The sequence below is a fragment of the Delphinapterus leucas genome, chromosome X, assembly GCF_059928025.1.
Source record: "Delphinapterus leucas isolate spDelLeu-1000000601 "Yukka" chromosome X, BTC_Dleu_Yukka2, whole genome shotgun sequence".
NCBI lineage: Eukaryota > Metazoa > Chordata > Mammalia > Artiodactyla > Monodontidae > Delphinapterus > Delphinapterus leucas.
Window position 1 is genome coordinate 109,180,280 of NC_143150.1, and position 144,179 is coordinate 109,324,458.

A 144,179-nucleotide genomic window follows, 5' to 3' on the forward strand; every position below is an offset into this window, starting at 1 on the left:
GCTATTCATGAAATTTCTAAAAATCCCCAACAGAGATAAAAATATGAATGGTTACTCCATAAAAAATAAGTCTTCAGCTTATCATGCTAATTATTCTATTTAATAGAGGAAAATATTTGCAATTACCGTATAGCAAACTAGAGAACTGTTAAAATATCAGTCTAGAGGTTACTGATAAAATGCTATGTGTAAGAAAATAATGTGCAAAAATTACCCCCCAAAATCTACAGTTCTGCTGGAAAGTATATGGAGTGCCCATGATGGAACAGAGTCAGTAAAGGAATACTGAAAGACATAAGGCAAACTAGATCATGTGTACAGGCATACTTCGTTTTCTTGCCTTTGGGGATATTGCGATTTTTACAGATTGAAGGTTTGTGGCAACCCTTTGTTGAGCGTCTATCAGCTCCATTTTTTCAACAGCGTTTGCTCACTTCATGTCTCTAAGTCACATTTTGGTATTTCTCAGAATATTTCAAACTTTTTCATTATTATTATTATATTTGTTAAGATGATCTGTGATCAGTGATCTTTGATGTTACTGTTGTAATCGTTCTGGGGTGCCACAAACTGCACCCATATAAGACGGTGAACTTAATTGATAAATTTGTGTGTTCTGACTGCTCTACCTACCAGTCCCCCATCTCTCTCCCTCTCCTCAGGCCTCCCTATTCCCTAAGACATAACAATAACGAAATTAGACCAATTAATAACCCTATGATGGCCTCTAAGTGTTCAAGTGAAGAGTTGCATATCTCTGACTTTAAATCAAAAGCTAGAAATGATTGAGTTTAGTGAGAAAAGCATGTCAAAAGCTGAGATAGGCTGAAAGCTAGGCCTCTTGCACCAAATAGTTATCTAAGTTGTGAATGCAAAGGAAAAGTTCCTGAAGTTATTAAAAGTGCTACCCCAGTGAACACAGGAATGATAAGAAAGTGAAACATCCTGATGATGGAGAAAAGTTTGAGTGGTCTGGATAGAAGAGCAAACCAGCCACAACATTCCCTTAAGCCAAAGCCTAATCCAGGGCAAAGCCCTTATCTTCTTCAATTCTATGAAGGCTGAGAGACGTGAGGAAGTTTCAGAAGAAAAGTTTGGAACTAGCAGAGGTTGGTTAATGAGGTTTAAGAAAAGAAGTCATCTCCATAACATAAAGGTGCAAGGTGAAGCAGCAAGTGTGGATGTAGAAGCTGCAGCAAGTTACCCAGACATTCTAGCTAAGATAAGTAGTGAAGGTGGCTACACTAAACAGCAGATTTTCAGTGTAAACGAACAGGCTTGTATTGGAAGAAAATGCCATCTAGGACTTTCGTAGTTAGAGAGGAGAAGTCAATGCCTGGCTTCAAATCTTCAAAGGGCAGGCTGAATCTCTTGTTAGGGGCTAATGCAGCTGGTGACTAAATTGAAGCCAATGCTCATTTAACATTCCAAAATCCTAGGGCCCTTAAGAATTATGTTAAATCTACTCTGTGCTCTGTAAATGGAACGACAAAGCCTGGATGACAGCATATCTGTTTACAACATGGTTTACTGAATATTTTAAGCCCAGTGTTGAGACCTAACACTCAGAAAAAAGATTCCTTTCAAAACGCTGCTGCTTATTGGCAATGCACCTGGTCACCCAAGAGCTGTGATGAAGATGTACAATGAGGTTAATGTTGTTTTCATGCCTGTTTACACATCCATCCTGCAGCCCATGTGATATTATAAGCACATAATCTGAGAGCCTCTCATTAATAAATGATTGGAACTAATATGAGAATTTAACAAAATGACTATTTACAAAAAGCTCATATGTGATTCCTGCACTAAAATTTAAGAACAATAGCTTATTGTCTTTTCTCTAATATAGCAATTGCCCTAAAGTGGCTTCTGATTTCAGTGGACGATTTCAGCTTTTTTTCTGGTGGGTGGACAAGAAGTACTTTTTCTTTCTTTCTTTTTTTCTTTCTTTCTTTCTTTCTTTCTTTCTTTCTTTCTTTCTTTCTTTCTTTCTTTCTTTCTTTCTTCCTTCCTTCCTTCCTTCCTTCCTTCCTTCCTTCCTTTCTTCCTTTCTTCCTTTCTTCCTTTTCTTTCTTTCTTTCTTCCTTCCTTCCTTCCTTCCTTCCTTCCTTCCTTTCTTCATTTGAACTTTATTGAGGAATAATTGAAAAATATAATTGTATATATTAAAAAATGTATATATATATATGTGTGTGTGTATATTCCTCCCCACCCCAACACGCCACAGAGAGAGGACAGAGTGAGCTTGCCAAAGAAACTCAAAACTTTAACACTTTCCTTCATGGCATCCAAAATTCTGTTCCCATTCAGCTGGTGACTGATAAAGGTCCTTGACCCTAACCTACTTTAGTGCTCCTGCAAAGCAGAACATTTACCTTAAGGCCAGGCTATACACCAGGCCAAAAAAATCACTTTTTGCTCTCAAATTGTGTGCTGGGGTTGGGGTGAGAAAGAGAGTTCTTGAAGTAGGGGAGCTCCTTGAGCACCTCTTAGCAGTTGACTGTGTGATTCCCCCTGCTCTCAGCCTATGCTCTTTCCTCTGTGAACACACTGGGCTACAAAACCAGACCTATGGTGAACCAGGAAGGTATACACCCCATTGGGGAAGACAATTTCAGGCTTCAATGATGATCCCATTAAACCTCACTCTGCTCTTTAAAACATCTTTACTCACTTAGAAACTGAGGCAACTGTTTTGCTAATTTTTTTCTTTATACAGCATCCTGAACTATGTTGGAATGGTTCTTTTCTCATGTCAGGGCATCTAATACTCATCACAGATGTGTCTCTAAAAGAGTGCGAGAGCATGGCTCTCCACTACGGTACTCTGCAGGAGGCTTCTTCCTTGATAATTCTAGGAAGGGCCTAGATTTGTGTAGCAATGTAGTTGTAATCACTCTATGTACATGTAAGAGTAATCAACAGAAAGTTTTATAAGCATTTTGATAGGAAGTGCAGATTTCAGATTGGATCTTAAATGAATTTGACTTGGCACTGCACAGAAATCATGGATGCCATGATGGTGACTGTTTCTAAATCAGACAGAGGCACTTCTTTTCTCTCCAGTGGAGTGAGGTTTTGCTGCACATTGTTTTTTTATCCACTTACAAACTTCATTTGAATTTCAAATAAAATATCACTGATGTGTTGGCCAAGGCAAATTTCTTTAGTTACTGTTTTATTTTAAAAACTCTAAACTCCTTGAAAAGCTAACATTTCCCTAGGAAGTTTTTTTTCCCCTACTTTCTGAGAAAATTAAGTTCAGTTGTCTTCTCTCTTTTCAAAACTGCAAAATTCCCTCTTCCAGGAGTCTAAACTGATGGCCTTACCTCATATTTTACAGGACATAAAGTCAAAGCAATAACATCAAGCTCCCCATGCCCATCTTCACACCACCAAACCTGCCAGTTTTCTTGACTGAATTCATACCATCTGGTCTGATCCTCCGAAAGGGCATCCCTCCACTGGTGTCTAGATCACATCTCCTTCAAGGGCTTGAATCCTAGTATTTTCCACAGTTCCCTACATCATTCATTTCTTTCTCACACCTAGATGTTTACCGTCAGTATAATTTTTTCTAATATTCTTCACCTTAAAGTATAACAGTGATCCCTTAATTGTACATCTTGTTCCAACTGTTACTCCATTATTTAAACTCTTCATAGCAAAACTTCTGGGAAGACTTGCCTATGCTCACCATTTTACTTGTTCTCCTCCTGTATACCCTTCAACCAGTGCAAATATGGCTTATACTCTATCTCTGTTCTAAAAATGTCCATAAAATTTTACTTACTACAGAGTTAAGTTTCCTGTTAAAAGATCAGCGGTTTAAAGAAAGCAGCTATGCATGAATATTTTGTACAGTTCCTAAATACTAAGCACTTTACAATTTAGTCTGGCAAAATGTCTCCCTTTGTGAAATTTCTTTTTTTTAAGAATTTACTAAATGTCCTTAAAAATTTCATCTTTATTTCAATTTACACTTTTTATTGCACTTTTATTAGAAGCAGCTTACCAGAAGCACAGCATTGAACAAAACAGTCAAAGAAACGATGAAAGAAAGAACATTTTCAAAAGGTCACAAATAATGGAAGTTCCTCAGTATGAATCACAAAATAAGCAGAGACTTGCAAAACCAAGGGAGCTGAATTATTTCGACTGATACGATAAACATTACCAGAATTATTATGGCTACTAAAGTTAAAGATTTTATCATGGATTTTTTGAAATAATAAAAAATAGTTTTCTATTTTTTGAAATAATTTTAGATTTATAGAAAAGTTCCAAAGATAATACAGAGTTTCCACATACCCCTCACTCAGTTTCCCCTAATGTTAACATTTTGTATTACTTTGGTATATTTGTTAAAACTAAGAAACCAACGTTGATTCTTTACTATTAACTAACCTGTAGACTTTATTCAGATTTTATCACTTTGTCCACTAATGTCCTTTTTCTGTTCCAGGATTTTATCCAGGATACCAAATTGCACTTAGTCACCATGTCTCCTTAGGCTCCTCTGTTCTGTGATAGCTTCTCAGCCTTTCCTTGTCTCCTATGACCTTGAAAGTTTTGAAGAGTACTGGCTAGGTGTTTTGTGGAGTGTTCCTCAATTTGGGGTTGTCTGCTATTTTCTTCATGGCTATACAGAGGTTATGGTTTTTTTCTTGTAGCATACTGGAGGCATATGATATCAATGTGACTTTCATGCTGGTGATATGAACCACCAACACTTGGTTAAGTGGTGCAGGATTTCTTTACTGTAAAGTTATTCTTTTTCTTCTTTTTATATACTGTTTTTTTAGCACAAGACACTAAATCCACCCATACTCAAAGCGAGAAGGGAATCAAAGTCCATCTCTTGACAAAAGGATTATCTACTTATGCTATTTGGAATTATTCTGTAGGGGGATTTATCTCTTACCCTCAGTTTATTTATTTGTTCATTTATTTCTATCAGGATGGACTCGTGGATCTCTATCTAATACATTAGGCTGTGATGTCATACCGCATTATTTGGGTGCTTTGTTTTTGTTTTTGTTTTGGTCAGGTTGTTCCAGCTTTGGCCATTGGGAATTCTCAGTTGTTTCATGTGACACTTTGATATACCCTCATCCCTCTTCCTTGCTATCTGGAACTACAGGATACTCCAGGTTTATCTTGAATATACCCTGCCTTGAAGGGACCAGTATAGTTTTTATCAGACATTTCTCCAAGGCTCCCTGGTGCCTTTTATTGCAGAATGGTATTAGAAATCTGGGTGCTTGGTGGTGCTCATTACTTCTGGGGTGTCACTGCTGCCAGGGCCTCTCACTGGAGAGAGCTATGAAATATATGTCAGTATACTGACCCATGTATACACACGTTTCTATAATTATTTCTGCATTTATCCACTTTTATATAAATTATGCTAACCAAATAGTGAATTCATAATGATATCTCCAACTCTAATTCAGTACTGCAGAGTTTGTCTAACTTTTACTCCTTGCATATCTATAATTTCCCCCCTCTGACAATAAGAAACCTGGTTTTCACCATCCTTCATCCATTTACTTATTTATTCAACCTGAGACATATATGTAAAGCAGATTGAGAATTATTAGTTAACCTGAATTGTTGTGAGAAACAAATTTGCCAACTAGAGTACAGTTTTTATATACACTTCGTCTTTAGCCTTACAGTTGCCCTCCAAAACACCATTTGACAAAGTTATTTAGCTGACTTCTTTTCCTCTCACTTGCTTCAGTGAGGTTATGTCATACATTTATAACAGTTCCATTTGTCATAGTGTGTATTCCATTCTGAGATCCCCTGACATCCTGGTTGAGTTTCTTTTAGTTTGCATATATTAAAGTTTACTCTTTTTGATGTACAATGCTGTGAGTTTTGACAAATGCATTGAATCATATATCCACCACTCCAGTAGCACATAGAGTAGTTTTATCACCCTAAAATTCTACAGGGATTTTTTTTGAGAGGGAGCTACTGTGAGATAGCTCATGGAACAAAACTTACCCCCAAATATTTGGTTTTATCTGATGATGTTAAGTTTATTTCCATATTTCTAAAAACATTAAAAAAATTTTCAGATACACTTGCTCACTAAGAATTCATAAGTGTAAGCTTTTAAACAATGTTCATGAGTGTGACTATCAATTACCACTTACTAATCTCAGAGGATAACATCTGAGACCCAAACCTTGTCTCTTACTTAGAGAGCAACACAGTGTAGAAAAGAGAGACTACTCTATATGATCCAAGATTTTAATAGTTATGTATCATTGATCTCAGTCCTTCAGAGTGATGATTGTACCTATCAGCTGAGAAAGATAGTCCCTAGAATATCTGGGTCATTATAGCTTTGCAGCAGAGTAATCAAAAGAACCAGTTACTCAGGCTCAGCTATAATTTGAATTTGATTCTAGACAGAGATTCATAAGCAGCAACCTTTTCAGCTAATACCACCCAGATCAATGGGTAGCTGAGGGTAGAAGTACTGTCCATTCCACAGCATGTACTGTTTTAATATTTTGTATTTTATTTTTTGTTTTTCTTTGGTTCACTGCTGTTGTTGTTTTGTTTGTTCTCCTCGGAGGCCTACAATTCAGTTTCAGGGGCTTGAGTTGCTAACATACCTGCCATATAGCTGACAGAAGTCCAAGGTGAGACTATAGCCACCTTAATAGATGAAAGGTAACTCTTAAATGTCATGAAAGAATCTTGAGATGTAGGTTCTTAATTTCCGTTGTCAACTAAACCAAATTACCATGAACCAAAACAACTATTTGTTGCAATAATTTAGTTGTAAATTTTATGTGAGCCCCTACTCTGCACCTTTTTAGCTCAGTGACTTTGGAAAGTTAACTTCTTTTAACAGGAAGACAGGAAACGTAACGGTTTTTATGTAGAACAGTTGAGAAATTACACTTCAGTATACTTGATAGTGTTTATGTGTATCTTATTTCCATAGATGATTGCTTACCTAATGGGGTTAGAGATAAAGAGGCTGCTGAAGCTAAGAAAGAAAAATTAACATTATACTTTGAATAAAGCAGCAGGATAGGAAACTGCCCAATCCCCTTCAAATGAAAACATCCAAAACCCCTAGTTCTCCCCAGAACACAGCTTGAGACTAGTGTACTAAGCTCCTTGTGAACCTGGTCTGTCATATAATATCCATCTCTGAACTCTCCCTGTTCAGTGAAGAAATATATATTAAGTGCTGCATAAGGCTTTGCTAACTAAATCTAAAAATCTAAACCTCTCATTTTATTGTTGAAGAGACTGAAGTCGAGGTAAATTATGATAGTGAAGTTCATAGAAGTTGATCACAGGATGGCTAAGATCCAGTCTATTGTAAATTTATTGATTATTCTTTTGGCTCACAACGTGGTAGAATGAGCACTGCTGAAGGTTGCTTTTGGACTAACAGAACTCACCAAAATTTTTTTGGCCTGCCATTTAACAAGTAGGTTCCATTATATATTTTTTTCCATCTCTATTCTTTTCCACACCTGTCCTTTTAAGGAATGGCTGCCAGAAGATGTCTTCTTAAAAGTATAGTTTGGCATCTGTCACAATTTAATGCAGTTAAATTCTGTGCATAATTAGGAGACAATTATAATATTGCATAAAGGCTACGAGGGCCTACATAGAACTGTCCTGTAGAAATTCCATATTGGAATGAAAACAATTGATGTTGAAAAATTAAATTTAAAGGTGCAGTTTTGCCTGCTTATTTGATAGAATTGTTAGCTTTTCCCGCCATCTCATGGAAGGCTGAAGCAATATTGTATTGCTCTCTTCTGTATGCTAATAGGAGCAATATTTGCATAAATTAAAATTGTAACAATTACTTCCATTTTCTGGGACCTACACTACCAGCTGGATTTCCACCTATAATCATAACTTTATTTTTCAAATTAATTATTTGACTCCCTATCTATCTATATCCATCTATCTGTCTATCTTTTTTTGCAGTACGCGGGCCTCTCACTGTTGTGGCCTCTCCCGTTGCGGAGCACAGGCTCCGGACGCGCAGGCCCAGCGGCCATGGCTCATGGGCCCAGCCGCTCCACGGCATGTGGGATCTTCCCGGACCGGGGCACGAACCCGTGTCCCCTGTATCCGCAGGCGGACTCTCAACCACCGCACCACCAGGGAAGCCCTATCTGTCTATGTTAATCAAGTCCAACCTTCCTCTTTAGAGAACTTTTACTCCTCTAAATGGCAAATTATCGAAGTAGTCTGGGGACTTAACGTGGTTCAAAGTAGTTGGGGGTGGTTTCATCAGTCAGGGTTCAAACAGAAAAACAGAAGCACCGGGGGTGATATGCATATAACAGGTGACTTATAATAGGGACCTGATAGTATGTAATTGTGGGAGCTGGTTAAGCAGTCTTCATAAGGCTTTTTTTTTTTTTGTCTTTGCTTTAGGCGCTGGAGCCCGAAGTCAGCACGGCATTCAGGAAGGAGAGATGGATGTGAAGTGGGGAAAGCAAGGATAGACTGGAAGCCATGAGGAATAGCTTGGAACCCACAAGGACAGACTGGAAGTCGTGTTGATCTTTCACTGCCCAAACCTCCAACTTTGAGGACATGAGTGCCGTGCAGGAGAAGTGGGCACTCTTTTTTATGGAGCTGGTGAAGCTGAAGGAAGATATGAGGGGATGCTGGTGCAGCTGTGGACCTGGCTGCTGCCTCACACTAAGGTAAGCCAGATCAGTAATAATGTGCCCGTGACCCTACTTTCTGAGCACAAAACAAATAAGGTTACTATTTTACCTTTGGCTTCCAAATCTCTCTCCAAATGCCTCTTATAGCACAAGCAAGAAATGTTAAGAAATGTTCGGCGTCTTCTATGCTTTCGAAGTCGATGTCTTCTCTTGAACTTTCCATGGCTGTGCTTTGACTTTCTTACCTGGCATGGCTGGGAGTACCCCCATCGCCAGTACCGTCACCATTTCTGGTCAAGCTCTTTTCAGCGTCTGAGCAGGCCTCCCTCCCTGCCTCCGCTCCAGAACGCTCCTCAGAGCGATGGGACAGGCTTCTGTTCTCTTAAGTCTGGTAGGCCATCTGTGCTGCTCACGTTGTCAGACATCTTTAATGATGCATGCTCTAGTCGGTCTGGAGTGAGTAAAAGTCGTAGAAGCCTGAGGAAGGGAGTAGGCCCGCCCCGGGTGAGACAGGCCGGCAGCGAAAAAGGTAGGCCTAGCGCCAAGACGCCAACCAAGGAGGCCAAAGGTGAGGGGCAATTTCTGGTTGAGGCAGTTTCAAGTATGGGAGCTGGTGAGGTTGAAAAGACTTTGTCCCATCTCGAGTCTCGCGGTATTTTGAGACTGCTTAGAGTTTTCCAGAACCTGGAGAGTTCGACCCCAAACCATTTGACATTCTGCTGCTGTGCATACCGTTCTATTGAAGACTGAAACATACTGTGCTTTGGAAGACATTCCAAAGTGATTCACAGCAAAAGTGATATTCCTTAGGCAAAACAGTTACCATAAGACTCTCAGTGCTTTGTTTGAACGTAACATACATTATGAAATGAAGAAATAGGCAAAAGCAATGAAAGATTCCTAAGGTCCCCAAGCTAGTGAGTTCCTGACATACAAGAAATATCTTCAGCAAATCAAGCAGCTTGAGGGAAACCTTGAGAGCTCTAATTGGTAGAAATGGCATAGGGATGACATAAAATACACGATGACTAGTTCATTACATTTTAGATTAAAAAATGAATACTTTTTTTAGTATGGGTAGATCCCAAATATTGAATTAGACATACTTCTACTAAAAAAATTCATTATTTATCTGAAATGCAAGTTTAACTGTGTCGTGTATTTTTATTTGTTATATCTGGCAGACTTTCTTAGTGAGAAGAGTAATTTATTCCTTCAGTGTAATCAAAGCTGAAATCAACTGGTCAATTTAAAGTAGACATTGAAATGAGTAACTACTTCACCAATTTGAGATAGAAGCACAACCTTTTTTCTCCTTCCAGCAGAGATTCTATATATTTATTTGGAGTTAATTCAATTTAAGACACTTAAGGAACACCAACACAATTTTATGAAAAAAAAATCTGTGATGTTATAGAACTATCAAAATATTTTAAATATCTCCCAAAATATGTCAGAGGCTTTTTGGGGGCTTTTAGGGGAAAAAAGGCAGCTGTTTTAGAGGCAGTTAATTGGCATTGCTGTATTAACTTCAGAGCTTCTCCAAATGAATTATCTAAGATGATGTCAGTAAATGTTTGAAGGGCTACAGTAAACTGCTGACTAAAAATGGCGGAATGAGGAAAACAAGATTTCCCTTAGAGTAATTGCAAGATCAATGTAAAATTGATTAAACATAGAAGCATAAAGTCTTCTAAAGAGAGAGAATGGTTCCAAGGCTAATAGTAATGGTAAGACACATAAAAGAATATTCATAGCAATTTGTAAAGAGTAGCACAGCAACCTGAAAACCACCTGAGAGACCATCAAGAGTAGCATGGATAAGTAGACTAGCATATACATTTCTATAATGGAATAATGTAAAAAAGTGAGGACTAATGAATTTAAACTAAATACATCAACATGGATGGATCTTAAAAACATGATGATGAGTCAAAACACAAGTGACAGAACAATGGTTAATAATTTCATTTTCATACCTATCTTTATAATTTTCATATGTAGTAAGACTATTTTAAAAGGCAAGAAAACAATTGACTCACAATTCAGCATAGTGATTACTTATGGAGGAAAGAAGGAAGTTAAGATCTGGTAGAGAGGAAGCTCCAATAATTCTTGGTAATATTTATAGCTTACTGTGGATATAGGTATGTTGTTATTCTTTTAATTATTTATTGCCTGGCTTACACATTTGTGTATCCTTTTCTATGTATTATATATATTGCATAGTAGTTTTTTTTAAAGAGATAATGTTCATTCACAAGGGTCTTGCTCGGACATGGAGTTCAAAAACAGGAAAACCAGAGTATCAAACCCTAGTATGCCCATCCTGGCATTGTCCAGGAGAAGAAGCCTTATTAATTGGCTTTGGAAATGTCTCATTGCAAGGAACAGTTCCATTGTTAGAGGTTCAATCAGGTTATTTCAATCTGATGCTATTGTATTAGTTTGACTTTTTTCTACATGCTCGTTAAACAAACTTTGGCTATGAATTAGCTTTTCATTTAATTTTCATTTAAGTTTGCTTTGAATTAAATTAATCCATTTGGTATATTTCCATTCCCATTCATTCATTTATTCACCACAAATTTATTTAGCACTTCTATGCACCGTGTACTGTTCTAGGTCCTGACAATACAGTGGTGAATAAAAGTGTTAATCCCTTCACTCATGGAGTTTATAATACAGTGGAAAAAAGAGACAATAGACAAGTCAATATAGAGATAGAGCATATGAGGCAGTGGTGAAATGTATAAAGGGAAATAAAGGTGTGGAGAGAAATAAAGGTGTGTAAGTAGGTATAGACTGGAGGTTGTTATTTTAGATAGTGCATTCAGGAAAGGTCTCCTTTATGGGGTGACATTTAAGTAGAGGGCTGAATGAAAAGAGAAATGCAGCATGCAAATACCTAGGATAAGAACATTCCTTATACAGTGACATTGAGTGCAAATGTTCTAAAATTGTAGGACAATATGAGTGTTCATGGAACTTCAGGGAGGCCACTATGTCTGAAACAATGCAAGTAAGCACTAGGGAGAGTGTCAGGCAATGGGACTGAAAGAAACAAAGGCCAATTAAGCAGAGCCTTGTTATCCATAATAAATAATTTTAATTTTTATTTCGTTCTATGTGTACTGGAAAGCCTTTAGAAGCTTGTGAGCATGGCAATTGCATTATCTGACTTGCTTTTTAAAAAGATGATACTGGCTGCTATGTGGAGAATAGAATGGGGTAGCAAGAGAGAGCAGAAGTACTAAAATATTGATCTAATCCAGGTGAGAAATTAAGGTGGCTTAACCTAGGATGAGGATAGTGCATGTTGTGAAAACTGGTTAGGTTTGGAATACATTTTGAAAGTAGAAATTACGACATTTACTAATGAGTTGAATGTGAGTGTAAAGTGGATCAGTCAGGCTACTAGCAAGAAGCACATGTCTCTTGGGCAATTTTAAGCAGTTCAATAGGTGGTTTTTTTTGCAAAGGTGAGAGAAGGCTGTAGGGAAATCACAAGGGAACAATCAGGATGTCAAGGATATTATGAACAGGAAGATATTATACCCTTAGGCCTAAAGGTGTGGAGGAGAGAGAGCAGTTATCAAAAGACCTGAGACAGAAAGGGCCGTGTGGAGAGACTTGACAGGAGCTATCATTAGCCATCCTTCAGAGCACCTGCAGGGCACGAGCCAGGGAAACGTATCCCCCAGATTAATTTTTCTCCCTCTGCTCTCCTGATGGTACTTCCCACTGAGTCATGTGAAGAAGGTAAGATTTTATATCCTGTAATTTTACTGAATTTATTAGTTCTAACAGTGTGTGTGTGTGTGTGTGTGTGTGTGTGTGTGTGTAGTCTTTAGAAGTTTTCATATACTGTATAAGATCATGTCATCTGCAAGCAGATAATTTTACTTCTTCCTTTCCTATTTGGATGCTATTTATTCATTTTTTATTGCCTAATTTCCCCGTCTAGGAGTTCCAGTACTATGTTGAATAGAAGTGTCAAGAGTGGGCATTCTTGCCTTTTTCCTGATCTTAGAGAAAAAGCTTTCAGTTTTTCACTGTTGAGTGTGATGTTAGCTGTGGAATTTTCATATATATCACCTTTATTATGTTGAGACAAATTCCTTCTATAACTAGTTTGTTAAGAGTTTTTATCATGAAAGGGTATTGAATTTTGTCAAAAGTGTTTTTGCATCTATTGTGATCATGTGATTTTTATCCTTCATTGTGTTAATAGGGTTTATGACATTGATTGATTTGCTTATGTTGAATCATCCTTGCATCCCAGAGATAAATCCCAGATGTTCATGGTGTATGATCCTTTTAATGTGCTGTTGAATTTGGTTTGCTAGCTTTTTGTTGAGGATTTTTGCATCTGTGTTCATCAGGAATATTGGCTTACAGTATTCTTTTCTCATTGTGTCTTTGTCTGGATTTGGTATCAGGGTAAATAACGGTGAAATATTCAAAACGGAAATTAAGGAAACAATCCCATTTACAATAGTATCGAAACAATAAAATACTCAAGAATAAACTTAACCGAGGAGGTATAATGAAAGCCATAGAACATTAATGAAAGAATTTAAAGAAGACACAGATAAATGGAAAGACATCCCATGTTCATGTATTAGAAGACTTAATATTGTTAAAATGTCCATACTACCCAAAATGATCTACAGGTTCAATGCAATTCCTATCAAAATTCCAACAGTCTTTTATTCAGAGGTGGAAAGACCAAACCTCAAGTCCATATGGGGAGTTCTAGAGATCTATTTACAACATTGGACCCATAGTTAACAATACTGTATTTTACACTTGAAGATTGGTCAAGGTAAATTTATGTTGTGTTTTTACTAAAATAAAAACACATAAATAAAAAAATTTTTAAATTAAATTTAAAAAAAGAAGGAGAATAAATCTGGATGAGCAAATATAAGCTACCTGGTCCCTGGAGGGTAAATACGAATCAATGATAACTCCTAAGTGTTTTCTAGGAAAAGTGAGTGAATGGTGATGAAATTTACTAAAATGAGGGCTAGGTATGGCGATGGAGGAATCAAGAGTTCTGTTTTATTTATATCAAGTATAAAAATGCACACTTAACACTGGGAAAATAGAAATATTGAGTTGACAGTTGGATACAGATGTCTGGAGTTTATAGGAGAGATTATAAATATAAATTTGGAAGTCATTAGCCACTGAGAATAAAGTATATCACTTAGGGAGTGAGTGCACAGTGAGAAGAGCAAAGATCTGAGGATTGGGTACTGGAACACTCAAATATTTATTTTAGTAAGAAAAGGCAAATCCAACTATATGGAGCAGAAAGAGTGGCCAGTTATGTAGGAGAAAAACATGAGAACATGAAGAAAGTGTAGAAACCATTTTACAAATGAAGCATTGATCAACTGTGCCAAATACTGCTAAGAGGTTAAGATAAGGCCTGAGAACTGACCATTGGATTTGGTAACAGGAAGGTAACAAGTCACTTGTGACTTGTTACCTTCCTGTTACCATACATTACCACAATGTTACATGCTAGTGACAATGATTTAGTAGTAAGGGTGAAAACTGATAATGCAGTGAAGATAGGAGAAGCTTTAGGAGGAAAGCCTTAAATAGGGGAGACGGAATAGGATTCAATGCACAGATAGAGGAATTGTAACAGGAGGGGAGACAAAATATTTAGTACAGAGGCAAGTAGGTTGTTAGATCTGATGGTGGAAGAATGTGCACACTCTTGTAGTTGCTTCCATTCTCCCAGTGAACAAAGAAGGAAGGATATCAGCTGTGAATGAGGGAGATTAAAGCTGTGCTGGATCTTTGAGGCAAAAAACTTGTGAAATAGTCAACTCAGAAAATGGGAGAATGAGTCCAACAGGGATATGGAGAATAGTTGCCTGGAAGAAGAGAGGGTCCACTTGTGGTTTCATACCCTAAAGGTAAATAAGATAGCATGATTATTGTTTTTCTCTAACTATTTTATTTTATTTTTAAATTTTTTAAAATTTATTTATTTTTTGCGGTACGCGGGCCTCTCACTGTTGTGGCCCCTCCCGTTGCGGGGCACAGGCTCCGGACGCGCAGGCTCAGTGGCCATGGCTCACGGGCCCAGCCGCTCCGCGGCATGTGGGATCTTCCCGGACTGGGGCACAAACCCGTGTCCCCTGCATCAGCAGGCGGACTCTCAACCACTGCGCCACCAGGGAAGCCCATAACTATTTTAGACACTTGAGGACAGAAGTAGAGTAGGCAAATACCTGGATTCAACTAAATTCTGAATTTTTTGGTGGTTGAGGATAATGGAGAGTTGGGGGGCAAAGGAGCTTAGATTCTGCATAATGAAATTATTATAATGATGAACCTTGAAATTTAACTATAAAAAAAACCAATTGAGGGACTTCCCTGGTGGTCCAGTGGGTAAGACTCCATGTTCCCAATGCAGGGGGCCCGGGTTCGTTCCCTGGTTGGGGAACTAGATCCCGCACACCGCAGTGAAAGATCCCACATGCTGCAACTAAGACCTGGCACAGCCAAAATAAATAAGTTAAAAAAAAAAAAAGAAAGACAATTGAGAACAAGAGGGGGAGGAGGAAAAGGGCAAATTTGATAGGGTCAGCAGATTGGAGGTCCCAGTGGAGTCAGCTTTTGATGGGATCAGCAAGTGTGTTCAACCACAGAGGAACTAGAGTTCCCTTTTGCTTCACTATCTTACGGCCTGTAAGTATATATGAAGTTTGGGAGAACAGGGTGACCCAGAGCCCTATAATCTGTACCCAAGCTATTAAAGCAAAAGCAATTTGATTAAAAGATTAAAGTAATTCACTCTAAGATATGGCTGACTGATAAGCTTAATTTTCCCAGAAGCTATTTCCTTAATATAAGAGGAACTTCCTACTCTAGGACAGATATTTTTTAGAAGAAACCTTCCAGAGCCATTTGAATACCCCAGGAAATTATTACAACTACTCTTACCGACCAGCAATGTGGCAGCCTGATTCTGAAAGTGGCAAAGAGGGGCCTTTATCTGATTGCCTCACTGGGTTTGGGGATGCAGGAGACAGTCATTTCTAAAATGACCCCTGTCACATAATGGGCTTGTCTTGTTTTCTGCCCTCATGGATGTAACACCCCCTTGAGGGAGACAGATTTGTAAACCAGTATCATGAAATGAAGTCCATACCAAGATTAATAGAGATTTTTCTATGAAGATTTTATAAGATGCTGGCAAAACTTACATGTAAATGTGCTTCCTAGATTTTAGAATTACCTTTTCAAAATTTTAGGAAGCCCAGAAACTTCAGGATGCCATTTGGAGCCAAAGAGAGAAAAAAAAAATCTTTATATTCTAGAACAAATTCCATTATAAACAAATAATTAAAATAGCTAAATGTATGCTAATCGATTATTATCAGAGGGTCCTAGAGTGAAAGTAGAGTGACAGGAGAGACTGTTTTGGTGTAGACATAGAATTTAGATGGGTTTCCAGGAAAGGTATTTGAGCATAACATGGAAGGAAGAACAGTGTAGCAGCACACAGCCACGTCACATGAGTTTTCTTCTGGACCCTTGTGTATGCGTGCTCACACTCCTCTGCCTCATCCTCATTCTGCCTCAGGCCCTTTTCTGTGTGGAATCTGGCAAGGAAGCAGTTGGAGATTAACACATGGTCTGTGACGGGAGGGAAGAGATGGCATGACATATTTTGGGAAATAGAAAGTCTTGGTATGATTGGAGCACAGAGTCAGTGTAAACAACAGGCCAGCCTGTAACGTGGAATGCTTTATTGCAGCAATTCTCAAACTTTTTGGCCTCAGAACCCCTTTGCATGCTTAAAAATTATTGTGACTCCCAAAGTACTTGTACTTATGTGATTTACATCTACTGATATTTGCCCATACTAGAAATGAGAGCTGAGAAATATTTAACTATTTGTTAATTTATTATTTCAAGCAAGAATAATAAATCCATTACACATTAACATAAATAATATATTTTTATTAAAGGTAATTAATTTTTCCCAACAAAATAAATTTAATGAGAAGATTGGCATTGTTTACAATATTGCATTTTTTAATTGGTTTAATAGAAGACATCTGGATTCTCATATTTGCTTCTTCAAGCAATCTGTTGCAATATCACAGGTTATTCAGTGTCTAGAAAACTCGACTGTACATTTGTGAGAGAATGAGGACCAAATAGGCAAATAACAGTTTAGGATCATCATGAACATAATTTTGACCTTTCAGATCTACTAATAGGGTCTCAGGGACCCATCCTCACTCCCCATGAGTCCCCATGCATACTTTGAGAGCTGCTGCTTTCTTATAAAGGCATATAGAGAACAAGTTGGATTTTATCTAGTAGATGATGCATAGAAACAAATAATTTAAGCAAGGATTGGATTTGCATTTAAAATGATTACTCCCAGTGTGGGAAATAAGATGGATAAAGGCAAGGTTAGATGTTTGGAAACTAATTAAATTTGAATAATTTCTCACATTCTATCTAGTATAGGACTCTTTTACAAACACATGTGTAATACTGGTTATACTTTTTAATGTGTTTAGTTTCCTCTACTTAAGAGTAAGTTACTTGGAAGTAGGTACTGCTTTTGATTCATCTTTATAGCTACAGCTTTTGGTCGAGTATACAGAGTAGGAACCCAGTAAAGATTTGTTAAAAATAAATGAAAGAACTAACTAAATGGCTATCAGACTATTGCAGATAAATGATGATCTAGTCTTCAAATTAAAGGCAGTGGCAACAAAGGTGGAGTAGATTCGGGAGATATACTCAATTCACTGTTGACTGACTGGAAATGCTGTTGACCTACTTATTGGATAAGGACTGTGAAAGAAAGATAAGGAACACCATTATTTCTGTCATCTACCTTATGTGACTCTGATTGAGGGAGGATAGGAGATAGAATGGGGTGGGGTTTGAAGGGGTGATTTCTGGTTTCATTTTGAATATGATGAATTGCAGATGCTTGTGGGATTTGGGCCTCTCCTAGCACCTTAAGCGGTTTTAAAGCTACATAGTATCTTATTTAAGCCAAGATCACAGTATATTCTAATATTTGTTTTCAGTGCTTTAATATTTTAGTATTTGTTTTTAATACTTTTGATGTTTTAGTGTATTTTTAATGTCTTAGTATTTTAATATTTAATCAGAATTCTTGGATTTTTGCTGTCCTAAATTTCCGGTTCTATTCGTGGATGCTGAGTTACTGCCAACCAAGTGGGATTAATTTGTCTGTTGCACAGTGGCTTCTTTTCAAATTCACTACTTCTAAATTTCATCCATAATGTGGGAAGTTGAACTACTCCTACAGCTCTGTGAAGGAATCTGCTGACCCCGCATGTGGTAGAAAGCAGGAGACACAGTATCTGACTTATTCACAGAAACTGATGAGATCGCTTGTCACCATCCTCCTACTTTACAATCCCCAACTAGGGTTGATGACACATTTAAAAGTATGCCTATCAGCAAGCATGGATTTTTGTAATTCACAATTCACTAAATAGACATCATGTGATTTAAAATAAAGAAGCATCATGCAAAGAATGTGTTGTGAACAACTTAAAATGAATTCAGAACGTAACAAAACAATCTGGCTTCATGTTTTCAAGAGAGTAGCCCCAACAGACAGGGAAGAACACTTCAAACACTAAAGTGATTCAGTTCTCATGTCCTTTATTGCCGCTCATCTTTCCATCTGGCCAGAGTTGCTATTTTATCCAGTACTTTCCTGTTTAGTACCATCCTGCCTTTACATTTTGTTTCCAATCTACTCTGCAAAGCTAATTGTTGCCCTGTCCCAGGAGAATGTGAATAATTTTAAAGTTAGAAAGAGAAGCATCTGCATAGATAGAAAATAGCAGTCATTTCATTATAATTAGTCTATCTGTCTTTCTTTTACTTATGCCAGAAGTGTATCAATATCTTCAAAAAATGAATGACTACCACCTGCCTAAAACCTGAATGAAGCCCCCCAACTCTAATTATTTTATTTTCTTCAAATTAAAACAAAATCTGGTCAGTGAAAGTTTGAGCTCTTGGTATATATCAGACACTTCTATTGGTTGCATAATTCAGTGAGTTACAGAAAGTGTACCATTCAAAAAATATATATATATATATATAGTTTTGAGAAATAAATTATCTTTGATTTTCATCAATTATTAATTGTACATTAATAAAGCACATAGTCAACATAGAAAACTGAATATCCATGCATCTCACTAGAAATATTTATATAATTTAAGTGAATAGCAGAACGTTACTTCTAAAGATCTGTAAGATGGATATCCATGATAATGTGTGAAATAAAGCTGTAAAACTAAAATACAAAAAGATTCTGGTATAATCTAATGGAATTCTTACCCTTGCCCATGATAGAGAATTAAGCACAATAGATTTAAAAGTAATCGAAGGTGTATTTTATTAAACATATTATTGAGAGGAGTGCCACTATTTATTTCTCTTCTCATTTACACGCAGAGGGGAATTTCTACTCTTCTCTGTTTTTGGAAAACTTCTGCCTTTACTCCTAATGTGATAATTCAGACTCTGAAACATATGGCAGGCCACATTTCACTGCTGAGCAGACTCACTGCTCACGTGTGACACACCATTTTGCTCTCTTGTCCAAACTTTTGCCTCAATGCTCAGACATGGTGGGCACTCTTGGGCTTCTTCTCAACATACGATAAGCATGTATGGACAGTGATAAGGGCCTGCCTTTAATAGAAATGCTGGCCATCCTTCTTGCTAGTGTTTTCTTTCACCACTGAATCTGTGTGTTAGTTGGACCTGGTATCCTTGTCTACGCACTGTTTGGGTACATAGACTCACTGCTCTGCAGGTCACATCAACTCTGTTTCTCTGTTTTTTTCTTCTCCCTTCCTCCCACTAACCCATCCACTTTCCATGAATATTCAGTTCAAAGATTTAGATTTTGGGTGAGTTAGGAGATACCCACTTCAGCTTCCAACTTTAACCATGTTTTCTAGTCCAGCTTTTCTGGAGAATGTTGTTATGGGGATCGGGAGAATACTGGTTATAAAGTGCTTTTAAAATTAATGAATCCATTTAATGGGGAAAAGGGTGAATGGCAGGATTTGGTTGCTTGGATTCAGTTTTATAAAATGCAAAGGAGAGGGCTAGAATACATGATTTCAATGGCCAATTTTAGCCAAACACAAGCTGAAGCTGTGAAGCAACATGACTGATGTTCTTTCTTTTTTGTTTGTTTGTTTTGGCCGTGCCATGTGGCTTGTGAAATCTTAGTTCCCAGACCAGGGATTGAACCCTGGCCCTTGGCAGTGAAAGTGTGGATTCCTAACCACTGGACCACTAGGGAGTTTCCTGATTTTCTTATATGGTCTCTAAATAAGCCCTAACGTCAATTTCATAAATAAATAAATAAGATTACAGATGTAGTTTAATATCATATTCTTTGAAAAAAAATGTATGGCTTTCCATGGTGACTACTTAGAAAGGTAGTGCTCATTTGGAACAGAAAGTATTTAGTGAGTTTGTTAAAAATTAGTACATATTGTCATTCATTTTAGTTACACCATTTATATCCCAAGGGGAAGTCATTCAAATAGCATGTGTTCATTACTGAGTGAGCTGTAAAGACAGTTATAACCAAAGAGATCCAGAATAGGGAGGGGTCCCAAAGGTGTGGGCAGTTGGGAAACAACTTGAAAGAGTTGAAAGAAAGAGACTAGTTGAACAACTGGCAAAGGTTAAAAAGCCACAGGATTGAGAATACACAAAGCTTGTTTCTTTTAGAACACGAACAGATACATTTTCATCAGGCTGATGCTTCAATATAAGGACAGTAATAAAAATCATTTGAAGATGAGATTGTCCAATGTTTGTTAAATATTCTTGAAGCTATAGAAAGACAATGCACTGTTACTCAACACAAATGTTTTAAGTGCATGATCATGGAACATGATTTTCCTGAGTGATGAAGTCCCTTTTCATATGAACAGGGGAATTGTGGTAGGCAGAATAATGCCTCTTCCCCCAAACCTGTGAATATTGTTAACTTAAATAATAAAAGGGAATTTGCAGATGTGATTAAGTTAAAGATTTTAAGATGGGGAGATTATCCTGGATTATCCAGATGGACCTTGCAAGAGAGAGGCAGGAGGGTCAGAGTCAGAGAAAGAGACACAATGGTGGAAACAGAGGTCAGATATGTGGGGCCATGAGGCAAGGGATGTAGGCAGCCTCTAGAAGCTGGAAAATGAAAATAAACACATTGTTCCCTAGGGCCTCCAGAAGGAATGTAGCCTTGCCTACTCATTTTAGGCTTCTGACTTGCAGAACTATAGGATAATAAATCTGTGTTGTTTTAAGCCAATAAACTTGTAGTAACTTATTACAGCAGCAATAGGAAACTAATATGGGGATGTGTGTGTATATTAATGTCAGCAAGGCACTTCACAGCATCTTTAAAGTATTTCTGAGCCAAGATGGAGGAGATAAGACAATGCAATGATGTGTGCTGTCAGATTTGAAACTGCCACAATAGATATGCCCAAAACATGGTTGCTAAAGCCATGGAATCCAGGGACTGGGTTGGAATCCAGGGTCTGGATTAGAATCCTGACCCTGCCCTTTTCTAGTTATATAATCTTCGGCAAGCTATTTGACATTTCTCTGCTTCTGTGACCCTGGATATAAAGTGGGATTAATTATTGCAACTATCTTAGAATTGTGTGTTAAAAAATTAATACAGATTGATATTAATTATTTAATTAATATTACATAAATTAACACTTTTGAAATGCTTAGAATGTTTCATGGTACAAAGTGAGCACTGTGTAAAGGTTAGCTGTCATTATTATTGGTTCCGGCCTAAAGTAAATTCTGTGGTCACAAGGTTCAACGAACACTCTGTACTTGATTTTATGGATTTCAACATTTGTATCAACAACTTGAATAATGACATTAAAGGCCAGTGACATAATATTGGGAGCTATAAATCTAATGCCAGTCTAAAGCCTATGGAATGAAATATATTTAGGCTCAAAAAACAAAGGGTTACGTCCCAAATATTTGCCAGCATTACGATATATTTACTTTAAATATATGAGTATCATGTTGTGATCTGTTACACAGCTTGAATTGCAAATACAGTTAAACTTTAGATTTTCTTAAAAAATAAAATATGCGGTTTCATATATCATAGGACTAAATTATCAGAAAATCCAACATCTCTATTCTTGCCCTAACGACCCCTCACATTATAATCTGTTAAAAACATATGACTTATGTAGAACTAAATGTTGGCAGATATCATGGGGAAGGAAGGTCAGTCCCAGTCCGACTTATAAACCCCAATAAGGATTATCTGATAAATTCCTTAATGTTTTGTCTTACCACTGCAACATGTAGACATTTTTTAAATTTTTTATTTATTTATTTATTTATTTTTGGCTGTGTTGGGTCTTTGTTTCTGTGCGTGGGCTTTCTCTAGTTGTGGCGAGCGGGGGCCACTCTTCATCGCGGTGCGCGGGCCTCTCACTGTCGCAGCCTCCCTTATTGCGGAGCACAAGCTCCAGATGCGCAGGCTCAGTAGTTGTGGCTCACGGGCCTAGTTGCTCCACGGCATGTGGGATCTTCCCAGACCAGGGCTCGAACCCGTGTCCCCTGCATTGGCAGGCAGATTCTCAACCACTGCGCCACCAGGGAAGCCCCTGAAGATATTTTGACAACTAAAATCTTACAGTCTTATAGCTAATCCCTACAAAAGCCACCAGTAAGAATCTTCAAGGGAGGTTGATTCATTCCTACAATACTTAGCTCACCCATGGAGTCCTCTGATTTGGGTACCTGTGGATATACTTCTTAGGACTCAGTATTTTTTATCCTGTACCAGCTAAGAGTATAGCACCAAAATTGGTTTAAGAGAGTAATTAATTAAGAGAGAAAAAATTAAAATTAAAAAAAGATCAGTCATTGCTTGCCTAGAGCTGGGGTCATGGGAGAGGAATGAATGAATGCAAAGTCGCATAAGGGAAATTTTGAGAGATCGTGGAAATAATCTATATCATGATTGCTGTGGTAGTTATATGATTGAATACATTTGCTAAAACTCATCAAACTATACACTTAAAAATGGATGGGGCTTCTCTGCTGGCGCAGTGGTTGACAGTCCGCCTGCTGATGCAGGGGACACGGGTTCGTGTCCCGGTCCGGGAAGATCCCACATGCCGCGGAGCGGCTGGGCCTGTGAGCCATGGCCGCTGAGCCTGCGCGTCCGGAGCCTGTGCTCCCCAACGGGAGAGGCCACAACAGTGAGAGGCCCGCGTACCGCAAAAAAAAAAAAAAAAAAAAAAAAAAGGATGAACTACATTTCATATGAATTACACCTCCCTAAAGCCACTTCTTACCATTCATTATTCCCTCACCCTAGAGAGCCAGACTCCTCATTTTCATCATCCTAAACCTGAAGTGTGCTGTAGAATTCTCTTTCTACGTCCAGGGAGCTTTATATTCCACCTATTTTTAAATTTAAGGTTTTAGTTTAAATTTAATAAATTGGCCTTTCAATACTTATTACTCAGATATTTTCTTATTTTGCTCTCTACATAAATGGAAGCATGCTCTTCACACTTTTTTTCAAAAAAAATCACTCAACAAAGTATTTATTGAATGCCTACTAAATGTCAGGCAGTGTTATAGATGCAATAGATAAAAGAGTGAAGAAGACAGATGAAACCCCACGTCCTGATATGTTAATATTAGGTGATATGCCAAGTAGACAAATTAAGCAAGAGATGAGGATAGGAGTGCTAGGAGTTATGTTTTTTGCAAAGTCTGGACAAAAAATAAGACATCATGAAGAATGTATTAAATGAACATAGACTTTAAGAAAGAGAATAAGTAAGGCACATAGAGATATATCTCTATCTATCTATCTATCTATCTATCTACGTATCTATTCCAGGGAAAGCAGCAAGTATGCCTTTCCTGAGTAGAAGGGATGCTTGGAATGGTTGAAGAAGCACAGGATAGAGAATGGCTGGAGTGGGAGTGGCCATCTGCAAAAAGGGAAGTGTAGATAGAGATAAGGTCAGGCAGGTAGCAGGATGTCAGATTATTTAGAACCATATGGCCCATTTGAAAGGTCTGTGGCTTTCCCTTAAACGTGATGGTAAGATTTCTCGGCAAGAAGGCAGACTTTGGGAAAAAAAGGCTTACGTGTGAGTTCTTTATTGGGAATGTGCCTCAGGAAGCAGCGGTGAGGAACAGAGGAATCCAAGCAGAGAAGAAGGGAGCGCAAAAAAAAAAAAAAAAAATATATATATATATATATATATATATTATTGAGCTGGCCACTGCTACAAGTGACTGGTTGCTCCATCCATGGGATCATCTTAAAAACTTCACTAAATGTTTTCAGAGGTCTTTTCTGGGGAGTAAAAGTGGAAAGCTTTTATCAGCACTCTTTGGTAAAACCTCCCTAAAAGGGTATTAACTCATCTGCATTACTGTGTTGTGTGTTACTATTGCACCCCATGTGTGGATTTAGTAGAGAAGCCTAAGGCAGGAGGTGTGGGACACACTGAGTAAGTTTGAAATGAAATGCTAACAGATTACTGCTCCATGAAGTTGGTGGGAGCCCAGGTAAAACTGGTCATTGCAATTGTGTTTCTATATGCAAGTGTAGATTTTAATATAAAATATAACAATTATGCTATTGATGATAGCATCAAAAGACACCAAATACCTAGGACTAAATATAACTAAAGATATCCAAAATCTCTACACAGAAATCTATAACTGAATGAAACACTATGAAGAGATTTTAAAAGACAGATAACAAATGAAGGCCTATACATGTTCATAGATTGGAGGACTCACTTTTGAAAATCTGTAAACTTTCCCAAATCAATGCAATGTATATAAAATTCCCAGCAATGTGTGTATCAGTATGTGTAGGGAGTAAGGGGAATGTGGAAATTGACAATTGGTTCTAAATTTATAAAGAATTCATGTACAGCTAAAACAACTTTGAAGAAGAACAAAATTGGAGGATTTATACTTATAGATATCAAGTTGATGATTAAGACAGTATGGTGTTGGTACAGAGACAAACAAGTAGATCAATGAAACAACACAAGAAATCCAGAAGCATACCCACATGCATAAGGGTTTTCAAGTTTTGAAAAAGTGATCACTAAATATGTCTTGGAAGAGTATCTTCATGAGCTTAAAGGGGAAGATTTTACCAACTATAAAGGAGAAGATCGGCATGTTGGACTATTTTAGAAGCAGGAAATTCTCTTCATTGAAAGACACCATTTTAAGACTTAAAAAGCCAGTGTATTTATAACCCATATAACTGACAGAGCAGTGTATCCAGAATACATAAAGAGGATCTCTAAATTAATGAAAAGAGATTGAAAACCCAAGTAAAGAAGGGACAAGATTTTTTAATAGCCTTCATAAAAGAGAATATAAAAATAGCTAATAATCCTATGGAAATATGCACAACCTCATTAGTAACTAGGGAAATTCATATTAAATCTACAGTGTAGATGTTCACTAGAATGAATGCAATTGAAAAGACTGAAAATGCCCAATATTATTGGCAAGGATATAGGGAAATGGAGCTTTCATATATTCCTTATTAGAGTGTATGTTGATAGAACTACCTTGGAAAATTATTTGGCGGTATCTACCAAATTTGTTGATATGCATATCCTCTGATCCAACAATACCACTCTTGAGTATATACCCAACAGAAAGGCACATATATATTTAATAAAACATGTAGGAAAGAAAGTTCATAAAAGCATTATTCATAATATCCCAAACTTGGAAACAACCCAAATGCCACTCAACGATGAAGTGGATAAATGAGTCATCTATTCATACAATGGTATATACAGCAAAGAAAAAGAGAGTGCTACTGCAGAAAACACCACTGATAAATCTACCAAACAAATGGAGCAAAAGAAACCAGATATAAAAGAATACATACTATATGATTCTATTTGTAACATGTTCCAAAACAGGCAAATAATCTTTTGCTGGAAGTCAGGATAGTCATTATCTTTTAGGAAAAGGCAAGGGAGTACGATGGAGCCTCTGGAGTGATGAAAATACAGTATTTCTGGTTCTGTGTGCTTTATGTAGATGTGTTCACTCAGTGAATAACTAATGCTGTTCACCTAGGATTTGTTTAGTTTTGTATATGTAATACTAAAACTTTAAAATTTCATTTAAAATTTTGTACCTACCTTAATGTGTTCTTAGGAATACATGAGATGGTGTATGTCTAATGACTGTCACCAAGTAGGTATATAATCGATATTAGCTAAAGACATAAAGAAAGGGACTACGTAATATTTGATCTTAAGTAGGACTGTGAATTAGTCTGGAAAAAGAAAGGGTTGTTAAGAACTGATTCAGATTAAGAGGAGAGGCAGAGGTCATGAGAACTGATAAGAGAGAAAATAATTGCTTAGCTGCCTCTGAGAAAATTTATTATGGAGAGAGGGAATGCAGAAGAATGCCCTAAGGCGAGCTGAAACATGATAATAGAGGGTGGCCTCTGGTCTATGTTGTGATATATAAGTTACCAAGCTTTGGTTAGACTGAATAGGGTACACAAGCAGAGGGTAGTGCTATATTGATTTAGATAGTACAGAATCACTAAGATGGGCTGCTAACTCATTCCTCTTGTTCTTTTCAAAGATAACTACATTATTGATGGAAAGGACATTTGCATTTGCAGTATTTTGTTTTTTAACAAAGGTTCTGATTTATATATTATATATATATATTTACTTTGTTTATCTTATGTATTTACACTTAAAAGATTAACTTATTTCTTATTGTGAGCAATTTTATAATATACTTTAGAAGTATTCCTAGATATTTATGTATTAACATTAAATTTAGTTCATTTATAATAATTTTAAATTACAAGTTACATTATTCTCTCTGTAAAACTAGCCAGGTGTATGTGTGTGTGCATGTGTGTTTATTCAGTGGCATTTAAAATGCAGTGTATGATCTTTACTTTTACAATTTCCAACCACATATTGGGCTCATCTAGACCTTTATAAAACATAAAATCTGAAAATAAAAAGTTAAAACATAAATATATTACCTTTTTAAAATGCTACATCTCTAGTTGGTGGGTCAAATTTATTATTTATAATTATTGCAAATAACTCTGTTCTTGGGTGGAGAAAAACAAAATTTTCAATCCTATCTGCTATTAACTCTTAGTGCAGTCTCCACTTGGCGATTGCTGATCTGAGCCTTTATCTTAATACTTAAGTCATTTGAAGTATTTTAGAAGGGGAATGCATCCCTTAGACAGTTTGCACATCCTTTGGAAATGAGCTTAGTATTTGATTTTGTTTTCCTGCATTTTACAAATTTAACTGTCACTAGGGATGAATCTTGAAGGGCTACTGAAAGATTCAGCTAAAGATTCTGACTTGATCTGTGAAGTTTGTCTTTTTGGATGAAGTCTTCCATCCTACAATTAGCATGTGCTACAATTTATTATCATGTCTCTTATTTTTTTTTAATATAGAATTGCAAACATGGAATCTGAATGCAATATTTGATTTGAATCCTGTAACAACATTAATATTTTATTTCTTTTCCTTAATAGTTACTTAGTGTTAAATATGTTTAGATATGCAAGGTATTAATCCATTTTCTCAGAAACAGCGTGTATACACTTATTTATTTCCAAGACAGTTTCTTCTGGCTGAAATAATACTTGTTTCTCTCCCATTTTAAAGCGTATGTGAGATGGATTAATTTAAAATAGAAATATACCGAGAATATGCAAGCCAATCAACTGTATTTAGTTAAAAATCAGGCAACTATCTATCATGTAAATAAGCATGAATATAGTTGTGTTATTTGGAGAATCCATTGTGTAGCAGTGAAGAACTCAACATGCTTAGATTTTTTGTATTTTAAAAAGTGAATTAACAAAATGGATTTTTATAACCTGCTTTTATGTTGCCTGATGAATTTAATATATTCCAGGAAAGTTAGTAGACAGTAACCCACTGAATTATACTGCAATTACAGCTGGAGTAAAAAAATTTTTTTCCTTGTTCTTCCTAGCAGAAAATTAAACAATTTCTGTATTCCAAACTGTTACAAATTCAGTTTCCCAGTAGTTTATCCCAGTCTTCAGTGATGTGTGAAATAAACAAGGAACATTGTTCCTCACAAAGAGGTAGAGGCAATCATTAATAGAACATTTTTGTCTTATATTTGGGAGACATGTAAATCCTGTAATACCAAATTATCTAACAAAATTTTTTCCACATGTAACTATACGATTCAAAATAAAGTAGAAAAATAAATTTAAACTATTATTTAAAGTGTACTTCAAATGTAGAGAGCAGGAAGATACTCCTATTGATCATTTTTAACATTAAAAGATTTTTGAATAGGTAAGATGTGTACATGATTCAAAAATCAAAAGAATATAAAATACATGTTCAGAAGTCTTCTTACTATCCCAACCCTCCATTCCATTCCACTCCACTTTACTGATAAATATTTTTATTAGATTTTCTTATTTTCTCAGTATTTTATGCAAATATATCCAAATATGAAGATACATTCACTAGCTTCATGTCATAGAAAATAGGTAGCATATACAGTATTTCATCTTGTTTTTTTTTACTTTAAAGTTTTATTGGAGATCACTCTATCTTGCTCATAAAGACTATACTCATTCTTTTTATAGATGTATAATATTCCATTGTATAGATGTAGCCTGGGTTATTTAATCAATTTCCCATCAATATACACACAGTTTGTTTCCAGTTGTTTACTGTTACACTGCCTTGATGAGTAACCTCGTTCATATATCATTTTAGAATGCATTTTTGTAGGACAAATACCCAAAAGTAGATATCATGGGTCAAAGGATAATTGTAGTCATATTTTGGTAAATAATCTCAGTTTCCCTGAATAGGAATTACACCATTTATCACTCTCACCAGCAATGTATTAGAATGTTTTCCCACAGCCTCACCAACCACATTTTTTAAACGATTTTGGGATATGATAAGTGAGAAAAAGCAACTCTGTAGTGTGTGTTTTCATTTCTTTTACTATAAGTGAAAAATCAGAAAACCGTTTTCTTTGTTTAAAGACCATTTGTATTTGTCTTTCTGAGAATTGCCATTTCATGTTCCTTGCTAATTTTTCTATTGAATTGTTTGTCTTATTATCCTTGATTTCTAGAAGATTTTTATATCTTAAGGAGGTTGGTCTTTTGTCTGTGGTACAAACTGTAAAGATGTTTCAGTATTTTTCATTTGTCTTTTGACTTTGCTTATGATTTTTAAAATAATTTAGTAAAATTTCTTATTACTCTTTTCATTTATGCCTTCTGGATTTTGACTTTTTTGTTAGAAAGTACTACCCAACTACAGACTTATAAAAAATGCACCTATATTTACTTCTGATACTTGAGGGGTTTCTTTTTCCCCGCTTAAATCTGTCATACAATTGGAGTTAATTCTGGTGTATTTTGTGAGATATAGAACTAAAGATTATCTTTTCCCCTCTAATTGGCTCCCAGTTGTCCAAACAAGGTATATTTTAAAAATTCACTTTTACCAACTGATTTTTTAGATGCCATCTTTATCATATACTAATTTCCATATTTATTCCAGTCTATTTCTGAACTTTTCATCCTATTCCATTGCTTTCTCTATTTATATACAAATATAACATGGTTTTAATTATTAAGATCTTATGATATACTTTAATTTAATAAGGCTAGTATCCCTTAATTGATTTTTAACAATGTTTTACTATCTATTTTTGCCCACTTCTTTTCTCAAATAAACTTTTAACCATAGTTGCTTAATTTTAGAAAACAAAACAAACATAGCAACAAAACTGTTAGTACTAGAGATTACATTAATTTGTTATTTATAAATGTTATACAAATTCACTTTAAGAGGAATGGACATCTTTTTTTTGTTGAATCTTCCTCGCTAAAGCATGGTATATATTTTTCCATTTGTTCAACTCAATTTCAGTCCTTCAGAAAACGTCTGAGTTTCATTTTAGATTTATTTCTCTATATATTCTTTTTGCTGTTGCTGTTTTATAGAGTCTTTTTATTTGATTTTTACATGGATTTTGTTTATGTAGAAGATGTATATTGATTTTTTTTGTCTTTTTTTAACATCTTTATTAGAGTATAATTGCTTTACAATGGTGTGTCAGTTTCTGCTTTATAACAAAGTGAATCAGTTATACATACACATATGTCCCCATATCTCTTCCCTCTTGCATCTCCCTCCCTATCCCACCCCTCTATGTGGTCACAAAGCACCGAGGTGATTTCCCTGTGCTATACGGCCACTTCCCACTAGCTATCTATTTTACATTTGGTAGTGTATATATGTCCATGCCACTCTCTCACTTTGTCCCAGCTTACCCTTCCCCCTCCCCATATCCTCAAGTCCATTTTCTAGTAGGTCTGTGTCTTTGTTCCCGTCTTGCCCCTAGGTTCTTCATGACATTTTTTTTCTTAAATTCCATATATATGTGTTAGCATACGGTATTTGTTTTTCTCTTTCTGACTTACTTCACTCTGTATGACAGACTCTAGGTCCATCCACCTCACTACAAATAACTCAGTTTCATTCCTTTTTATGGCTGAGTAATATTCCATTGTATATATGAGCCACATCTTCTTTATCTATTCATCTGTTGATGGGCACTTAGGTTGCTTCCATGTCTGGCTATTGTAAATTGAGCTGCAATGAACATTGTGGTACATGACTCGTTTTGAATTGTGGTTTTCTCAGGGTATATGCATCTGTACTCTTAACCATTGAGTTAAAGTGCCTTGACGCTTTATTACTTTTTACAAATTCTACTCCTGATATCAAGAGTAGATCTGACATTAGTTACTTATGACTCCCATTTCCCCCCATATATGTTATTTTCTTAGGAATTATGGAGCATCATGCCTTGTGGAGGTAAAAATATATTGTTGCCACAGTAAAAGCATTTTAAGTCCCCAGTATGCAGGTGAGGAGGTATTTTCAGAAAACTCTGCCTCTACCCAGAAATATATGCCTTTGAAGTTTTTTTTTCTATTTTATCTTTGTTTTTCTACTTTAAACATGTTTTATAAGGTGGCTGAAGGCTTTTTATCCATGAGACTGAGGTAATATGGCCTCAAACCCAATAGAATCCAGGGCACCAACATTTGCAATTACTTCAAAATTTCGAGGAGTAGGGAAGATGGGCCGGTTGGAAAGCACTTGTCAATATATTCCGTCTCTCAGAAAACATGATTTTCTCAACTATCTGCACCCTCACTGCTATTACTTTTGCAATCTCCATAGTTTACAGCACCTTCTGTAATAACGTTGGCTGCCAAAAAAGTACTCCTTCAACAAAATAAAATGCTTTCTAAATCTTAGTGATGTTGAAATACAGTCATTTTATACAATAGAAATAAACAGTTCCCTACTAAACTGAGCATAGAGAAAACTTCTTTGGAATTGAAAACAAATGGCTAGGAAAGGAATTGCTAAGCATGCTCCTTTGTCTTCTTAGGATATGTAAATTTAGGAGAAAGAAGTGCTAGGCATACTTTAAAACAGTCTCAAGGGGGGAAAAGCAATGGATTAGCATATATTTAGAATCTGCTTTGTACAATAAAGGGTTAAAAATAATTCCAACAGCTTGATTTCTTAGACCAATGTATCTTTTTAAATACTTAATGAATAAGCTTATGGGAGAACCCATTAAAAGGCATCATTTTCATTTTCCTTTCTTTCCCTTAGCATAAAATGAATTTGCTTTCCAGGAGAAAACAAACTCTGGAAAAGTATAGTTTTAACACATTTATTGCATTAAATACCATCACTGGATTACCATCGATGTTTCCCTTTGACTACTCAGGCATTTAATAGTTTTCCAGGCCAGAGATGGCCCAAATGACTGTGTCGTTTCACTGAAATACAAATAAATGTCAATATCAAAGTAGATATAGATTCCTTTAATCAATTAAAATTAGCATATACATCAATTAGCATGTGTGAAGCGTATGCCAAAAAAAATCAGCTGATATCAGCTAACATTACATACGGGGGTCACAGGACCCAAGCAAGAAATATGCATGCTCCATCACCATGCCTCAGGATAAACCGCTTATCTCCAGCCTTGACTTCTTTTTGAGGTAGGAAGAAAGAGGCATTAATTTTTTAAAACACTTTCTGTAATGATGATGTAAGTCAGACGTACCTGCCACTGGCCATGTTTGCCACTAGTTATTCCCTGCTTAACGTTGAAACTAATACAGAGGAAATTTGAGCTTAGATGTGGAGAAAAGGGTAGAATGACCCGCAGGTATTCATTTATTATTTTGATAAAGCCATATTCATGATTAACAGCCTTATAGGTAGAGAAAAGACATTTTCAAGGAGAAAATAGTAGTTCTGTTAATGGTAGCAGGGGGTGTGATTGGGGTAGATAAAGGTGAAGATGTTCAATTCAGAGACATTTGATAATTAAGGTCAGGTGGATGATTTAACATTTCCTAACATGGGAAAATAGAAACAATCAGAGAAGTTCTATACATGCTTCTACAACCATGATCTTCCATTCTAACCTCATCAAAACCCATATTTCACTTTACATGCTATCAGTATGAATGAATTTTCTCTTTTTTTTAATTAATTAATTTTTATTTCTTTTTGGCTGCATTGGGTCTTTGCACACGAGCTTTTTTCTCTAGTTGCGGCGAGTGGGGGCTACTCTTTGTTGCGGTGCGTGGGCTTCTCATTGCGGTAGATTCTCTTGTTGCAGAGCACGGGCTCAAGAGCACAGGCTCAGTAGTTGTGGCACACAGGCTTAGTTGCCCCACGGCATGTGGAATCTTCCTGGACCAGGGCTCGAACCCATGTCCCTTGCATTGGCAGGCGGATTCTTAACCACTGTGCTACAAGGGAAGTCCTCTCTGTGTTTATCCAATGGTAGTCTATATACTTGAACACTGGATCCCGTCAAGGCTTGCCTACACAAGAACTTAATTTTTTATATTATCCTTTTTCTCCTGTATCAGGTGCCAGTAAGCTATGACCTGCAATCCAAATTCTGCCTTTCATCTGTTAGTTAATAAAGTTTTATTGGAACACAGCTATGGCCACTCACATATTATCTATGACTACTTTTGTGCTATAATTACAGAACTTAGTCTCTGTGAAAGAGACCATATGGCCCAGAAAGTCTAAAATATTTAGTATCTGGTTCTTTAGAGAAAATGTTTTCCAACTGATGTCTGACATCCTCAATATTTTTTTCCTCTTGGTTAAATTATTCCAATTAGCAAATAAACATTCTGTAATATATTTCTCATTAAAAGTGATAAATCTCCTGACTCTCTTTTACTCCTTTAATTACTCTCCCATTTCTCTACTTCCCTTTACAGAAAATATCCTCAAAAAGCTTGTACATATCCTAATTGTTTCTACCTTTTCTTGTCCATTTTTTCTTGAATCCACTGAAGAGTTTGTTTCAACCATTTTATACAAACTGCTCTTTTTTTTTTTTGCGGTACGCGGGCCTCTCACTGTTGTGGCCTCTCCCGTTGCGGAGCACAGGCTCCGGACGCACAGGCTCAGCGGCCATGGCTCATGGGCCCAGCCGCTCCGTGGCATGTGGTGTGGGATCTTCCCGGACCGGGGCACGAACCCGTGTCCCCTGCATCGGCAGGCGGACTCTCAACCACTGCGCCACCAGGGAAGCCCTACAAACTGCTCTTTTAAGGTCATCAATAATGTACATGATTCCAGTTTCACTGGCCAGTTTTTAGTCCTCATCTTATTTCATTCATTAGCAACCTTTGACATATCTTTTAATCCAATTTTCTTGGAACATTTATTTGATTCTCCTAATACCTTACAGGCCAGTTATTCTATACTCAGTCACCTTTCCTGGTTCCTCCTTATTTTTATGACTCCTCAACTCGGAAGTGTACTCCAAGATTCAGTCCTCAGACCTTTATCTACAATTATTTCCTTCATAATTTCATCCAGGATCATGAATTTAAATACCATATATTCTATGCACTGATGATTCTAAGAATTATATTTCCAACTCAGACTTCTTCCTCCAATTTCAGACACCTATCTAACTGCCTCAGCATATCTCCTTGGATCATAAATAGGCATCTCACTGTTAATTTGACCAAGACAGAACTCTTTATGCACATATTCTGATGGCTCCGCCTTGCTGGGGCCTATATCTTCACTTAATTCCAAGTGAATGCAGTCTGCCTTTATAGAAACAGATAATTATCTATTTTAAAGCTTCCACTAGAGGTTTCTGTTTCTGGTATGGAGGCGTAAGAGACTAATATGCTGATCATTCCATAAACTCAGCTATGAATTTTAGACAAAAGGAAACAAACAAATAAATCAAAATACCTGGAGCCCTGGGAACTGCACAAATACAAACAGATTTGTAAAGGGGAATCAAAACTTGGACCAAATGACCAGCACAGAGTGAATTCCCTGTTTTCTACAGCTTTGTCTGAGAGTAATACCAGTCGTGGCACATTGGAGCAGCTAAAACTCCTATAGTAAATCTGAAGCTTTTCTGGTAGGAGAGTCGGCAAGGAACCCTGGAAAGGAGAGATCCAGAGAAGGGAAACCTTAAATTTTGTGTTTAAATTCAGCCCAAACCTGTAAAACATGCATGGATAGGGCAAACTAGAAACAGTTTTCACCTTAGGCTAAAAGAATAGAATTGAAACCTGAGCCACTTTTCCCTTCAGCCAGGGCACTTTTCACTTTGGGTCTAGCCAAGTAAACTACCTACTAAAAGAAAAAAAAAAACATATCACTACTCTTCAGAGTAATAGAATCCGGAGTGTCCAAAATCTGATTTTCGTAATGGCCATGATATAATCCAAAATTATTTGACATATGAAGAGCCAGGAAGTTTAGATCCAACTTTAAAGGAAAAGGCTATCGACAGATGCCAATCCTGAGATGGGCCAAATGATGGAAATATGTTAATTAGATAAATATTCCAAGTAAAAGCATATATTATTTGATTGGACAAAAAGCAAGACCCAGCTATACACTCTTTGTAAGAAATACACCTTAAATATAAATAAAAGATAGATTTTAAATAAATAAAAAGGAAAAGATATATCATGCAGAGTAAATCTAAGATGCCTGGAACTGTAATATTAATATTAGATAAAATAGACTTTGAAACAAAGCTTGTTCCCAGAAGCAAAAAGGGATATTTCATAAAGATATAATGATCAATTTATCAGGAAGACATAACAGTTATAAATGTGTATGTGCCTAATTACAGAGCCTCAAAATAAATAAAATAAAAATTGAGAACACTAAGGAGAAAAAAAAGATACTTCCATGTAAGGAGGTTTTAACTCGTTTTCTCAAAAAAACCCCACAGAATAACTAGTCAAAATTTAGTTAAATTATGGATATTTGGAACAATACTATAAGCCACTGTGACTTAATTTATATTTATAGAACACTACACCAGACTACTGCAGGATATACAATTTTTTTTCAAATGCATAATGTAAATTCACAAAGATAAACCGTATGCTGAGCCATAAAAAGAGCCTCAAAACTTAAATATATTGAAAGTATATTCTTTAACAACATAATTTAATTAGAAATCAATAAGAAGACATCTAGGTAACCCGCACCACACACACACGCACATGTACACACACACACACACACACACACACACACACACACACCCGAAAGAGTGCTAAGAGGAAATTTAATAGCTTGAAACACATTTTTTAGTAAAGAAGTGAGGTCTAAATTCCTTGAACTAAGATTCCATCTCAAGAAAGTAGAAAAACAAGAAAAAGTCAGCCCCAAACCATTAGAAAAATGAAAATAGTAAAGGTGTGTGTAGCAATCAAAAGATTATAAAACATTAAATAATAGAGGTAATAAAGTCAAAATCTGGTTTTGGGGAAAGATGAACGAAATTCACAACTTCTAGCTATACGGATCAAGAATTTAAAAAGATAGAATGCAAATCACCAGCATCATGAATGGAAAAATGGATATCACTGCAGATCCTACAGACATTAAAAGAATAATAAGAGAATATCATGAACAACTTTATGCAAACAAATTATAAAACTGAGATGAAATGGACAAATTTCTTGAAAGATTCAAGCTACCAAACTCAGTCAAGAATACATAGATAACCTGAATAATGCTATATCTATGTACTATTGAATTTGAATTTATAGTTAACAATCTTCCCAGTAAGAAAACTCCAGGCTCTGATGGTTTCATTGTTGAATCATAATGAACATTTAAGAAAGCAATTATACCAATCACAAAACCTTAAAGAAAATAGAGGGTGAGGGAACACTTTCCATACTCATTTTATGAGGCCAGCATTACCTTCATGCCACAGCCACACAACAATATTAGAGGAAAACTATGGCTCAATATCCCTTACAAATTTAGATGCAAAATCCTAAACAGAATATCAGTACACCTAACCCAGCAATATATAAAAAGATAACAAATCATGGCTAAATAGGGTTTATCTCCAGAATGTAAGTTTTGTTTACTATTAAGATAATCAATTAATGTAATTCAAAAGCATATTAAGAGAACAAAGGAGAAAATTTCATTGCAAGAGAGGCAGAAAAATTATTTTACAAAGACGAATATCTATTCATGATAAAAGTACTCATCAAACTATAAGTAGAAGACTACTTTCTCAATTTGATAAAGGGCATCTATAAAAACTGAAAAACCTGCAGCTAACATCATACTTTTTTATTTTTTATTTTATATTGGAGTACAGTTGATTAACAATGTTGTATTAGTTTTAGGTGTACAGCAAAGTGATTCAGCTATACATATACATATATATATTCTTTTTCAAATTATTTTTCCATTTAGGTTATTACAGAAAGTTGTAATAACCTAAATGGAAAGTTTCCTGTGCTATACAGTAGGTCCTTGTTGATTATCTATTTTAAATATAGTAGTGTGTAGATGTTAATCCCAAACTCCTAATTTATCCCTCCCCCCCACCTTTCCCCTTTGGTAACCATAAGTTTGTTTTCTAAGTCTGTGAGTCTGTTTCTGTTTTGTAAATAAGTTTATTTGTATCATTTTTTTTAGATTCCGCATATAAGTGATATCATATGATATTTGTCTTTGTTTCACTTTACTTAGTATAACAATCTCTAGGTCCAACCTAGCAATCTCTAGGTTGCTGCAAATAGCATTATTTCATTCTTTTTTATGGCTGAGTAATATTCCGTTGTATGTATATACCACATCTTCTTTATCCGTTCATTTGTCGATGAACATTTAGGTTGGTTCCATGTCTTCGCTATTGTAAATAGTGCTGCTATGAACATAGGGGGGCATGTATATTTTAAAATTATGGTTTTATCCGGATATATGCCCAGTAGCAGGATTGCTGGGTCATATGCTAGTTCTATTTTTAGTTTTTTAAGGAACCTCCATACTGTTCTCCGTAGTGGCTGTACCAATTTACATTCCCACTAACAGTGTAGGAAGGTTCCCTTTTCTCCACACCCTCTCCAGCATTTATTGTTTGTAAACTTTTTGATGATGGCCATTCTGACTGGTGTCAGGTGATATCTCATTATAGTTTTGATATGCATTTTTGTAATAATTAGTGGCTCACATCATACTTAATGGTGAAAGGATGAGTGCTTTTCCCTAATTCAGAAATAGAACAACAACATTCCCTTGCACCACTTGTCTTAAACTTTGTGTTGGAGGAAACTTTGTGTTGGAGGCCCTAGCCATAGCAAAGAAATGAGTCATAAAGATGTTAAAGGGAAAAAAAACTGTGCCCATATGCAGATGACATCATTGTTTGATAGAAGAATCCTGAGCAATCTTCAAATAACTACTAGAAAACAAGTCAGAGAATTTAGCAAGGTCACAGGGTAGAAATATACAAAGAACAATAAAATTTTAAATATTGCATTTACAATAGTGCCCCAAATCACCATATACTTAGGAATGAATTGAACAAAAGATATGTAAAACACAGCAATTAAAACTAGAGAACACTGACAAGGAAATTAGAGAATAGTTAAATGAATTAAGAAATATACTATGATTCTGGATTAGAAGACTCAAAACAGGTAATATACCAATTAGCTCAAATTTATCTATACTCTGTATTCAACAAAATCCCTGTATTCAGCAGATATTTTTTTGGTAAAAATTGACAACTTGATAGCTAACTTTTAATTGTGGTTAGTAAAGGATAAAAAGAATCAGAATAATTGATAGACTAGCTTTAAAATTTATGTTACTGGTTTGTTTCAGTTCAACTGTTTTATAGTTTCTGAAAAATATTACAATCCACCAACTCTGCATTTAGTATACAAATTTAACTGAGCCCTGAGAACACTTACTGAAAGTATATAGAATATGTGTGCATCTCTTTTTATCATACATTATTGGACATTATTGTCATTTTCTCAGCCCAAAAAGCCACCAGGAAACATAAAGATTGTACATATCCAGACCTCTGGTTTTGAGGGGGAGGATTGTGTAAATGGTGAAAAAATGCTATACAATACAAATATTGAAGTTGACATAAGTAGATTTGCTTTAGCATTTATTTAATAACTCAACCACTGCATATTTTTTATCACCTCTATTAAGTTTGTTTGGGGCCGTTTCCCTGTCAATCAGACTAGTGCAAAATTGTGACCTCAGTTTATTTTGCTGGAAATTTTTACCTCAAAAGAAGTGCCAGTCAGCTTTTAACTGGGTATTAGGGGTTAGGTCAGGTTAAGAGAATATTGTATACATTTTTTAAAAGAAAATATTTTCAAACTCTTCATACCACATGCGATGGTGCCCTCAACCCCTTGTGACCCGACAAACTGATAATGGCAGATTAAGCATCCCAATTTAGTTGTGGAAATCTCCTTTTTTGGGATAGTATTAATACTATACTTAAAAAAAAAATGCTACTACTTCTAAAAGATGAGAGGCTTTCCAACTTGACTCTAAATGTCTCCCTGCCATTGTGTTCTTTGTCAGGACTGCCCTATAGAGTCTATTTAAAGAGAGATTAAAGAATCAAACCCACAGATGGTTTCTCGGAAGGATTTGCTATTGCACTTGAGAGGAAGTGGCTTATCAATCTTCTGGAGGCCTTTTGTTTAGAAAACTAGTGTTTAGGATGAAAAGTAAAGCAAATCTTGAGGGCCATTTGCTTATAACTTGTCCATGTTTATATGCCTTAAAGTATTTGTTCTTGTTAAACTATATAGATTTTGGCAAACTACACCATTCCTTAAATAGTAACTATGAGGACTAGTTATGATAGAATTGAAACAGAAAGTGGCTTGTTTAGATATCCAGCTGAAATCCTCTTCATTGAAAAACACAGCTGAACAAAGTGAAGCATCTTGTTCAAGGCCCCACAGCTAGCTAAAGTCAGTCTTGGCTGTATTCTTTCTAGTATGCCACCCAATGCCCTACATTTTAATTTTTGATAGCAATCCTGGTCTACTTATACTGAATTGTAAAACTTTACATTTACATGCAAATTCAAATGTAAATTTTAAAATGTAATATTTGAATCATAGTTCCTGGTACTCTGAAAATAAGCTAGAGAGCTTTATAAATCTTACAAGTAGGCATTAAAATATCTATGTTAATCAGGACATAAATGTTGATTGCTGTCTTAATTATAGAGAGTGTTATAACATTTATAACTGTTATTCACTATGATTACATTATCTGCCAGGCACTATGCTAGACTACATATATTTGATCTTGAAAAGTAGGTACTGTTATACACGTATTTTAGGTGAGTAAATTGACACTCAAAAAGTCAAAGGGCTTCTCAAGGACACCTAGTTAATTAATGACAAAGGACTGATCTCATTTCGGAGCTGTTTGATTTCAAAGCCTAAGCTCTTATGCATTTTGATAACTCCAAAATGCCATTCTCTGTAGCCCATGCCAATAGTGAATCAAACCTATTTTTCTTCTGGTTTAATTTAAAATTTGTTTATATAATTTTGTTTTTTATTGGCAGCTAAAGTTGCTCTGCATAAATTTCTATACATTACTATAAATCCAACCCGCAAAAATAAATGTAACCTTCATAAAAAGTGATCCTTAGGGCACCCCTTAGTCATCACTTAACTAAACATAGGAAGATCCTTAGAGTTTACCAGATATAAACCAACAATTTTAGAAGGGGAAACTGAGACCTACTAATGTGATCATGAAGCCAATTAAGTTTCAGAAGGGTGTGAACTCTCAGAGAGCCAGGTATGAAAAGCAAATCAAACTCTTCTGTCTGCTCTCTATGCTGTGCAAACTGGTGTGGTTGAGGTAGGAAAGGAGAAAAAAAAGAGCAATTTACAACACATTATGTAGGCAGAATTCAACTGTATGAGGTGGTCCTTCCAGAATAAAAATGTCCTACAGTGTAGTTGGAGTGTTATTATACTAGGCATGTTTACATTTCAAGTACAGTCATGTTTCTATTGTCATAATAATGAGAAACAAGGCTGGCATGGGGTGCTTAAAACCTCATAAATACGTGAAAAGAAATAATGTATGTGACCATCTCTAATCTAGTTGATATCTTTGAATACCTGAAAAGTATGTATAGAATATTACTTTAAAATTTGGGTTTGTTTTCTGTTAATTATTCATAGAATTAAAAAAGGAAAAAATATAAATCTAAGTCTTAGGTAGACAGAAAGATGATCTTTTCAAATAAACTTTCAATGTTAATTTGGCAGAAGCTATTACTTGACATGTTTTTTGTTGTTGTTGTTGTTGTTTTGCGGTACGCGGGCCTCTCACTATTGTGGCCTCTCCCGTTGCGGAGCACAGGCTCCGGACGCGCAGGCTCGGCGGCCATGGTTCACGGGCCCAGCCGCTCCGCGGCATGTGGGATCTTCCCAGAGCAGGACACAAACCCGCGTCACCTGCATCAGCAGGCGGACTCTCAACCACTGCGCCACCAGGGAAGCCCACTTGACATGTTTTAAAGAAACAACAGTGGGCTTCCCTGGTGGTGCAGTGGTTAAGAATCCGTCTGCCAATGCAGGGGACATGGGTTCGAGCCCTGGTCCAGGAAGATCCCACATACCGCGGAGCACCTAAGCCAGTGTGCCAGAACTACTGAGCCTGCGCTCTAGAGCCCATGAGCCACAACTACTGAGCCTGTGTGCCACAACTACTGAAGCCTGTGCGCCTAGAGCCCGTGCTCTGCAACAAGAGAAGCCACCGCAATGAGAAGCCCGCACACCACAACGAAGAGTAGCTCCCACTCACCGCAACTAGAGAAAGCCCGCGCACAGCAACAAAGACCCAATGCAGCCAAAAATAAATAAATAAAATAAATAAATTTATTTTAAAAAAAGAAACAACAGTAACATCATCTTTCAAACATGCATTAATCTTGAATTGTGTACTTGATAAGTAACATTGCTTATCTGATTTATTTAAGAAAGATTAGTTTCATAGAAATGTTAATATTTTAAAAGTTTTCAAATAAATTTAAGCATAGTTAAATGGAGATCTTTAAACAAAAATAAATGAAATTATTAAAAATATAGTGATAAAAGTGTAAAGCAGATTTTTATGTGAACAGGAACATAACAAAGGAAAATAATTATTTTAAAAATACATTATTTAACTAGGGCAGAATAGAAGGGAATAGAGGTTATATATCAGGTAGAAATCTAAATGATTCTAATATGAAGACTAGTAAAAGAAATGAATATGATGACTATAGTTAATACTGCTGTATAATATATAGGAAAGTTTTTAAGAAAGTTGATCCTAAGAGTTCTCATCACAAGGAGAAAGTTTTTCTTTTCTTTTTGTTGTATCCGTATGAGATGATGGATGTTAACTAAACCTATTGTGGTAAATCATTTTGCAATATATATAAATCAAACCATCATACTGTACACCTTAAACTTATGCAGTGATGGATGTCAATTATTTCTCAGTAAAATGGGGGAAAAAAGAAAAAAAAGAAATGAATAACTTATGGAGAGATGGCTTTCCTTTATTCCCAACATTTAATTTTTAGTTAATTCAGACACTCACAGACATGTGGTAGTAGCTACACTTGATAAATTTATTGATTTATAGAGCTAAGTTTCTGTAGTTATTTGTTAATGAGTTCCACAGTTTGACTGACGAAACAAAGCATCCGGGGGGTTAATTTCCATATATTTTCAACAGCTTCAAAAAGATCCTGTCAAATATCTGTATTTTTTTTTTTAAATGAGACAATCATCTGATGTCATAAAATTCTAGTAAAATGATAGGCTCATAATACAAATCACACTTGAAATATATCCATCAACGATCTGGTTAAAATAGTTGTTTCCTACACTGGCACATAAGTTGCATAACAAAATATTGCAGTCTGTGTCTTTTATATTATCCTAGGACCCAACATACGTTAAGGCAAGGTGTCTCAACCTCAGCACTACTGACACTTGGGGTTGGATAACTCTTTGTTGTTGGAGTCTATCCTGTGCTCTGTAGGATGTTTACCAGCCTGCTAGTGTCTACCCAATTGATGTTGATAGAACACCCTCCCCTTCTTCCCAATGTCCTAACAATTGAAAGTGCCTGCAGATACTTGGCAAATGTCCCTTGGAGGACATAATTGCTCCCAGTATAAAATATATCGCCAAAGTAAAGAAACTGTTTTCTCTAAGCCTCTGCTTCTTCACCGTTTAGAGTCACGGATCCATCTGAGAATCTAACTAACACTGCTCAGAAAAATTCTGTGCAGAAACAACATTTTCCTTATTACCCTTTGCAGCCATCAATACTCTTTTGTTTAAAATAACTACTCTGGGCGATATTTCTAAATAATTATTTGAATGAAAATAAAGAACAAATTGTGAAAATGAGAGAAAATATATATTCTTTAGCCACTTCACACATTAAATCCTTTTACAACATTGGTCCCCAACCTTTTTGGCACCAGGAATCGTTCCACGGAAGACAATTTTCCCGCGGCGGGGGGAGGGGGGGAGGGGGGAGGGGGTGGGGTTGGTTCAGGCAGTAATGCGAACCATGGGGAGCAGCAGATGAAGTTTCTCTTGCTTGCCTGCCGCTCACCTCCTGCTGTGCGGCCCCGTTCTAAACAGGACGCAGCCCGGTACCAGTCCGTGGACCGGGGGTTGGGGATCCCTGTTTTACAAAACCCCTTGGTACCTCAAGGATTCATTTTAACTGCCAATCAAGTCCCATTCTGCATGTCTAGGTAAGTCAGTCCTGTCTCTCTCACAATACTATGGAAAGTCCAGGTCAGGCTGTTATTTCCTTCCCTTGACATTCATATTAAGTTAAGGTTCAACTTTAAGTATATATTTCTCAAAAACCAGAAATCTGAATGTAACACCTCCAGTGACAAGCGATTTTATAGGAAACCTAGGCATGTTCATACAAATAAAGCAAAGAGGAGCACTATGCTATTTGGGAGGTATTTGGAGTAAGTCAGTCCTTAACCTACACCATGCCCTCCCCTTGGAATGGTATTCTAAATCAATACTTCTATATTTCCAGCTACTTGCAAAATATCTTCAACTGTGTCAGTTATATTAACCGTATCTTCAACAGAAGCACATTACAATCAACATGTTGATAATGGGATTAACACTTCCCCAAATGTCTCTTCTTCTGATAGTCATACTTCCAGTAATTACAGTTCCATATTTTAATCTCCTAGGTTTCATATCTAAACAGAGTATTTCACTTACTTTCTCTCACCATCTACCCTTGTTCACTCTGCTCACATAGTAGCATGGCTTTTAGATTTTGATAATGTGAGTGTGAATTCAGTCTCTGCCATTTGTTGGCATGAAAGTTCTGGCACATTATGGACACAGCTTTCTGAGCCATTCCTTATTTGTAAAATAAACATAATAGTACCTATATTATAAGCGTGTTTCATGAAAATTCCTTGGATATTCCATTGCCCAATATCTTAATAACGTTTATACTTATAATGAAAACAGGACAAAGAAATAGAAATCAAAGTCTCAGTGAAGATTAGCTATCATTATTTATTCATTTTAAAATATTTTTATTACATATATCTTTCCATTCTGACAATCGGTACTGTAGTCTTGACATATATTAATGATTTATGTATAAATTTAAAACTTCATTTTTTTCCTTAATGAATTGCAATTATATCTATTTTTTTTTCCTTCCTGACATGGATTTAAATTCACTCTATAAGTGTTTAGGAAACCTGGAATATCATACCCTTATTTCTCTTAAAACAACTTTCTAGAAATAAAGCAAAAAACATCACATCTATTTAATATAAAAATAATTAATAGTATAAAATCAGATATTTTATGAAGAGCTATAACCTTGTTAGATTCATAAAGTTAATGAATTGCTACAATTTGATTTGGATCTTGAATGTGATATTTTGTTAGCTGTTTTCCTTAATATATTAAATGTCATTCTCATAGAATGATAAATGTGCATAATCTAAAGAAGTTTGAGGTAAATGTGCAAAGAAATATAGAAAAATTGCTTGGCACAGGGAAATGCGTTTTTGTCCTTCATTTAAAAAAATGCTTATTTCAGTGGTACTTGATGACACATGGGGATATTAATAGACGTGAGCCTTTATGCTCTTAATTTGTAGTTTCCGTCTAGGTCAAGAAAAACTTCAAAGTAGTTATATTTTAGGGATATTAGTTGTTCTAAATAGAATGACTTTTTTTTTTTTTTTTTTGCGGTACGCGGGCCTCTCACTGTTGTGGCCTCTTCCGTTGCGGAGCACAGGCTCCGGACACGCAGGCTCAGTGGCCATGGCTCACGGGCCCAGCCACTCCGCTGCATGTGGGATCTTCCCGGACCGGGGCACGAACCCGTGTCCCCTGCATCGGCAGGCGGACTCTCAACCACTGCGCCACCAGGGAAGCCCTAGAATGACTTTTTGTATCAATTCAGTTGAGTTGTAAATAGCTCATATCAGAGAGATTACTAAATGTGCAGGTTCAAGAGAGAAAAAGAGCAAAATTCAGTTTGTTGTGTAATAGCCAGTGAAAAGCAAAATTTAAAAAAATGAGAAAAGAGAGGTGGGCTGGGCCAGATGATAGAGGACTTTGCAAGCGATTGTAACAATCTGGCATTTTATTGTGCTTATAGTAAAAGGCTATTAATTTTTTTTCTTTTAACTGAACAATTTGATGCAATTTTCATGTCGGCAAGATCACCTTACAAAGATCTGGCGGGAGGACCTTGGTGGGCAAGAGTGCCAAATACTACTGACAGTTCTAGTAAGATGAGGACAGAGAATTGAAAAATTGTATCTCTTTCCACACTTCTAAATTTATTTGTCTGAAAAAAATAATTTAAATGTCTATAGTCAAGTCATGCATTCTTCAGATCATCACATGCTCTATAATGTCCCATACATTTTTTACGAGCCTGATTCACACATTTATGTTACTGGGAGACTACCAATGGCACTTGAACTTGCAATCCGGAAGAATATTCACAGCAGTGAAGACCATTCTATTGCTCATAGCTTGTATGCATCCAAGTTTCTGGCCTCCTCTAATCTATCTTGTTTTATTATTTGGAAAATAATATATGCATGTAACTTAAAAAAATCATATGTAGAAATTTATACCACAGAAAGTTATAATTTAATAACATTAATATTTTAATAATTTCTTCTGCCATAATTTAGTCCCTCCGCCTCTCTCCAGAAGTATCCACTATCAGCAGTGTCTTATGCATCTCCATCCAGAATGTCTCATGCATATATACATATATGTAATTTTTATATGTATATTCCCTTTACTTTTACACAAATAAAACTATAATAATCAAATTGCTCTGTTTACTTCTTTGTTTTTACTGAGCAATATATAATTTTTGTTTCTATTTTTAAATTTTTCTTCATAGCACTTATCACTACATTACATTATATGACATACGTTATATATTTGTTTTTCTTTCTAGCACCTGCTTTTCTAGGTACATTGTAACATTCATAAAGGCAGGGACTTGGTGCTGTTCATGGCTACATCACTAGCACCTGGAGCTTAGTATGAGCTCAAATATTTGCTGAATGTCCTAACAAATGAATCATTTATATTGTACCATGTCAGCCCATATTCTGCATCCCATTCTTCTTAATGATTACATGGCAATCCACTGCACAAGTAACACTGATTTATGTAATTATCTTTCAACTGTTGGTCATAAAGTCTATAATGTGGAAACATATTCTTGTACGTATATCTTATGTCCATATGTGAGTACATTTATTGTATATGCATTCTGAGTACATTCATTAGATGAATTCTTAGAAGGAAAATTGTTAATTTTGATAGATATGGCCAAATTGTACTCATAAAAGGGGGTGCTAACTTAGAATACAGTAAAACAGTGTGTTTTCCCATATCCTTTCTGATCATCATCATGGGGCCTCAGATGCCAGGAGTAAACTGAACACATCAGAAAGGTTAATAAGATATTTCACCTCTTGGAGGTTTGGGTGTATTCATCTATAAGGTAGAGATGGTAATAAAACCTACCTTGAGTGTGGTTTCAAAGAGAGGAACTTGTCTTTGGATTTGAAAACAAATAACCAATGTAAATGAGAAAATGACCTCCATGTGGTTACTCATCAAATATACTAAGATATTACTATTTTAATGGCAATTTTTTCATTGGTATAATTTGGGACTATACATTTTCCCCCCTGGGAAAAATTATATACATTTAAAATTTTAAAGTGTTCTGACCTGGACTTTTACGTAGAAGATGGCTCATAAAAGATTGTTCTAGATTATCCTTTTTTATTGTTAGACAATGGTTTTTTGTTTTTGTTTTTTTAGAAGGAAAAGCACTAGGCAATGATAACAATAGAACAAAAAGAGCTACTGCTTTTTTTTTTTTTTTTTTGTGGTACGCGGGCCTCTCACTGTTGTGGCCTCTCCCGTTGCGGAGCGCAGGCTCAGCAGCCATGGCTCACGAGCCCAGCCGTTCCGCGGCACGTGGGATCTTCCCGGACCGGGGCACGAACCCGTATCCCCTGCATCGGCAGGCGGACTCTCAACCACTGCGCCACCAGGGAAGCCCAAAGCTACTGCTTTTTGAGCAGTTATTATTGATGGTCATCATGCTAAATGCTCTCCAAGTATTTATTTTATATTCATAGTTGTCCTTTTAAGTTATGCATTATTTCCACGGTACAAATGAAAAACAAACAAAACAAACTAATGCATAAAAGTTTTAAATAGCTTTTCCAAGGCCACAGACCTAGCCTAGAACTTGAGAACTGTGAGTTCCAGTCCTAGCTTTGCCATTGACTTGTTGAGGTGATTTAAAGAATTTAATTTTCTGTGTCTGTATTTCTTGGTCTGAAAAAAGAAAAAGATCAGGTGGTAATATGCTACCTTGAAGGTCTAGTATTTGTGAAAGTAATTGCTGAAAAAGCTTTTCTAAACCTCATCATAATGAGGCCATTCTGCTCTTTATCAATCAGATAATTGACCAGTTATTCTTCATGTGTGATTGAGATCTTTCCTCTATTTCATGTAAGCCCATTTCCATTTATTTGATCCTCTGAAGACAAAACAATAGTCCACTCAAAAACAACACTTAATACATTCTTTTTATGCAATTTTCTGAGTAGGCAAAAACTTTATTTAGCATTTTAATACAACTAGATTTCTCCCTTTCAGTGTTTAAAAATATTCTTGGGCTTCCCTGGTGGTGCAGTGGTCAAGAATCTGCTTGCCAGTGCAGGGACACAGGTTCGATCCCTGGTTCAGGAATATCCCACATGCCGTGGAGCAACTAAGCCCCTGCGCCACAACTACAGAGGCTGCGCTCCAGAGCCCGTGAGCCACAACTACGGAAGCCCGCGTGCCTATGCTCCACAACAAGAGAAGCCACCGCAGTGAGAAGCCCGCGCACCGCAATGAAGAGTAGCCCCCGCTCGCCACAACTAGAGAAAGCCCGCGTGCAGCAATGAAGACCCAACACAGCCAAAAATAAATAAATAAATTAATTAATTAAAAAAAATTCTTTGTCATACACTTCAATTTCTTCATATCCTTTATTAAAATAGAGACTCAAATCAAACGTAATACTCGAATAATAGAGTTTTAACTAGGGAACTAAAGCCAAATACCTTTATGAAGGAAGAGTGATTTCTTAACGCTTTAATATCATTGTATTTTTAACATGTTTTTGACTTACATGAATTTCATTCTTATCATTATATTGCTGGTATAGTTTAGAGATGACTCTGTTATCTCTTTGATTTAAAAATCTTTTTATAGCTAGTGGGAAGCAGCCACATAGCACAGGGAGATCAGCTCAGTGCTTTGTGTCCACCTAGAGGGGTGGGATAGGGAGGGTGGGAGGGAGACGCAAGAGGGAGGAGTTATGGGGATATATGTATATGTATAGCTGATTCACTTTGTTATACAGCAGAAACTAACACACCATCGTAAAGGAATTATACTCCAATAAAGATTTTTAAAAAAAAACAACTAATGCTGGCATAGCAGGCAACACAGTTACTCTTTTGATTTTCAGAATTGTGTGCAACTATAGTAATAAATTTTGTCACAAAATAAAATAAAATAAAAATAAATAAAATAAAAATTTAAAAATAAAATAAAAATATTTTAGGTATTTGTATCTAGTTATTTTTCTCTTGCTATCTTACTTTGAGGTTAAGAATATCTCTGGGTTTTTTATTCATTCGATTTTATTAATTCTTGAACAAGTTTTTTCCCCCAAATACATTTTATTCTAACAATGAGGATGTGGTCAAGAAGTTTGATAATTATATTTTATTTCCCTTATATATGTATTTAATATAGTCATAGAATGAAATTGTACTGTTGGACAAAGTCTTGTCATACACAAATTATTTATTCCTTCACCCAAAATTATTGTCAAACTTTTGACAGATATTTTTTTGGTGTGGTCTTTCCCTAGTGTTTTGCTTACCTTGAAATGGTAGAGGCAATACCAAACTTCTTTATCTAGTCACTTTGTTTTTCCCAACTAGATTAATTTTACATATTATTTTCAGTTAGAAATTGGAAAACAAAAATTATTCCTGATTTATTCATGAGGGATCATTTGCAAAGCATGAAGTTTCTTTATAATGCCCTCAGTAGCAGAGAAAATACCACAACATATAAATTCAGTACACAGTGCTGATGATATATTTCATCCTGTTCTAAAACTGGTCAGTTACATTGATTTCAGAGAAGAGTGATCAAAAGGGTCTCATCATAAAAAGGATGTTAAAGTAAGCATGAGTTTGTAATTTAGGAAGGGAAAATTAAAGAGGAATCCAGTTGTTACCTCCCAGTACTTTAAGTAGGATTATCAGATGAAAGTTACAATGTTTGTAATTGAGCAGGCCTGCAAATGATCACTAATCTCATGAGTGAGTGAGCTTTGTTATCACTAAAACGCTGAAAGAAAGTCTGTAGAATCAAGTGTAAGAACTCTTATATTTGTGTAGATGGATATGTTGGATTAGATGACCTATATAATTCTATATATTTAATTCATATCAAAGGTGTGCTACCAGGTAGAACATTGTATTAGGTGGAATCATATGAAATTGATTACCTTTTTCTTCTTTTTTTTTTTTAACATTTTTTACTTATATTAATGATGCATAGTTTCACCTAATATTAGTAGGATTTGCTATTAAATTCTGAATGTCCTGCGTGCAGCATATTTATGTCTCTGCCCTTAGGGGTATTTTATTTGCTATCAGTCTCTAGACTAGTCTTTCAACCTTTCTTTTTATTGTCCACCTGTGCACTTCACTCATTTTTGCCATTTTAACTGGGCATAGGCCAGTCTTTGCAATCCAAGTCTGCAACTATTTATTGAGTTTAAAGATATGGAAAATTCTTCTTTAGCCTCTTCTGATGTTAAAAGATGCTGGGATAGAGATAAACCCATGCACATATGGTCACCTTATCTTTGATAAAGGAGGCAGGAATGTACCGTGGAGAAAGGACAGCCTCTTCAATAAGTGGTACTGGGAAAACTGGACAGGTACATTTAAAAGTATGAGATTAGATCACTCCCTAACACCATACACAGAAATAAGCTCAAAATGGATTAAAGACCTCAATGTAAGGCCAGAAACTATCAAACTCTTAGAGGAAAACACAGGCAGAACACTCTATGACATAAATCACAGCAAGATCCTTTTTGACCCACCTCCTAGAGAAATGGAAATGAAAACAAAAATAAACAAATGGGACCTAATGAAACTTCAAAGCTTTTGCATAGCAAAAGAAACCATAAACAAGACCAAAAGACAACCCTCAGAATGGGAGAAAATATTTGCAAATGAAGCAACTGACCAAGGATTAATCTCCAAAATTTATAAGCAGCTCATGCAGCTCAGTAACAAAAAAACAAAGAACCCAATCCAAAAATGGGCAGAAGACCTAAATAGACATTTCTCCAAAGAAGTTATACAGACTGCCAACAAACACATGAAAGAATGCTCAACATCATTAATCATTAGAGAAATGCAAATCAAAACTACAATGAGATATCATCTCACACCAGTCAGAATGGCCATCATCAAAAAATCTAGAAACAATAAATGTTGAAGAGGGTGTGGAAAAAGGGAACACTCTTGCACTGCTGGTGGGAATGTGAATTGGTACAGCCACTATGGAGAACAGTATGGAGGTTCCTTAAAAAACTCCAAATAGAACTACCATATGACCCAGCAATCCCACTATTGGGCATATACCCTGAGAAAACCATAATTCAAAAAGAGTCATGTACCAAAATGTTCATTGCAGCTCTATTTACAATAGCCAGGAGATGGAAACAACCTAAGTGTCCATCATCGGATGAATGGATAAAGAAGATGTGGCACATATATACAATGGAATATTACTCAGCCATAAAAAGAAGCAAAATTGAGTTATTTGTAGTGAGGTGGATGGACCTAGAGTCTGTCATACAGAGTGAAGTAAGTCAGAAAGAGAAAGACAAATATAGTATGCTAACACATATATATGGAATTTAAGAAAAAAATAATGTCATGAAGAACCTAGGTGTAAGACAGGAATAAAGACACAGACCTACTAGAGAATGGGCTTGAGGAGGAGGGAGAAGGGTAAGCTGTGACAAAGTGAGAGAGTGGCATGGACATATATACACAACCAAACGTAAGGTAGATAGCTAGTGGGAAGCAGCCGCATAGCACAGGGAGATCAGCTTGGTGCTTTGTGACCACCTAGAGGGGTGGGATAGGGAGGGTGGGAGGGAGGGAGACGCAAGAGGGAAGAGATATGGGAACATATGTATATGTATAACTGATTCACTTTGTTATAAAGCAGAAACTAACACACCATTGTAAAGCAATTATACTCCAATAAAGATGTAAAAAAAAAAAGGATGCTGGGATAAGACTGGAAGTATCTGATGCGTCTCAGATGATGAGATTCTGTGGTTCTGATGCTCAGAAACTGCTCTCCTTCCCATGCTGCTTCCCCTTTGTTTTTCCTAATGTCAACCATGCAGATTCTACCTGTGGTCACATTTGCTCTCATTTCTCTTTTGGCTCCGGAGATCATTAGCTCTTTGAAGTAGAGATAATGCCATTGTCTTAATTTTATCTCTCTCACTACCTGTTACAGAGCAGGTATTCCATAAAAAGTTCATACAAAGGCAAAGAACAACTCTGATATTCTTAGTGTTGCCACCTGGAGGAGATATTTCGGTAAGACAGTGAGATCTCTACTGTAGGTGTGTCTTAAGGTACACATAGACCCTGAGATGAGGATGTTTGTTAATATAATTTAAGGAAGTGCTCCCAGGGGTGTCCTGTAAGAGATAGTGGAAGCCAAGGAAGAGTGCAATCTAGGGTGAAAGTCCCTCAAGTGGTAGCTTTAGCCTGATTCTGCTGAGGAACTCTGGAGATTATCCCAGGCAAGGGAGCTGCACTTTCATACCACTACACTGTTCAGTCATTGGTTAAGGGCCACCCTAGGGGGTGGGCACATTAACTACCAGATGCTTCAAAATCTTTGCACCTGTGGGCAAAAGCAGCTCCAGGAGCTTGAGCACAGAAGAGCTGTGTGTTGGCACTGGTGCTTGGTAGGAAAAAGGAAATGGATGGTGCAAAAAAAAAAAAAAAAAGGTAAAAAGAGATTTGAGGGAATCTGGTTGGAGCAGGAACAGTAACAGCCACAGGGTATCTATAAGCTGGCTATTGGGAGGGCTCTGTTGCTACTGCATATGCTGATGTTTGTAGAAACCTAATTAGGAAAGTGAAACTAAAACTAAAGTCATAGTGAACAAATGCTATTCACTTCCCTAAACTGGTTGGCTGGAGGCTTCGAATCCCACAGTTGCCACACACCACTTCTTGCCTGCTGAATGAATGATCTGGAGCACAGTGGTGGAGAGCAGGGACTGACAGTGGAAAGGTCATTTGAAGTTCTCAGCACCTGCTACTGGCAAATCAACACAGATAACGTCAGTTACTTTTCCTTTTCTTGCAAGTCACAAAAAGAAAAGTTTCCAGTATAAAATCAAAATCTTGGTAAGCCATGCTTAAAGCTAGGAGGAAAAAATATTACAGAAGGACTCAATCCTCAGCTATTAATTAGTCCAATTTAAAGACCTTAGCTTCAGAGAAGTCTCATATGTGATTATAATGATCTTTGGACAAACTCTTATATGTTATGTGTGAGATGGGTCTCATTGTAATAGTTGCCAGTTCCTGGAGACTAAAGCTTTAAAGGTTTGTTCAAATAGAGCGGTGACCCAACTCAGAACATCTCATTCAATATCTTGTGGCTTTAACAGGAACTATTAAACATGTCAGGAAGACAAAGAGTCAGTATAAAGTACATAAAACTTTACAGGATTTTTTTCTTGAGAAATACAGTCTTCTTCCTTTAAATAAAGCACTCTGGGAAGACTCTTGGCAGCTTCAACAACATATAAAAATACTCATTTTGCCAACATTGTGAACTTAAGTTGACCTGAATCACAATGACCCATAATCTTTTGTCATATGGAAATTCAATCGCTATTACAAACAATATAATAACATTACATAAATTAACTTTATTGGTAAATATGAGATGTTTACTCATTAAACAAAGACAGAAAAACCTTTCAAGAAGATTTAAACCTCATATAAAATAAGTTACTCTAAAGTAGAAGGCAATAATCCATCCTTATTGGACACTCTTTAAAACAAATTTTTGTATTTTGCTTTCTCATTTATCCTTTTCAGTACTGGTCTTTCTCTTCCCTAATTTCATAGGAAATCCCTATATTCAGAGAGAATTATTAGAATGCATTTATTAAATATACCAGAAGTTTGACCTTAATAAAATATTTTTAAGTGTCTGATAAGTCTTACTTAAATATTAAAACCAAAAAAATGTGATGCGGTTTTGTTCTGGTATTCTATGACCAGAAATAATTTTTTTTATTTCTACAATATGTCAGTTATATAGTAAAATTAATTCTGTGGTATAAGCATAGACTCTGGGAACTTCAAATTAGAAAGTATGTAGTATCTGAGCAATCATATAGTTTAGACCACTTTTCGTACAGTTAAGAAACCTAGTATCAACAAAGATTCCGAGTAAAGGCTTAAAATGTGAACTATTTCTGAAAGATATTTCAATAGCAAAGTGTTCAAAGAATTGATATACCATTTCAGCTATGACTATATAACTTTAACTATGACTATATAACTTTAATATAACTATATATTTTTACGTGATGAAAGTTTGTACAGTAAATGATTGATCTGATTGAAATTAATGTACTGAAAAAAAATTTTTTGCTTCAGTTTGCTTTAGTTAATGGGATTTAACTTTTTAAACCCAAAATATTTATTAAAGGACTTTAACAGATGAATTCCTAGTTTTACTGTGGTAAGCATGACAACCTAGAGGCTCTAGAATTATGCCTATATGGTAGCCACTAGCCACATGTGACTATTAAGCACTTGAGATATGGCTGGACTAATGGGATTTAATTTTAGAGTGGACCTCCCAAAGAACATGATGCCATTCAGGGTGGTGCAGCTCTAATGACCTGGTTGTCTTGTCACCCATTCAGAAGAGACCTAGTGTTTCACAATCTAGGGATACATTATGCAAGGACTATTCACTGTCTCTACTCCTACTTACCGTATCTGCTTTTGCTGCTACTCTACCCTCTTTCTACGCTTACCTTTATTGCAAGGTCTATAGTGACTCACTGCTTCTGCTAACTGACGTGTGTATGAGTGTGTGTGCACAGGTGCGTGTACATGTGTTTATTTCTTCCTTTGCTATAAACAGCTATATCACTCCCATTCAACCTTATCCAAACAAAGGATTCCTTTATTCACTGCTGAGTACAAGAGCTCCTCCATTAGCCCAGCTCAGGGGCACTAACCAATCTATATATATTTACTTGTATGACAGGACCCCATCTTTGAGTAATAAACGTTGGTCAGAGAAGCTGTTGCTTTTCCTCCAGCAATATCTTGGGTCTAACCTTTAGCAAAGCCATCCCTTACTAACCTCACCTCCCTGTGGTGTGTTTCTAGATGAACAAGGAGAATGCAGATATAATCTTCTGGTTCCAGCTATTCAAACACATAAAACTGACTAAATCAAGTTTATTTTCATAGATAAAGAGTTTTCAAATGTATTAACAACTCAGTATATTTCATCTTGCTCAGCAACGCCTAGAATTCCTTCATTATCAGACACAGATTTTCACTTTACAATTGAAAGCATTAAAGTACCAATTCTTGGCTGAGGAGGGAGGTCAATTAACCAATTGCTCAACTACTCTAAATGCTTGAATATTGATACTTCCCTGTTTCAGAGAGGAATTGGACACTAGGAATTGGTTGGGAAAAAGAAATAGAAAAGGGAGTAGATAGCTTGTGATGTGTAGGAAAAAATGTTGAAAAGAAAGACCAAGAATCAGTGAATACAAGGTCCAGTATTTAAGAGACTTTTTTCATTATTATTTACCTCTAACTTTATGCAAAAGGAGAGAAATGATTTTCTGAATGTTAGTGGTTTTCCTCATGCACATTCATACTCATGCTTACTTTAGCACTATTATTAAGACCCTGCATTACTGTTGACAGTAGTCGATGTGTTTTGTGAAGTTTATTTTTTCTAACTCAACCACATTCATTGTAGAACAGTTTTATTATTTTGGGATTTGCAGAGCAGGAGCAAACTTTCACAATCTTGCCATAGAATTATATCCACTCCTAGATTCTGTGCCACTGTTTAGTCCATAGGGACCCTGACTAACTCATGGTTGTGATGAACCTCTATAGTCATGACTTCTTGCAACAGAATCTAGGAAGAAAGAAGTAAACAGCACGTTAAATGCCTGAGTGTGGCGCCAGAGATTAACAGGGATGGGTTTTGCCACGTAGGAAAAATTATCTTTTTTTTTTTGCAATTGACAAGGAAATTTAGTTATTTCTGAGGTATACATTTTAAAGTAATAACTAAAATTATGACTTATAACATTATACCAGAACATAAAGATTTTTAGAAATTTCATGTAATGTCTGAAACATTTATATTAACATATTTCCATACAAATAACCCAAAGAAAGTTTAGTATTAGTTGTTTTTTTGTTTGTTTGTTTTATTATACTGCAGGTTCTTATTAGTCATCAATTTTTTTTGTGTGTGGTACGTGGGCCTCTCACTGTTGTGGCCTTTCCCATCGCAGAGCACAGGCTCTGGACGCACAGGCTCAGCGGCCATGGCTCACGAGCCTAGCCGCTCCGTGGCATGTGGGATCCCCCCGGACCGGGACACGAACCTGTGTCCCCTGCATTGGCAGGCAGACTCTCAACCACTGCGTCACAGGGAGGCCCAGTCATCAATTTTATACACATCAGTGTACACAGTGTACACATGTCAATCCCAATGGCCCAATTCAGCACACCACCATCCCCACCCCACCGTGGTTTTTCCCCCTTGGTGTCCATACGTTTGTTCTCTACATCTGTGTCTCAACTTCTGCCCTGCAAACCAGTTCATCTGTACCATTTTTCTAGGTTCCACATATATGTGTTAATATACAATATTTGTTTTTCTCTTTCTGACTTACTTCACTCTGTATGACATTCTCTAGGTCCATCCATGTCTCAACAAATGACTCAATTTCGTTCCTTTTTATGGCTGAGTAATATTCCATTGTATATATGTTCCACATCTTCTTTGTCCATTCATCTGTCAATGGGCATTTAGGTTGCTTCCATGACCTGGCTATTGTAAATAGTGCTGCAATGAACATTGGGGTGCATGTATCTTTTTGAATTATGGTTTTTTTCTGGGTATATGCCCAGTAGTGGGATTACTGGATCATATGGTAATTCTATTTTTAGTCTTTTAAGGAACCTCCATACTGTTCTCCGTAGTGGTTGTATCAACTTACATTCCCACCAACGGTGCAAGAGGGTTCCCTTTTCTCCACACCCTCTCCAGCATTTGTTGTTTGTAGATTTTCTGATGATGCCCACTCTAACTGGTGTGAGGTGATACCTCAATGTAGTTTTGATTTGCATTTCTCTAATAATTAGTGATGTTGAGCAACTTTTCATGTGCATCTTGGCCATCTGTATGTCTTCTTTGGAGAAATGTCTATTTAGGTCTTCTGCCCATTTTTGGATTGGGTTGTTTGTTTCTTTAATATTGACCTGCATGAGCTGTTTATATATTTTGGAGATTAATCCTTTGTCCGTTGATTCGTTTGCAAATATTTTCTGCCATTCTGAGGGCTGTCTTTTCATCTTGTTTATGGTTTCCTTTGCTGTGCAAAAGCTTTTAAGTTTCATTAGGTCCCATTTGTTTATTTTTATTTCCATTACTCTAGGAGGTGGATTAATAAAGATCTTGCTGTGATTTATGTCAAAGAGTGTTCTTCCTATGTTTTCCTCTAAGAGTTTTATAGAGTCCGGTCTTACATTTAGGTCTGGAATCCATTTTGAGTTTATTTTTGTGTATGGTGTTAGGGAGTGTTCTAATTTCATTCTTTTACATGTAGCTGTCCAGTTTTCCCAGCACCACTTATTGAAGAGACTGTCTTTTCTCCATTGTATATCCTTGCCTCCTTTGTCATAGATTAGTTGACCATAGGTGTGTGGGTTTATCTCTGGGCTTTCTATCTTGTTCCATTGATCTATGTTTCTGTCTTTGTGCCAGTACTATATTGTCTTGATTACTGTAGCTCTGTAGTACAGTATGAAGTCAGGGAGTCTGATTCCTCCTGCTCCGTTTTTTTCCCTCAAGACTGCTTTGGCTATTTGGTGTCTCTGTACGAATTTTAAGGCTTTTTGTTCTAGTTCCGTAAAAAATGCCATTGGTAATTTGATATGGATTGCATTGAATCTGTAGATTGCTTTGGGTAGTATAGTCATTTTCACAATACTGATTTTTCCAATCCAAGAACATGGTATATCTCTCCATCTATTTGTATCATCTTTAATTTCTTTCATCAGTGTCTTATAGTTTTCTGCATACAGGTCTTCTGTCTCCCTAGTTAGGTTTATTCCTAGGTATTTTATTCTTTTTCTTGCAATGGTAAATGGGAGTGTTTCCTTAATTTCTCTTTCAGATTTTTCATCATTAGTGTATAGGAATGCAAGAGATTTCTGTGCATTAATTTTGTATCCTGCAACTTTACCAAATTCATTGATTAGCTCTAGTAGTTTTCTGGTGGCATCTTTAGGATTCTGTATGTATAGTATCATGTCATCTGCAGACAGTGACAGTTTTACTTCTTTTTTTCCAATTTGTATTCCTTTTACTTCTTTGTCTTCTCTGATTGCCATGGCTAGGACTTCCAAAACTATGTTGAATAATAGTGGTGAGAGTGGACATCCTCGTCTCCTTCCTGATCTTAGAGGAAATGCTTTCAGTTTTTCACCATTGAGAATGATGTTTGCTGTGGGTTTGTCATATATGGCCTTTATTATGTTGAGGTAGGTTCCCTCTATGCCCACTTTCTGGAACATTTTTTTCATAAATGGGTGTTAAATTTTGTCAAAAGCTTTTTCTGCATCTATTGAGATGATCATATGGTTTTTATTCTTCAGTCTGTTAATATGGTATATCACATTGATTGATTTGCGTATATTGAAGAATCCTTGCATCCCTGGGATAAATCCCACTTGATCGTGGTGTATGATCCTTTTAATGTGTTGTTGGATTCTGTTTGCTAATATTTTGTTGAGGATTTTTGCATCTATATTCATCAGTGATATTGTTCTGTAATTTTCTTTTTTTGTAGTGTCTTTGGTTTTGGTATCAGGGTAATGATGACCTCATAGAATGAGTTTGGGAGTTTTCCTTCCTCTGCAATTTCTGGAAGAGTTTGAGAAGGTTGGGTGTTAGCTCTTCTCTAAATGTTTGATACAATTCACCTGTGAAGCCATCTGGTCCTGGACTTTTGTTTGTTGGAAGATTTTTTTTTTTTGCGGTACACAGGCCTCTCACTGTTGTGGCCTCTCCTGTTGCGGAGCACAGGCTCTGGACGCGCAGGCTCAGCAGCCATGGCTCACGAGCCCAGCCGCTCCACGGCATGTGGGACCTTCCCGGACCGGGGCACGAACCCGTGTCCCCTGCATCTGCAGGCAGACTCTCAACCACTGCGCCACCAGGGAAGCCCTGTTGGAAGATTTCTAATCACAGTTTCAATTGCATTACTTGTGATTGGTCTGTTCATATTTTCTGTTTCTTCCTGGTTCAGTCTTGGGAGGTTATACCTTTCCAAGAATTTGTCCATTTCTTCCAGGTTGTCCATTTTATTGGCATAGAGTTGCTTGTAGTAGTCTCTTAGGATTCTTTTTATTTCTGCAGTGTCTGTTGTAACTTCTTTTTCATTTCTAATTTTATTGATTAGAGTCCTCTCCCTCTTTTTCTTGATGAGTCTGGCAAATGGTTTATCAATTTTGTTTATCTTCTCAAAGAACCAGCTTTTAGTTTTATTGATCTTTGCTATTGTTTTCTTTGTTTCTATTTCATTTATTTCTGCTCTGATCTTTATGATTTCTTTCCTTCTGCTAACTTTGGGTTTTGTTTGTTCTTCTTTCTCTAGTTCCTTTAGGTGTAAGGTTAGATTTTTTATTTGAGATTTTTCTTGTTTCTTGAGGTAGGCTTGTATAGCTATAAACTTCCCTCTTAGAACTGCTTTTGCTGCATCCCATAGGTTTTGGATCGTCGTGTTTTCATTGTCATTTGTCTCTAGGTATTTTTTGATTTCCTCTTTGATTTCTTCAGTGATCTCTTTGTTATTTAGTAACGTATTGTTTAGCCTCCATGTGTTTGTGTTTTTTACGTTTTTTTCCCTGTAATTCATTTCTAATCTCATAGTGTTGTGGTCAGAAAAGATACCTGATATGATTTCAGTCTTCTTAAATTTACTGAGGCTTGATTTGTGACCAAAGATGTGATCTATCCTGGAGAATGTTCCATGCGCACTTGAGAAGAAAGTGTAACCTGCTGTTTTTGGATGGAATGTCCTATAAATATCAATTAAATCTATCTGGTCTATTGTGTCATTTAAATCTTCTGTTTCCTTATTTATTTTCATTTTGGATGATCTGTCCATTGGTGTAAGTGAGGTGTTAAAGTCTCCCACTATTATTGTGTTACTGTCGATTTCCTGTTTTATAGCTGTTAGCAGTTGCCTTATGTATTGGGGTGCTCCTATGTTGGGTGCGTATCTATTTATAATTGTTATATCTTCTTCTTGAATTGATCCCTTGATCATTATGTGGTGTCCTTCCTTGTCTCTTGTAACATTCTTTATTTTAAAGTCTATTTTGTCTGATATGAGTATAGCTACTCCAGCTTTCTTTTGATTTCCATTGGCATGGAATATCTTTTTCCATCCCCTCACTTTCAGTCTCTATGTGTCCCTAGGTCTGAAGTTGGTCTCTTGTAGGCAGCATATATATGGGTCTTGTTTTTGTATCCATTCAACAAGCCTGTGTCTTTTGGCTGGAGCATTTAATCCATTGACATTTAAGGTAACTATCGAAATGTATGTTCCTGTGACCATTTTCTTAATTGTTTTGGGTTTGTTTTTGTAGATCCTTTTCTTCGCTTGTGTTTCCCACTTAGAGAAGTTCCTTTAGCATTTGTTGTAGAGCTGGTTTGGTGGTGCTGAATTCTCTTAGCTTTTGCTTGTCTGTAAAGCTTTTGATTTCTCCATCGAATCTGAATGAGATCCTTGCTGGGTAGAGTAATCTTGGTTGTAGGTTCTTCCCTTTCATCACTTTAGGTATATCATGCCACTCCCTTCTGGCTTGTAGAGTTTCTGCTGAGAAATCAGCTGTTAACCTTATGGGAGTTCCCTTGTATGTTATTTGTCGTTTTTCCCTTGCTGCTTTCAATAATTTGTCTTTGTCTTTAATTTTTGCCAATTTGATTACTATGTGTCTCGGCGTGTTTCTCCTTGGGTTTATCCTGTATGGGACTCGCTGCACTTCCTGGACTTGGGTGGCTATTTCCTTTCCCACGTTAGGGAAGTTTTCGACTATAATCTCTTCAAATATTTTCTCGGGTCCTTTCTCTGTCTCTTCTCCTTCTGGGAGCCCTATAATGCGAATGCTGTTGCGTTTAATGTTGTCCCAGAGGTCTCTTAGCCTGTCTTCATTTCTTTTCATTCTTATTTCTTTAGTCTGTTCTACAGCAGTGAATTCTACCATTCTGTCTTCCAGGTCACTTATCCGTTCTTCTGCATCAGTTATTCTGCTATTGATTCCTTCTAGTGTAGTTTTCATTTAAGTTATTGTACTGTTCATCTCTGTTTGTTTGTTCTTTAATTCTTCTAGGTCTTTGTTAAACATTTCTTGCATCTTCTCGATCTTTGCCTCCATTCTTTTCTGAGGTCCTGGATCATCTTCACTATCATTACTCTGAATTCTTTTTCTGGAAGGTTGCCTATCTCTACTTCATTTAGTTGTTTTTCTGGGGTTTTATCTTGTTCCTTCATCTGGTACATAGCCCTTTGCCTTTTCATCTTGTCTGTCTTTCTGTGAATGTGGTTTTTGTTCCACAGGCTGCAGGATTGTGGTTCTTCTTGCTTCTGCTGTCTGCTCCCTGTGGATGAGGCTATCTAAGACGCTTGTGCAAGTTTCCTGATGGGAGGGACTGGTGGTGGGTAGAGCTGACTGTTTCTCTGGTGGGCAGAGCTCATTAAAACTTTAATCTGCTTGAGTGTTGATCGGTGGGGCTGGGTTCCCTCCCTGTTGGTTGTTTGGCCTGAGGCAACCCAACACTGGAGCCTACCTGGGCTCTTTGGTGGGGCTAATGACAGACTATGAGAGGGCTCACGCCAAGGAGTACTTCCCAGAACTTCTGCTGCCAGTGTCCTTGTCCCCATGGTGAAGCAGCGCCAGCCCCCTGCCTCTGCAGGAGACCCTCCAACTCTAGCAGGTAGGTCTGTTTCAGTCTCCCCTGGAGTCACTGCTCCTTCCCCTGGGTCCTGAAGCACACACTACTTTGTGTGTGCCCTGGAAGAGTGGAGTCTCTGTTTCCCTCAGTCCTGTTGAAGTCCTGCAACCAATTCCCAGTAGGCTTCAAAGTCTGATTCTCTAGGAATTCCTCCTCCCGTTGCCGGACTCCCAGGTTGGGAAGCCTGACATGGGGCTTAGAACCTTCACTCTAGTGGGTGGACTTCTGTGGTATAAGTGTTCTCCAGTCTGTGAGTCATCCACCCACCAGTTATGGGATTTGATTTTACTATGATTGCACCCCTCCTACCATCTCATTGTGGCTTCTCCTTTGTCTTTGGATGTGGGGTATCTTTTTTGGTGAGTTCCAGTGTCTTCCTGTCGATGACTGTCCAGTTGTGATTCTGGTGTTCTCGCAAGAGGGAGTGAGAGCACGTCCTTCTACTCTGCCATCTTGGTTCCTGGTCTGTAGGAAAATTTTTGTAATCTCAGTGATTTGGTACAAATAAATAATATGTTTACACATCTTGATGTCCCTACCACTAAACATGCTTGAGTGACCTCTAAAGATATTTGAGAAATATACCACAATACTTTGTTCTAGTTAGATCTATTTACTGGATAAAGCAAAGCCTGTCTGTTTTAGTGGGGCCCTGAGCAAAGACTTTCTAGCTGGTTCAAGGTACAGGACAACTGACTTTGTCAACTGGCCCTGATAAAACAGCACATGCTGTGTTGCTTGAATTGTCAAAGGCAGATGTGGATGTTCTATCAAGCCTGTTGTAAACCATGAAAGAAGAATCATGGAGGAAGATCCAAGACTTTGGGGGCAAAGTTATGCCTACTTTACCAACTATTTTCTTCTTGAGAAGAACCTGTAGATCAATTCACAGTGACTGAATTTCTGGCCCAGGAAACCTTGGGAATACCTGACCCTAGCCACTATCATAAACTGGATACATCTGTTGCACCTAGCCATAAAGTCTGGTATACACAGAAGCTCTTAAATATCAAGTGAAAAGATACATGGACAGCAGTGAGCCTGAGCAAGTTCTAAAAGCATAAGTAATTTGCATAAGTAGCTAACTCATACTTCCAGAGTGCCTTACTCCTACCAAATTACTTCTTCTTCAAACCACATCTGTGGCCTGGTGGGGAATTCCCTATGACAAATTAAGTAGGGGGGGGGGAAAGCTCAATTTGGAATTATAGAGAGCTCTGCCTTATAGCAAAAATGAACTCCTACAGCATTACAGCCCCAGGAGGAACCTTTAAGATAAGTGAGAAATGGAATCCTACCACCAAGAGGGATTCAAGTCAGGTTGAAACAGTGTTGATCACTGGCTCCTACAAAGATTCTTTCCCCTTAACTTCTCTGATATTATTCTCTTTCTGTCTTCCTCTCAGATTTCTAGTCAGCCCTTCTCTGTCCCTTTTGAAGACCAATCTTCCTCCATATATAATTAATATTGAGTTTATCACGTTTAGTTATATACTCTCTTTTCTTTCCATGCTACATTCACACTAGGCAATTTTACATGGCTTCAATTGTTATACATACCTCAATGAGTCCTTCATTTCCATCTCTAGCCTAGGACTCTCAGCTTTAGATCTACATACTTTTTAAAATTGTGACACAATATACATGACATAAAATTTACTATTTTGACTATTTTAAAGTGTATAATGTAGTAGCACTAAGTACATTCACATTGTTATGCATCCATCACCACTATCCATCTTCCAAACTTTTTCATCTTCCCAAACTGAAATTCCATACTCATTAAACAATAACTCCCATTACTCACTTCCTTCAATGCCTGGCAACCACCATTTTCCTTCCTGTCTCTTTGAATTCGCCTGTTCTAGGTACTTCATATAAGTGGAATCATACAATATTTGTTCCTTTGCATCTGTCTTATTTCACTTAGTATAATATTTTCAAAGTTCATCCATGTTGTAGCATGCATTAAAATTTCATTCATTTTTAAGGTTGAAGAATATTGCATACATATACCACATTTTGTTTATCCGTTTACCCATTGACAAACATTTGTGTTGTTTCCGTTTTTTAGCTGTTGTGAAAAATGCTCCTATGAACATTGGTGTTCAAATATCTGTTTGATGTCTCTGCTTTCAGTTCTTTAGTGTATATACACAGGAGTGGAATGGCTGGATCATACAGTAATTCTATGTTTAATTTTGGGGGGAACTACCATACCATATACTTTCGATACATTTCCCTTTACATTTGAATGTGACATAGACTCTTCAAAATAAATAAAATAAAATAAAATGTTTTGTCTTTTCCCCCAATATTGTCCTTCATTAGTGTTCTGTTGGAGAATGGCACTGCCAACCAGGCAGGTATATAAACCAGAAAATAAGAAGTCACTCTTAATATAATCCTCTTCCTCACCTTTCATATCATCGTCTTGTCAGTTTTAACTCTGAAATATTTCTTGAATCCACTTATTTGTTTCTATCCTTATCAGCATTTCTGTAGAAAGAATTCTCATTATCATTTTGATTACTGCAATAGCCTTCCTACTGGTTTACTCACATCCTTTCTTACCTGACCTCCTTACAAATACTCCTGTACAATACAGTCTGAAAGTTCATGTTGTAATCATGTCACCCATCTGCTGAAAAATATTCAGTGGTTTAATATTGTTAGAATAAAGAGCATAATTCTTTTCTTTTTTTTTTTTTTTTTTTTTTTGCGGTACGTGGGCCTCTCACTGCTGTGGCCTCTCCCGTTGCGGAGCACAGGCTCCGGACACGCAGGCTCAGCGACCATGGCTCACGGGCCCAGCCCCTCCGCGGCATGTGGGATCCTCCCGAACCGGGACACAAACCCGTGCCCCCTGCATCGGCAGGCGGACTCGCAACCACTGTGCCACGGGGGAAGCCCAAGAGCATAATTCTTAATATGGCTGGCAAAGCCCTGCATGATCTGGCCTCCACTTCCTAAGCTTCATCTTTCACAAAGCCTGCCTCTTTCTGTGATCTCCCATCATTCTGAGCTTCCTTGGGTTTTTAATGGATCTCCTACCTGGGTTATATGGTTAATGATACTCACTCTAACTAGGAACCTACCCTCTATTCCTCATCATCACCACTTGGAAGCTTTCCTTCACCTCTAAGATCAAGTTAAACTCCCTTTCATAGGCTTTCATTAATGCATTTGTCTTTTTCCTAACATCTTACCATAGAAGTATTTCCGAATTTTATTTGTTTAGGTTTTTTATTAAAATCTATCTTACCCAATAAAATAAGTCTCAGGAGGTCATCACCATGTCTTATTTTTTCAAACCTCTGTATATCTGACAGATAGAACAGTTCCTAACACAGAGTAACCCTCAGTGCTTGTGGGATAAAAATATGAATCGATTTATGTCTCTGTGGAATCACCAGAATTCAAGCTCCTTTCTCTGATAGGGGTCTGGTATTGCCTTTTTCATGTTGGTATCCCCAGCATCTAGTATGTTTAGTGATCGATCATGTTTACTGAACTGAACACCCTGATTGCAAGTTCAACAGAGCTTTAAAAATTAGCCATAACCATACCCTTGTCCACAGTTACGTTTCTACCCCTCTCTTTAAGAAAATCCTACAAACTATGTCCCCTTTCCTTTGCAGGGTGATTGGTTCACTCTTTTGTTTTCCCAAAGGAAAGGGACATTTTGTTTAGGCCAGGAAATTAAGACAAGCAGGAAAAAAAAAAGTCTGGGGAGAGTTGCGAAAGATAGGGAGTCTAGGCAAACTTGCCCCAAGGTGAATGCAAACTATTTCTTTTTTTTTCTTTTTTTAAAGAAGATGTTGCAGGTAGGAGTTTATTAATTAATTTATTTATTTTTGCTGTGTTGCGTCTTTGTTTCTGTGCGAGGGCTTTCTCTAGTTGTGGCAAGCGGGGGCCACTCTTCATCGCGGTGTGCGGGCCTCTCACTATGGCGGCCTCTCTTGTTGCGGAGCACAGGCTCCAGATGCGCAGGCTCAGTAGTTGTGGCTCACGGGCCTAGTTGCTCCGTGGCATGTGGGATCCTCCCAGACCAGGGCTCGAACCCGTGTCCCCTGCATTAGCAGGCAGATTCTCAACCACTGCACCACGAGGGAAGCCCCAAACTCTTTCTAATTGTCTCAGTTTGTTGAAATGGAGAAAAATGCATTAACAAAATTAATAGATGAATGCTGAATGCCAAGAACTACACTGATGTCCTCTAGTTAAGAAAACACATCTGCAACAGCAGCTACAGTTGGAGTCATTTCCTCATTAAGGTTATGGTAATCTATTGTCCTTCTCCAAGTCCCATAAACATTATGTGCTGACCAAAATGAAGTGTTGACAATTACCACTCCTGCTTCTTTTGATTCATTCATGGTGGTTCCAGTCTTTGCCATTCCCCCAGGGATGTTTTATTCACTACTTTGGCTAGGAATAGAAGATTCAAAGAATTCTCCTTGAAACTTCCTAAGGTAACAAAGCACCCCACGTTAATATCCTGTTATTTTATAAGTAGGTGTGCATTTATGCATACACACACACATACACAAATATTTATATATCAGACCATACAGACTTACTTAAATTGAAACTTCCTTTGAAATCTGAGCACAAAAATTCCTACTTCAGACTACAGTGACATTTGTGTCTTCAAAATTTAGTGTTAATCAATACCTTTCACAGTTGTACCTGCAATATTTAGATTTCACTTTCTCAGCACTTAGTGACTCGGGATAATCAGTATAAGTCACTTCGGGAAGCCTAAAAAGAGATACAGAGTAATTACTCACTTTTGGTGTTACAAGAGTGACCTCAGTGGTATCGCAGACTCCTCTGTGCTTGGGAACTGACTCAAGAATGGAAATGGAGTGATAAACTGTGACTCTCTTTCATGTTGCCTTAGGCAGGGCTAAAGTTTTGTTTCATTTTGTGCTGCATTTTATTATGCAAATTAAGTCAGACTTAAGGTATCTTATGATTAATTAGGCATAGCCAGAGATCTTTGCAAGTCAGGGCATCCTTTGACAGCTAATGACCATTCTTCCTCTGTTGCCCGTTGTGTTAAGTATGTCCACTTTGTTTTTGGAGGTTAACTCCATTCTGCAACGTTTTTTTAAAAAATAAATTTATTTATTTATTTATGGCCGCATTGGGTCTTTGTTGCTGCACGGGCTTTCTCTAGTCGCGGCTACTCTTCATTGAGGTGTGCAGGCTTCTCATTGCAGTGGCTTCTCTTGTTGCAGAGCATGGGCTCTAGGCACACGGACTTCAGTAGTTGTGGCATGCAGGCTCAGTAGTTGTGGCGCACGGGCTTAGTTGCTCCATGGCATGTGGGATCTTCCCAGACCAGGGCTCGAACCCATGTCCTCTGCATTGGCAGGCAGATTCTTAACCACTGTGCCACCAGGGAAGTCCCTCTGCAACCTTTTGATCTCATTGAGATTGGGAAGCCAATTAAATTGCATTTCATTGTACCAGCGTTCCTGGCCTAAAGCCAATAAAGCACTCTAAATATTTGTGTGTTGTCATCACCTATGTCTTCCTCAGGACCTTGGTGAAGCAAGACTCTGGGTTTGAGAGTGAATTTGTGGGGCACATGGTGTGAGTACCACACATCACTCCTATTCCTCAAAGGATTTGACTACCTTCTACACTATATCATTGTCATTTAAAGTGTTTAACATAATAACACCGAAGTTTGCATTAGCCAACCAGAAAACTATTAACGCTTCAGCCATTTGCCCGGCTAGCACATTGGATGCATAACCTCTATGAATTAATACATGTAAAATAATCAGTCTGATCTAAAGATGTATTACACCTTCCTTGGTTTAGTCTTTTCACAATTTATTTGCATGATTATTTACCAGATTTGTTGATGTTTTTAATAAACACCCTAAAATATTTTTGCTTGAATGCTTCTTTTCACTATTTTTACTTTATACCTCACTGCATCCCCTTACCAGACCATGTTGAATTTGAATGTTGGTACCCAGGCAGCAACAGTAGGGGGTGAAAGGAATTTGTTAGTGTCCTCCACCAAGAGACAGGGAACTACTTCCCACGGCAAAAGTTACATAGTGGGATTTTGGAGAGTGTTTTGGATATTTCAAGATCTTCTCTGTCTTCTAAATCTTACCATTACATTTACTAAAATATTACTGTTTTTCAGATCAAGGTCTTAGATTTTACACTTTGAAACTTTGACTTTAAATGGCAAAATATATATATATATATATATATATATATATATATAGTACTTGGAACAAGAAAGAATCACATGGAATATTCACAAAGGCAATTCCATATTTGTCTTCTTCAGTACCTATAAACCTGCTTGTTGCAGGTGATCCTTTTACCACTGTTTGTTTAAAAGGGCAGGCCCCTTGATTTCTCAGCTCTTAAGAAGCATAAAGCCCTATGGTTACTCCAAGTCAAAAACAAACCTTCAATTCTGTAATTGAAAGCAGACAGTCCAGAATACTGTTCAGTCTTTCCATGTCAGTTTGTAGACAAATCTTTCACCTTTCTACAGCCTAGGGTCTCAACTCCTCCCTCAGCCTCCATAAACTCTGCCCATGTCAAAGCATTGGGAGAGATGAACAGCAGGCAAATAGGGAAGTTCTTTCCTGACTGGCATTATTGCATGATGGCTACAGACTCTCTGAGCCTGAACGTGAGGAAGTCACTGTGTGTACTTTTATCAGTTCTTCAGAGGAGCTACTGCTGGGTTCTCTATCTTTCCTTTGGCAGAGGTAATACATTCTATTTCTCCAGCTTCTATTCCCTACCTTAGGCCCTCCTTTTCTAGTATTCCACTCTTTCTAATTTTGTCTAAGGAGAGAAAGCCCATATAATTAATATTTTTGACTAACATGACTTACATTCTTCCTGGAAATAGAGAGGGCAAAATGAATAAAATAAATACCATCTATTGAAAATAATAAGTGCTTGGGAATGTGATGTTATCTAAACACACAAACATATACACCCAAGTACATATATTGTTTTCTTTCATTAATCTCTTACATAATGATACATTTGCATTAGAATTTTACAGAAAATTAAATTGTTAAACTAAGGCACAAAGAAGTTAACTTGCCAAATGTCATACAGCATATTAAGTGGGAAAGTATGTCTGACTGAATGTCCATGCTTTTAACTGTTATGTTATCCTAATTCACTAAAAGAATAAGTGAGTTGATTCTAGCAATCATCCATGTTTGGAAAAGTATGGAAATCTGTGAGTTAGGATGGGTGATTCAGCATGTGGTTTCCAGGTGTAGGCTGCCTGGTTTGATATTTAAAGTCTTCTACCTTTTAGTTTTACAATCTTGGACAAGAAATTTAAACACTGTGCCTGAGCTACCTTATCTAAGAAATAGGAATACACAAAGAGGAGTATTATACCTCTTGAAGGGTTGTTATGAAAAATAAATGAGTTAATTACATGTGAAGCATTTAGAAAAATGCTTGGCATATAGTAATGATGTAACACATAAAGTGGCTCAAAAATAGTTGGCATATAGAAAGGACTCATTAAAATTAATTATTATTGTTATTATTATCATTATTATGATTGCTAATATTACTCCTACTCTCAAGTCTTATCTAAAGTTCAGGGTGATCTTTGGATTCTTTAGAACTTTCAAGAAAATAAATTATAGTCATATAAATATAACTAATATATATGAGAATAATTCCTAGCTGCTTGCTTTAGGAGTAGCATGTGTACGTATGTGACTGTGTGCCTGTGGCAGAGAAGATGTAGTTACCCAAAACTTCTCAGGAGCTTGTGGGGACTCTGATAGTCCTCAATTATATATTTAAGTCAAGATGTCCTGCGGAGAAATTTCATCTCTCTTCAATCTAAAATAGTATAGAAGCAGTTGCTAGCTTCGTAACTAATTCATATAATATGCAGAGACTTTTTTTCTTATCGCTCCAACTGGAAATCCAAATTTGACACATGAAAAGGCAACGTGAGAGATTTTGAGGAAATAACCATGAATTACACTTTATCTGAAATTGAGGGATTTTATTTATCAAGTATAAAGGTTTACCCTGTAGTTTTCTTGGCCTCAAGACTTCAGACTGCATTAGTCAGAAATAACTTTTTGCTAACCACGTTTATTCCTGCTATAGGTGAAGGCCATTTTCTCAAGGTGATTAACTGGCAGTAGTACTCAATCCATTTATCCTTCCTAGGCTCCTCTATTGTAATGCATTGCAATAGTCTCCCTTCTCTGGGAAGCTACAAATAGGCAGTAGCTGTGAAAACTTGAATTTGAAGTTTCTTAAAAATGAAAGTCTTAGACCTAATGAAACTGCTCCAATATAATGTTGGGAATGTTTGAGAAAATGTAGTGTTCTTCATCTTCTTGAGTGGTTTGCTTGGCAGATGTTCTATTTTAACTGATCACAAGCCAGGGAAAATGATGTGAATGTCACTGAATAATTAATTAGGATAGGCTAGAAACCCTAGCCAATGCAGTGTTCAAAAATGATTACCCAAATAACCCAGGACCTATGCTTGCAATACCTCAGTTCCATGACTACCTGCTGAACTGCACAAATTAGAGCTCTCAAAGAATATTTCACACCTAATAATATTAACAGATTATTTCATAGCAATTCAACGAAAAGCAAATACTCTATTTGACATGGAATCTTTATACATGTTGAACTTATTTTGATATAATGCTTCAGCCTGCTATTGTCTAGGTCATGTCATCCTAACATTGCATACATAATTTCGTTTTCCTTTAGGGAGTTACTTTCATTCTGAAGATTTTAGTCCTATATTAAGATAGACTGTTTATGAACTTAATTTAAACTTCCTTTAGTATAGTATGTAAATTTCAGTACTTCACATACTTCATTCTGGGTTCATTGTTCTAAAAATTGACATGCTGTGAGATTTCGGTGAACTCAATTCATGACTTATTTTGAAAATGATGCTCCCTAAATTTATTAATACTACTGAGTGATTGTATATTTCAGTTAGAATTATTTCAGTTGAAAGTGACAGAAAACAGCCAAAATTAGCCTTAGCAAATAGGAACGTGCTGCAGTCTCAAGAAAATGCAAAGACCAGGTATGGCTTTTCAAGAACTCAGGAATATTTCTGGGCCTTGGAGTTCTTCTGTGTGGATATTATTGAAAGCAGGTTGTCACCCAACTGAAACTATTATCAAGGGAAGAGGGAATAGATGCTGGGTAGATAAAAAGTGTTCACTGTGTTTAGAAACGGATTCTTTTTTGTGTATTCAGAAGTGTTACCCTTTTAAGGCTGCAAATTTGGAATATGGGAGAGATGAGAGGCCTAAACTCTGAAGCATCCTAGAAATTCCTCATAGACTATTCTTACTAAAGACTCATGCAGTGTTACTTAATGTTACTTAAGATTTAGTAAGTAAATGGAAAACTCATAGCAGTGTTTGAGGCAGGATGAGGATGACTTAGGTGAAAAAATAAGAGTTGTCAGTAAAAATAGAAGGTTTTTATTTTTTAACAGTTACAAGATTATAGTGAGGTACTCAGAAGTAACCAAATAATAGAGTTTGCCCTGTTATTGTGGTAGACACAAATTAGTATACCACTTGTGTTAGTTTGTCTGGTGGCCATGTCTGAGATTATGACAACATAGCAGAATCATCTGGATTTGTGACTAAGAACATGACCCTCATTGAGCCAATCTCAGAACCTCATCCACCCTCTCCCCAGTGTATTTGACCTAAAGGATGGGCACATGATCCAGGCTGGGCCATGTGGATTCCTTCCCTTGATACTCTTCAAACTGGTGCTGCAAAAGATAAACCAATCCTTTCAGTACCAATCACAGCACTAAAATACTGTAAGCGCAGAAGAGCCTGCAGCAACATACTACTTCATGTGCAGATATTGTTTTGAGAGAATAATTTGCCACATGGAGACAAGCAGAGATGAGAGATGAAAGGGAAAGCCCAGTGGCATTTCATTTACTTATTCCAGTGCTCTCAGGCCAGCTTCCAACTCTACCCTCCCCAGATATTGCAGCCAACAAAGACCACTTAAGAGTTTCAGTTGTATGCTACTTACTCGAAATCAAAGTCCTGACTAAACCAAGCAATTTAGAAACAATCTAAATGGGAAGGAAATCTAGAAAAGAGGGGATATATGTATATGTATAGCTGAATCACTTTGCTGTATAGTAGAAACTAACAACATTGTAAAGCAACTATACGCCAATAAAAATTTTTTTTAAATAGAAACAATCTAAAATATTAGGGAAGATTTTAAGAAGCATTAGACAAACAAAAAACAAAATAAAACTCAGAAAGTATGGTAGCAACAAAAATTTAAAAACCACTATGAAACAAAGATGGAAGAGTTATGGAACTGAGACTACAGAAACTTGCTTCTGGGTTTCTTTTTAGAAATATTGGAAGCAACTCTGGGTAATTAAATAATCATTCTCCAAGAAAAAATAAACAGTAAAGTGAATGAAGCTCTTCTTTGAAAGAGAGTTCAACACAGAGGCACTGATAACTTTGGGGATGGGAAGGGCCAAGACCAGGGATAACTTGTTAACAGAAAACATCTGTAGATAAGCAAAATTACATTAAAGAGTAACTGTAGATGTTTCCTGTCATTAATTTGGCAAACACATGAATATTTTTCCATTATTGTTTGACAGTGTCACCTTTTTCTGATCGAGTGAGGCAACACAAATATTATTTTAAAAAATAATTATTTTAAAATATTTAAAAAATATTATTTTAAAAAATCATTTCTTTGATGATCTTGTTGTGTATAACTGGGAAGGGAAGCCTATTCTGTTTTCTGGTCATATCCTATGGAGCCCCCTTTACTATTTGTGTGCCCTTGGCTTCCCAGTAAGCTTTCATTCCTATCTACCAGCACTTGGGTTGTCTGAAAACTCCCCTCAGGCTGCAGAACTGATTTACCTGAACAGAGAGAGCCAGAAGTTCCTGGTAATTTATAATCCCCAAGGTGCAGTGCTTAAGTACTGAAGGCTGGCCAGCTGGTTGCAGGGGCATAAATACTCCAGCTTCTTTGCCCTCTGGTTGAGACAACTCTAGGTGTGATCTACGCTGTGTCCAGAGAACAGTAACTTTGACATTAATTCAAAGTCACCCTCTGTGGGACTTTACTTGATATATTCACTTTATTTTTTTTCGGCCCTTTGTTTTTCCCTATCCCACTTCTTTATATTCACCGACCTTTTTCTTTTTTCATTATTTATTTGTTTTTCAACTCAAAAGACTTCCTAATAAATCACTTTCATGCAAATCCTCGTCTTTTTGGAAAACCTGCTTTTGGAAGACCAAACTGAGAACAGGATGTATCCTATTGGATGACAATATTTTAGCTGGCAGGACATATCCAGGATTGTCCTAGTATTTTGTTACATATGATAGTATTTCTTGGAGGTTATTTGTTCCGAATAAGGATATTTTTTCCTCATGTCCAGTAATCCTGTGTTGTTTTTTTTTTGTTTTTTTTTGTTTTTTTTTTTTTGCGGTACTCGGGCCTCTCACTGTTGTGGCCTCTCCCGTTGCGGAGCACAGGCTCCGGATGCGCAGGCTCAGCGGCCATGGCTCACGGACCCAGCCGCTCCGCGGCATGTGGGATCCTCCCGGACCGGGGCACGAACCTGTGTCCCCTGCATCGGCAGGCGGACTCTCCACCGCTGCGCCACCAGGGAAGCCCAATCCTGTGTTTTTTATATTGGTAAAAATGCAATGACTGATTACATGGGTGGGGACCTTTTTCTCTGCTTGGGAAGGAGCCTTACTGACTGGAACCACTTCTTTATCTTGAAAGCTCTCAGAGCTACAGCTGTCACCTTAAGAAGGAACACTCCAGGCTGATAAAATATGCCTTGCAAATCGATTATTTTTAGTGAAAGAACATCATGGTTTCTATCAATTCAGTTTATAAATAAATTTGAGCACCGATTCATGCCATAGAAGCCTGTATCTTTTATATGTAAAATAACCAAACAGGAATATTTGAAATGATAAATTAATAGGTTTGGAAATGATTATTTAAGAAAAGAATTCCTGGGAATTCTCTTTCATAACATAAAATGCTCACAGAATAATAAAAATGATTACTTTTTAAGTATTTTGACAAGCAAATATTCTCCTTTATAATCTCCATTGTTACTCAGTATTTTTAAAATCAAACCGTAACTCCAAACAACTACTTACTAGCAAAATATTTGAGTCTGTCAGAATTTGATTTGTTCCAGCTGAACTAGACTTTGTGACTTGCATTTTGTCTTTGCTCTCGTGCTGCACATACGCTATCTAGTACTGTGTCCTTCTCTGACTGACTCTCCTTTATATTATAAAACAGACCTTTGAAACTACTGTTGGGCTTATTTTTTTCCTAGAAATAATCTTAGTTTCTGCTTCCTTTTTGCTTAGTACATTTGTTTGTTTATTTATTTATTTTGAGGTTACAAAAACAGATGGTTTACACATTCACTCACTGAAACTTATGTACATCTTAACCTAGTTGTTGCTTACCAGATAAGGATTATTTTACTTAGTCCTAATAATCAAATCATTAAAAAACAAAATAACCAAGCAACTACTCACAGAACAAAAATCACTAGATCAACGTCTGTGCCTGTCAAATGATAGTTTTAACATTTTTTATCAGTTGCCTTGTATCTTTCCTTTAACTCCCCTCCTCTTCCCACCACCCCTCATCATGGACCTTTTCACCATAGATGCTGGTTATTCAACGTGTAGTGCTTGGATCAGCAGTACCTGAAAGTATCATCAGGAAGCTGATTAGAAATTCAGAATGTTTGGCCCTCCCCAGACTTACTGAATCAAGATCTGCATTTTAACAGTCTTCTTCAGTAGCTTCATATGTACATTAAAGTTTGAGAAGCATTCGTGTAGAGGACCAGCTATAGTGTTAACCGTTGAAACCAATTAGCCCTTTTCATCTCCTGTGTGGGTATTGTGTTACAATTAAAAGAAATAGCCTTGGACTTGTATTCTTTTTAAAATGGCATTAGTTTAAGGCATAAATATACTATAGAGATAAAAGATGGTACATGCTGAAAATCATTTTGCTACAAATTGTGTAGGATTTTTGCCTTACATCATAGAAGCATAGAAAACAAAATTATCTTTTAAACCAGAATTCAAAAAAAAACTATAATCTTTCAATTGCCTACATAGCATATTCCACAAAATAGTACTGAAAAACAACTATGCTGTGTTACAGGCAAGGTTTGTCTGTGTTAGAAAGATCTAAATTATTTAGACTATCTTGACACTTTTACACTGTAGAATATTTTCCATCCAAGCAGAAATGTGATATCTGTTAACTGGATAGATATGACCTAAAATCATGTAAGCTGTTTACTTGTAATGTTAAGTAGCTACTTCTTTTACTATTTTATAAAGTAATCATTGTCTCTTAAAGCAACCAAATGTATTCAAATACAATGCTGGTCTTTCCAGAAGAAAGAGTCGTAAAATAACTTCCAGTTTTCTCTGAGGCTTCTTATTAAATACTGTATTTGTTCTTATTGTCTAAAATGTTAGCGGCTTTACATAGGTTGCATATACCTTAAGAGAAAATTAGTTCCTATTTTTACTGAATGAATAGTTTTGTAAACATTCACAATTTTAATATTTGTTTTGAAAGGACACATTGAATCAAATCACAATAAAATATAAAATTATTAATGAAAGTGAATATCACTAATTTTTACTATTTATTTAATTAGTTTGAACACACAATGCACGAGTTTTTTTTCTTAATAGTACATATTTTCAGAGAATCCCTACATTTAATGAGTTTTTGTTGTTCTTGTTGTTGCTATATTTGCTTTCATTTCACTACTTCCACCCTATGGTATACCCCTGTGATCTATTGGTAGATTGCTATTATCTGCTGTAATTTATCCTATTCTGTGTCCTGAAGCTTGAGGTGACCAGAATTATTTTCATCTGCCATTTGCTAATATTCCTTCAACAAATATTTGAAATATTTGAATGCCTTTTACATGGAGAATGTACATTTGATATTGTGATTGCAATAGTAAGACATAGTCTCTACCCACAACAACTCATACTGTAATTGGAGATGAAGGACAAGAAAAAATTTAATTGTTATTGGATACTAGACTCCTTGGATCATCACAGGAAATATGGAAGTATTACTAACCCTTTAGAGTCAGGTCCCAACAAGGGTACCCCTGCCCGGTGTTGGTCTCACCAATAGACAGAGACCGAGTTCAGTTCAGAAGCAAAGGAAAATTTTATTCTTTGATCAAAGAAAAGAGACCTGCGAGCTACATGTTCTCCTTGACAGGCGGTGGGCGGGGCTGCTTTATAGGGATCTCATCAGCGGGGAGGCGGCGGAGCTCTTGCTGGGCAGGCGAAGCCGCAGGTGTGCTGCTCAGGCTGCAGATGGCAAGCGTCTCTGAACCTGGCCCGACACCGCCGCCGCCATCTTGAATCGCAGTGTCTGGTGTGCTGAGCTGAGATGTCCAGGCATTGGTTCCGCCCTGGGAACTCTAACCCGACGTGTTAGATGCAAGGCCTCTGTACACAGCCCCCTACAGGCAAGTAAAACTAGACTAAAGTTACACCTTATCACCTAGATTCCATCTTATTTTTCCCAGAGACCCCAGTGGACTATGAGGGTGACACACCCCTCCTCTGCCTTTTGTCCTCATTCTCGAGGGGCGCTGGCCTGGTCCATCTTGTGTAACCTTACTGCTGAGTGTGGGCATCATCCCAACCGCGGGTGGAGCAGCAGAACTTCTCCCAGCTGCTCTTAGTTCTGTTAGCTTGGTCCCAGGCCTTGCCCCTATCTGTTCCTATCCCTTTGCGACCACCATTTGTCTGAAGTTTTGGAGACAAAGGACAGCAGACAATTTAAGATACACGGTCCAAATATCAGCAAGAGAACAATGGTTATTAAGGGGCCCAGGAAAGGTAGAAAGGGCTTGTTTTACCCCACTTCATATTTGTTCGGCCGGATGAGGCTGGCTGCCTTTTGTCTGCCAAGTTGATGTTTCCAGTAGCCTGTCTGCACTTTCTTCAGTCAGGCCAGTTGCATTGAAATAAAAGCAACATGACATATTGCCCAGGGCACAGACCCCTCCCTGGTCAGCTAACAGATCCTAAAATCTCTACTGCTTAGCAAGGCATATAGGGTTATTTCTTTTTTGCCATTTTCCAGAAAAGAAGTTTTAGGTCACAGAGAGGTTCACAAGAGTAGTCGGGGCCGGGGGGGGGGGGGGCGGAGTCCGTTGTCTCCGGTTGTTTCTCTGGAGGTTGGGAATTAAGGGCCTCTTCACTAGAGTGTGATGTCCCCACGGAGTGATCCCTGCAACTTCAGGGCAGAATGGATGGTTAGGATCACCAAGTGGGGTCCATTCCCCTTAGGAGTGAGCTGATATTTCGGGTTTTTAGATTTATCTTTATCCCTTGGGGCTAACCGCATGCGGAGCAGGGCAATTGGAAACAACTTAATCCAATTTTCTTGAGTTTAATGCTTCTATCCACCCAGAAAACTTGTCTACTAGTACCAAGAGATATCTGAAATTGCTCGGTACTCTCTGCATGACAGTGAAATCAATCTGCCAACCTTCTCTAGGATATGTCCCTCTGGTTTGAATGGCTGAATCTGGGAGGGCCAGGGCCGGGTCCTGAAGTAATTGCTTTTTCACTTCTTGAAAGGCACCTTCGCATTCTGAATTCCATTCCAAAGGATCATCATCCGTTTCTTTTAACTTTTCATATAGTGACCTAGCTATTAGACCATAGTTACAGATCCAGATGTGGAAAAACTCGGCCATCCCCAGGGAACCCCTAAGCTGTTTCTACGTTTAGGTGTGGTGAGGCTGCAAATGGCTTCTTTACTTTCCTGGGGTGGGCTTCTCTGACATTCTGTGAGAGTGAAGCCTAGGTAGGTCATCCTGGTTTGTGATACTTGAGCCTTTTTCTTGGACACCTAATATCCTTTATCGGCTAGGTGGTTCAGAGTAGCTACAGTATTTTTGTCAAAGGATTCCTTAGTAGGGCTGGTTATCAGAATGTTGTCGACATACTGGAGGAGGGTTCCCTCCTCCAGATGTAGATCTTTTAGGTGTTTAGCTAAGTTTTCTCCAAAGATGGTGGTGGAATTTTTGAACCTTTGGGGCAGGACTGTCCAAGGGTCTTTTTGTGTGTTTGGATCCTGCCACTCAAAAGCAAAAATTTTCTTCCCTGATACTCCCATAATTTTACAACTCTTGTGACTGAGTTTGCCTAATCTGGTATTCAGAATTGAGTAAGTGGCACTGGTGTTGACTAAGAATTCAACAGGCTTTCCCCCTATGTCCAATGTCAGTCGGGTTCCTCAGGGGTCAATTGAAGTGCCAGGTTAGGAACCCCCTGGCCCCCATCATTCTTTATCTATTTGGACAATCTGCCTTCAATAGTAGTGGTCGGGATCTGCCATTTCCATCCCCCTTTGGGCATTCTCTCTTCCATCGTCCCTCTTGTTTACATACGGTACACTGATTGGGCCCTAGTTTCCTTGGCTTGCTTGCCATCTCTCAGTGGGGGCCTGAGGTCACTCACCAGAGTCAAGAGTCTTCATGGGCAGTTAGTCCAGATTCTTGTGCTGACCAGTTGACGTTGGACAGCAACAGCCAGTAGGTGGGTCTCTGGGCCTTTTTATCCTCCGACTTTTTCTCCTCTATATTTCAGTTATTAAACACCCAGTAGGCAGCCTTAACCAGGCAAAAGGTAGGGGTATCTGGTTCTATTTCCACTGAAGTTTACGCCTAATGTCGGGGGCACTTTGGGAAATGAAATAGGACCTCAGGATTGCCTTCCCTTCTACTAATTCATGGTCGGTGATAGTATAGATTTGGAGGCATCCCCTTGAGGCTCTAGGAATGCAGTGTTTTCTGTTGACTCCTGATTGATTTCCTTTATCCACTTGACAGGTTTCTTTCCTGCTGCCTGGATTCCCTTTAAGATCATATTTTTATAATGGGTCAGCCTCTGTCTTACACCCCCTTCCCCTTTGTCTCAGTGGTCCCAGTTGGGTTCGTTATCTGGGACTACTTGACTCCCCGGTCTGAAAATAGCATGACCTGCGCTGTTTCTCTTCTCTTTGTCTGCTTCGTCTCAGGCTTTTGAAAAGACCGTGGCCTTTTCTTCCCGTTAGGAGTACATTGAGGAGGCTCTAGATGTTAGCCAGGTGGGGTCATGGATCTGAAAGCTTCCCCTAATTAGATTCAGGAACCCTTCCGGATCTTCCCTCAACCCCTTTACTATGAGTTTTCCAGTTATACAGATCAGAAGTGGTAAATGGGATGCGTATACCTGGATGAATCCTTCTCCACTGGGGACCTGCCTCAAAGGGAGTATTTTTCCTGGTGGGTTGTTGGACCCTGGCTGGTAATTAGTTCTGCTTTGTGTACTTGCTGAACTGGGATCTGGGGGGATGGGGCTGGTATGGAGGGGGCCCCTCGGGCCTGTGGCCCAAATCAGGACATATGAAGGAAGGGGGTAGGGAAGGAGCAGTAAAAGGGCTAGGGAGGGGATCAAGGAGGTTCTCAAGGGGAGAGTGAAGGACTGGTATTACGTCAGTGGAAGAGAGCCCACATCCCTTTTGAAGGCTTTTGTTCTGATATAAGGCCATAAAAAACTGGACATAGGGAATTTCGTCCCATTTCTTTTGTCTCTGGCATAGCAGGTCCAATTGTAAAATGGTGTTCTAATTAAAAGGCCCACTGATGGGCCAAATTTCCCCATCTTCCAGCCAGTATTGGAGGCAGGCTGTATTACATAGGAAGATTAAATGTTTTCAGTCAAGGGGTGACACCTGAAAAATTCCCATCTGCAGGATGCACCCTAATGGGCTGTCCTTAGCTGTGGTGGACGTTTGGTTCCCCATACCTTAGATGTTCTGTTTTGGATTTGTTGCCAACTACTGAGGGGGGTGGTTGGAGTGATTTGTTGGCACACAAATGCCACAAGATTTGATCCAAGTAAGATTTCTGGTTTGGGAAATTTGGAACCAGCCCGAAACTGTTGATGGATTCCTCAAGAGAAAAAAACTAGGAGGCATCCAAATGGCATGGACTCTGATATAACTGGGGGTCCCCCTTGAATGTGTAATGGGCTGTGCTTGGGATAGTTAGTCTCTCCTCAGTCAGAATGTCCCACAGGGGGTTGGACAGGCCTGCCTCTGGGCCAGAGCAGCTTAGCCATGTTAGTTCCTGAACACCTTGGTCCCTTAGGGAATGGCACAGCTGTCTGAGGGAGGACTCTTGTCTTTCCTCCTTTCAGCCGAAAAGGAGTTTTCTGACTTCCCACTAGGTGAGATCTAAAAGCATGAGGGATTCCCACAGGGTACTCACCAGATCACTGGAGTAGCTGGTATTCTGTGCTGATACCGGGAGGAGAGCCTGTGGAACCTCAGTTGGTAAAGAATCACCCAAGGTTCGCCTCCCAAGCAGAGTGGGGAGGAGAGGTCGGGCAGTGGGTGTTTCCTGTTCTTGCCAGCAGCTCACAGGGCTTCCCAGTAATGATCTTGTGAGTGGCTCACAGGGCTCCCCAGCCCAGTTCAGAGAAACTAGCACTGACCAGAAGAGGTCAAGTCCCCAGTCACCTACCTACCTTGGGACCCTTTCACATTTGGGCATCCTCGGTGCCTTTTTCTGAACTCAGATCGAGCGTCCTCGTTCTGTTTTGTCAGGTGGTCCTTATTACCTGGGCCTTATTCTGGTCTCACCTCTTGGCTCACGGGGCTGCCCACTTTCCTTTACCACACTGAATGTGACTATGGAGAATGCTACTGTTGACCCCTGGAGGTGGGCGAGGAGGGCAAAAAGCCTTGGTACAGTCACTACTGCCTTGTACAGGGGTCAAGAGGTGAGCACTGCTGGTGAGACAGCGGGCAAGACTGCCGTGGTTCCCTCTAGTCCACAGATCCTCACCGTCCCCAGGCATCTGGTACCAAGGGAAGGCCAGCCAGAGGCAGCGGGCAGATAGGCACTGAGTTTCAGGCTCTGATCCCCAAGGATGCCAGAGTATGATCCCCTCAAGGGCGTGCAGTCCAGATTACTGTGGGGGCTACGCTGTGTGTGCTCCCCACCCAGGTATCAGGTTGCTGGGCAGAGTTGCTTTGATTTGGGAAAGGCTGCCAAATCAAAGCAACCCGTCAGAGTGTCCTCAAAGACCAGAGTCAGCCATCTTCACGTGCACCTCCCAAAGCCTCTGCTGTCCTCCCACGGCAGTCTAGTGGATAGATACAGGCGAAAAGGCCATGGTCTGTCACTTCATGGTCACCGAAATTTGTTACTGACGCTTTCAAGCTGGACCCCAACAAGGGTCCTCCTGCCTGGTGTCACTCGAGCCAGTAGAACAAGACCAAGTTTGGTTCAGAAGCAAAGGAAAGTTTCATTCTTTGATCAAAGAATGGAGAGGTCTGAGCTCATGCTTTAAAGCACACCCTCTCCCTAACAGGCCTGCATTATAGGGTTTTCGTCAGTGGCAGAGGGAGGAGTGGAGTCCTTGCAGGTTGGGCACAGTCGTGTTGTTCACAGTGCTCCAGATCAAGGTGCTGCATGCAGCATCTCCGCACTCGGTACACTGTCGCCATCTTCAATTGAGATGTCACATGCAGCGCTTTTGCACACGCCCCACCCCTCACCCCCCAGCCCCTGATTGTGGTGTCTGCAGCGTGGTTCTCAGAACTCTAATCCGACATGTTAGGTGCAAGGCCCCTACACATGACCCTCCTATAGGCAAGTAAAACTAGACTAAGCACAAAAGAAGAGGTTAGACCGTATCTTCTCATCTAGATTCCCATCTTATTTTTCCTGGGGACCCCAGTGGGCTTTGCCAGTGACAGAAGCACATGAGAAGGACACTGAATTTCTGTGCATCAGATCAATTTTTTCTTATTTTCTGTAACAGTGTTAGGAGTAATCTCTCTTAAAAACTCATATATACTTCAGACAGATTGTAAATTCATATAACCATTTAGTAAGGTATTTGGCCACAGTTTCACAAGTGTTTTGAACTGACAATTTAAATGGCTTATTTTGATCCGGTACTTCCACATCTAGGAATTTCCCTAGATAACAGTTTTGTGCACAAAGAATATTCGCTTCGGTACTGCTTATGATTATGAGTCAGTGCCACAACTACATAATACTGTGCTGCCTTCAAGATGATGCTGTGGAACATATTTAATGGCAATGAATGTTTTAAATAATATATTAAATGAAAACAATTACAAATTAAAATAGATAACATTATCTCACTTTTGAAAGAAAAGTGTGTGTATGTGTGTAGAAAATGTCATATATGTATATATATACATATATACTGAATATATGTATATGTATTTCTTCAGAGTGGTTACCTCTAGATGGTAATATTGAGAAAAAAATTTTTTAAATTATCCATATTTCATTTTATGTGTATATATATATATATTCTCCCTGACAATAGACTAATCTTTTTTATGTTTTGATATTTTATAAAAGCCATTTTACTTCATATTCATCCATAGAGTTCCTTATAAAATTATTTATACACCTGCTTCCCTACAGAGGCAAATATTGAAACATGTTAAATTAACTTTCTCTCTTTCTCTCCCCCCTCCTCTCCCTCTCTCATTTCTTCACTTTTGGCACCTCTCTTTGGCCTATCATGGTAATAGTCAAAATCCCCAGAATGGGTCATAAAATCTAGCTCCAAGTGTCTTAAGTATTTCTTGCAATTGATTTTGGAGTTACCAAAATTTAAAAATATTCATTCATTCTATTTCTGGTATAATCAAAACATTTCCATGACTGATCTTAATTGCAATTTTATTTTCTCACCTTATCTTAGCTAGAAAACACCCTTGCCAATTTTATTACAGTGTAATAAAAACTGAGTCTCATGTAAGTTTCCAGACATCTCAGGAGGTGGTTTTTTACACAAAACTTACACAGTATTTCTGTGACTCTCTCGCCACACCGTAAATGAAACATTTCTCACTGATATTGTCCTCTATTATATGAGAAGTGGTTATTAACATTTCTCTAGATCTAGGACATAGATTTGTTTTCAATGTTAATTGGCTGGTCAGCGAAACTTGGTCATTCTACTTTCCCAGAAGTGAAGCACTTTTAAATCTCTTTTTATTATTCTAATTTAATGTATCTAAATATTTTCCTGAATTTTAGTACTAATATGAATTTCAATAATTATTATTAATCACCTACAGCAAGATAGAATAATACCAGGAACATTGGGAAAACACAGATAAATAGAAAAAAAAATTGTATTAGTTGAAACTGATTATTGCTTCATTCTAGGACATAGCCTCATTAATATCTCTTCTAGCAGCCTTCCCTGCATGGCTACTCCCTCATATGGAGAAACAATCCAACTTACTGGCTCTAAGTCAGCTATCCTTAAACTATTTCAGGGTGCTCACAGACATCTGCCATTTTACTAATGTTATAAACAAAGTCAAATGCACATTTTATCTGGTAAAATATGTTTTCAGCAGATTCTCTGAAGCAGTGGTTCTTAAACCTGAACACATTAAGAATATCTAAGGAATTTTTAGAAATTACCTATGCCAGCAACTCATCCCAGACCAAATAAATTGTGATCTCTGGACATGCTCTAATGGTTCAGATTCAGAAAAGTCTTAAAGGTGCCATTCTAGATGATGGAGTCCATATTAATGGTGAGCCATGATATACTAGGTATGCAAAACCCTGCCAACACAGGGTCTTATCTCCCCAAGTACTCCATTCCAAAAGTTGTGATTGGCAGCAAAATATGAATTTCCTCTTCTTATGTATGCTAAAATCCATCCTAAAGGAGAAGACTTGAGAAGGTTGGAGGTGGGGTGTGTATTTGTGTGTGTGTGTGTGTGTGTGTGTGTGTATGAATTCACCTGACCAGGTGCTGCAGTAGCATGATTTCTGTCTCAGATATTGACTCTCCTATTTTAGCAAATTGATTTGTAATTGACCTTTAGAGAGAGAGGGGCTACAGGCTGAAGGGCAAGGATGATCCTTCTACTTGTGCATTGAATACATAAGAGCTTCAACTCAATGAGGACCCCAGAGAATGCAATGTCCTTTGGATATTCAGAGATGCTGTGACATCAGGTACAAGAGATAGCAAGATAGGGTTCAGTATCAACATTTCCCGGAGGATTGAGTGGCAGCTTCAGCCCGCTGGGGAAGAGTTGATTCTCAAGTGCTGTTGCAGGCCATGAGCATCAGTGAAAAGGTCTGAGGTTGAGAAATGGAAGAGGGCTTCTCATGAGCACATTTGAGACCCTCACTGGGGATATCCAAATGTAACATGGAAAGATCTAGCAGGAAGGGACTGAAATTCTGCCTCAGCAGGTGGGGGCCAGAATGATTAAGTTCTGAGTTAATAATAGGATTCCATTTTAACTCATTAGTTAATAAAGGTTGGGGAAATTTGGTTATAAATAAATGTTTTAATTTCCTCCTCTAAACAACTTTATGACATTGGTAGATTTTTATCCCCATTTTTATGGATTAAAAACAAAACTGACCTTTGCAGTGTTAAATAACTTTACTGAGGTCATTCAATTATTAAGAACCCAGTCTTGTTTCAAGTCCAGTGGTGTAAAAGCTAATAATACTGCATTGTTCAGAAATAATAATTGAATATTTATCATATACCATGCACTTTCCTCAGAATAAACACACTCATAAATGCTCTCAGCTTCCTAGCTTCCAGTCTGCTCTTAGTGAGATTCTGAAATGTTTTTGGTATGAAGTGAAGGAAGTAGACCAAGTGTGAGATTCAGTACAACTATTAATCTTGAATAACATAATAGTGTCTAAGACAAGGCTTCTATATATTAAATATTTCACAAGCTACACATAGACATTCATTTCAATATTTTAGTATTCCAATTTCTATGAATGCTAATCTTACTCCCATATAAAATCTGTCTCTGTGTATGGCTTAACCCTTGGGAGAAATCTTGCAGCATGGAGGTTGGATTTATGTCAGAGTCCATCTTATTTAATTTTGCCCTATTGTTTTCATGTTTATTCCAGCAAATTAAGCTCTTTTAACAATTTGTGGTATTTACTAAGCCACACCTTATGCAATGAGGAGCAGTATGAAAACAATATGGAATTATCACTAAGTCCTGTGGTATATGCTGACTTTTTTGATTCAACTAAACCTCTTTAGGTTTCTGAAAACAACTGTTCGACAACAAATGAAAATATGAAAAATCAAGAAACCAGTGCAAATATAAACATATTCTAAAACCATTTTGCTATTGATTACCAAGAAGACAATTAGAAAATACTTCAATTATGAGTGTACTTACATTTCTACTGGCAGTGGAACAATTACTTTCCATTCAATAAAGTTCTCTGTCATTATTATAGCCATTTGTGGTTTTTGATGAATGATATTTGAATCTATAAAACTATTTGTTTGGTGCACATTTTTTATAAAATAAAATCAGTGATAATTTTTATATGTAGTGTTTGTTGTCAAAGAAGAAGGTCTTTCTTGTTCTAAGGAATAGTCATTGATCACAAAAGAACCATAAATGAAAGTTTAATTTATTAATATGCCTGTGGTTCTTCCCTACTGAGGACATTATCCTTATTCTGTCTCATGTATAAATAAATTTGAAGAATGAGATGACTTAGAAATGAATAGTATTATCCCAGTAGAATTTTTGTTATGCTGTATCCTTACTCATTATCATTATATTGATGACCGCACATTATGTCCCATATCTTTATAATCTCTGTGTTAAATATAGAAATATTCTTTGAACCCAGGTAGGATGGAACATTTGAGAAAAACTGCATAGTGTTTAAGAATTGCTTACATGTCAATCATTGCTTTATCACTTGCTGGCAGTATGGTCCTAAACAAGTTACTTAACCTCTCTGAATCTTAATTTCTTGTTTGTAAAATAATCATGGCAATAATACATGGGACTACACTGAAGAATCAATGAAATGATATATATAGCATGCTAACAAAGGAGCCTGGGCCATAGTGTGTGTAGTAGATTGCATTATTGGTTTAAAATTTTCACCCCTCCTTTTGTCATGTGACTTTTCAGTCTTTTCCACCAAAGAGATAATGTATATTTTCCTGATGCTTGGCTTTGACTAATAGAATAAAGAGGTAGTGAGTGTTCTGGATCTTATCCTAAGCCTTGAAACCTCATATATTCTGTCTGCGCCCTTGTGCCTCTGCTAACACCATGAGTAGAATATTATCTGGTTGGCCTATAGGTCTAAGGAGGAATGAAAAATGGAACAGTCACCCCAAACAACTCATAGATCTGCAGTGCGAAGTAGGGCCACCGTGGCTGCCACAGAACAGAAATTTGAAAAGAAATGTCAAACTGAGGCTACCCCCAGGCAACCCACAGGCACATACGCAGTAATAGTTTATTGCTTTAAGCCACTGATTTTAGAGGCAGTTTTGTTAATGAAACAAAAATTGACTGATACAGTATGTGATCAGTATAGATTAGCTACTGCTGTGGTTATTATTTACTATCATTTGAAATAGAAGCCCAATAAAAATAAATAAAGCAAAGCAGTATGATAATCAGTAAGGTACAGAACTCTGTTTTCTAAACCTGAGGTTGTCTTTAAAAAGATAGTATTTTATCTACTCCTGTTTATTTCTGAAACCACTGTTGGCAGACAGCACCTTCTTCAGGAAAAGGAAATGCAAATGCTCGGGAGAGTTTTGTCTAATCTGCCACTTCTCCAAGCAAAATAGAATCCTATAATAAACAATCTTGTGATCAAAGATGTATAAATGTAATGCCGATGCTACAAATACATCACACATGCAAACCTCAAATACATATCTCCCTCCTACATACGCTTCCACAAATATTCTGCTGTACCTCATGGAAGGAATTGCATCATTTCTTCCGGAAGCCTCAAGCTGTGACTCTGCAGAAGCCAAGGCAGCAACATCCATTTGAGCTGTGACAAAGGGTGGGGTCAGGAGACAGAGGTTTATACAAGAAATTAAAGGGCAGAGCAGGGAGAAGAATTGAAGGCAAAGGCACTTAACTCTCCGAACTTTTAACTGCTCACAAATTTGAAGCTTTTAAAAGCATATAAAAATAGAATGTCCTTCAGCTGGATGCAGTGTATGACTTGGATGCCTCCTTTTTGGGGTGCATACTGCATAGATATTTAGCATGTAAGCTTGAGTAGTTTGTGGTTTATGGTGTAAAGGAAGACTGCGTGATCAAATCTGGTTTAAAATACAAAAAAAGAAAAAAAGTACTGTAATCCTGCACTGATCTGACTAGATATTCTAAGAAATGGGGAATAATCTTGTAGTAAGGAATGAAATAATAATAATAATAAACTGGTTTTTAAAAACTGTCCACCATTAAGTTAAATTGTGAACTCCAGAGGGAAATTGCTGTTTGTTTCTATATATTGCTTTGCCCTTCAACTCAGCTGTTGGCTCTGCATTAATATTCAGGCAGCATCAGTGCCAGTCCTGGTGATTCACTGAGGTATTATGAATATGCAAATGAGCAAGAGCTTTTTATGTCTATGGTTTGTCTCTCTTAGATGTCTGAAGGAATAATTGGAGCCAATTAGCTGCTGATAACTTGTATATAGATAACTATTGCTCTGGAACCTAAAACCATTTCTTATTTATTCTTATACCAGCCCAGAGGTTTGATTTCAGTCAATCTCTTGAAAATAGAACTCCCAGTATTCTCTTAAATTGATTAACTTAGAGGTTAAAGTGTCATATTATTTTAACTTCTTAGATTATAATGATAGCATTATAAGTGAGCAGTATACAGAGTGGAATTTGTATTAGTCACTCACTTTCTGTTTTTCCTTAGGTCTTTATTAGTTTTCCCTGATGAAAAAGCAGGGGTGCAGGAGTTGGTAGAGTGTTCTGAGTAGATGAATCCTAGAGCTTCTGAAGTGTAGAGATAGAATAGACAGAAAGGAGGTTGTAGGAGAGAGAAAAAATAATTTATCATATTCAGCAGTAATTAATGTTTGGTCTTAAAATCGCATTAATGTTATCTTAATGATAAGAATTAAGGAAACAGAATAAACCTTCACATTTCTGTATAATTCCTTTTAACGCAGACAAATAAGAATAACTTTTACCAAGAAAAATCAAAGTATATAATAAGTGAACTAAGTAAATTTTAATATACATTTTGGTGGCTCATATTACCTCTTGATTAGGGATTTTGTAATACAGTTAATAATTTTAATTTAGTTTTCAATCAGTGTGGCACAGCTAAAAGAACTGTAAGATGATATATAATATTTCTATTATTGTGCCCTACGATTGGCTCAAACATTTGTGGTCATTTTCTTTTGATGTTCTAGCATTGTCTCATTTCTATGAAGATACAACCTTTAAATTGCCACAGCTTGCTGAATGTATACAGAGAACTAGTTTATGAAATAACCAGCATTCTGCTAACATTTAGCCACTTTGATTTAATTGAGAAATTATTTCAGCTACAGAAAATAGTCTTTAAAATAATATTATATAGTTAGTTGATTCCTCTCTACCTAGAAAAAGGAGTTTTCTGTTTTTATTAAAGGGCAAGTACTGGATAGTTCATCTCAGTTATGTTCTGGTTTTCTTGTTGTTATTGCTTACGCTGCTTTTTGTGTTCATTTATTTTTTCAACCTCAGTTTGAAACAACAAAGGTTTATTTCTTGTACATGCTAATGTACCACTCAGGTTGGTAGAGGAGCTATGTTAATTGTAGGTAGTTAGAGACCTAGGCTGATGGGGTCTCGCAATTCACACATGCTCCCCTGCTTGTCATGTCAGAGGAGGAGCAGTCCTGGAGGGTCTTGCCCTAGCACTTAAATGCTCAAGCCCTGAAGTGACATGTGTCATTCTGCCTATGACTCATTGACTGAAATAGTCACATGGCCACACCTACTTTCAAAGGGTGAAGAAGGAAATAGAATGCTCTCATGTGCCTCAAAGACAAGGAGAAAAGGAATATTTATGCACATTAATAATTTCAGCACCATAACATAGCATCCCTGCATTCTAAGTAGAAAGGCCAAATCATTTAAAAAGTCATGTTTCAAATTAAAGAATAAACCCCCATAAGACTCCCACAAATATTCAATAATTGCTAAAATCTGAGGTGTATTATTTTACTTTCTGGAAGAAAAAATGTGTGTGTGTGTGTGTGTGTGTGTGTGTGTATCTGTATTTTATTATTGTATGCCCCATGACTGACTAAAAAATCCTATACATGCAAAATATATGAATGTTATACATATATATATTTGGAGCTGAATTGAGTTAGGCTAGACATAAAGGTGCTCAGCAGGAAAATCTATTACAAAGAGAATCTAAAATGTCAATGAAAATGTAAAAAATTAGAGAAAATGTATTTTCCAGAACTCCTCTTTGGAAGTATACTGAGTACAATTATAGGCCATATTTTATTTTAGCATCACTTGGGCGAGATAGCTATAAGGGGACAGCAGGCTTTTCTTTCATCTTCCTTCATTTAATATCCTTATTTTTTCCAGCTTTATTGAGGAATGATTGATAAATAAAAATTGTATATATTTAAGGGGTACAATGTAATGTTTTGATATACATTGTGAAATGATTATTACCACAGTGAAGTTAAGTAACATATCCATCACTTCATATAGTTATCATTTTTTTCTGTAGTGAGAACACTTAACATCTACTCGCTTAGCAAATTTCAAGTATACATTATTATTAACTGCAGTCACCGTACTATACATACTATTTATTAGGTCTCTAGAACTTATTCATCTTACAACTGAGAGTTTGTGCCCTTTGATTAATATCTCCCCTTTTCCCCAGCTCCTCAGCCTCTGGTAATCACCATTCTACTCTGTTAAGAGTTCAGCATTTTTTTTTTAGATTCCACATATAAGTGAGGTTATGTCATACAGTATTTCTCTTTCTGTGTTTGACTTATTTCATTTAGCATAACATTCCCTGATTCATCCATATTGTCACAAATGTCAGGATTTCCTTCTTTTTAAAGGCTACATAATATTCCGTTGTATATATATGCCACATTTTCTTTACCCATTCATCTCTTGACAGACTATTAGTTTGTTTCTGTATCTTGGCTGTTGTGACTAATGTTGCTATGAATATGAAAGTGCACATATCACTGCAGATAGTGTTTTTCTTTCCCTTGCATGTATGCTCAGAAGTGGGATTGCTTGATCATATGGTAGTTCTATTTTTAGCTTTTTGAGGAACCTTCATACAGTTTTCCATAATTGCTGTATCAATTTACATTCCCACTAATAGTATACAAGGGTTCCTTTTTCTCAACATCCTGTAAGGGACTTTTAAAAGTAACAACAGAGGATCGCTGTATTGTTCATTGGTTCTAGTCTCTTAGTAAACAGTGATCTGACTGATGTTAGTGAGCGCAGCAGGGTAATTTACAGGCAGGGGTTTGTTTGTTGTGGGTTTTTTTGGCAAGCAGATTTGCCCTTCTTCTGACCCTTGAACACAACAATAAACTTGTCCTCCAAATAAAAATTGAACAAATATTAAAAGAGTAGTGGTTTGAATAAGCCAAATTGTCAGGGCTGAGACAGAGACATATATTGCCCATTAACCTCCAGAATGTGACTTCACTGATTAGACTCTCTAAATAGCAGCTACCTCCTCCCTCACCACTCCATTCAGTGTATCCCATCAAATATCATGCAGCTGGTCCCAGACAGAGGAATATTACTGTTAAGTCAACAGTATTGTGAATTAATGCATTAGGTCTACATTAAAAATATAACTATAGGGCTTCCCTGGTCGTGCAGTGGTTGAAAATCTGCCTGCCAATGCAGGGGACACGGGTTTGAGCCCTGGCCCGGGAAGATCCCACATGCCGCGGAACAACTAAGCCCGTGCGCCACAACTACTGAGCCTGCACTCTAGAGCCCGCAAGCCAAAACTACTGAGCCTGGGTGCCCTAGAGTCCACACGCTGCAACTACTGAGTCTGCATGCTGCAAATACTGAAGCCTGCATGCCTAGAGCCTGTGCTCCGCAACAAGAAAAGCCACAACAATGAGAAGCCTGCGCACCGCAACGAAGAGTAGCCCCCACTGGCCACAACTAGAGAAAGCCTGCGTGCAGCAATACCAAAAATAACTAAATTTATTTAAAAGAAAATATAACTATATAAAAAGCAAAAAAGAGTTACTATAAAAGAGCTTACTTTTTCTGCCTTTATTCCTTCTTATTTTTCATAGGAACTGACTTCATAAGAATAGTAAAAAAAAAATTAATGATAATTGTAATTTGCTTAAAAATAATTTCGCATAGACAGTTTATGCATCCTAACCAGGAATCTCCACTCCAGGGACAGTCAGATATCACTTTTTCAAAGAGAATATCCTCCCCACTCCAGAGGCAGTGATTACAAACAGATTAGCTATCTTTGTCTTTGATCATATCCAGATGTTTTGCTAATCACCGTATTTCATGTCAGAAATGGGTTTTCATTGGTTAAATTAGTGGCTAGCTTATTAATTGGCATGGCACCTGTTATAAATGGATGGTAATTAGTGAAACTAAAAGCTTTCATTTTATATGAATTGCCTAAAATAGTATAAAGATGCTTCCCACCCTTGAATAAACAGGACAAAAAAATCCAGCAAGGTTTGTAGCTTCTACTGTTAGGGATGTTGCCAAAGGCTAGGTCTGTAAACTATCATGTATCCTGCCTTTGGTTTAGAAGGATTTTGGTTGCTTAATGATGACCATAAGAGTAACTGTGTCCTACTTCTGGGATATTGTCCAGTGTTGAGCCAATATTTCTTGAAAGGGGGGTGGGTCAAACTCCTAGAATAACAGACAGCTGAGACTTCATCAAGCTTACAGAATAAGCCGTAATATGAACCATTTTTGCCTCTTTGCTAATAAATGTTTCTAGAGCTTGTTCTGAGACTTGATTTCATAATAACCTGGTTACACCGTTTAAGGGAAATAGCTAGCCCTTATTCATATAAAATATTTTGTTGGCTACTGTTTATTAAAAGTAAACAAACAAAAAAATCCCTGAGTTTTGCATGTTCAATTTGCTTAGGGTCATCCCCAACAGAATTAAATATTAATTAGTGGTATCTCCATTTTTGCTACTCGACATTAGTAGACTCCTTGTAATAGAATGATCTTTAAAAAAAATATTGCTTTTGTACAATCTACATTGACTACATAACTTTCATAACTGCTAATCACCATCCTTATATCATAACCTGAGCTTCCATTAAAAATATCAAAGTAAATCAAGTTATATCAGAAATAGCATTATTTTAGATGATGAGATTATATACTATTTCATTTTTATTATATAAACCAAATTTATCTTCTGAAAGATCATTTTACATGCAAGAAGCCATTGATTTGGGGTTTTTAATAAATGTTATACAAATAACAAGTGAATAAAGCTTGTAAATAATAATTTAAAATGGCAAAATCTTAGTTAACTAGAGAATGTTAATAGATAACATTCTCCATCTAACGTACCGTATTTAAAAAGCAAGAGACAGACCTGAAATTTTATGTGTGTTAATTAATAGCTCCTCATCTTCCCCCCCCCAGCCCCAGGTAACCACCATTCCAGTCTTTGATTTTATGAATTTAAAACTTATAAATTTATTAAATAAATTTATTAAAACCATCTAAATTTATGGTTTAGATGCTTCATATAAGTGGAATCCTGCAGTTACTTGTCTTTCTGTGTTTGGCTTATTTCACTTAGCACCTATAGTCAACAATAATGTATTGTACACTTAAAATTTGTTAAGAGGAGTTTTTTAAAAAGCAAGAAACAAAAACTAATTATTCTGCTCCAGACTATCCCCAGTTAGACCAAGGATCAATTTAACAAGTTACTGTCTGAATAAGTTAATGTTTTCCCAAAGAACCCATGCATCTATTGTGTGGGTCTATCTATTTAAAGCATACATACATATATAGACACAGGGGATACTGTAATGTAAAAGACTGGGTCTTGCCCTTAAAGAATTTCTAATCCAGCCAGATACTACTAGATAACTATTAATCATTATACAGAACAGTCAAAGCTGTGTTAGAGCTAGTACTGTCTAGAACAAGGTTCCAGTTTTAGTTTTGGTATTTATTTGTTTTTTTTTGATTTTTTGGGTTTTTTTGTGGTATGCGGGCCTCTCACTGCTGTGGCCTCTCCCGTTACGGAGCACAGGCTCTGGACGCGCAGGCTCAGCGGCCATGGCTCACGGGCCCAGCCGCTCCGCGGCATGTGGGATCCTCCCGGACCGGGGCACGAACCCGTGTCCCCTGCATCGGCAGGTGGACTCTCAACCACTACGCCACCAGGGAAGCCCTAGTTTTGGTATTTATTAACTGGAAAGCTTTAGGTAAAGTATTGCACCTCACTGAGACTCAGTTTCTTCATTTATAAAAATGAGAACATAATGCCTGTCCTACAGAGTTCTCATGTTGTCATGAGAATTAAATACACTAATGCTTTTAAAATGCTTACCTGAATGCCTGGTATACTTTACAATAATCTCTTAAGCAGTTTTATGTATTGATTCAATGGATTGAGCAATTGTCCTCAATACCTCCATAAAACATACTGGCAGATACTCTCGACACCCTGAATGCTCATGGCTACAAGTCTACTGTCTACTATACCCTCAAATGTTGCCCCCATCAATTGAGTTATTTGCTTATCAAAGAGTCAGTCATACTTTATCCCCTCAAGTTTGTTGTGTCATTTTTACTTGTTTTAATTGTATAATAATTCAATATGAACAAAACAATTTCAAGTGCTGAAATAGATTTTTGTCCATAAAAACTGTCGAATTCTTTTGCTAACACTTGATAAATGTGAGCTACTAAAATATGTGGAAGAGATACTTGTAAAAGTTTGGAAAAATCATATTCTAGAAATATTTTTTATACAAAGTGCTTCTTAAGTGTCTTTGGGTTTCGACCTTATTAATTAAAAAATTAGCTAAAACTAGAATGTGTAGATGACGCATATGACTGTGGAACTTACATTCACAAAATCAAAGTCTTGGCACTACATAAAAAAAGTGATAAATAAAATTTACCACTTAATTTTAAGTTAAAATGAAGAGTTGTAAATTAAAATATATTGATATTTACATTAAATGAACATTTTAAAGTATATATACATATATAGATACACATATACCTATAAATATACGTATATTTAGTTTTATTTATTTGTTGGTTGTTATTGTTGTTATTTCTTCCGTATTGTACTTTTTTGATTAACTGACCAGTGACTCATTTCTGGCTGCTTCAGAGAAAAGTGCTTCTAGTTGTAAGCAAAAAATCAATGGTGGATATGAGTGTATAAAGGCTAGTTTTGTCTAGGGTGAAGGTTAGGGAATTGTTATTCCTGAAGAATCTGACAAATGTAAGCACCGTATATATTTGTATTATGAGCATTAACTTAAAAACGTAGCTATCAAATAGCTTAACCAGCATATTAATTAGATGTTTAAATGTTAAAAATTGCTTTTTTCACTAAGAAATATTTTATTAGGATTGTTTTTATAAGATGTTAAGATTATTTGTGTTTGTTAATTCTAGTTAAACTTCTTTTGTATAATATTATATATTTATATATAATTATATGTACAATATAATTATATAATATGCAATATAATTTAGATAATTTCTTCTTGTAGCATTTTGCACGGTTGTATTTTTTATCTATATTTTATTCAGTAAAATTTTTTTGGAGATGGGGACAATGCCTCAACATTTTTGTGCTCATCACATTGTCAGTCTGTGTTTGGGTCGAAATATGTAATCAATACATTCTTCTAGGAACAAATGAATATCTGGAAATTACTGCTTTCCAGCTACTAAAATGAAGATTGACCCTTTTAAATTTTATTTCCAGATTACTCTAAAAAATAAATCATGTTATTTATATGTAAACACAGAGGAGACATAAGTCTCTTAGAATTTGGCTAAATTCTTTTGAATAATGCATGATTACTTTGCTTCGTAGACTAATGTATCAATGAATTGATCTCACTCTGCAGAAATGTTACCTAAGATTTTTAAAATATTTTTCTTCAAATTTTGAGGAATAAAAATGTATTAGGGTGAACATTTACTAGCAGATGCTGAAAAAATCCTCATATTTAGATCTTCATTTGATGAGAAAAATATAAGATTACAGTATATGTCACAGTCTTTCCCACCTAAATGTGTAACTGTATTCATGAATTATTCCTATTGCAGATGTAATGTCTTTCAAAGTATTTTATTACAGCAATGTATTTCCCCTAGGAGGAGTGTTTATAAATATATGAATCAAGGTGATACATTTTGTGTTATTATTTCTTGCCTTCTTCCTGGATTTGCTTCCATGACTTACAAAATATTTTACAACAAAATGAGCCAATAGGAATTGCCATATTGAAGTAGACAAAGGATTCAGTTATCTTGGCAACTATTATATGAATGTGTTTTTTGTTATTGTTCTTAAAACTAGAGAAATGCATATTTGCAACAAAATTATTTCTAAATGATCAGCTTCTCTCCCAAATAATCTAAAATTAAAGCCTATCTGTTTAGAATTCTTCAGATTATGGTCATCTAGAAAAATTTTACACCGTAAGTTAACCATATGCTCAGTCTGCATGCCAGCTTAGTTGTGTCTCTGTTTTCTGACATTAGAGATATGTATACAATTTATATCATTGTCACTTCAGAGTAACTTTGATCAATTTAGATGAACAAAACTAAGTTCTAAAAAAAGTTGTAAGCAATTTGAAAATCTTTTGTCCCTGTGTTTTCTTTTAACCTTTAAATCGGATGAGATTTTTCTCCTTGATTTTGTTTCTTTTACCCAAGGTTTCAATGGTTCTATTTTTTGAATCACTTTACTCTGAAATAATTATAGTATGCCAGGTCCTCATTATTCCATATAACTACATATTCTGTCCTCATCCCTGCTGATGCATGACTGAGTGGTGGAATAATGCAATGTTCTCAGGTTGTTGAAATTGACAAAATGGCCTAGCAACTAATTGGTGGATCTTAGAAGCTAATACCTGTTTCTCTTTTTGATTCATTTGCACATGACTGGACACATCTAATCAAGTTTCTTTGCCTTGAAACTTCAGTTTCTACAGGTCCATGAGAGCAGGGACTTCATCTCTTTTGTTCACAACCGTATATCCAGAGCTCAATAAGTGCCTATAGTAGGCACTCAATAAATATTATTGAGAGAATTAATAAAATGAATTGTAGTAATTAGGTAATTAGTGAATCAATGAATCTATGCTTACATTACATAGCTAGATTGCAAAACCAACTTAAAAGTGTTCATATATCAAAATGGTTAGACTCAGGAGATTCAGAGTCATGCTGTGTGATCTCATGTAAGTTATTTAGTCTGAGTCTATTTTTTCTTATTTGTAAAGGCAAATAATTATAATATCATAAAGATTAAATGGGATAATACATATTCAGTGGTTATGTCTGTCACATCATAATCAATACATAAAGGTATTTTTATTATGGACAGGAATTTAATTTGGGAATTCACTCTCAGAAACTAGTATTAGAACAGGGCATTTTATAAACTTCATCTAACTGTTAAAAAATATTAGACATTAAAGAGCAAAGCATTTGGTAAGGATTATGAAGGGGCTTGGAAATAGGAGAAAAGAAAAAAATAGGAGCTAATAGACATTTTAATTTTTTAAAAAGTATCCAACACTACTGTCAAAATTAGGTTCTTAGAACACCGTACTTCTAGGATTTCTGAAATTAAAATAACTATCTGACATTAAAATGTCTACTTTTAGTCCTAATATTCACGTTATTTGTATCAGGAAAATATTTATGGTGATTCTAGATACCTGAATATATAGGGATAAGAATCTTCCAATATTCCTAATTTTCTTACCTCAATCTAAAAGCATTCCTGCAGTTCTCAGGCAGAGGTAACAAATAGGTTTCAAACCATTTCCAGGCTAATCAGAGCAGTTGACGGTGACCACTCAGAGTGCTAAATTGATCCTGAAACTGCAATTTCATTCTCAGGGTTTCAGGGAGACACACTTGCCATGTCCATGCCATTTTGCTCAAAGAAAGTGGGCCTCAATTCCTGAGTCATATGGGAAATTTTTAACAAATATCATTGCCTAGACTCTACCCTAAACCAATCCAGTCAGATTCTCTGGGGCTGAGGCCCAGGTATCAGTACGTTTTAAACTTTGCCAAATGATGTTAATGTATAGCCGTGTTTGAGAGCCTTGGTTCCCATATGAGCTGATATACTAACCCATCTGCCACCCAGTAAATCTTATTTTTATTCTATCTTCAAGTCAAATATGCATGAAATATTAAAGTAGCTCTAATAGAAACATTTTAATTTGCAGATCCTGACCAATTCTAGGTTAACATAAATCTTACCTAGGATCATTATTATACCATTCATTTGTGCTTTGTCCACATTTTTCTACCTGTATATCATTAATGATCCTAAAATGCAGGTGTGTGTGAGGATGAGGCTGTGGGAAAGGATATGGTAACTGTCTTGAATACCCGAGACCCATAACAACGGTACTGTGTCCAATCAACTGAGAAGGAATTTGTAAAAATTATAAGATAACTACAATCATTGCGCAATTCTAAACTCCTGTTTTAGAAAAGTTTGTGTATTTTTGTCCATGATCTAAATATCCTAATAACTGAATGCAATTCTAAAAGTGTATCACAGATAAGTTTTAAAATTATACCTGATTAACTGGGAAATGCTACTACTGGCCTTTGAAATCGGTTCTTCTAAAATACAGATTATGCCATGTCAAGATATTATCTGAGATTACATGACTCTGTCTTCTTCCTGACTCTATTGCTTTGCAGAGGCATCATTATCCTGAATTTAGTGCTTATAATAATGTTTTTCATTTTCTTATTCCCGCATTTATATAGCCCTAAACAATATAGAATATTATTTTGTATATTTTTATGTTGTTTTTCCCAAATGTGATAATCATCTTCAGAAAGTTCTTAGTCATTTTTATTTCTTTAAACATTTTACACATACTTATTTTATCATCTTTATCTGATAATTTTAATATCTCAATTTCTTGGTCATCAAAATCTGTCCTTTTCTTCCCTCCTCACTTTTGCTTATTCGGAGCTTCAATTCAACGAATTTTATGTAAGGACAGCTGGTGAGTCCTTTTTTGAGGTTAACTTCTTCCAGAAAGGCGATGCATTTTACCTGTGTGAGGTGGCCCAAATTACTACCAACTTAGAATGTCTTTAATCTTGTGGCATGAAGTTTTACAGACTATGTGGGTAGCAAAAATAGGAACTCATATCATAAGCGAGAGCAGGAATGAAGTTGTGAAATCTCAGTGAAACCATTTTAAAATTTCCTTCCCAGAACCCAAGCCTAGATAGGTAATTTTACTTGTCATTGGCCCTTGACAGGAGGTTGGGTTTTTTTTGTCTAATTCATACTTTCACTGAAGGTGAAGATCTTGGCTTGGCCTGGGGTTTTTCTTGTTCCACCTTTGCCTGTTCCCTGTTCCACTTCTTGCTAGGAGCAAAGGACTTGTCTCCCTCTCCTTCAACCAGCTATGGAGGTGCAAGTGTCTTGGATACTGAGAAAGGCACAGAATTTCCCAAATACAAAGAGCGTAGTTTCAGCTTCATTATATCATTTGATTCGTAGCTTCCTCTTCATTTCTGTATGGCTCCTGATGATTTCCCTTAGCTTCCTGAAAGCTCAGCTATATAATTAAATACCGGTTGGTCATGTTTATCCAGCATATCTAGGTGATTTGTAACAGGCAGTTTTTCAGAGGAGTTAGCCTGCCTTATCACTGAAAGCCGATGTGTCCTGTATTACTAAAAGAATTGATGATGAAGCTTCTGGTTAACGAAGTGTATCATCCACTTCTTACCTCATCTATTCATTCACTTGACAAATATTAACTGAATGTCTCCTCTGTGTCTCACTCTTCTGTACCCTGGGGATAAAGTGGTCATCAGAAACTGTTGCTACTGTCAAGGAGCTTACATTCTAGTGGGAGAAACAAATGACAAATTAAATGTGTGTGTGTGGGCTTCCCTGGTGGCGCAGTGGTTGGGAGTCCGCCTGCCGATGCAGGGGATGCGGGTTCGTGCCCCGGTCCAGGAAGATCCCACATGCCGCGGAGCGGTTGGGCCCGTGAGCCATGGCCGATGAGCCTGCGCTTCCGGAGCCTGTGCTCCGCAACGGGAGAGGCCACAACAGTGAGAGGCCCGCGTACCACAAAAAAAAAAAAAAAAAATGTGTGTGTGTATGTGTACATCTCACAAATATAAGGTATATACTATACAGACACATATATATAAGAACATAATCATATTCCCAGGTAGCTCTCAAAGAAGAGCAGATTCTTGGGTCAGCATGTGATCAGTGATATTTTAGATATAGTGAAGGTTTCTCAGAGGAGGATACACTGATCAGGTATCAGGTAGAAAAGTAGTGAGGTATCTTAGCAGATGGACAGGGGTTGTATGATTGCTCCAGACAGAGACAACGTTATTAAGTACAAAGACTTAAGAATGGGAGTTGAAATGTTTTTCTGGAATTAAAAACTCAGGAGAATATAATCCTTTTAGGGAAAGAAGAATTTTTGGAACACTAAATCGGTCAGTTGGTCATTGAGGAGCTAGAGGTTTCCTAATCAGTTTATTCATAGTCAAATCAGTCGTTCAGCCAAATAAAAAAATATTGAGTGCTTCATATATTAGGTGTTGCATGAGACACAAAAGTTAAACACCAGTAACTCAATGTGCACTTACAGTTTAATAGGGAAAGTAAGGAATAACCTCATGGAAAGTAATACAGTCATGAAAAGTATTTTAATTACTGTCATCTTATTGCTTCCAGAAAAGTAACATAGAACATCATGTCATACTCTTCTCAATTTATTCATAATTTTAATAGTTTTAAAATTGTAGCTATATTATATGTATATGTAAACACTAATATTATATGTATTTTTACAAAATTGCTAACATTTACCAAAAGTTACTTGGATTCCTTCCAGTTTCTCTTGGTTTCTCGTCTCTCCAGCACCAGCTCAGATTACCTTGATCTTTTCCTCAAAGCAAAAGAGAAAACAAAGAATAGCCCTTTTAAAAACACACAAACAACAACAAACTTAAAAATACCTTTAAAATAATTGTTTTGAAAAAAAGGGGAAAGAGTACAATTTCCCACAAAATTCGTGATGAGAGCTAGCAGCACAATTGTTAATAATGCCTAGATCTCTTGCCTTAATAAGGCTCTGGATCCTTACAGCCCTTTCTTCTAGTACATAATACAGATATCTCCCACTTAATATCAGTAATACATTACTGAAATGAGAAGTTCTAAGCAGAAATGCTAAGTTGGAGCTGATTTCCCATTGTTTGAAATGGGAAATATATTTCTCATCACATGTGTAGAGCAATGATCTCTGAAAGAAAGGAAACAAATGAAGTGAGTCCTATGATCACTCAGTGTAATACCTAGAGAGAGTTTTCAGACCAGAACACAGGGTGGTGAAAGTCAGGGTGAGCCCAGCAGTGTACCTGAGTTGAAGAGATGGACTTGGGAATTTGGGAACATCAGGGTAAGGAGTTCACAGGGCAGAGTAAAGGAGAAGAGAGAGTTGCAGTGAGAGAAAGCTCTGAAGATCTGCAGAAGCACCAACCCCCCCGCCCTCCACTGAGTCTTCATTTGAGTATCAGAACATTCACATGAGGAAGCTACCTGAAGCCAAGGGACGAATAACCTGAAAGAAGCAGGCAGAAAAATCTCCAGGCTTAAGTGGAACAGAAATTATTGGTGTTCTCACCAGCCTGAGTCGAAAAATTATAATATGCGAGGTATCAGGTAGACTATTCAGAAGGATATTGGCTCACTTAAGGGGCAAGATGAGACCTAGACCAAAGGCTTCTCTGGTCCTGCTTAACAAAGCTCAAAAGCAAGTTTAAAAGGATCAAACCCCAAGGAAAAAAAATGAAGAAAACTTCACCAAGACTCATCATAATCAAATTGCTTAAAACCAGTGACAGAGAGGGGGGAACACATTTTGCAGAAAGAAACAAATATAAGAATTATAGCAGACTATTGTTTTGGAAACAGTATGAATCAGGAGACAGTGGAACAGTATCTTTAAAGTACTGAAAGAAAATAACATCAACCTTGAATGATATAGCCAGTAAAAATATATTTCAGTAATAAAAGTGAAATATTTATTCAAACATACAAAAAGCAGAATCATCACTAGCCAACATGCAATTTTATTTGTATTTATTTATTTATTTTAAAACACACATTTCTCTAACAGATGTATCTATTTTTTTTTGAAAGGAATAGACTATGAGGAGGGAAAATATGTGGCAGAGAGTTGTAAGTTGTTTTATTAATTGTTTTAGAACCACAACAAATTAGTACAGAGAATGCCTTGTATAAAACAACACAAAAAATGTTCAAAGATCGAGGTGTTGCCTTAGGCAAGGCTGAAGATTTAAGTCTGGTGTTTGGAATTTAGGCTGTAGTCCTTGTTTTTGGATGTATCACTGGGTGTGTGGGACAGTCTGTGCTTTTAACCAGATTTGAACAGAAGAATGACCACTTGGCCCAGGCACAAGTAGATGAGGTATTTGGTTTAATGTGTCATGTAACTACTGAAGTTCTTCCCCACGATTCAGTGCCAGGTGGGATTGTGCTTCTTTTCAAACTCCTTCTTAATATAGGCTGTTATATCCGTCTCTATATTTCTCCAATGCCTGAGTAGCACAGTCCACCAAGTCCTGTTGCATTTCCTCTGACATAACAGCATTTTTAATCACAGCATTTTGGTCACAGTGAAGTAGGGGCAGGCTGACTGCATCCAGTCTGCTGGGGTAGGGGCTGGCCAGACATACAATTTTAAAGGGAGATCTTTGGGTAAAAGGAAATGATACCACATAAAAATCTGCATCTGTACAAAAGACCAAATAACACCAGAATTCGGGAATATGTGAGTAAATACAAAATGGTGTTTTCTTATGTTCTAAATTACACTAAAAGATAATTGAATGCTTAAATAAAAAATAATAACAATGTATTGTGGTATTTACAACAGATGTAAAAATAAACTGTATGACAATAACACAGGGACCAGGAGAAAGTAAATAAATTGTACTATTTAAAGGTTCTTCTACTACAGGTGAAGTGATATATTACTTGAGAGTAGAGTGTTATAAGTTATCTATACTAGAAACACCAAAGCAAAATTTCACCAAAGAGAATGTATGGATTGCGAATATGCACGTGAATAGATACTAACATCATTAATCATTAGGGAAGCTTAAAGCGACAACAAAATACCACCATATACTTATTTGAGTGGCTTAAATTTAAAAATAATAATAAACTGACAATATTAAATGCTGGCAAACATGTGGAGAAACTGGAATTCTCATGTATCACTGTGGAAATGCAAAATGGTACAGCCACGTTGGAAAACAGTTTGGCAGTTTCTTACAAAGTTAAACATACACTTGCCACATGACGTAGAAACTTCACTCTTAGATATTTACCTAAGTGAAATGATTATATTTCCAGAAGCTTTACTCATAATGCCAAAATTTGGAAATGATGAAAATGTCCTTCAGCTGATGAATGGATAGACAGTGTGGTGTGTGCATACAATGGGATACTACTTAGCAATACAAATGAATGAAATACTGATATTTGTAAGAACATGGAAAAATGTCAAATGCATGTTGGCAAGTGAAAGAAACCAGACCCCAAAATCTACACACTATATCCATCCATTTGTGTAACATTCTGGGAAAGGTAAAACTCTAGGGACAGAAACTGATGGGTGATTGCCAGTGGCTGGGGGTATGGGAGGTAATGAATCCAAAAGCACAAAAAACAAACAAAAAAATCGAAGCCCAAGAATTCCTATCTTGAACCCAGGCTTGTTCAGTTCCAAAGCTCCTGTGCTCTTGATAATAATCCAGTGATGGATAACATGTTCCAGGTTAATTAAAGGGAGAGAAGTATGAGAGTGCCTACTCATTACGCATATGAGTATTTCTCATACTCATTAACTCATATTCTAAAACACCACTATTCTTGTATTACTTGCTTGGTTCTCCAAGTGTGCTGCCCAGAGCAACAACATCAGCAGCACCTGGGAACTTGTTAGAAATACAAATTCTCAGGCTCTATTCCCAGACCTACTGATTCAGAAACTCTGTGGGTGGGGGTAGATTCAGTAATCTGTGTTTTAACCAGCCCTCCAGATGATTCTGATGTGCACTAAAGCTTGAGAACTACAGATCTACATTAACTCATTAGTTCTCATTACTTCAAACAATAAATGCATATTAGTTGAGTTACTTTCAGTTAATCTGTTTTGGAACACTACTCATCTGTGAAGTCCCTTATGAAATACCAGCTTTGTGAAACCTCCCATTCCTCCCTGCCCCTCCACAATACATTGTTTATACCTTTATTAAACATGCATTTCCTTTCACCTTGTATTATATTTCATTGCTGACATGTCTGTAACCTTCACTAGAATGCCAGTTCCATGGGGCATGGATTCTCATATTTCAGGACTTATAAAACTCATTGCCAGTATAATTTGAGTAAGGGCAAATCCAGCTGGTCATAAAGGTTAAAATAATTGGGAAGTATCAGTTTCCAAGGTACATAAAGTTTCAGACTTGGTTCAAGTAAATCATTTACATTTAGTGGTCATCACCTTTTCAAACTCATAGAAATGAGGGTGGGGGTATGGCAGCCATGAAAATGTTGCTCACAAATCTCCTACTGTGGGACATAATTGATTAATAGCCTCGGCTGTTGAGCTCTGAATCCATCGCAGCACTTCCCACAGGTTGCTTCTAGCCAATGATTCCTGCAAGGTATAGGACTTCTCTAAGGAGCAACTTTGGCTCAAGGACTCCCCATCAACCATACTGAAACTTTCTTAAAACTGTACTGCAGTCTAAGACTTTTCCTACCCAACCTTCCTTCCATCTGTCTTCCACAGGTGTCCAAATTGCATAGTGGTCTGCTAAACTTCTTTGAGTACCCTCCCCCCTTTCCATAGCCATTTCTCCCAATAAATCTCTGCCTTATTTAATCCTGTCTTAGTGTCTGCTTCTCCCAGAATCTGAACCAACATTGGGGATATCATGTTTAGTTTGAGTTCCATGAGTAGTTTTGTTTCACATAAGCAATTGTTTTGTTTTTAATGCATGGACAATGTTACCTGGGTAAATGGCCACTTCCCCTTGCAGATTGGCTACTAGAAAGCTGAGAACAATAGGATGCCTCTAGTTTTTGAGCTAATCATTTTTTCTTTAAAATTTGGGTACACTTGTAAATAAAAGTTTAAATTTTTTAAAATTTTGAATTTAATTGTATAGATTATTTAAGCTACATGAAATAATTTCTGAAAAAAAGCCGAGGTAAAAATAACCCAGGTAATGGTCAAATAATAAGGGGTGGGGTCGGGATTGCCATGTTCAACCAGTCCCATATGCTATGTACTTCATGGCTTGAACTGGATGCTTATTGTGAATGGTGCCACCTGTAGCTGTGTGTTGGTCCTGGGTGGTATGCTCAAAGATGGAAAGAACATGCTAATGGAAAACCCAGATAGTGACATGGAGAGGTCCAGTCAAGCAGATAATTTGGGTAACAATATATAGCTGGGTAATAATAACCTTACTAGAATATAAGAAGTAGGGTTTCACTGCTCAAAGTTAAGCTATAGAGCTCTTTGTATTCCTGGAATAGGGACCCCACAATGGAGAAAATTTAGAAGCCCTAAGTACTAATAAGAACTCTTTAGGGCAAAAGCAACAGATTAATTTGAAACAAACTGGCTTAAATTAAAAGGTTAATCTAATAAACCATGTAATCACACTGTACAAAAAACAAAAACGACCAAAAAAAACACAGCCACAGCTTTAGGTAAGACTCTAACTTTGTCCTGTTAGGGAGGAAAAACTTTTCCTCTCCTCTTTCAGGTTCTGAACCTGTGGCCCTTCGAATTAAACTAATAAAAGACAGATTAACAGGAGAAAAGGCACACAATTTTTATGAATATTTACATGCACAGGAGTTTAGAGAAAAGAAGTGAAACTCAAGGAGTTGGACTTGGGGGCTTATGTACCTTTTAACAAAGGAAAGAGGGTTAGACTTCAAGGGGTGATAAATTACGGGAAAGTAATTAAGAAATATATGGGGGAAATAACGGAAGATAAAGGCTATTTTTGTAATGTCTGTTTATGCAAACTCATCTTGGTGTCATCCCCAGTCTTTGATGATTAAGAGTTCCTCTTGTCTCCCTGGTACTGGGGCTGGAAGAGGGAGCACTATCCTCAAAGGGAAATTCATACCCAACTTTTAGGAAGATAAGGAAAGGGGAGAGAACTCTTCTGTGTTTGTTGACTCTCAATTGCCTTCAGCTCAAAATAATCCTTATGCCAAAGTGGCATATTTGGGGTCGAATATTCTGATTGCCTTCAGTTTCAAACATTGTGAAAGGGACCTTGTAGAATGTACATTTGTCATTTGTCAATTTTGGCTGCTCAGAAAATGAAGAGCCTCTGTTTAATTTTACAGAAGTGGTTTTAGGTGCATTCGGCCCACCCAGTATAGCTGGTTTCTCTGTTTTGGTCAGTTCCTCATCCTTAATCTTTGGACCAATAAAGCTGCCAGCACCTCCTGGGGCTACACACTTCCTCCTTCAGGTTCAGCAGGATACATGTCTGATTTTCCAGAGTCACATGAATGAATGAATGAATAAACACACTGTTTTTCTATTCTTATATTTTTGGATCAATTTGAGATAATTTACTAATAGCTAAATGTGAGTTATTAATTTAAAATATAATAGTAGTAGATTTTAGGTTATAATTAAAATGGGGTTAATAATGAATTATCATTATAAAATAAAATCTTTAAGGGTCAGAGGAACATGTTTGTTTCTAAACATGGAAAATGGACCATGAGCACAGATGAGTTATAAGGCCCCAGCTATCTAAAGTAATTCATTTCAGCGTTAGGGTTTTCATGCAACACAGTTCATTAGGAAAATAAAATATCTCAAACACCCTGTGTTTCTATTGACATTAGTAGAAGTTGCTTGCATACATCAGGTGTTGACTATTGTCCAGAAGTACTGAAATAATACTTTAAAAGTGTCGCTTTCAATATGAAACATTGATGATTGAAGCATTTTATTCTTCCTGTGAGGGTTAAACATGGATGTAGAACGGCCAGTGAATGAATGTTGAATTGGCAGGAAACAAAGTGTTATATTCTTGAATTCCTTTATGCTAAGGAAAAAATTACTTGAGTCTTCTGTGTCTCAGCTTTCTCATGTCTTAATAGAATCTATTTCATAGGGTTGGTTTAGAAGGAAACATTATATTCAGTACAGTGACTGGCATAGCTCCTGACGCTGATGAAAGATGACTATCAACACAGCTTTTTAAGCGTGATTCTTTAAAATTATCATGCATTCCTTGGTCAGGTATTAGGAACTAATCATTAGATGTTGATGGTTTCATTAAAAAGATAATTCAGATTGCTTGTTAAGTCATTCCAAAAATATGTATTGTGCTCTTTTGAATATTAAGCACTGTGCTAGATCCAGCAGATGACTGAGTAAAAATATCTGTCCTCAGTCAGCTCATGGTTTGGTCAGGAGGTAAAAATAATTTAAAATTAATGTTAAAAAAACAAACAAAAAACCCCTGAACTCCTAGATAGAGAGAACAGATTGGTGGCTGCCAGAATGGGGGTGGGAGTCTGGCAAAATGGGTAAAAGTGGTCAAAAACTACAAACTTCCAGTTATAAAATAAATACGTCTGGGTATGTAATGTACAGCATGGTGACTATAGTTAACAACACAGTATTGCATATTTGAAAGTTGCCAAGAAGGTAGATCTTAAAAGTTCTTATCACAAGAAAAATAAATAAATTTGTAACCTTGTAGTGATGGGTATTAAGTAGACTTATTGTGGTGATCATTTCACAATATATACATATATCAAATCATTATGTTGTACGCTTGAAACTAATATGTTATATGTCAGTTACATGTCCACTTAAAAATCAGTGTTAAACAAAGATAATAAAATTATATACTGAACTCTGCTTAAGGGACCAGAGTGGTAACAAACTAGCAATGTCAATATATCTACTGTACTGATAATAAGAGCTAACATTCATTTACTGCTTATTATGAGACAGGTACTGTTCCAAGCTCTTTTTATATATTAACTTATTTAATCCTTACAACAACCTGATGAAATTGATGCCATTATTTTCCTTTCCAGTTAAGGAAACTGAGGTACAGAAAGGTTAAATAACTTTCCTAAGGTTATTCAACTAGTACGAGGCAAGATAAACCAACCCCAGCCATCTGATTTCAGAGTCTGAGCCCTTAAGCTCAAGGTTGTAGTGCCACTCTGAGGCATCCAAGGTGCCTTTGCAGAGGAAGTAATATAATAATTGAAGCTGGAAGGATGTGCAGGATTGAGCCAGGCAGATTTGGGTGAAAAACACTTCGGTGAGAGGGAGTAGAATGTGTATTGGCAGATAGAACAGGTTATATTCAGGCTACTTACATGTAATTTACTATGTCTGTAGCCCAGGTCAGTTATGAAGAAACCAGAGGTGGGGAGACTAGTTAGGAAGTTACAGTCCAGGTGAGAGATAATGAGGGACCAGGCTATGTTGGTGCTAGGTGGAATGGAGTACCTGTTACGTGCTAAATTCTGTAGGGAATACAAAAATGAATGGGACATAACCTTGTCCTCAAAGGGTTTATACTCATGTGGGGAGAGAGATGGTTCATATTAGACTGTAAATTTTACTGGAAACACAAGTTTTGACAACAAGATGAGAGGGAAAATTGACCTTCACAAGTAGAAAGAGAGAAAAAAATGCTAATTTTAACATTGATAAGTATAGAATAATATTAAGGATAAAACATGATTTCCATGACTACACAATCAGAAATAACCAGCTTTGAAGTAGTTGCCAGAAAAATATTCCAAGGATTATTTATGGGTTTAAAGTTAAATTTGTCAGTAATATAATTCTTTTAAAAAAGGAGGGATGAAAATGGGATGTGTACACTGAAGCAGAGGCTCTAAAAACAGCAAGCTTTCCTCCCACAGCTGTCAGCAGTGGTCAAGTGTTATGAGAATACTATGTCTGCTTTGGGGCTTTGAAATCAATATCAGTAACTTGGAGAGGGTACAGAATGTGATAAAGGGTTTAGGAAATAGGAGAACCAAGCAAAGGATAAAGGTATTCTGACTATTCTGAACACACTGACCTGTGCAAGCATGCCAAGAGCAGCCCCACATCTAGAAAAGACACAGGCTCTATTTAAAAAGACATGGACTTACATTTTAAAAGTTTCAGCTAGTTTAACTGGAAATCGCTTTGAATGTATGTACTTCTTTTATGCCCTGAAATTTCCTGGAAAATTAAATACAACATGCATTTTAATGAAGCGCCATAAGTGTTAAAGACGGAAGGGGTTGGGCATCAAGGAAATTAGAATTTTCTTTAATATCATTATCTTAGCCCACTTGAACACATCTAGGTTTTTATATCACCGTTAAAACACTTTGAAACAAATTAACATTTACTAAAGAAACTTTATGATTTCGTTTACAAAATTCTGACATGGCAAATTTCATGTTACACTAGCAATCAGATATATTTACTCATAAAAGTTTAATTCATTAAAATTATTCCATACATATACATTCATATATATAAATCATAGACATATGATCTTGATTAATAAACGTTCGGTACTATATTTAGTATACTTTTGTAAAGTGCTTATTGTGTGTTAGGCAGTTTTCAAGGTGTTTGGGATTCATCAGTGAACAAAACAGGCAAAATGTGCTGCCTTCCTAGAGTTTACATTCTACTGGAGTAAGGAAGATGGTGAAAAATAAACATAATAAATGAATAAATGTTCTAGTATGTTAAAGCTGATGAGTACTGTAGGAAGAGGAAACCGAAGCAGAAGAAGGTTAGGGAAATCAGGAGGGCTGGAGGTGCTGAGAACAAGGTGCAGAATTAAATAGAGTGGTCAGAGTAGCATCCTTGGGGAAGTGAGAATTGAGCAAAAGCTCGAGAGGAAGACAGCCATGGGAAAAATAAACAATACTCTGGTGTAAGAATGTTCTAGGCAAAGGAAACGGCTAGTACAAAGGCCCTAAGAGAAGAGGGTGCCTTATGTGTTTGTGACAGCAAAGAAGCTAATGTGGCGGGGGCAGAGTGAATGGGGGAGAAAAATGAAGAGAAGATCAGAGAAATGGGGGATGCAGACCATGTAGGGCATCCTAGGCCATTGTAAACTTTGACTTTTGACTCTGAATAAAATGGAGTTACTAGAGGGTTTTGACTAGAGGAGTGACATGGTCTAACTTCTATTTTAAAATATCTTCCCTGGTGGTGCAGTGGTTAAGAATGCGCCTGCCAATGCAGGGGACACAGGTTCTAGCCCTGGTCCGGAAGACTGCACATGCCGCAGAGCAACTAAGCCCATGCGCCACAGCTACTGAGCCTGCGCTCTAAAGCCCACGAGCCATAACTACTGAGCGCGTGTGCCACGACTACTGAAGCCCACGCACCTAGAGCCAGTGCTCTGCAACAAGAGAAGCCACCGCAATGAGAAGCCGGCACACCTCAACAGAGTAGCCCTCGCTCACTGCAAGTAGAGGAAGCCCGTGCAGCAACAAAGACCCAATTCAGCCAAAAATAAGTAAATAAATTTAAAAATTTATTAAAAAAAAAAGAGACTGTGGAAAATAAAAAGGCATAAAACATCACTGGCCACAGTGTTGAGAAGAGAGTGTAAGGAGGAAAGGATAAAAACAGAAGACCAGTTAGGAGATTGTACTGCAATAATCCAGGCAAGAGAGGATGGTTCCAAAGTTGTAGCAGTGGAGGTGGTGAAAAGCGGCTGAAATTGAATAAATGGAAAAAGCAATTTCTATAATTTAGTTTCGTTTTGTTTTCAGTTTTCCACTATAGACCTTAATGGAGTTTTCTGAGGTCTTCAAAATGCTGTCAGAAAATATTTATTTAGTCCCCACTTTTTATCATAGTTTCATAGCAGACACTGAAAGGTATGAAATAGGTAACAAATGCCTATCCTAGCCTTAGAAGTGTCTGCACTATAATTCTAAATAGTTTACTATCAATTTAGAGGATAGATGAATATGTGGGAAATTTGACTGTGACCCTACCAGGGATAATTTAGCTGTTCTGATTGGTAGAAAGGAATCACCTTTTTAGCTCAATGCTCCAAAACTGTCCTTGAAGTTATTCACTGTGGAAGGAAGACATCTTTCTATCAAGTTTGAAAAATAGCATTGGTCTGTGCTGCCTCAAAAATGTAATCGCTGGTTGCATGTGCTATTTAAATTTAAGTGAAAATTGTTTAAAATTAAATCAAAACTGAAATTTAGTTCCTCAGTCATAATAGCCACATTTCAGGTGCTTCATAGCCACATGTGGTCAATGGTTACTGTATTGGAGAGAACAGATTTATAACTATTCCATCATCCCATAAAGTTCTATTGGGTAGCACTGCCTAGGTGCTTGTAAGGAAAATTATATACCAGATGTTCCTGGTATCTCTCTTTCTACATTCAATCAGTTTGGATAACTACAAAAAAAGGAATAGGAAAGAAAACACAAACTTTGTATCCCTTATGTATTCTAATGAAATACCACCCCTGTGTTTTTCCCATTTCTTTTGCATTTGTCTTTCATGGCTTTTTTCCTTTTCCTTTTTCTTTTTTGTCTTGAATTTCTTGGTGCTATCTATATTTTCCACCACCTAGAATTAGAAATCAACTCTTTTGTTTCAAATGTGAATTCCCCACCCCCAATTTATAAGCTGCTACTTTATATAACAAAAGAATTGATTTCTGAAAGCACTATTCAGACATTAGCAAAACCAGCAATTGGAATTACCATTCAAATCAATGTCCCTTATGAGCATTAACAGGCAATGCTAAGACTTAGTCTTATTTTTAGACTCTTCCAAATTCCTCTACTGTATGATTTTTAATCAGTCCTATATGATAGCAGGCATCTTTCTTTGCTTCTTACGTTTCAGCTTGCTTTCTTATCATTTTTGTGCAGTGCTACTTATTTAGACTTCTAACTGAAGCGGCAAGTGTGGATTTATTCAACTTACACGATGATTTATTTTCTTGGGGAACAAAGAATAAATATTATATATTAAATTAATGATTCTAACATGAGCCTGCTTAGGTAATTCAGGTAATTTCTACTTACCATCTCCTCTTGGGACCAGGTTAATTTGAAGTAGGCTAGAAAGCTAGCCTTGGGATTTGATAATTTTCCTCTTCACTTAGGTCCACCTCCTCCCCCACTTTCCCGTGCTCTGCTCTGCTCTGTCACAGACCAAAGAGGGATGATTCCCCAGATCCCTGCCAAATTGGTTCTTTTGGGGCTTCACCAATGGCTGGGGCTAGAGGTAAGAAGCCAAGGTATGTCTTCCTCTCTCTCTTTCCTTCCTGAGGTATCTTTATCACTGTCCATAGTAACTCTGGTTGCAGCTCCCACAAGGCAGCGCTTTCCTCTGCAGTACCAGCTCCAACCTTGCAGCTCATTTTATGAGTTCAGCTCCTGCTAGGTGGGCACTCCTCCACGTTTCTAGGTTCTCCTTGGCAGCTAGCTGTGCTGCCCCTCAAACAGGCCCTCCTCCAAGTTTCTAGCACCTGTAAAAGAACTCAGACCCTGGGCTCTGGTAACATCAGCTCCTGCTATAGTCCTTCCAGCGTAGTAATTGCAGCAGTTTTTTGTATTTGATAAGCTCTGGGCTATCTACCCTCTCCCTGTTGTTTTTTCAGCTCTTCTAACAATTTGAGACTAGCTTCTCATATAAAACTCCCTTTGTTGAACTACCTGACATGCCTTCTCTTTTCCTAATTGTACTATGACTGATAAACCCCAATAGCATGGTATCTAAAAGTAGCAGGTAGGCACAAAAACAAATGATCTCAGGGTCAGAACTGTGCTTGAAATCCAGACATTCCAATTTCTGAGTGTGTCACTAAAGAAGATACACACTTTGAGTTTCAATATCCTTACCTGTAAAGTTTGGAAAATAATTCCAATTCCATTTGTTGATCACAAATACTGAATGAGATTATTTAAATGAGTGCTCTTAGAAAATATCTAGCAGGAGATACACAATGAATATTCAAATGATTGTAAAATGTTTTCATCCTTCATTTAGGAAACAACTTCACTGTTGTAACTTTAGCTTTTAGATCTTTATCTAATTAGCAGACCTCAAACAAGATTGATCTGAAAGGAAATTTAATCCTTTCAGATTCATATGTGTTTAAATCTGCATTACTATTTTTCTCAGAGGTTGAGTGAGGGGTATATTCTTGCTATTTAAAAAGACTAATTCATCGAAAAATAAATCATACTCAGGCTGTTGTGCAATCTTTTACACTAAAATATATATTCTAGCGTTCCTGAGTTTTTCTGTCCTTGAAGAGCAATGGGAGAAATCTGTCCACAGTTTTATTAAACCCTCCTTTCCTATTGTCACCAAGACATCCATCTCTGGTAGCCCAAAACTAAGTGGTGTGAAATGTAAACAATATTATGAGCAAAATCTTCCAGCAATGAGCACAATTTGCAGACACCAGTCACTGAGGCTTACCTCTTGTCATTGGCAGATACATTTCTAACTTCCTTGTTTCAGGCAAAAGTGTTCCCCTATAATTAGAGCAATTCCAAATATTAGAGGATTATGTTTTAACCAACTACTTTACATTTTAATCACATTTTATTGTGAACTATAATATATATTGAGGAAATTGTACAAAGCAGGCATTTACAACTCAATCCTTTCTCATATAATGAACTTCTGTTCAATGATCCTCAAGATCAAGGAATAAATAAAGCCATCAACCTAAAAACCTCATTCAGACTCTGTCATAATCACTACAACTCTCTTCCAAAGAGAATCTGAATTTTATGGTAGTTATTTCCTGCTTTTCTTTATAGCTTTACCTCCTTAGAATGTGTCCTTAAACAGTATGATTTATGTGTACCTGGTCTTTTACGCTACTTGGAGTAATGTAGAAGAAGTGTTCTACATTTCTCTTCTCAGCATTATGTTTATGGGAAACATACATGTAGTTCTAATTCATCCATGTTTATCTTTCATAATATTTCATTGTTTGACTTATCATAATTGATCCATTTTACTTTTCAATGAGTTTGAGATTATTTTCAGTTTGAGATATTACAAATAATGATGCTAAGCATATTTTTGTATATGTTGCTTGCTATATATGTGCCTATACTTCTTTTAGGTAGAGATGTGAGAGTAGAATTGCTGAGTCATAGGGCAAGAATATCTTCAATTTTGGTAGATAATATCATACTGTATTTCAGAGTACTTTAAACAATTTATATTTTTATCAGTACCTTAATAGAATTCCCATTGCCTACATCCTTGACAATATCGGGTATTTGTGTGTGTGTGTGTGTATGTGTGTGTGTGCACTCACGTGCATGTTTCTTAAATTTTAGTGGCATCTCATAATTTTAATTCACACCCTGTTGATTACTAATGAACTGAGCATATTTTATATGTTTATAGACTACTTGGACATCCTTTTCTGGGAAGGGAAGTTTAAAGATCTGGCTCAATTTTATTCCCTATTTTCTATTGGGTTGTCAGGCTTTTTCTTGTTGATTTTTAGTTCTTTATTTTTTCAAAGGAAGCCAGTTCTGTATCAGCTGTATGTTTTATAAGTGTCTTATACTGCTACATCTCCTTTGCCATTCTTATGATGGCATATTTTGATAAACAACAGTGAAGTAAAAGTTTGACTAAATGAACTACATTAAAATTAGGAACTTTTATTGTCTCAAGAAAATTAATCGGTCAAAAATTCTCACAAAATATTAGCAGATCAGGGGCTTCCCTGGTGGCGCAGTGGTTGAGAGTCCGCCTGCCGATGCAGGGGACACGGGTTCGTGGTCCGGGAAGATCCCACATGCCGTGGAGTGGCTGGGCCCGTGAGCCATGGCCGCTGGGCCTGCGTGTCCGGAGCCTGTGCTCTGCAACGGGAGAGGCCGCGGCGGTGAGAGGCCCGCGTACCGCAAAAAAAAAAAAAAAATTAGCAAATCAAATCCAACAGCATATTAAAAGCATTATTCACCATGACCAAGTAGGATTCATCCCAGGAATGCAAGGGTGGTTCAACATAAGAAAATTAATCAGTGTAATTCATCACATTAATAGAACCAGGGGAAAAACACATGATCATCTCAACTGATGTAGAAAAGTCACTTGATAAAAATCTAACAGGCTTTCATGATAAAAACTCTGAGAAAAGTGGGATAAAGTTAATGTGATAAAGTTTATTTATGAAAAACCCATAGCTAACATCCATCATACTCAATGGTGAATAACTAAAAGCTTTCCCTCTAAGACCAGGAATGAGACATGGATTCCTGCTTTCACTGCTGCTAGTTAACATTTTTCTGGAAATTCTAGTCAGAGCTATTAGACAAGAAAAAATAAGTAAAAGGCTTCCAAACTGGAAAGAGAGAGGTAAAACTAACTCTATTTGCAGATTATATGATCCTATACTTAGAAAGTCCCAAAGAATCCACAAGAAAGCTACTAGAGCTAATAAATGAATTTAGCAAAGGTGTGGGGTACAGGAACAACACATGAAAATCAGATTTGTTTCTCTACACCAGCAGCGAGCAATCTGAAAAGGAAATTATGGAAGCAGTTCTATTTACAGTAACATCTAAGAGAATTAAATACTTAGGAATAAATAATATACTAAGGAGGTGAAAGACCTGTACACTGAAAACTACAAAACATTGCTGAAACAAAATAAAGATCTAAATAAATGGAAAGATATCCCATGGTTACAGCCAGGAGGACCAGCATTATAAGATAATAATACTACCTAAAACCATCTACAGATTACATGCATTTTTATCAAATTTCTAACAGCCTTTTTCACAGAAATGGAAAAGCTGAACCTCAAATTCATATGGAATTGCAAAGGGCACTGAATACCCAAAACAATCGTGAAAAAGAATGAATTTGGAGCACTCACACTTCTCGACTTTGAAACTTACTACAGACCTACAGTAATTAAAACAATATGGTACTGGCCTAAGGGAAGATATATAGACCAATGGAAAAGAATAGATAGCTCAGAAGTAAGCCCTCGTATGGTCAATTGATTTTTGACAAGGGTGCCAAAAACCATACAACAGAGAAAGGACAGTCATTACAAGAAATGGTGCTGGGAAAACTAGATATTCACATTCAAAAGAATGAAGTTGCACCTTTACCTTACACCATATACAAAAATTAACTGAAAATGAATCAAAAACATAAACAAGAGCTAAAACTACAGAAGGTCCCTGACTTAGAGTTTTTTGACTTTACGATGTTATAAAAATGATTCTCATTCAGTAGAAACTATACTTCCGATTTTGAATTTTCATCTTTTTCTGGGCTAGTAATATGTGGTGCCATACATGTTGCTGGGTAGAAGCAACAAGCTGCAGCTACCAGTCAGCCACAACATCCTGAGGGTAAACAACCAGTATACTTACAACCATTCTGTACCCATACAACCATTCTATTTTTTACTTTCAGTACAATATTCAATAAATTACATGAGATATTCAGTACTTTATTATAAAATAGCTTTTGTGTTAGATGATTTTGCCCAAGGTAGGCTAATGTAAGTGTTCTGGGCACGTTTAAGTTAGGCCAGGCTAAGCTATGATGTTCAGTAGGTTTAGGTGTATTAAATGCATTTTCAACTTACAGTATTTTAAATTTACAATGGTTTTATTGGGATATAACCCCATCATAAGTCGAAAAAGATCTGTATAAGATTCTTGTAAGAAAACATCAAGGAAAATCATGACATAGGGTCTGTCTGTGATTCCATGAATTTGACACCAAAAGCACAGGCAACAAAAGAAAAAAAATATATATATAGGACTTCATCAAAATTAAGAACTTTGTGCATCAAAGGACACTATCAAGAAAGTAAAAAGACAATCTACAGAATGGAAGAAATTGTAAGTCATTCATTTCATAAGGGACTAATATCCAGAATATATAAAGAATTCCTACAACTCAAGAACAACAAAAATAAATAACCCAATTAAAAAATGGGGAAAAGACTTGAATAGACAGTTTGCTAAAGAAGATATACACATGCCCAATAAGTACACGAAAATATGCTCAACATCCTTAGTCATTAGTGAAATATAAATCAAAACCCCAATGAGATAACATGTCATGCATACTAGAATGGCTATAATTTTTTTAATGGAAAATAACATCTGTTGGTGAGGATCTTGAGAAATTGAAACCCTAGTGCATTGCTGGTGGGAAAGTAAAATGGTGAAGCTGCTGTGGAAAAAGGTTTGGCACTTCCTCAAAATATTAATCATAGAACTACCATATAACCCAGCAATTCCACTCCTAGGTATGCATCCAAATACTTTAAAGCACAGACACAAACAGACATTTGTACACCAATGTTCATAGCAGCATCTTTCACAATAGTCAAAAGGAGCAAACAACCCAAGTGTCCATCAACAGATGAGTGCGTAAACAAAATGTTGTATATAAAATGGAATAGTATTCAGCCATTAAAAAGAATGAAATTTCTCTACAAATAAAAAGTGCTGGAGAGGGTATGGAGAAAAGGAAACCCTCCTACACTGTTGGTGGGAATGTAAATTGGTGCAGCCACTGTGGAAAACAGTATGGAGGTTCCTCAAACAACTAAAAGTAGAGTTGCCATATGATCCAGCAATCCCACTTTTGGATGTATATCTGGACAAAACTATAAATCAAAGGTACATGCACTCTTATGTTCATAGCAGCACTATTTACAATAGCCAAGACATGGTCGCAACCTAAATGTCCATTGACAGATGAATGGATAAAGAAGATGTGGTATATATATACAATGGAACATTACTCAGCCATAAAAAAGAATGGAATAATGTCATTTACAGCAACATGGATGGACCTAGAGATTATCATACTAAGTGAAGTAAGAAAGAGAAAGACAAATGCCATATGACATCACTTATATGTGGAATCTAAAATATGACACAAATGGACGTATATACGAAACAGAAACAGACTCACAGACATAGAGAACAGAGTTGTGGTTGCCAAGGGGGAGGGGTGGGGGGGGGAATGCATTGGGAGTTTGGGATTAGCAGAGGCAAGCTATTATATATAGGATGCATACACAACAAGGTGTTACTGTATAGCACAGGGAAGTATATTCAGTATCCTGTGATAAACTATAATGGAAAAGAATATGGAAAAGTATATATAAATAACTGAATCACTTTGCTGTACACCAGAAAGTAACACATTTTAAATCAACTATACTTCAATGAAAAATAAATTTTAAAAAATGAATGAAATTTTGATATATGCTACAACATGGATGTACCTTGGAAACATTATGGTGAGTGCAAGACTATTCACTTAGACCTATGTGTAGAGGTCCGCACCTCTGGCACTATGGTTATTCTTATTATGGCACCATTGTACAAAGAATGAGGAGGCTTAGGGCAGAGGCTGGCTGAACTCCACTGGTTGGGTCAACTTAACCACCTGGTTTTTCACTGTCTTTCTAGTGCTGGATGCTCCCTTATGGGCATGAAAATGAGAAAAAGATCTGCCTACTTCATGACCACCCCAATAGATCCATTCATATGCTTATTTCTCAGACCTCCTTGACCATGATCTTCCATTTGTGCTCCTTCCAGGCAGCTGTCCAACCAGCCAACATATTCAACACTGCACAGGATTCTACGCATATTCTAACCTCAGGCTGCTTATTCCTTCACATGAAGTTGACCAAATACACTGTTTAAAGCTATGTCCATTGGGAGGGTTTCCCCTCACCAATGTCTTTAAGGCCCACCCTGGAGTGAGGCTGTAATGTAATCTAGTAGTAGTAGCTAACTTTCAGCTTGCACCAACATATTGAGCCAACTCATCTGTGAACCAGGCCTATAGGGAATCCCCCATAATGCCATTGGAGAAGTCCTCAGAGCAGCAGCAGTAGGTATAAAATAGGTCTGTGCTACCTATTTGAGTACCTTTCTTGACTGTCCCAGGCCCATTTTGAATATACAACTTTTATCATTTGATGAATTCCTGCTATGCCTTCTTCTGCAATTTTATGACTTGGTGGATCAGAAAATACCCAGTTTATGATAAGCAATTCTGGTCACATGGTCCCTTGATGCCCCATGGTGAGATATTCCCCTTCTACCAGGGCCCAGCAACATGCCAAGCATTGCTTTTTGAATGGTGAATAGTTCTCTGCTGCAAATGGCATGTCCTTATTCCAGAATCCTAGGGGCCTGAACTGTGAATATATGTGGCATCTTTATATACGGGTGCCTCTAGCGCCTTGGTATCTGCCATGTATGCCATGTATCATAGCCTGAACCTGTTCCAGAGCAGTCTCTTGCTTTGGGCCCTACTCAAAGCTCACAGTCTTCTAAGTCAGTAGATTAATGGATCAGAGTAGCATTCTCACATGTGTTATATTCCCCCTGCAGAGTCTGCAAAGACTTTTTTCTTAACGGTAAGATGTTCAAGGTGCAATAGCATGTCTTAACCTTTAAGAGAATGTACTGGAATATACCAGATCCCTGGACTCCTAAAAAATTAATAAAGTGGCAGTCTCCTGAATCTTTGTAGAGTTTATTTTCTATCCTGTTGTACATGTGTCTTACCATAATGTCCAGATTATTTGCCATTTCTTGCATCAACTTCTATTAACTTGATGTTATCTCCCACAATTTATGACTTGGTGGATCAGACAGTACCTGGTAATGAAGAATCACTGTTGCCTCTATGATGAAAGGGGTTTGTAGTATTATCACCTTGGACCTGCATTATGTTCTGCAGAATAGCCACATGATTGGAGTCTCTTGGAATTATGTCGTGACAGAGAGCAGATGAATATATACTGCTCCATGTGAAAGCGAATCAATTCTCCTCCTTCTTGATGGAGTTAAAATGAATGTATCTGCTGTATCAGTAGCCACATGCAAAGTCCAGGGGCCACGTTGATCTGTACTGGTAAATATAGCACATTAGACAATATAACCAATAAAACTTTGATTAGGATTACTATTTCTTGAAGTTTACAGTAGTCCGATATCTGTCATATTATTGATACATCCATTTTTTTGCATGGAACAGGCTGATGAACCTGCTTCCTTTAATTATCTGAGCACGAGTCTAATCTCTTCTTGTCCACTTGGGATGTGGTATTACTTTTGAATTGCAATTTTTTCTGGATGAGACCATTTCAGGCACTTAGACTTGACCTTTACTACCATCATGACTCTTAAAGTGAGTGTTCTGATAAGTACTGTGTTCACCTAATTTATTCACTCGGGGACTGGTGAAATAACCACAAAGCTGTTACATAGACCCACTGGATCCGCTGTGAAATGGTCTTGGGCCAGAATGCCATCTATGATCTGGCCTCTGTAGCCTCCACTCTAACAAGGGCGTCATAATGTTGTTTTTGAACTGTGTTATTGGTATAAGCTCATACCCTGTATCCAACAGCCTTTGTTAGTTCTGAGCATTCTCCTTTCCTCAGTGTACGTAAGGGTAAATGGCCATAGATGTCTCCTTATGCAGTACCTAGGAAAATAGCTACTGTATATACTTACTGTGATATGTCCTCCCCTTCAAACACTGGGCTCTGGGTCTAAAATATGTCTCAGTTTTGGTAACTGGGCAATGGATTAGGATTTTGCATTGCAGCAGCTGACCGGCCTTTTGCTCTCCTGATTTTGCCTTTTTGGGGGCAATCATTTAAGTGTTACTTTAGACTTTATACATTTTTTTAACCTTAAATGCTTCACAGTGTCTTTCCTAAGAACAGGTGTCTTATTTTACCCAACTGTAGTACATTTATCAAACCACAAAATTTAATATTGATTCATTACTATTACCTAATCCGGAGTTCATATTCAAATTTCATCAACCTCCCTAATAATGTCCTTTATAGCTCATTTTTTTTTCTTTCCTAGTTCAACATTCAAGATTTAAATCAGGGATCACATGTTACATTTCATTTTCATGTCTCAGTTCCTCAGTGTTTTGTTTTTGTTTCTTTCATGGCCTTGAAATTTTTGATGAGTACAGGCCAGTTATTTTGTAGCACGATCCTCATTTTAGATTTGCCAAACTTTTCTTATGATTAGATTGATATTATTCATCAATGTGACGGCAGAAACATCACAGAAGTGCTTTTGTGTCCTTCTCAGTGCTTCATATCAAGAAGTACATGATTTCTGCTCATCCTGTCATTGGTGGTGATGTGAACATTGCTCATTTGGTTAAAGTGGTATCTGCAAGGTTTCCCACTGCTAAGATAACATTTTCCCCTTTGCAATTAGTAAATAATGTACGCAGATTCTTTGAGACTATATGAATATACTTTTCCTCATCAAACTTTTACCCACTATTATTAATATCTGTGTTTGATTCTTGCTTGAATCAATTATTACTAAAATAATGATTTTCTAATTTGGTCATTCCTTCTACATTTACTAGTTGGCATTCTACTGTGAGGAAGAGCTTTCCCTCTCCTGTATTTTTTTCAATTATTATTCATATCATTAAGGACTCAGATTATTGTTTCATTCAGTGGTTTATATTCAGCTATTATTATTATTTTATTATTAATTTTGCTGCTTTAAAATTGTCCCAGATTTGGCCAGAGCAAGCCCTTTTGAACTCATTTATGTGTTCTTCAGACATATCTTTGTCATTCATTGTGGACTTCCTCCTTTCTATTACAACAAAATGTTCCTGGCTCATCTTGAACATTCCCTGACCCAGAGCTAGACTTGCCATTTTCCCAAGAAGTCCAAATTCTTCTAGTAGATAATGCTATTTAAAAACCAATATTTGGTCTCTAAATGTGCTCATTGTTACTTTGGGTGTCATTGCTTTTAGTTCCTCTCAGCTATCTATGTCTATATATATATATATATATATATATATATATATATAGGTATATCTACATTTGTATCCACATCTATATTCACATCAGTTTTCACATACCTATACCTATACCAACATCTATATCATTATCTATATCTTTATCCATGTATTTAAACCATCAGTTCAAACTGTAATTCCATTTTCAGTTCAGTACTACATGGTTCACCCTAGTCCTCTCCTTTACATGTTTGTAACTCCCTTTTCCAGCAGTGATAAACATGGCTCTTATTATCTGCAATATATTTACTGATTTGCTCGATTCTGGAACGTGCAGGATATAGTTTCAGAATTATACCATTGCAAAAATCAAGCCTACTAACTAGAATTCAATTATTGTTTGAAATTTAATAGTCAAAATACTGTACTAAAAAGTTATGTAATTAATCTGAAACATGGCTTCATTTACTTCTATTTTGATTCTATTTTAGAGATTTCTCCACATCCTTGTTTATTTTATTTTGTTTAATTCATTTCTTTTCATTTTATATTTCCAGTACCTAAAATCTTGACATGATTCTGAGAGTTAAAACTATACAAAAGGCATACTCAGATAAATTTTACTCACCTTCCACTTCTCCAACTCGTCCATCACTTTCTCATCCCCTGCAGGTAATCAAATCTCAGTAGTTTCTGCTTTACTTTTTTCTTTTTCTTTTTCCAAAAATAAGGAGATACCTGTATACATGTCTATATTCCTATTTTCTCTTCCTAGTGCACAAAAGGGAGCATGCGGTACATATTCTTTTGTATTTGTTTTTTCCCCCGACAATGTATCCTGGAAATCACTATATCAGTTTAAATATACCTTCCAATAAAAAACTCCACTGTGTGTATGTACCATAAATTATTTATTTAATCTTCTCTATATAGACACATCATTTCCACTGTTGTTGAATAAGAAACAAATGCGATAATGAAAAGACTTGTGCTTTTTTTCTTTTTCCTTTGCTTTTCTCTATCTCCTCCTTCTCCTCCTCCTGGCATTTTTGCAGTGTACCCTCTGGATAAATTTAGGAAAGTGGTACTTCTGAGTCAAAGGGTAAATACATAAGTACATTTGTTAAATTTCACCACATTCCCTCCCATAAAGATTGTACTATTCTGCATTCCTACTAGCAGTATATGAGAGTGCCTGTTTTCCACAGTCTTGCCAACAGAGGGTGCGGTCGAGCTCTCAAATTTTTGACAATGTGATATGCAAGAAATTGCCAGTGTGTGGTTTTAAATTACATTTTCCTCATTATATGCAAAATTTAGCATATTTTTAGAAGTTTAAGAACTTTTATGTTTCTTTAAAGTTGTTTTGAAATATAAAATTGTTCATGTTTTCTTTCCTGTTTTGTCTATAATTTTTGTTTTGGTGGTTGTTGTTAGACTTCATCATTTAGATTTCTTTATTATAATATTAATAATTTATCTCTAACATATGCTGCAAATATTTTCTTTCAAATAGTAATTTTCCATTAACTTTGCCCATATTTCTTTCTTTCTTGCTATGAAATTTTTATTTAATTTTAAGCAATAGAATTTATCCTATCTTTTATTTAGTGTGGACTTTAAGTCATAGCTGAGAAAGTTGATTTTTCAGGAGTTTGGACAGGCTACTAGTGAATCCTTTTCTCAAAGAGTCCTTGCTGGAGAATGGAAGGGAAACAACCATTTTGTAGATGACATATGTTGTTGCTGATCTGCTGACTCACTTCATTGGCAGGAAGCAGCATATAGAGCTGCAATCGCTCTACCTTCCTTGAATTTTCCACATTTCCCCTAGAGGGGTGGGATAGGGAGGGTGGGAGGGAGAAGCAAGAGGGAGGGGATTTGGAGATATATGTGTACGTATAGCTGATTCACTTTGTTATACAGCAGAAACTAGCACAACAATGTAAAACAATTATACTCCAATAAAGATGTTTAAAAAAAAGAATGCATTTTGCATATTTTATTGAGTTTTCTCCAAGATACTGTGTTTTTCTAGCAGCTTTATAACTATGTGCAACCAATCATGGAATAGAACAATGTACCTAAGCATCCCCTACGAAGTTTCTAAGCCATATGATATTACAACGTAGAATACTGCAATATGTTAGAACTGTAAGTGACAGAAGTTGCACATAAAAATTGTTTTATTTTTGAAATAGTGTCTATATATTTTCACATTATTTAGTTAGCATTATACTTTTAATAAACATCTCGATGTAATTATTTAGTTCTCTTGTGCCATAAAAAGTGACGATCCTTTTTTCTTCTAAGTCATGAAAAGGCAATGCTTTTAAAAAAGACTCTAAGTATAAAATATTTAATAAATGAGCAGTTAATAACCGTGTGGACTAGTCACTAGATGGCAGACAACTGGATATTTGGGGGATATGAAAATATCAGTAGATGGTTTGCAATAGAAACAAGTAGAAACTTGTAAAAAGGCATAATACTAATAAGAGGGGTAAAATAATGGAAGGTTCTTTTCCAACATGCTTTTATTTTCCCAAGTGTATCATGATCCTGAGTAAGCAAATTAGTGAATCATGTCAATTGCTATATAAAAATGTTAAATCATGTGACTCAATTCACAGCTTTCAGAACTCCATGAAAGAAAATGTTTAACCTATGTTAGGCAAAGCATCATGTGGTACAGATATAAAACAGGATTTATTGGGAGAAAACTGAAAAGCAGAGAAATGTAGAACACACACGTTTCCCTGAACTCTCCCTATCCCACGGTGTAGGCTGGGCATAGGTCTGCACACATCATGTTGTACTAGACAGGAGGAACCTTCCTCCCAAATCTCTAAATAGTTATGTATTTATAATGCAGAGCAGGAAATCTATGTAACTAAGACACAGAGGAACTCTCTGGTCAGGGAAGTGGTCTTGTTAGAAATGGGAATTTTCTGAAGCCCTGTAACTGCTATTAGCCTGTCATTCTGATGAGCTAACTCAGACTACTGAGCCACTCTTCTAAGCTATTAAAGGAAGGAAAGAGATTAGCCACCAGAACCCTCCATATTTGTTGCTCCTTATGTATTTAATCAGTGTAGCTTGAAATTTCCATAAGATAGTTCCATGGATTACAAATAAAATGGTGTACCCATAATTGTAGTGTATAACTTTTTTTTTTTTTTTTTTTGCTTTTTTTTCCCACATCTGTCAAGGATTTTTGTCTTCCTTCTAGAAGGAGAATGTATTTTTCCCCTTTGGGAAATACATTTTATGTAGTTTTCATAAGACTAATTCTGCCCCGACTTTTTCCTTCCGGGCAACAATGACTGGGCCAGTGCCGCAACATCAGGCATGTCCAATCAGTCTCCCCCTAGACAATTTCTCCCACAGCTATCATGGATAAAGATCCTCTTTTTGATGGCGTTGTTAAGCTGTAGATTATGAATACAGGGCTTCCAGCAGCAATTCCTTCCTTCTAACAGAAAGAATCAACATAACAAGATAGCAGTGGCAAAAGTGGAGGGAAAGAGGAGAAATAAGTGATGACGTTGTTTAAGCTTTGTATTCAGTTATGACCAAACCCAAGTCCATTTTCCTTTTGTATAGATAAATAAATTTCCATATTGAATTTAATTAATTTCAGTTGAATTACCCTCATACCTGAATGAGCCATAACTGGAATAATAGTGAAAAAATATCTGCTACTTCCATTTTTGCCAGCAGAATTAATTATGCCAGTTCTCATAGAGTATGAGACCTATGTTTCCAACTTAGAGGTAATTGATGTACTTTTAGTATACTAATATTATGACCGACAATTGATATTGTGGAAGACAAAAAATGTACTTTCTAAGAGAGGATGATTCACTACATTGCAACAGTTGAGGAGAATATTTTTTAAAAAACTGGAAGAATTCTAATGCAATAATACCAGAAACAGAAGCAATAGTATCAACCACAGTATCTTCTACAGAAATTTCATATACCTTTTCATTTAAAAAATACTGTATAAAGTAAGAATTCAATCTTTTATGTCCCTAGAAAGGGAAAAGAATACTAGTAATGTATTCTGTTTACTTTTACAATATAGTCTAGCTGAAAATTCAAAACAATTTTCTTAGACAATTATGTTGCTCCTCTTTACTCCATAAATCTAAGATATATGTTGAGATATATATTGTCTATCTGTATTATAATTCCTCTAGTTTTTTTTTTAACATCTTTATTGGAGTATAATTGCTTTACAATGGTGTGTTAGTTTCTGCTTTATAACAAAGTGAATCAGTTATATATATGCATATGTTCCCATATCTCTTCCCTCTTGCATCTCCCTCCCTCCCACCCTCCCTATCCCACCCCTCTAGGTGGTCACAAAGCACCGAGCTGATCTTCCTGTGCTATGCGGCTGCTTCCCACTAGCTGTCTATTTTACGTTTGGTAGTGTATGTATGTCCATGCCTCTGTCTCACTTTGTCACAGCTTACGCTACCCCCTCCCCATATCCTCAAGTCCATTCTCTAGTAGGTCTGTGTCTTTATTCCCCTAGGTTCTTCATGACATTTTTTTTTCTTAGATTCCATATATATGTGTTAGCAAACGGTATTTGTCTTTCTCTTTCTGATTTACTTCACTCTGTATGACAGACTCTAGGTCCATCCACCTCACTACAAATAACTCAATTTCATTTCTTTTTATGGCTGAATAATATTCCATTGTATATATGTGCCACATCTTCTTTATCCATTCATCCGATGATGGACACTTAGGTTGCTTCCATGTCCTGGCTATTGTAAATAGAGCTGCAATGACTCTGGTACATGACTCTTTTTGAATTATAGTTTTCTCAGGGTATATGCCCAGGCGTGGGATTGCTCGGTTATATGGTAGTTCAATTTGTAGTTTTTTAAGGAACTTCCATACTGTTCTCCATAGTGGCTGTACCAATTCATATTCCCACCAGCAGTGCAAGAGTGTTCCCTTTTTCCACACCCTCTTCAGCATTTATTGTTTCTAGATTTTTTGATGATGGCCATTCTGACTGGTGTGAGATGATATCTCATTGTAGTTTTGATTTGCATTTCTCTAATGATTAATGATGTTGAGCATTCTTTCATGGGTTTGTTGGCAATCTGTATATCTTCTGTGGAGAAATGTCTATTTAGGTCTTCTGCCCGTTTTTGGATTAGGTTGTTTGTTTTTTTGTTATTGAACTGCATGAGCTGCTTGTAAATTTTGGAGATTAATCCTTTGTCAGTTGCTTCATTTGCAAATATTTTCTCCCATTCTGAGGGTTGTCTTTTGGTCTTGTTTATGGTTTCCTTTGCTGTGCAAAAGCTTTGAAGTTTCATTAGGTCCCATTTGTTTATTTTTGTATTTAATATGTCCCATTTTTCCATTTCTCTAGGAGGTGGGTCAAAAAGGATCTTGCTGTGATTTATGTCATAGAGTGTTCTGCGTATGTTTTCCTCTAAGAGTTTGATAGTTTCTGGTCTTACATTTAGGTCTTTAATCCATTTTGAGCTTATTTTTGTGTATGGTGTTAGGGAGTGATCTAATCTCATACCTTTACATGTACCTCTCAAGTTTTCCCAGCACCAGTTATTGAAGAGGCTGTCCTTTCTCCACTGTACATTCCTGCCTCCTTTATCAAAGATAAGGTGACCATATGTGCGTGGGTTTAAAAATATAAAAAGAATACTGTTAGACATGTGGGATATGAAGAAAAATGAAAGTTTCTAGTGCCATTTATTTTATTATTTATTTCTAAGTTCGTGAATTCTAAGAGGTTTTAATGACATTGTAGATCTTTGAATATTGCAGACTTATGCGAATTAGGATCTTAGATTTTAATATTCTATTCTGATCTATTTTTTTCAGTGATTCTATTCAGAGTTAATTAGAAAAAGCTTAAAAGTGGTAATGAACAAAAGTTTTATTTTTATTAGAATTACACTGAAGAGTTAGCATTTAGTGCAGATTTCTTTCATTGCAAAGTCGGGGATTAGTGAATCTATTTCTTAGTCACTTTTTCAAATTAAAATTATATATTAATTGGATTGTGATCTATGAAATATTTTATTTCTGGGTTTAATCACAAGGAAGAGAAAAATTTCAAAAATAGGTATCTTTTTGATAAATATTTCGATTTTGATTATATCTTTGATAAAATATATTGGCACATCAAAAGTTCGAAAATGTTCACATGGCACAGCCATTTTTTAACATTTAATATCATGTGGTAAACAATGTTTTTAAAATTATGTTGATTCATTATGTTCAACTGTGTTCTAGAGTTTTAAAAGTGTTCATTGGGGGGAAAAATTGGCCTTTTAGAGGTAAACCAACTGAGAATAATAAATCTTCAAAAAAAAAAAACTGCAGTGACTACAATAGAGATAAGTTGGATATCTGTTTGTTCTTTCATGTCCAGCATCTTTTCCCTTTTTAGGATAACAGTACTTCAGTTTCCTTTTTGGGGACACTGTCTTTCTTCTCTCACACAGCAACTTTCCCCACCATTGATACCTCCAACATCACGGGGTCCAGCAAACCACATAGCCCAAAAAGCACAGATGCTTGCACTATAGCTTAGACTTGCTGCAGAAAACTTCTTTTGCTCTGGGCCCCACTCAAAGGTGGCAGATTTTTGTGTCGCCTAGTATATGGGCTGAAGCAGTGCTAGGTATGGAATATGTTTCCTACAGAGCCTGAAGAAGGGAAGCACTGCACTTCTCTTTTACTTTGGGGGATATGTCTTGGGACTGGATCTATAAAAATCATTTAGCTATTATGGTCCTCTGAATCTTCCTCAGATTTATATCCCATCCCCTGGATTGTACATATCTTACCAAGGTGCCCACTGTGATAGTCACTTCTTTGTTATCCTGCCTGATCAACATATCATTGATGTAATGAATCAATGTGATATTCTGTGGGATATCCAGACAGTGTAGAGCTCTTTAGACTTTATTATAATAGAGAGAGCACTAGAGTTAACATAGCCCTAAGGCAAAACTGCTAATGAATTCATTTGTCTGTTCCACATGAGTTCAAACAGTTACTGATCTTCTTTTCTGATTAAAATAGAAAGAACACATTTTCCAAATCAATGGTCACATACCATGTACCTGAGGCCATATTAATCTACTCTAACAATAATACCATGTCCAACACAGAAGTTGCAATCAAGGCTTCTACTTGTCGAAATCTGCAATAGTCTACAGTCGTCCTCTTGGATCCATTCAGTTTCTGCAGGGTCCAGACTGGTGAATTAAACAGAAATAAAATAGGGGCCACCATCCTTGTAGCCTTTAGATCTTTAAAGGTAGCACTACTTTTCAGCATCCCCTCCAGATACACTGGTGTTTTTGATGTACTCTCTTGGCCAGAAAGGAGAGGCATTTTCAGAAGCTTCTATCTGGTTTTTCCTACTATGATAGCACTTTCCTCAAAAATGTGCTAAACTCAAACCATCAAAGGATGGAAAAATCCCATAAAAAGAAAGATATCATTACAAATAAATAATTGCAGCACTGTACACTGATTTTCCCATTGACTCTAAGCATCAAGGCGTATACCTTATTAAAATAAACATTATATATAATGTTTATGTGTATACGTATACATATATACGTGTGTTTATATATAATTTCGTTTGCAGAACCTGAACTGGAGACTAAACCCATCATAACATTTGCTATGACGCCAACTTTACACAAACAATATTGAGCACTCATTCAAGTAATTTCACATCCCACATTCAGGCATATAAGTGTAGGTTCTTAGGTATATTTTTCAGATATTTCATCTTAAGAGTGAATATTTATTGTGCATGTGTTTTTTCTCTTATCTGATAATTACAGAACACTTGGAGTAGTCTCATGAAACCTAGAGTCATTCAATGGAGAGTTTTGGATGGTGTGGTATGTGTGACTTGAGACAGTTTTGGAATGCCTGGTCTATGTTGTCCACCCAAACACTTTAATATATATGGCTTAACAATATTGCAAGCCTGATTTCATTTTAATGCTGCATTAGCTGGGTGAGCATGATTTATTGTGGCAGAGTGTAAATTCAACTATTGAATCTTTAACAGTAAATAATGAACAGGGTTTGTAATCGAGAACAATACAGCACTGTGTTGATAGAGGCAGAATTGAAATGATGACAAAATATAGCAATCTACTATCAGACAACATAATTAAAGTTTAGCTGTGAGGTGCCTGAATTCTATTATTTTAAGGTGATTTGGGTGTGTGAGTGTGTAAGCTAGAAATGATTATTCTCTACTGGACAGCAGTGATTTGGCTTCTTATTATAAAAGAGTAGCTATATAAATTTTGTTTAAAAGCATTAGACATATGTATTAAGCTTTAGCACTAAAACCAAGAGTCATTTGGCAAGGAATCCAGTGACCTGAGAATGGAAATGTTGATGATGGACCATAAGCATTTGAGGGGCCTGCCAGGAGACATGCGGGGAAGACTGTGTTTTGCTTCACGTAAGCTTGCCCTGGACACATAGGAATTCATTTGGGTTATTTTATACCAGCTGTTTTCTAGCTGGCAAATGGGTTGTCATATAGCTAGAATCTGCAGAATAGTCCATTGTCACCAGGGGACCTGAAGGATATAAAACTGCTATGAGAATGACAATGCTAATTCCAGTGGTATTTCCCACAGCTATGCCTGCCTATCAGGAACATGGGGAGATCTGTAAAATCCTCCCTGGGGTCAGGTACTATCCTGTTTTTCGTAAGCATTTGTCTCTTCTCCATTAAACAAATTTACATTCTATGATTTGTGGCATTTTTTCACACCATTCTGAGAGTTTCAGCACAATATTTAGCCACTATTAATTTTTAGTTTCTTCATGGATAAAATAGAGATAAGAACCATGTGAAGAAAACAGGAAGTAATGGATGAGAGGCTTGACCATAGTTCTTCTGGCACATGGTAGAAGCACAATACCTGTTGAATATTCAGTGTCATTACTTCTTCTGATTAACAACTGTAACAATACAGGTATAGTAGTAACTTTGGGGATGTCAGCTCAGTTTAAGAGAATCCCCTTCCTCAACAGAGCATTGCCCCAACCCCTGTATCTAGTTGTATGGGCAGCTGAAACATTGGTAACAGTGCATGATATCTTTCTGTGTACTATTGATTGGACCAGTATTGGACACGGGGCCTGACCTGAGTTAATCAGATTCTCCTAGGAATGTGAAATTCCCATGCAGTTAGGTTCTGTAAACGCCGGAACTGAGAGACTCATAAATCTTAGAGGAGGAGACTTCTTCAGTCTTATTTGCAAAAAGTCACAAAGAAAATGATGTTCAGGATAATATGAATGAAGCAGATGGAGAAGCAGAAAGAATGGAATGGAAGAGGGTCACCCATATGCCTATAACTTTTTAAATTCCCTGTTCTGATTTTCCCTTAGGGGCTGTCTCCCTCTGATTTGGGGATAAACCCCAGTATCCATCCTGTAAAGATACATTGTTGCATTTTTTTAAAATTTATTTTTGGCTGTGTTGGGTCTTCGTTGCTGTGCATGGGCTTTCTTTTTAGTTGCAGTGAGCGGAGGCTACTCTTCATTGCCGTGCGTGGGCCTCTCATTGTGGTGGCCTCTCTTGTCTTGGAACACCGGCTCTAGGTGTGCGGGCTCTAGAGCACAGGCTCAGTAGTTGTGGTGCACGGGCCTAGCTGCTCTGCAGCATATGGGATCTTCCTGAACCAGGGCTCGAACCCATGTCCCCTGCATTGGGGGGCAGATTCCTAACCACTGCGCCACCAGGGAAGCCCCTGTTGCATAATTTAACTGGAGTTATTCCCCATTATGTGCGTTCAAAAGAAATTTAAAGACAGAGAAAGACAAATACTGTATCTTTTCACTTATATGTGGAATCTAAAAAACAAAGCAAACAAATATAACAAAACAGGAACAGACTCACGGATTCAGAGAACAAACTAGTGGTTGCCAGAGGAGATGGGGATTGGGGGATGGGAAAAATAGGGGAAGGTGATTAAGAGGTACAAATTTCCAGTTATAAAACAAATGTCACAAGGATGTAAAGTACAGCACAGGGAATATAGTCAATAATATTAAAATAACTTTGTATAGTGTGTAATCTATAAACGTATCAAATCACTGTGTTGTACACCTGAAACTCAGTTATACTTCAATAAAAAATAAATTAATGAGTAAATTAAAATTTTAAATTTTAAAAATAAAGCAAAAAGTGAAACAATGTCTACCAGATTGTATCATTTGCAGCATTAATATTTTAAATTACTTCTATTTTACTTTATTACAATATGATATTAAGATCTACATGATCAGTATGTAAAAGACTTAAAACATTTTAGTAACATTACCTGTTTAATTGGTTATATTTTATATCTAAGAAATTAGCAACTGCAGAAAAACTTGATTGTTTAACTCTGAGACCAAAAAAAAGTCTTTCACTTGAAATATAAGTACAAAGTAAAATAGAATTGCTTCAAAATTATGTTAGCACTTTTGTTAAGAGACATATAGTTTTTCATATATTTACTAATGGTAAAACATATAAGGTTTAAATTAAATCATTTTCTGTAACATACAACATATAAGCTATTTTTTCCTTAAAACAAAGAACTTCTTAGCCATATTAATTTGAGATAAATTATTTCTTCATTTCTAACACATTTGTCTGAATTGTATCCATATTCTATCCATTATCTTGGTAAAGTTACTGAAGTATTTAAATGGTGATTAACACAAGTCAAAGAGGAAACAAAAACTAAAAATAATTCAGTTAAAGCAATAAAGAAATAGGGCTCGAAAAAAAATACCAAAAATAATACAGTGAAAGAAATACTGGAATGGCTCTTCAAAAGAAAATTAAATTCAGTATAGCAAAGAAAATCATGATTATTTGTGAAAATACCTGCAGAAGACGACTTCCACTGAGTTAACACCATGGTTCACATGCAGCAAGAGTGCTGGATCTTGCCTTGCCTCTGTCATGGTAGGTTAGTATTCAAAGTGAAAACACTGTGAAGCCCAGTTGGAGATTAAATAATTCTCTGTTAGGTAGTCATAGATCTTGTTGAAGAGACTCAGCCTATCTTAGAAGACTGTATGAAAAATAATGACAACCACTGAGACCACTGAAGCTGTTTTCTAGAAAATAACAGAACAAATCTCAGAGGAAATTGTGTATTCCATATAGGAAAGGATTCATGAAAAAAATTACTTCGCAGTAAGTCATTCTTCATTAATTCTTGTATCACTCAGGTCTCACAACACTGTATTTTCAGAATTATTGAAGTTTACTTTTATCCAGTACATAAAAACCATATCCACATTATTTGTTTGCTCTTCTGATGTAAGCTGTTCTGAACTGTTTAATTCTTCCTTTTTGCCTTTATAAACAGCATAGTAAGCAGGAGTATTTTGTCATAATTTAAAATACTTTCAGTTGTGTTGATTTTACATTGCTCTGTATTTCAAGTTCCTAATGTCTTTTTTCCAGTTTTATTGAGGTATAATTGACCTATAACATTGTATTAGTTTAAGGTGTACCACATAATGATTTGATATATGTATATATTGCAAATTTATTACCACAGTAACTTTAGTTAACATTTGTCATCTTCCATAATTACAAATTTTCTTTCTTGTAATGATAGCTTTTAAGATCTACTCTTTTGAAACTTTCCAATATACAGTACATATTGTTAACTATAGTCATCATGCTGCGCATCATGTCCCCAGAACTTATTTAGCTTATAACTGGAAGTTTGTACCTTTTGACCACCTTCACCCAATTCCCCCACCCTCCACTCTCCCATCTGGCAATCACTAGTTGTTCTCTAGTTATATGAATTTCTTTTTTTTTTTTTTTAGATTCCATATATAGCTGATATCATACAGTATTTCTCTTTCTCTATTTGACTTATTTCACTAAGCATAATGCCCACAAGGCCCATCCATGTTGTCGCAAGCGGCAGGATTTCCTTCTTTTTCTGTGGCTGAATAACATTCCATTTTATATTTACCACATTTTCTTTATGCATTCATTAATGGACACTTAGGTTGTTTCCATGTTTTGGTTACTGTAAGTAATGCTGCAATGAACAACTTAATAGCAAAAAACAAACAAAAAAAAAAAACCAAATAATCCAATTAAAAATTGGTAAAGGACCTGAATAGACATTTTGCCAAAGAACATATTCAGATGGCCAATAGGGACATGAGAAGGTACTCAATATCACTAATCATCAGAGAAATGCAAATCAAAACTACAATAAGGTATCACACCTCCCACCTGTTAGAATGGCTATTATTATAAAGACAAGGGATAACAAGTGCTGGTGAGGATGTGGAGAAAAGGGAACTCTTGTGCACTGTTGGTGGGAATGTAAATAGGTACAGCCACTATGGAAAACAGTATGGAGGTTCCTCAAAAAATGAAAAATAGAACTACCAAATGATCAAGCAACTCTACTTCTGGGTATACATCCTAATCTCTTTTGTAATATATTTCTGGTCTCCATCTTAGATTTAATATTGCCAAATGGCATCATTTTTTATACCTGTGTTCTTGCTGCTCAAAGTCCCTTCATTTTCTAATTTGATGTTTCTAATATACTATAGTTTGGGGAATCAGAAAACCAAATTATTGTAATTAGAATGTTGGGTATGATATGAGTAAGTGGACCCTCTTTCAGCATCCAAGAGGTTTTCTAGGGTTAAAGTGCATGAAAGCAGGTAAAAGGGCTATATCTTGACTTCTCAGAAAATTTTTAAATTTAATATTCTTATTGTTGCTTAATTAGGAGTAGTTTTCAAAGGAAAAAAATCACTAGAGAAATGATGTGCTAGTGGAGAAAATAATTTACCAAAATCTAGAGAAAAAATTCACACAACAACATTTGAACTTGGAAAAATATGTTACTGGGAATTGGAAATAGTGTATAGTTATTTGTCAATATCTTAAAGAATATCTTCTATACCATAATAATGCATGTAATAAATATGACCTCATTAAAGTTTTAGCACAACTAATGCTTTTGTATCTCTTCAAAAATAAGAGCATACTATCTCTTTGTCACTTTGTTTATATCAAGCGCATGCCTGCTTTTCTTCATCTGTTGCACAGAGAATTTTCCTCAAGGAACTCAGAAGGTAGTGCCAAATTAAGTCAGTGTCCATCAATCTTAATTCTACCAAATCTAAAGAGATTAGTAAAAGGTTTGGAAAATGCACCTTTGGAAAAGGTTTGGAGGCCCCTGGGACTTCATCCAGTTTCAGGAGTTTGAGATAGATGTGTAACATTCTCTGAACTTAAGTCTCTCCTATCATCTCACTGTTTGCTTGTTTTCCTCAGAGCACTATTCCTCTAGTCTCTCATTCTTCAGTCTTGTTTGGCTCCATCAATGGTGAGAATTCAGGTTATGTCTCTCTTATTTAAAATGAGGTACAAGATTATTCAGTAAATATTCATTGTGAAACGTCCCTGCAAGAACCTCGTCCATTAGAACCCCTTTCTAATGCCCCATAGCAAGTGTCTTACTGTCCTAGTTATCTTGATCCGAATATACAAGGGCAGTGCTTTTGCCATTTTGGTAGATGTACAAGGATGAATTTAACCCACATATTCCAGCTCCAGTGAAGATCTTCCCATAAAGAAGGATATGCTTCAGTGTTTCCAAAATCTACAGGACTCCAAATCCCCAAATTTCAAAATACTAGTATAATATATAACATAACAAAATACTATTACACTATATAAAATTTTATATATATGACTTTAAGAAGAAAAATAAATAATTTTCTATCTCACGAAGCATTCACAAAGACTTCTTTAATTTAGTGGCCTCCATACAGCTAAAATTTTTCAGCTAAAAAGAGGGCCAAATGGTCTCCTCTTTCAGTTACAAAATATCTTTTGCATATTGGATGTATCCTATGAAACATAATATTCCAAGTCTGATGAACTCCAGTCATAATAATTTCCTTGCAAGAGGGGATGGTAAGAGTGAATAATGTGGTTTTAGCTCATTTCAATGATTATGATACACTTATGTGCAATGAGATTTTGCAAAGTATGTACAAAATCCCAGACGAGAGCACCCCCAGATAGAACTCAAATAGAATCAGGTCCAGCTTCACAGCCATCTGACTCTAGACACCTTGACCCAATATGTATGTCTAATCTAAATTTTCTTAATGGAAGCTGTGTATGAGTTTCCCATAATGCTTCACAAAAAAATTCTCCTAAAACTACTGGTTAAGCATTCTTTCTTCTTCCTAAATTTCCACACTCATCGAAGTTGCTAAGACAAACAACACAACCTCTTTACCTTAGAATCTACTCTTCAATGCTCTCCACTGAATTTGTTCACCATCAGACTGCTTTTTATTTATTCCTCCATTATCCGCTATCTCGCAGAGGCATGTCCAGAATTTATGCCTCTGCTCACCAAGCATGTAATACCATGTGCAATGAATATTTGTGGAGGGATGCAAGGGAAGGTTCCTACACTCACTTTATCAGTTTCTCTTTTAATTAATATCATGAAAAAATTGGTGAATAGAATTCTCCACTTCGTTGTACAAGTTAGAGACAAAGATTTTTGTTAAACGATTTTTCTTGTGTTTCTCAAATTATATCACATAGCATTTTTAATTCATTCATTCACAGTATTTTTACAGAGCTTCTGTAATGTGCATACCTTAATGCTAGTCACTGAAGAAGATAGATATAATAAAGTGAAAGATGTGATTGTGGTCTGCATCTTTCAGGCACATATTGCTGAGGTGAAGAAATAATGCTGTCTTGAGTAAGGGCAACTGAAACTGGTAGTTCAGAGTATGAACGTGACATAAAATCAAGAAACAGTTTGCTATTACAGTGTACACTTAGGAAGTTTTCTATTTGGCTGGCACCTTAATGCCCTAAACTGTGCAAATTATTATTATGCATTGAATTTCATTTCCAAATATAGAATGGAGGAACAGTCTACTATGCATGGAAGTTAAAGACACAAGGTTATGTTTTTTCTACCTTAAGAAAGAGCAGCCCCCAAAACCAGTATCTTCATAGTTGATGTTATTGTGAGAGTGTGAAAAGTTGAGGGTAGAAAAAACTTCTTGGCTCTATGTGAATGTGAAGAGCAGTATGTTGTTTGAATCTCTGCTGGAAGGGTTCAGTGAAAGTGCTGTCAAATAGAAGATATCAGAGAATATCATAAAATATCACTGTGTATAGTTATTAAAAATTTAGCCAATTAATGAGAAATTGGAAAATATCGACTTTCCGTAGCTTTGTGGAAAGGTGTAAATGCCAATCAACACCTGCTTAGTTGTTTTTGTGTTATTGTGTGAAAAAAATTCGAGATAAATCTCCCAACATGCAAGAAATATAACAAATAAATTCCAAATGGTCACAGAGTGCCTTTAAACTCTTACAGCCTTTAAAGCTATCTAACCCTCTAAGCCCTCAGCTGATAACAGCACACATTTCATATCCACTCATGACAAAATAAAAATGTGTACCTATGGCTATCAATGTTGATTGATATATAGTTGAAATGGTTGTTTTCCAGCGCACTGTACTTCAGAAATACGCTTTATACATGTTGTAAGTCTGTGATATCACTTCTTGTTTTATGATTTCTGCTTCTGGCTCTATGAAAACTTCTTGGTTAAATCTCCACTAAATGATGTACGACTGGTGTCTTTTTGCTTGAATTAAAGCCTCCAAATATATTTTGTGTGATTTTATATCATGTTGAACTTCATAATGCAGACTATGAATAATTCACTTTGATTGCATAAAAAGCATCTAAAGGTGAATAAGTGAATAACTAGAATGATGCGTTTTAAATATGGTCCCTGGGCACTTTAAATTCCTAGGCTGCCTTTTAGGCCAAAAATAAAGTGTAAAATCGTACACTAAGGTTTGAAAGGTTATCATCCAGATCTCAAAAATAAGGACAAAAGTGTGAAAGCAAAGCAGTTAAACAGGAGGTAACCACTCCAAAAAAAAATGTACAGAATAATAAATGTAAGGTAATAAAAAGTGCTAAAATTCACTAATGAGAACATAAAAATTAAAACAAAAAGGCTGTATTTCCCTTAAACCAAAAAGAAGGACTGCTGCCCTGGGCCCTACAGAGTCTCAAGTATCACAAAACAAAACATTTCTTAGAGGACACCTAAGTGTCACTGTCACTTGTAATTTGGTTAGTACAAAAAAATACATTAAAGTGTAATTACATTTTCAAAAGTATATCTAAAAGTTTACCTGTTTTAAATAATTTTGAGTTTCATTAAATATAAAGTGTGGGTTGTCTTTTACCTTGATAGATAATTTTGAATATATTAGGAGAAAAAATATTTTAAATCATAAGAAAATAATTTTAATTGTTTTATTCTTACATTTCCTAGCATTCATATTTTCAGTGTAAATATTTCAAATTATTTACACTTTGAATGCAATTACATCTTTTCATTTGGTCATTTAATATAACACAAATTATGTAAAAATTCAGTTATAACACAACTAGTAATTTTGCTGATATAAAGGCAAGACTATCTATTTTATAGAATAGATGTAAAAATAACTGATGAATTGTTATGTTTTTATTACTCATCTAAACATCGCTAAACTTTCTACATGTAACAGTAATAATAACATTTTTATTATCTTTGTTATTTTGTGATTCTTAGTCATACGAAGCCCAGAGCTTAACACAAATTTTTTTGTATTTATATTTTTTAGATTTATTGAGGTAACACTGGTTTATAACATTATATAAGTTTCATGTGTACAACATATATTTCTACTTCTGTGTATACTACAGCGTGCTCACCACCGAAAATTTAGTTTCCATCCATCACCATACGGTTGATATTGTGCCATGTGTGACAATGTGGGTGGACCTTGAGGATATTATGCTAAGTGAAATAAGTCAGACACATACTGTATGATTTCCCTCATATGTTTTGTATCTTTTTGAAGTTAAGAGAACAGCATAGGTTAGCAGTTCTTTTAGCTTGAATATTTAAAAATATTAGGACATATGGCATTAGTCCTCTATTTATACTCTTGCTCAGGGCTTCACAAATGATAGGGGTGGGGCTGCAAAATGACAATATTTGTTTCCAGGAAAATGGCAAGATTATGGCATGCTTTACAAAGAAACTGACAGTATCTTCCTGTTTGGCACTTGGAAATACATAATTTGTATTTAAATATAATTAATCTGCAGAAAACTTTTCAAAACACTTAAAGAACCTGAAAGGACATATGACAAATATTCACAATTATACTGTCAATTTTTACTTATGAAATTACTATCGTCTTTTATTTTCTGTATATTCCTTTATTATTTTCCATATTTTCTGGATATTCTACAATAATCATTAAGGGTTTTATTAATATAATTAGAACATGATTCAAATATGCTTCTGTTGTATTACCAATATTTACATAAATCCAAGTATTTCAGTTTCTGTGACCCTAATGGTCTTTATTTATTTGAATAGTGCATTTCCTTAAGCAAGAGAGTTAAAACAAAAACAATACTTTAAACAGTGGTTATAAAAAATGTTTTGTTCTCCTTCCATTCATATTAACTGATCATAAAGAGTACTTGAGCAAATTGAATGGAAAAACAACCTTAACTTTATGTTTTCCTTTTCTTCTTTCCACTCCTCTCTCTCCTTCTTCAATGTGTACTAGGATGTCTTCAACAAATTGGTCACAAACCCTTTCTTGACTTTCTTAGAATAAAATAAATACATATATATATATATATATATATACATACATATATGTGTGTGTAGATATATATATGTGTATATATATATATATATATATCACATCTTTTTTGTGTTAATAGAAGTCTGATAAAGTAAAAGTACATGGAGAAATAAGGTGATTGATTTTGATTTTATAAATTTCTGTGACACTTGGAATCGTGTTAGATGCTACAGATATATTTTCAAAGATGTTTCTTTAGCTTTAAGATTAGAAAATGTAAAGTTCACATTTCTTAGAAGCTTTCATTCTTAACCAAAAAGCTTTCAACATCACTCAAAACAAAATATCAACATATGTAACCAACAGTGCAGAATTCAACTGAATACTTGTCATGCCTATGTAACCACAGGGCTTTTGTGATCAAATGTTTTGGTATTTTTATCCATGCCTTTCTTGGGTTATTTCTGCACATGATTAAAAATAAATTGTTAAAACTAAGAAATAATAAAACTGGTTTTCTAATGATGGTGGTGATGATGATGCTTTTACTGATATTTAGCATGGTAGTATGGAGGAGGAAATTGGAGGCGGTGCGGTAAAAGTAGTGTACGTTTTTGGGTGGGATGATCGACTGTTAGTAACCAGAAGCCCAGTCAAGGCAGATAAGCACAGAATATATGAGTAAGGAGTTGGTGTTTATTTGGCATAGCTTCACGGATTATTAGAACTGGAAAGAAAAGTAGTCACCCATCCTAACCATTTCATTTTATTTATACTGCTGCTTTCTTTTTTTTAACCATAACATAAAAGAAATGTATCCGTAATACAGAAAATAAAGAAAATGATGGGGCTCTAAAAAGGAAAGGAAAATTACACATAATTATATAATCTAAACTTATTATTGTTAATATTTCAATCTAGATTTTTTTCTCTCTGTATGTTATGAGTGTTTTTTTAAAAGTAGGGCCACAATGTGTATATTTATATCTACATCTGTCTATCTATATGTATATAATTGTGTATGTGTTTTTTGGAAACCTGAGCTTTAATTAAATTCTTGTTGTGGACATTCTTATAATGGACATTTTTACTATTCAACATTTCAGTTGTATGGGTGCACTTGGCCTAATATAAATGCTTGCAGCCAAAGGTGATGATTACTGAATAAAGAGCTCTACACAATTTACTATATGAAGTTAATAGGTCCTTGATACTGAAACCAGAAAAGAACAACATAAAAAATAATAAAAAATTATTGGTGAAGCTCCCTTTTATGATATGTATGCATACAAAAACATTAGTAACTAAAATTGATAACGCTGTAAAAATCATGACCTAATAGGATTTATCTCAGAAAGGCAAAGAGAGTTCCATATTTAAAAACCTATCACTGTGATTCACTATATTAATGCATGAAGCAGAAAGACCAAATAATCGTTTTTATTCTTTTTTTTTTTTTTTAGAGGTACCAAAGCCTTGGGTCAAGACCAAATAATCTTTTAATAGAAGAAAAGGAAACTTTTGATAACATTTCACATGTATGTTAATGCACTTAGTAAACTAGAAACAAAGAAATTTCCTTAGACTGACAAAAAGGCATTCAAAAGATTAGAAAGGCAGTTAAGAGATTAGAGGCATTCTCACTAAACACATGGATAAGTTCAGATTGGTTCCATTACTGCTGGAATCCATCATTATTCTGGATGTCATATGTTAGATAATAACAGGACAAATAAAAATCATTGTCTCCGTGTGTCAGATATTTGCCTATAAAAATTAAAGAAAACCAGTGGAGACATTATTAGAACGAACCAATTGCTTCAGCAGGTATGCTGTATTCAAGATCAACTTTAAAAAATCAATACCATTACTTTATATCAAAAATAACCAAGTAGGATTTGTGGTAGGAAAATAAAACCCTTTACAAAAGTAATACATTTAAAAAATCCCCAGGAATTTTAACCTAAAATCTGTAACACTTTTTATATAGAAAATATGTAACATGTTTGAAGTGCATAAAAGAAGGTATCAATAAATGGAAAACTAGGTTTCCTGGATACAAAGGCACACTCTTTTTAAAATGTCAGTTCTCTCTTAATTTCTTCAAAATTCTATGTATGCCCAATGATAAACCCAGCAGAGTACTTAACGAACAGAGTAAGTTTATATGGGGGAGAAAAATTATGTGTTTAGCTATTTTTTTAGTAAAATAAGAACAAATAGAGGAATTCAACCTACAGATAGAAAGGTATTTATAAAGTGATACAAATTAAAATAATGTTTTGTTTCATAGACCATTTAAGGAGAATTATGGGTCAGGAAACATACCTATGCATATGTGGACACTTGGTATATGAGAGAGGTGGCATCATAAACATTGCAGAAAGCAAACACTATTCAATAAAGATGTTGGAAAACCTGGCTTTCCATTTGGGAATAAAAAGACATACATTCCAGGTGGATTAAAAAGATGTACATTCTAGGTAGAAAAAAGTTTTAAATAAGTATTTAAAACAGATGAAAAAAATTAAAAATAAAACAGATGAAAAAATACAAGAACTCTTTTATAACCTCATATTAGGAAGGACTTTTGTTTATAGACCAACACATACAACCAAATATATTTGAAAAAATAGACAAAATGTAGGTTATTATTGTAAAGATAAAAACTCGGACCTCTCTTCCAAACAGCAAATTCATATATGAGTTCCCCTATCACACCTCTGCTCAAAACTCTCCAGTATTTCCTGTCTCTCACACAATAAAAGCTAGAGTAAAATGACCTTCTGGCCCTTTATTATATGGCTCCCTGGTACCTCTCTCACTTCATCTCCTACTGTCATTCCCTTCACAGTATCCATTGCAGCCACACTGGCATTAGATACATTCTCAGCAGTGTCATTGCATTTCATGTCCTCTCTCTCCTCCTCTCACTGCCCTCTGCCCAGATACAATTCATTATATATATAATTATATATATAATTATATATATAATTATATATATAATTCATTTTTCCTCATTCTTTCAGATATTTAACTTTTGTTACATTTGTCCTTCATTAGTTGCCTTTCTTGGCAACTCTATTTAAAATCCCTCTAGGTTATTGTGGATAATGCTGCAATGAACATGGGTATGCCGGTGTCTCTTCAAGATACTGATTCCTTTGGATAGATACCCAAGAGTGAGATTGCTGGATCATATGGTAATTCCATTTTAGATTTTTTGAGGAAGCACCAAACTGTTCTCTATAATGACTGTATCATTTTACATTCCCACCACCAGTGTTTAAGGGATCCCTTTTCTCCACATCCTCACCAGCATTTGTTAGCTCTTGTCTTTTTGATTATAGCTATACTAACACATTTTTGACTGGAGACGTATTATGGCCACAGGTGTTAGTTTCTGCAAAAGTCCCCCAGTCAATAATGTGCTAACAGGGCTGGGAGGAGGGGGAAATGGGGTGATGTAGATCAAACGGTACAAATTATCAGTTATAGGAAGTACAAGCTCTGAAGATTAATGCACAGGATGGTGACTATAGTTTAAAATACCGTATTAGACACTTAGAAGTCATTCACAGTAGATCTTAAGCATTCCCATGGCACAGAAATAGTTAACTGTGTTAATTATGTGAGGTGATGGATGTGTTAATTATCTTGATCTTTGTAATCATTCTACAGTGTATATGCATATCGAATCATCACATTTTATACCTTAAATGTATACAATTATATTTGTCAGTTATTCCTCAATAAAGTTACAAAGTAAATAATTAAATCCCTCCAAATCTCCTTATCACTTGCTGTATCCTTTCTATAGCAATTATCGCAATGACTTTTTATATCTTTTATTTTTTTGTATTTTTATTTTCTCTATCCAAACCTCCCCCAGACTGCTGCTAGAGTATAAGCTTCATGAGAGCAGAAGTTTTATGATGTTTATTTCCATGTCTCTAGCACCAAAGACAGAGCCTGACAGTGACTCAGTACATTTTAAATGAATGAATAAACAAGTATCACTGGGGATATCAGGAGAGAAGTGGGCAGGACATGATGGATAGAACGATTTCTATAAATTGATTGTCTTATTACATTCAAAAATAGACAAAGTGCATATAAGAAATTGTAATTAGTGGTTAATTTTGTATGGTGAGAAAACGGACTTTTTGTACTTTCTTATACTTTTACAATTTATAAAAATGAAAAATGACTAAAAAAATGAGATAAAAATCATTAGGGGATACCAAGGATATGCACACACTTGAGATTCTTAATCCATATTGACACTCAGCAAACGCAGCAACCTTTACTTCCATCTGGTGCCAGCATTTCTTGCAGACCTATCTTTAAACCAGACCTACATATTTTTCCTCTTCTGTTGTCTAGTCATAAGGAATTTTCCATGACACCATTCTCCATATTGATTAAGAGTAAGGTAGCAGGATGCTAACGCACATATATGGAATCTAAAAAGACGGTACTATGCGGCTGCTTCCCACTAGCTATCTACCTTACGTTTGATAGTGTATATATGTCCATAGCACAGGGATATCTGCTCAGTGCTTTGTGACCGCCTGGAGGGGTGGGGTAGGGAGGGTGGGAGGGAGGGAGACGCAAGAGGGAAGAGATATGGGAACATATGTATATGTATAACTGATTCACTTTGTTATAAAGCAGAAACTAACACACCATTGTAAAGCAATTATACCCCAATAAAGATGTTAAAAAAAAAAAATAAAAAGACAGTACTGATGAACTTAGTGGCAGGGCAGGAATAAAGACGCAGACGTAGAGAACGGACTTGAGGACATGGAGGGCGGGGAGGGGAAGCTGGGACGAAGTGAGAGAGTAGCATTGACATATATACACTACCAAATGTAAAATGGTTGGCTAGTGGGAAGCTGCTGCATAGCACAGGGAGATCAGCTAGGTGCTTTGTGACAACCTAGAGGGGTGGGATAGGGAGGATGGGAGGGAGGCTCAAGAAGGAGGGGATAGGGGGATATATGTATACATATAGCTGATTCACTTTGTTGTACAGCAGAAACTAACACAGCATTGTAAAGCAATTATACTCCAATAAAGATATTTAAAAAAAAAAAAGAGTAAGGTAGCAAAAAGGCAGGAGTGAGCAGTAGAAAAAAAATAAACCTCTCTCCTCTTGCACTGCAATTTCTTCCTGGTGGCTTCTATTAGCCAAACTCCACCAGGGTGCAGGTAGCCCAGGTGATGAAGTCTGCATGCATCAGCTTGACAGAGAGGGATGGAAATTTGTTGTGGCCGGGGGGGAGGGGGAGGGATGAGTGTGAATAACCATCACAAATTGAATCTGTTGAAATTTGGTGTTATATTGACTCAACTCTTAAAACTCTATCAATACAAAGTTAGAGAGTACATATCTTAAATAGATAACATTATAATAAATATTATATTATATATTATAATAATATATATAATATTATATTATATACAATATATACATAATAATATATAATAATATATACATAATATATAATAATGTCATTTCTATATCTGTAGTTTGCATAAATTTTCCTTTGTTCAAAAATAACTGGCATGTGTGAGGAAGGGTGTGATTTTGAGAGTAAGGGGAGTGGAGAAAGAAAGGTTGTTTCACTGATTTCAATCAACTGCTGTCAAAGATACTTAGAAAATAATAAACAAATACCATGTTAAGTTTCCAGAGCACTCTAACCTGGATAGTTATCAGGTTAGAATCAGTGACTCATTAGGTTTCCCAAAGAGCAATGAACCTTCCATGATTGATGTTTCTCCCATGAGACAACATACTTCTTCATCATTTAGTTAAGTACCTGGTCGAAAATACTTAGAACTTTTGGATTTCCATACACTCTAGAAGTGATTTTTAGAGCCCTGTAGTTTTTTCTGATGACAAATTATTTCCTGTAATT

The 144,179-nt window shown here is 36.5% G+C and overlaps 1 pseudogene; it reads right to left on the minus strand.

The window, feature by feature from the left end:
* Window positions 1–100,102: 100,102 nt before the first annotated feature.
* On the minus strand, window positions 100,103–104,474 carry LOC149744385 (dynein light chain 1, cytoplasmic pseudogene; annotated as a pseudogene).
* Window positions 104,475–144,179: the final 39,705 nt, after the last annotated feature.